This window comes from Microtus oregoni, unplaced genomic scaffold, assembly GCF_018167655.1.
Source record: "Microtus oregoni isolate MIOR12 unplaced genomic scaffold, Mior012 000025F_ref0000491, whole genome shotgun sequence".
Classification (NCBI taxonomy): Eukaryota; Metazoa; Chordata; class Mammalia; order Rodentia; family Cricetidae; genus Microtus; species Microtus oregoni.
Genome location: NW_024543084.1, coordinates 8,482,287 through 8,596,702, shown reverse-complemented (window position 1 = coordinate 8,596,702; position 114,416 = coordinate 8,482,287). Strand labels below are relative to the sequence as shown.

At 47.5% G+C, this 114,416-nt stretch overlaps 4 protein-coding genes across 11 annotated transcripts; 1 reads left to right on the top strand and 3 right to left on the bottom strand.

The window, feature by feature from the left end:
* Positions 1-18,253: 18,253 nt before the first annotated feature.
* Nsmf (NMDA receptor synaptonuclear signaling and neuronal migration factor) lies at positions 18,254-26,972 on the bottom strand. 4 transcript variants are annotated; one of them, XM_041674551.1, is made up of 16 exons: positions 26,689-26,970; positions 26,290-26,351; positions 25,210-25,710; positions 23,930-24,005; positions 23,153-23,158; positions 22,804-22,872; positions 22,065-22,117; positions 21,429-21,518; positions 20,860-20,984; positions 20,497-20,580; positions 20,344-20,377; positions 20,185-20,255; positions 19,946-20,025; positions 19,742-19,844; positions 19,497-19,572; positions 18,254-19,389 (listed from the first exon to the last, which is right to left on the bottom strand). In XM_041674551.1, the coding sequence occupies exons 1-16, from the start codon at positions 26,757-26,759 to the stop codon at positions 19,292-19,294; spliced, it is 1,599 nt and encodes a 532-aa protein (XP_041530485.1). In that variant the 5' UTR covers positions 26,760-26,970; the 3' UTR covers positions 18,254-19,291. The 4 variants fall into 4 exon arrangements, with proteins under 4 accessions (XP_041530485.1, XP_041530487.1, XP_041530486.1 ...); XM_041674553.1 differs by lacking the exon at positions 21,429-21,518 and having other exon boundaries at positions 26,689-26,972; XM_041674552.1 differs by lacking the exon at positions 22,804-22,872.
* A 315-nt stretch (positions 26,973-27,287) lies between these two features.
* Pnpla7 (patatin like phospholipase domain containing 7) lies at positions 27,288-100,382 on the bottom strand. Of its 3 annotated transcripts, none has more exons than XM_041674414.1 (35): positions 100,206-100,382; positions 97,537-97,611; positions 97,354-97,441; positions 96,862-96,941; positions 95,420-95,511; positions 95,132-95,272; positions 93,420-93,579; positions 90,615-90,695; positions 86,573-86,701; positions 84,982-85,062; positions 83,470-83,596; positions 81,693-81,833; positions 76,745-76,845; positions 76,420-76,566; positions 67,763-67,840; positions 66,854-67,059; positions 64,926-65,057; positions 63,989-64,112; positions 61,342-61,455; positions 56,554-56,623; positions 49,985-50,134; positions 41,403-41,466; positions 40,670-40,838; positions 39,342-39,524; positions 38,243-38,361; positions 33,250-33,406; positions 31,215-31,331; positions 30,990-31,059; positions 30,357-30,473; positions 29,588-29,736; positions 29,167-29,319; positions 28,947-29,057; positions 28,746-28,830; positions 27,885-27,988; positions 27,288-27,703 (listed from the first exon to the last, which is right to left on the bottom strand). In XM_041674414.1, the coding sequence occupies exons 1-35, from the start codon at positions 100,233-100,235 to the stop codon at positions 27,593-27,595; spliced, it is 4,056 nt and encodes a 1,351-aa protein (XP_041530348.1). In that variant the 5' UTR covers positions 100,236-100,382; the 3' UTR covers positions 27,288-27,592. The 3 variants fall into 3 exon arrangements, with proteins under 3 accessions (XP_041530348.1, XP_041530349.1, XP_041530350.1); XM_041674415.1 differs by lacking the exon at positions 100,206-100,382 and adding an exon at positions 97,734-97,772; XM_041674416.1 differs by lacking the exon at positions 86,573-86,701 and having other exon boundaries at positions 100,206-100,381.
* Positions 100,383-100,518: 136 nt separating this feature from the next.
* Mrpl41 (mitochondrial ribosomal protein L41) lies at positions 100,519-102,343 on the top strand. Of its 3 annotated transcripts, none has more exons than XM_041674783.1 (2): positions 100,519-100,610; positions 101,789-102,343. In XM_041674783.1, exon 2 carries the CDS (start codon positions 101,812-101,814, stop codon positions 102,217-102,219), a length of 408 nt encoding a protein of 135 aa, XP_041530717.1. In that variant the 5' UTR covers positions 100,519-100,610; positions 101,789-101,811; the 3' UTR covers positions 102,220-102,343. The 3 variants fall into 3 exon arrangements, with proteins under 3 accessions (XP_041530717.1, XP_041530718.1, XP_041530716.1); XM_041674784.1 differs by lacking the exon at positions 100,519-100,610 and adding an exon at positions 100,622-100,744; XM_041674782.1 differs by lacking the exon at positions 100,519-100,610 and adding an exon at positions 101,381-101,587.
* Positions 102,344-104,901: 2,558 nt separating this feature from the next.
* On the bottom strand, positions 104,902-113,368 carry Dph7 (diphthamide biosynthesis 7). Its single transcript, XM_041674730.1, is given in 9 exon segments — positions 104,902-105,596; positions 107,788-107,960; positions 108,495-108,560; positions 108,648-108,717; positions 110,663-110,835; positions 111,325-111,419; positions 112,275-112,362; positions 112,688-112,821; positions 113,222-113,368. Coding segments are annotated over 9 exon segments (1,386 nt in total). The 3' UTR covers positions 104,902-105,156.
* Positions 113,369-114,416: the final 1,048 nt, after the last annotated feature.

Genomic DNA, 114,416 nt, shown 5'->3' with positions numbered 1-114,416 from the left:
ATTATTAAATTATAAAACCTTGACATTAGCTTAGGTTTGTTCCTAACCAGTTTTCAGAATTTTAAGTAACCCGTACTTTTAAATCTATGTTCTCCATGAGGTTGGTTACCTCATCTCTATGCTACCGTCCTGCTTCCTCCACATCAGAATGGCAACTCCATCTTTCTTCTCCGAGTCCGCTCTGTCCCCCTTAACCTCTTCCTGCTCAGCTATTGGCCAGCCAGCTCTTTATTAAACCAATCTCAAGGTGCCTTGGCAAAGACACATCTTCACAATGTACACAAACATTCGGCCACATAGTCTCTTTAAAAATATAAAGTCTCTTTTAAAGTCCCAGCCTCTTTAAAATAACCAGTCCCTAAAATGTGCAGTCTCTCTAAAATATATAAAGTCTTGTAAAATAAAAAATAACTACATACTTGCTTACTTGAAGAGAGAAAAGTTAGAGCACAGTCATAGTCAAATGAAATCAAAACCAAAATTCAACAGTTTAAAAAGTGATTAGTCAGATGGTGGTGGTGGTGTGTGCCTTTAATCCCAGTACTCAAGAGGCAGAGACAGGCAGATCTAAGTGAGTTCGAGGCCAGTGTGGTCTAAAGAGCGAGTTCAAGGACAGTCAGGGCTACACAGAGAGACCCATTTCAGAGCTTGCCGCCCAGGACGTAAGGTCTCTCTCTCCAGCCTCTGCAGGATCTGGCTTCCAGCTTCGTTTTCAGGCCTGCCCTCGGCAACATACCCAGCCTGTCTGGTGGGCTCAGATCAGCCCCAGTGCATGGCTACTGCTGGCCTCGGCAGTCACCGTGGTCCTGGCATCTCCAAAAACACTGAGGTCTCTGCAGCTGAGCTGCATCTTCATCAGTAGCCTCTGCTAGGCTCGCGTCTGGGACTCTGACTACCGCATAGTGACAAGCCTCAGCTGCTCCCCGTCTCTTCAGTCCTGGGGCTTTGACTGCCACTGAGGACATACCTTCACCAGTGACCTCCTCTGGTGCCTCTCAGAACTTCAGCCCTGAAACTCAGCACCAAGCCTCAGCGGCTCTCGGACCCCTTCCTGCCTTCAAAGTCAGTTCCACCTGTGTGGCTCTGCAGTTACTAAATTTGGCTGCCAGCAGGAGGTTCAGCCCTAGCCACCTCTCTCCCACAACTGCTGCGTGCTGACCCTGAGGAAACACTTCCCTAAGATTCCGCCTCACTGGTGTTGGTCTCTTCTGTTTCCTTAGGGTTTTGTTTGTTGTTTAATTTTTTGTTTGTTTCGTTGATTTTTTTTTAAAGGTTTCTCTGTGTAGCTCGGTTAAGGTGAAACTCACTCTGTAGACCAAGCTGGCCTTGAACTCACAGAGATCTGCTGCCTCTGCCTCCTGACTTGCTGGGATTAAAGGCCACCATCTCCCAGAACTTTAATGGCTCTTCATTCAAAATGTCACATGAATGACCCTGATAAGGTCTCAGGGGACGTTCTCTAGACTGGAGTCCAGCTGCTGAAGGTGCTGTCAGCAGAGCGGGAAGTTCCCTAGACTGCAGCCCAGCTGCTGAAGGTGGATACCAGCAGTGTCCCCTGACTGGAGCCAACCAGAGAGTCACCGGTACCCTTTATGCCCATAACAATAGATTTGTAATTTTTTGCCTTTAAAACCCTGACTAAGAATGGTGGGGCACTTCCTCTGGTCCCCACTGCGTTGGTGTGCAAGACGAGTCACGATTTGCACTACAGGATTAAACCTTGCTTTTGCATTTTGGTGAGTCTGTGTCTCTGGTAGTCTTCTTGGGGTCTCCATGACCTGGGCACTACACTATGAGCCCTGAGCATGAGTCAGCTTTTCCACCCCAAAGTGCAAATGCTACCACAAACCTCACAAACCACATGATCAAGTCTGTCGATACCTCACTCCTAGTACTACTTTCTCTCTTAGTGAGGGCTTCTTGTTTTATTTTTTTCAGAGACAGGGTTTCTCTGTAGCTTTGGAGCCGGTCCTGGAACTCACTCTGCAGACAAGGCTGGCCTTGAACTCACAGGGATCCACTTGCCTCCCAAGTGCTGGGATTAAAGGTGGGCACCACCACCACCTGGCTGCTTAGTGAGGGCTTCTATTGCTGTGATAAAACACCATGACCAAAAGCAATCTGGGGAGAAAAGAGTCGATTTCACTTATGCTTCCTACTGTCTGTCGTCAAAGGAAGTCAGGGCAGGAGCTCACGCAGGACTGAAACCTGCTGCAAAGCCGTGGAGGAGTGCTGCCTACTAGCTTGCTCCTCGTGGCCTACTCAACCTGCCTCCCACGCCACCCAGGGGTGGTGCTGCCCACAGATTGATCCCTCCCTCATCAATCACCAGTCACAAAAGTGAAGGACAGGCGTGTCCTAGGCCGATCTAGTGGAGACATTCTTCTTTTGATCTAAGTTGTTCCGTTTACCAATAGACTCAGGAGTCAAGTGTTGGGGTGAAAACCTGCTAAATCAGAGAAGTCAAGAAGCAACCAGCAGAAGTTCCTTTTTTGGCCAGAGACCCAGCAAGACAGTATCTCTTCATCTGTCCCAAACAAAAAAGGCCTGAGAATCTCTGAGTACCTCCCTAGTCTTTACTGTGTGTCTCTCTATCCATCTTCCCAGGTCCTCCATACTCTCTATGGCTAACTCTTGTCAACTAGTTGTTGGCTCTGCCCCTGATCCAAGGTTAATTTTGTTAACACAGTCTTGAAGTCGTACAGTGTGACCGAAACAAACAAAAATATCCCCCAATAGGGTGTTTTCTCAATTGAGGTTCCTTCTTCCAAAATGACTCTAGCTTGTATCAAGTTGACATAAAACTAGCCATCATAGACAGACAGACACAGGATAGAAAGCATTAGAGGAAGAGATATCTGGTATCTATTTCTGACTGAAGCATACCCACACATTATACACACAAATACAAACACAAACTACACAGAGATATAGAGTAAAAATGAAACTTAAAAAGGTACAGATTGCCGGGCCATGGTGGTGTACACCTTTAATCCCAGCACTTGGGAGGCAGAGGCAGGCAGATCTCTGGGAGTTCAAGGCCAGCCTGGTCTACACGAGCTAGTTCTACGACAGGCTCTAAAACTACAGGAAACCCTGTCTCGAAAAGCAAACAAACAAAAACAAAAACAAAAAAACGTTGTATAGAGTCTGTTACCACCTCTGCCAGGGTCTCCCACGCTGCCCTCCCCCACCAGTTTGTTTCATGTTTGCTGCACAAGGTCCCTTTCTATGTGCTCCCATTGTGATCCCTGTGAAGAGGAAGTTCAGTTTGCTGTCCTATTGAAGAGGATGGAGGTCTCTACTTTTCTGATTGACTGAAGCTGCCGTCAACATTCTTGCAGAAAGATTCTTGAGCTTCAGCTTCATTTATTCAAGGGCACCCAAAGCCGGGCGTGTTGGCACACACCTTTAGTCCCAGCACTCGGGAGGCAGAAGCAGGCAGATCTCTGAGTCCCAGATCGCTATGGGCTACATAGAGAGATCCTGTCTCAATAATAATAATAACAATAATAATAATAACACCCAGGAAAGGGATACTGGCATGCTTGGCAAAAAAAAAAAAATCTGTTTAATCTGGTGTGAAGTTACTCATCCCAGGAGACCCAGTTTTCAAAACTCCTGTCAGTTTTTCCTTCTGGCCAAGCCGACATAAGGCGTCGGTGTGGATTTTAATTGCGTTTTCCTTGGGACTGAGATGTTGACCATCTTGTTCACAGGCCTACCTACATGTACTTATCACAACCCTTACTTAGAGTCAGCTTAGAGGATCCTGTACAGTCTTGATACTGGCTTCTTTGGACTGACAGTGCATGTTGGAGAAGCCATGGTAGCAGGACCAGAGGCAGCTAATCACGTATCGTAAGTCAAGCCATAGAAGCAGGGGCCAGGCAGGGTGGTTCTTGCCTTTCTGTAGTCCCAGCACTGGGGAGGCACAGAGGCAGACCCGATCTACACACCTAACTCTATCTGGTGAGATCCTGTCTGAGAATGACCACAGTTCCCAGTGCCACCAAGATGAATGAGGAGGCAATGGGGAGGTGGGAAAGGTGGAGGATTGAAGTGGGGTTTTAATTTGGTTTTGCAATTAATATTCTTATTTTTTTATTATTTCTTCTTAAGTTTTCCTTTAGCAGGGGACACTACAAAGTAACGAATGGATACAGAGGGACTGGGAAATGAATGTGGCTGAGGTGCAAGATGTGAAATTCCCAAAGAATCAACAAAAAATTATGTTGGAAAAAAAAAAAAAGAAGAAGAGGAGGGAGCCAGGTGGTGATGGTGCACGCCTTTAAAGCCAGCACTTAGGCGGCATTCACGAGTGGATCTCTGAGAGGTCAAGGCCAGCCTGGCAGAGCGAGTTCCAGGACAGTCAGGGCTATATAAAGAAACCCTGTCTAGAAAAAAAACAAAACAGAAATTCCTCCATTCCCCACCCCCCCAAAAATTGGGCCATTACCTTTACATTTAACCTCACTCTCGTTCTTAGTACGCAGATCTAATTCAGCTATATTATTTGCCAGAATATTATATGAATGGTCCCTAGCCTAGTTCCTAATAGAATCCTGTTCGTCTCTGAAACCTCACAAACCCCTCGGCTGTCCATATTTCTCTTGGCATTCCTATCTTCCCACTTCCCACAATAACCACCCATTATCCTGTACAATAAAAGAACTTCTGGAGGCATCATAATCTGTGACTTCAAACTCTACTACAGAGCTACAGTACTGAAAACAGCCTGGTATTGGCATAAGAACAGACAGGAGGACCAATGGAACCGAATAGAAGACCAGAATATCAATCCACACATCTTCAAACACCTGATCTTTGATAAAGAAGCAAAAAATATCAAATAGAAAAAAGAAAGCATATTTATAAGTGGTGCTGGCATAATTGGATATCAACATGTAGAAGAATGAAAATAGATCCATATCTATCACCATGCACAAAACTCAAGTCCAAATGGATGAAAAACCTCAACATAAAGCCAGCCACACTGAACTTTATAGAAGAGAAAGTGGGAAGTACACTTGAACAGGGAACCACTTCCTAAATATAACCCCAGCAGCACAGACACTGAGAGAAATAATTAATAAATGGGACCTCCTAAAACTGAAAAGCTCCTGTAAAGCAAAGGACACAGTCAACAAGACAAAACAGCAGCCTACAGAATGGGAAAAGATCTTCACTAACCCCACATCAGACAGAGGTCTGATCTCCAAAATATACAAAGAACTCAAGAAATTGGACACCAAAAGATAACATAATCCAATAAAAAAAATGGGGTACAGACCTAAACAGAGAACTCTCAACAGGGGAATCTAAAATGACTGAAAGACACTTAAGGAAATGTTCAACATCCTTAGCCATCAGAGAAATGCAAATCAAAACAACTCTGAGATTTCATCTTACACCTGTAAGAATGGCCAAGATCAAAAACACTGATGATGGGCCGGACGGTGGTGGCGCACGCCTTTAATCCCAGCACTCGGGAGGCAGAGGCAGGCGGATCTCTGTGAGTTCGAGACCAGCCTGGTCTTCAAGAGCTAGTTCCAGGACAGGCTCCAAAGCCACAGAGAAACCCTGTCTCGAAAAACCACAAAAAACAAAAAACAAAAAACAAACAAACAAAAAAAAAAAACACTGATGACAACTTATGTTGGAGAGGTTGTGAGGAAAAGGGAACACTTCTGCATTGCTGGTGGGAATGCAAGCTGGTACAACCCCTTCGGATGTCAGTGTGGCGATTTCTCAGAAAATTAGGAAACAACCTTCCTCAAGACCCAGTAACACCACTTTTGGGTATATATCCAAAGGATGCTCAACCATGCCACAAGGACATGTGCTCAACTATGTTCATAGCAGCTTTGTTTGTCATAGCCAGAACCTGGAAACAACCTAAATGGCCCTCGACCAAAGAATGGATAAGGAAAATGTGGTGCATTTACACAATGGAGTGCTACACAGCAGAAAAAAATAACAACAGCTTGACTTTTGCAGGAAAATGGATGGAGCTAGAAAACATTATTTTGAGTGAGGTAACCCAGACACAGAAAGACAATTACCACATGTATTCACTCATAGGTGGGTTTTAAACATAAAGCAAAGAAAGCCAGCCCTCAAACCACAATCCCAGGGAACTTAGACAACAATGCAGACACAAAGAGAGACTTACATAGATCTAATCTATATGGGAAGTAGAAAGTAGAAAAAGACAAGATCTCCTGAGTAAATTGGGAACATGGGGACCTTGGGGGAGGGTTAAAGGGGAGAGGGGAGAGGCAGGGAGGGGAGCAGAGAAAAATGTAGAGCTCAAATAAATATCAATAAAAAATGTATAAAAAATGACAGGGACCAGAGTCCATATACAGTTAGCCATACCCAGGACTCCATACTCCATGTTGGGTTGGAGGCGGAGTATCCAGATCAGCAGTCTTAGCCAGGACCATAAGGAGAATTATTTCCTGTGGAAGAGGGAAATGAAAAAGACCAATCTTATTTTGTCTAGGCAAAAGTGGTACAATCAATTCTCCAATGTCCTGCTGTTTGTCCACAGTCCAGGCTGAGTCCTGGCAGCAGGTGCTGCCTTGGTGGTCAGTGTCATCATAATCCAGTGGAAATATCGTGGTGTCCCATAATCTTCTTTGGAGACCTTGGGTCAGGGCTGGGATCTCGGAGTCTCTGTCTAATATAATAAGCTTTTTAATCATTATTTTAAATGTCAAATTCTGCATATCTCTGAAGTATTTGAGGGCTGCCTAGAGATACCTGATTAGACAAATTTTGTTTCTAATTACTTGTTTTAAGTTTGACTTCGAAAACATATATAGGGGACTAAATAGGCTTATCCCTATAATTAATTATGTCAGTGCTTTAAGGACGACTGACGATTAACTTGTATTTCCTTACAGTCTATAAGTTAGCAGCTTTCATAAGAGTAGAACTTTACATTCTGTCAGATTTAGCCTTAAAAATAATGCTTTTCAATTGAAGCTAATAAAGAAACCAAATTAGTCATGCTGAGGGTAAAAACAGAACAAGTTTGTATGCAGCTGTTAATGCTGTCTCCTGGGAAGGCAAGGAAAAGGTCCCTGGGCAAAATGGGAGCAGGAGGGAGCCTAGGGGGCTGTCATTGCCCATGGTCAGTTCTAAGGCACTACAGCCATATGTTAATGGAAGGACTTGTGGACATAGAATCTGGGTGTGCCGGCTAGTTTTATGTCAGCTTGTTACAAGCAGGAAAGGAGGGAACCTCAGTAGAAAATAATGGCTCCATAAAATCCAGCTGCAGGCAGGCAAGTCTGTAAGGCGTTTTCTTCATTAGTAATTGATGGGGAAGGGCCTATTGTGGGTAGTCCCATCCCTGAGCTGGTAGACCTGGGTTCTATTAAGAAAACAGGCTAGCCGGGCAGTGGTGGCACACACCTTTAATCCCAACACTTGGGAGGCAGAGGAAGGGGCAGGTAGATCTATATGAGTTTGAGGCCAGCCTGCTCTACAAGAGCTAATTTCAGGACAGCTAGGATTGTTATACAGAGAAACCCTGTCTCAAAAAAAAAAAAAGCAGACTAAGAAAGTCATGAGGAGCAAACCAGTTAGCAACACCCCTCCATGGCCCCTGCATCAGCTCCTGCCTCTAGTTCCTACCCTGTTTGAGTTCCTGTCCTGACTTCCTTCCATGATGAACAGTGATGTGGAAGTTTAAGTCAAATAAACCCTTTCCTCCCCAACTTGCTTTGGTCATGGTGCTTCATCAGAGCAATAGAAACCCTAACTAGTGGCTGGAGAGATGGCTCAGCGGTTAGGAGCACTGGCTGCTCTTCCAGAGATCCTAAATTCAATTCCCAGCAACCAAATAAATGGTGGTTAACCACAACCATCTAGAATGAGATCTGGCGCCCTCTTCTGGCATAAATATTTACATGCAAGATACAGCACTCATAAATAACAAAAAATAAATCAATCTTTAAAAAAAGAAACCCTAACTAAGACACTGGGTCTTCTGTAAGAGCAACAAGTGCTCTAAACCACTGAGCCATCTCTTCAGGCCTTCCTTCTTGCTACCCTATCCTCTAGTTGATAGTATAGGCTCCATCTAACCCGTTTATGGTTTCCTTTCCCACCTGGCACTGATCCTGTAGATAAACCCTCCCAGGGATCCTGCTCTGATCCTGGGAGCTGCAAACCTGTTTAAGCCTGGCCCTTTTCTGACCAGCATCTCTAATGACTCAACAGATTATTTCTTTCAGAGATCCCTGCTTTGATGGTTTAACAGTGTGCAAGCCAGATAGGATTGGTCTGCCGCAAAGCTGGGACCTTAGATCATGGCCAATGCTGTGGACAAGAAAGGCCCTTTAGCTTGAGGACCCAACGGCGGCAACGTTTTCTGTTGCAAAAGGAAGCAGTTAACCAAGTCTTATTAAACCTTTTGTCTGAGTTTCCCTGGGGCCTAGAAATGCTAATGCAATACCAGCTAAATTAACAAGAGATGGATAAAGACTGAATTGTCCTGGGAGCCCTCAGCAGAGTTGACGTCGTAAAAGTCATTATTAAGAACTTAAGTAGTGTGCCAGGCGGTGGTGGCACAGCCTTTAATCTCAGGATTCGCAAGGCAGGCGGATCTCTGTGAGTTCAAGGCCAGCCTGGCCTACAGAATGAGTTCCAGGACAGCCAGGGCTGTTACACAGAGGAACCCAACCTTGAAAGACCAAACAAACAAACAAACAAAAACAACAAAACGAAACAAAACAAAAAACTCAGGTAGTTCAGGTGGAAACGTAGTGCAATGGAAACTCCATGAAATTTATGATAGTAACCCTAGCGAAGACTCCTAGTGATGGGGACCATGGCACCTGGACCAGCTATTTTCTGTAACCAGGCAAGGCTTCAAGTGGAGCGATTGGGACACCAACCTAGCCAAAAAACTTTCAACCTAAAGCGTGTCCTGCCTTCAGAGTATTCGGGAACCAGAGCCTAGCAGAATCATCTATAAAGAGACCAGAGAGACTTCATCCAGCAGCTGATGGGAGCAGATGCAGACTCCCATAGCCAAACCTTAGGTGGAGCGCAGGAAGACCTGCAGAGGAGGAAGGATTGGAGGAGCCAGAGGAGTAGGGACATCAGGAGTACACAGTCCACAGAATCAACTGACCAGGACTCAAGGGGGCTCACAGCGATCAGGGAGCCTGCAGGGGTCTGAACCAGATCCCCTGCATATATGTTATGGCTGAGTGGTTTGGTGTTCTTATGGGATTCCTTGTTTGTTTCTTTGTTTTTGAGTTTTCAAAATAGGGTTTCTCTGTGTAGCCTTGGCTGTCCTGAAACTCACAACGTAGACTGGGCTGGCCTCGAACTCACAGAGATCCGCCTGCCTCTACCTCCCAAGTACTGGTACTAAAGGCATGCACCACCACACCTAGCTACAAGGCCTTCTTTCTTATGGAATTCCTGACAGTGGGAGCGGGACTGTCTCTGACTCTTTTGCCTTCTTGTGGGACCCTTTTTCTCCTACTGTATCACCTCGTCCAGCCTTGATGTGATGGTATGTACCTGGTCTTACTGTAGCATATCATGCTGTGTTTGGTGGATGTCCCTGGAAGGCCTGCTCTTTTTTTGAGGGGAGACAGGGTAGGTATGGATCTGGAGGAAAGGAGAGGTGGGGGAGAGAGGCTTCGGGGAGGGGATGGAGGGGAAAACTGCAGTCAGGTTGTAATATATGAGAGAATTTTTAAAAATGGAAAGAGAAAGAAAAAGAAAGAGAGAGAGAGAGAAAGTAGGATGAGGTAGCCTGGAGATAGGGCTCTGTGCTCTGTGGCAGAGCATTTGCCTGGCAAGTGGGAAGCCCTGTGTTAGCACCACAGAAAGAAGAGTAAAAAAAAAAAATGGAAGGAATGATAAAAGGGGGTGTCGTAGAGCCCCCCAGGGTGGAAAGCTCAGGTCTTTACTGAGACATTTGGTGAATAATATGGGTAGCGACTGGAGAGGCCTCATGAGACCACTTAGGAGAGCGAGAGCGGAGGACTTGAGGTGACAGCTGGAGATGGGCTGGAACGCTTGGCCGCGTGCCCTGTGAGTGGCGGCGTCCCTCCTGTTTGTATCAGGTGGGGGACGTAGCTTCTGACTGGGCTGTCTTCTTACCTTGTACTGAAAACCAGAGAGCGGGTAAACTGCCCTTCAAGTAAAACCCACTGGACTTGCTCTGCAGGCCCAGGGAATTCTTGTGAGCCCACAGCGTGGAGCGGAAGCTGCAAGGGCTGGATGCTCCATCTGATGGCCCTTGGTGGGAGAGTTGCGGGGACTTCATGAAGTGCCCGTGGTGGCCGGCACCAATTATTGGGACCTTGCTCTGGGACTGAGGGAGACTCATGAGTGAAGATCATGGTAGACCCGAATCTGAAGTCAAATGAGCCAAACTTCTTTTTTTTTTAATTTTTTAATTTTTTTAAATATTTATTTATTTATTATGTATACAATATTCTGTCTGTGTGTATGTCTACAGGCCAGAAGAGGGCACCAGACCTCATTACAGATGGTTGTGAGCCACCATGTGGTTGCTGGGAATTGAACTCAGGACCTTTGGAAGAGCAGGCAATGCTCTTAACCACTGAGCCATCTCTCCAGCCCCTGAGCCAAACTTCTTGAGGGTTGTCAGGGGAACCCTGAGGGGACACCCCTGTGCAAAAGGGTTCCACAGAAGAGGGGAAGTATCGGCACAGGGCACTACAGCCTGGTCAAAGGCATGGAGAGCGATTCACACCCAGGACCACCTGGAGTTGTGTGTGTAACTGGGCTCTGTCTGTCCTTAGATGGTGTCCTATTGAGCAGCTCTCCCCTGACCACTGAAAGCTTCTAGGTTTGTGAAAGCTTCTGCTCTTGTGGAAGGTCTAGACAGTGGTTGGCACCTGTGTTGGGCAGTGGCTGCACAGAAGAGCAGCAGACCCTGGACGACTGAATGGATGTTCGTATGGAGCGCGGCACTGTGGAAGTTCTCAGGTCAGTGAGGTGAACACGTCAGAAAACTCCTTTCTTGGTTGACCAAGTAACTGCAGCTGACAAGCATGATGGCTGAAGTCACAAAATAATCCCCCACGAGTTCAGAATTATAAATAATAAAGGGTTATTTATTTAGGGGAGACTTACAGATCACTGTCCTAGATAACAGTCCTCTGCACAAACGGGGACCAGGAACAGAGTCAAGCAGCTGGACGAGCAAGCCGGAAACAAGAGAGCGAGCACATGCTTTACAGCTGCATTTATAGTGTGAGACCACGCCCAAGTGGGCTGGTATCTTAAAGGCTATTGACTGAAGGAGCGGAAGGAGCCCCACAGCACAAGCAGACACTTTCCACACTACTGATGGAACTGGGTTCATGACGTTAGCAGACACAGGGATAGCAACAGGGTAAAGAGGGACATGCTCTTCCCATGCCTCAGATACAAACTGCCAATAGGAACTATCGCATTGGCCAGCAAGGGAAACCAAGGCTGTGAGGGACACACGGCGGCTAGATGGGAGCTGCACACAGCAAGACAGACAGACATTGGTTGCCCTGGTGCTGCAGGTGAATACTGACACGACCAGACACGGGTTCATTGTTTATTAATTCATTTATTTTACATCCTGACTACAGCCTTCCCTCCCTCCTCTCCTCCCTCTCCCCATCTTGTTCAGAAAGGGGCAGGCCTCCCATGGGCATCAGCAAAGCGTGGCATATCAAGCTGCTGTAAGGCCAAGCACCCCGCACCCCCCCCCCCGTATTCAGGCTGGGCAAAGTCATCTAGGAGGAGCAGGTTCCCTAGAGCCAGCCAGAGCACCAGGGAGCCCTGCTGAGGAGGAGGAGAAGGGATTGTGGGAGTCTGTCAGAGGAAAGCCCACAGAAATGGCTAACCTGGCTCATGGGAAATCACAGAGTCTTAGCCAACAACCACGGAGCCTGCACAGGACTGACCTGGGCCCTCTGCATATCTGTGACAGTTGTGTGGCTTGGTCTATTTATGGGACTCCTGGCAATGGGAACAGGGCTATCTTTGGTTTGGTTTTTTGAAAGATAGGGTGTCTTTGTGCAAACCTGGCTGTTCTGGAACTCAATCTGTAGACCAGGCTGGCCTTAGATTCATTGGAATCTGCCTGCTGCCAAGTGCTGGGATTAAAGGTGTGTGCCACCACTGTCCAGCTCAGACCGAGCTTTGTTTACTCAGGGAAATGTATGTGCTCAGGTGCTACAGAAAACACACAGAAGGTACTGCGGGTTAAGATGACCAAACATTGTGTTTTCAGACAAGAGATACTCGGTGTAGTCACGACGCCTGTGATAGGGGACATGGTCCTCAGAGCAGTTGTGTTTGTCCTGGTAGACATGGCCCTGTCCTCTCGCTTTCCTGAGAGACTGGGGACAAGGCAGCAGGCACCGTCTGAGTGCAGTTCTTGCCCAGAGGCGTGCCGCCAGCATGACTGTCCAAGCTTCCTTTCCTCCCCTTGCCATGTCTTTCCTCCTTCTTCCCCGAAATCCTGACCTTGGGAGCACAAGGGAAGGACTGCGGTAAGCCAAGCAGGTGGCTACAGAGTCAGCATCCCACAGGCTGCCTCCCTTGTCTCACCCGGCAAGCTCGCCAGCCCGGGATGCAGCTGTAACACCTGGTAGTGAACATCCTCCACTTGCCCTGAGCTTGTGTAGCCCACCTTATCTGGATGAAGGAAGCCGAGGAGAGGCATCTGCCCAGTGAGTACTGTTGTCACAGCCTGGCCCAGCAGTGGCCTACTGCCCCTTCCAAAGGTGGTTTCTACTTTGACGAAGAGACTAGTAGCTGGCAGTGAAGAAGTGGACAGATCGATAGTGAGGGTGGGGGACCAAAGGCTGCGCCAGTATCTTCAGAGGCACAGGAGCAGGGGACAGCATTGCCTTTGCCCAGTTATGTCAGATGACTGGAAAGATGAGGCTGTTTGCCAAGACCGCTCCAGTTCCTGGAACCGAACAAGATCAAACGAAGCCCGCAAACACGAGAGGCCTTGCCTCGGGAGATATATTTAGTAGGATGATGGGTGTAACTAATTCTCAACTGGATGGTAATTCTACTGATGTCCTGGTATCTTTGGAGCTGTAAATTGCTTTGATTCGAGGATTTTGTGCTCAACAGCCAGGAGTGGCCTAGGATATTAGATGGAGTTTTGCTTTCCATATCTTATTCCTACACAAGCCGTGGACATTAGAATCACTGGCTAAAAACATGGCGTGACAAGTGCAGAACGTCAGAGAAGCTGAACCCGTGGAGGGTCCTGGAGGTCAGTCTCCATCCAGAGAACACGTGACGCTTCTACGCCCTTCCTTGACCTTTGTCGTGCACATCTCTTCTTCTGTATTTTTGTCACATTCTTTGTAATAAACCAGAAAGCCTGAGTTCTGTGAGCCTCTCTAGTGAATTCACAACGCTGAGGATGAGGGACTGGGGAGATGACTCAGTGGATAAGGGAGAGGGACGGGGAGATGACTCAGGGACAAAGGCCTTGCCAACAAGCCTGATGACCTGAGTTCAATCCCTGGATTCCACATGATGGAGAGGAGACTCCTGCCAGCTGTCCTCTGTCACATGCACACCATGGCATGTGCACGTGCACACGAGCGTGCGACACACACACACACACACACACACACACACACGCTCTCTCTTCAGACAGTGGAGGGTTTGGAGAACCTGGGTTTATAGCCAGTTATTCTGAAGTACAGGGAAATATGACTCAGGACACGAAACTAGAATCCAAAGCTGGAGCTGGACGAGGGCAGCCTTGGGGACTTTACCCTCCACTGTAGGTGATGTGACTGTTGTGTGTACCCTTGACAGGCATGAAGGGTTGGCATGTGAAAACACAGGGACAGATGGCATCTGCAAGCAGAGGAGAGACCCCAGGAGAACCAGGCCCTGGGTCCCTGCCATGAGACGTTAGTGGTTTTGTTTTTTAATATTTCATTATTTTATGCAGATGAGGGTTTTGCCTACATGTATGTCTGCATACTACACAAGTCCCTGGTGCCTGTGGAAGTCAGAAGAGGCCATCAAATCCCCTGAGACTGGAGTTACAGAAGGTTGTTAGCTGGTAGGAGAGCACTGGGAATTGAACCTGAAGAAAAGCCAGGGCTCTTAACTCTCCAGTCCTGTCCTCTTCTTCTTTCTTTCCTTGCTGGAACTTCCTAGTATTTTGAGCACTGTTTTACAACCTGTCCCTGCCTGTCTTCTCGTCCTTGGTGGCTGTCTTTCGTGGTTCTTTAGTAGCAGTGTAATTCTGGTTTGTACTATCTTGAATCTTATTTCTGAGGTAGAGTTTCAGCCCTCAGTGGGCTGTGAGCTCAAGATCGGTCCCTTTCCCTAGCCTTTGGGGCACTGTCTCATCTGGCAGCATCAGGTTCCACAGTAGGGACCTGGGGATGGGTCGGATGGGTAATTGGGGTCAGTTTTGACTTCATGCAAGTTGTGCGCAAGCACGCCGGGAAACGGGACAGGGTAGCTGCTGAATGCCATAGAAGTAGGAGATTCTGCAAGGGGAAGAGCTGGCCTGTCTTCCTGTGGGTGGTGGGGCCACCTGCAGAAATAGGTCTTATGCCTTCTCCCTCCCCACCAAGCAAGACACCCAGCAGAGGAAGTGACAGCTCCAAAGCCTCCATTTAAACATTTATTCTCAGTGTGAGCGGCAAAGGAACCACACCTCTGCATGCCCTTAATGCTCTAACCCGGGTGGGATGGCTCCCATGCCCGAGGCTGGTACTCTGCGGGGCACACGGCAGGGCTGCCCAGCCATGTCCATTTGGAGTTGTGTGGCTAAACCTGAACGTGCAGGTCAGAGTGTCCCCACTTTAGAGCACAGGGCCTTCTTAGAACAGCACCACAGGAGGCCCAGAAGGCTGAATGACCTCTGTGCTGTTGTTCCAAAGCCCTTTGGACAATTAGGGAGTATGTGCGTCAAGACAGTAGACAGGAGGCGTCAGCAGCTTGGAACGTTATCTAATCACTTCAAACAGGTAGTATTCAGGGTTCTGGCAGCCAGAGCCATGCTTCCTCTGGAGTGATTAGGACTTTGAATATCTGGGTGGTGGTGCACGCCTTTAGTTCCAGCACTGGGGAGGCAGAGGCAAGCAGCTAGCTCTCTGAGTTCCAGGCCAGCTTGGTCTACAGAGTGAATTCCAGGCCAGCCAAGGTTACACAGAGAAACCATCTCAAAAAACAAAGCAAGAAAAAAACAACAACTGTCTGTCTGTCCTTCCTTTCTTCAAGACACTACCTGGATGACCTCGCAATGCCCTGCTTATGGGCACAGCATGGACATTGGGAGAGTAGCCTCTTCAGAGAAGGTGCCACAGGGAGCCTTCTGGCTGGAGAGTGGCGAGCTTGTCACCTGAGTCTGCACAGCTGTTAGGAGATAACATCGTCTCGGGCTGGTGTCTTACTCATGCCAAGTCAAGGTGACGAGGAGCCCCTCACTACTACTTGTGGTGACTTCCCTCATGGATTTCCTTGTACTGTCTCTTCCGGCCTTGCTCCTTCTTATTGGCCTCTGTATTATTCTACATGGACTTTTTAAGGGGTCTAGAGACAGCTCAGCTCCTGCAGAGGACCTTAGCTCCTATCGCTGTGACACAACACGGGGACCAGAAAGCAGGCTGGGGAGGAGAGGGTTCACTTGGCTTACACTTCCATATTACTATTATCATCAAAGGCAGTCAGGAAAGGAACTCAAACAGGGCAGCAATTGGGAGGCAAGAGCTGGTGCAGAGGCCATGGAGGTGTGCTGCTTTACTGTTTGCTCCCAATGGCTTTGCTCAGCCTGCTTCTCTCTCCTCTCTCTCCTCTCTCTCTCTCTCTCTCTCTCTCTCTCTCTCTCTCTCTCCCTTCCACTCTTCCTCCCTCCTTCCTTCTTTCCTAAGTTGTTTTCAAGATAGGGTTTCTCTGTGTGCCCTTGGCTGTCCTGGAACTCACTCTGTAGACCAGGCTGGCCTCGAACTCAGGGATCCTCCTGCTCCTGCCATTCGAGTACTGGGACTAAAGAGGTATGCCACCACCGCCCGGCTTTCAGCTTTTCTTTTTTTGATTTTACATTCCAGGGGCAGTTTCCTCTCCCTCTCTAGTCCCTACCCCGTCCCCGCTCTGTCTCTGTTTAGGAAAGGGCAGGTCTCCCGTGAGAATCAACAAAACACATGGCGTATCAAGCTGCAGTTAAGACGAAGCACCTCTCCATGCATGAATGCTGGGCGGGGTGACCCAGTATGAGGAGTGGGACCCCCAAAGTCAGTCAGAGTTAGAGACGGCCCCTGCTCCCAGTTAGGAGTCCCACAAGAGGACCGGCACCATGAGAGTAACACAGACGCAGAGTTCAGCCTGCCTTCTTACAGAACACAGGACCACAAGCCCAGGGAGGGCACCACCCACCATGGACAGGGCCCTCCCCCATCATTCGCTAATTAAGAAAATGCCTTCTAGCTAGATCTTATGGAGGCATTCTCTCATTTGAGGCTCCTTCCTTTCAGATGACTCCGGCCTATGTCAAGTTCATGTAAAACTAGCCAGGACAGCACCTACGTTAGGAAACTCAAAATTGCTTGGCACTCTTTTCAAAGGCTTCTGACTTCTATAACTGCCTGCACTCACATGCAGGTACCCACACATACACACAGAGCCATAATTCATGATATTTTTAATTGAAAAAGCTTGTTATATATTAAGGCTAATAAGCTGAACTTGACAGCTACTGGAGAGGCTGGACAGTAGGATTGCAAGTTCAAAGTCAGCCTGTGCTATAGAATAAATGGGTTCAAGGCCAACATGGATCAAAATAAAATTTAAAGGGGGATGGGAATTAGAGTTGTATCTTAGTGGTGGGATGCTATGTATGAGCATGCCTGAAGCCTGAAGTTGAGCCCCTTGGTAGCACACCCTCACAGCCACATCCTGACCAAACCATTCTTGCTGGTGTAGGAGTGAGCACCTTCAATACCAGCACTGTGGGGCGGGGGAGGAGGGTCTTTATGAGTTTGAGGCCAGCCTGATCTACAAAGCCAGTTCCAGATCATCCAGGCTACATAGTGAGACTCTATTTGGGAATTTTAAAAATACATATATTCTTAACACTTTGCATATTTTTTCCAAATATTTCTGCCCGACTGTTTTTGGTGGCTGCCTACTAATGTTGCAGGAGGAAAGCCGGTAGGTAGGTGTTTCAGAAAGGTTCAAGGACACCTTGGATTCCTGTTCCCATGCTCTTGTCTTCCCAAATCCAGTTCAGCCACCTCCTTGCTGTCCTACACTTTCCCCATGTTCAGCCCTGGGTGCTTTCTGGATTTTGTCTCTTTCTGGAGGCTAGAAGCATGAGCATGCTCCGATCACTGCTCTAGCTAACCTTCAGAGCTATGGGCAGACACCTCTGCTACCCAGGCCAGACCCCAGGCTGAGCCTGCAGGGTCTTCAGAGCAAATGTTTGCCTGCTCTAAGGTTAAGGTCAGGAACACAGGATTAAATGTCCCTTCTAAACAGAAGTGTTGGCAGATGGAACCACGGACACTAACCCACTGACCTGTATAGCAGTATTATGTAGATTCCACGTGGCAGTGACTGGAAACACACACCCACACACAGACATGCACACATGCGCACACGGACACATACACACACACTGTTGGATTGCATGTGATCCTGTAAAGGTGCAGACTAATCTAAGCCGACCTTCTCAAACTGTTCATGGTGGCATCCATGCTCTCTTCCTCTTGGTCCTTTCTGGAGTGTGGTGGCAGTCCCCAGCACCTAGCCTCAAGCCTGCCAGCCTTTGTCATGCTGTATACTGCACCCCTACCCCACCTCCAGCCCTTCAACTGCCCAGCTGCTCTGGTCCCTTCCACTGGACAGGTAATGGTCAAGTAGCTAAGTCTGGTTGTAGCCTGGACACTGAGGGAGGCTGGCCCATAACTGAGGCTGTAGTCACTCTCTGGTTTCTCGCTCTGGTCACATGAACGGAGTGACCTGAAAGAAGCTGGGGGCAGCCCTCTCCCATTCCCATGGACGGGACAGGGACTGTTCATCTATAGGGAGAAGATGCTGTCTCCACTTTCTCCCACGCCAGCTGATAGGACGAGCCCTACCGTATTTTCCCATGGGATGTATCTCAAGGGGGATGTTCTGTCCAGGCCCAGGTGTGAGGGAAGCCAAGCAGCAGTGGCTCCGGCTGGCGTGCATGTGGAGCGTGAGTACCAAATGAGAAGACCCACACAGCAGCTGCAGCAGAGGGTCAAGTTTAATGGTCACTCTAAGGGATATCGTACATTGTTCAGAGCCCAATCCTAACTCCCCTTGGTCAGGGACACAGCCAGGTGCCCTCAGACCCCAGGCTCTACAAAAGGGGGGCCTGCCCCCAAGCTCCAACTATGTACAAGAGAGCCCACCCCGCTAGACCCTGGGCAAGACTGTGAAGGGAGTCACGGGAACTTCACACTTCACCAGCTCCTTGACTTCACAGCCTGGGGGACAGACCCAGGCCCCCACTGCAGTGTTGGTGAGGTTCTTGCCTTCCAGGGCCCAGCCCCAGCTGGCCCCCACCAAGCCCCTAAGCCTCTGTGCTGGGATGTGGCTTCCAGATCAAGGCTGGAAAAAGCTGAGCTCAACAGCAGCAGGGGAAATTGGGAGGCAGGAGCTGGGCAACGGGTGGCCACCCAGGCCTCCTCTGAGAAAAGGGAAAGTGAGGCTCCTCCCTCCTACCGCCCAGGCTGTCCCTTGCCAAGATGAGGTCAAAGTAAGCAAGGGGTGACGAGAGGGGTCAAAGCAGACAGATGTGGCCAGTATAGACCGGGCCAGGCTAGGCAGCCAGACAGTGCCGGCCCCACAAAGATGGGCCATCCTGGTGCTGGTGATCAAATACGGCAGGGCTGAGGGGCTGGGGACAGGAGGACCTGAACACACACTGGGCCGGTTGTCTATACTGTAACTAGTAGCAGAGTGCTTAACTAGTTAACTAGTAATGCTGCTTCCCTTCAAATTGTTTCAGGGGGTGTAAAAAAATTGCACTTATTTCTATGAACCCCGTTGAGGGGATTCCCAATGCTGCAGCCTCCAGGCGAGGCGTGACAGGACGATGGCCTTAGTGGCCCACTGGTGCAGCGAGGACCAGACCCTACGAGAACCTGAGCAATGTCTGAGGGTCCCTGAAATAGCTGTGGGCAAGACCAGGGCCACGTGGTGCTAAGGTACAAGAGGTGGCCCAGCCCCAGGTTCCCAGTTCAGAGGAAATGGCCTGGTGGTGCCTGGGCACGACCCATGCTCCTCACAGGACGTCATCAAAGTCCAGCAGTTTGGAGTGCTGGCGGCTCTTCCAGAGGCGGTAAAGCCGGAAGTCAAAGTAGGTCTCAATCATCTGCTTCCCTAGGCAGGAGAGGGAAAAGCCAGGAGGCTCAGGCCTGACCAGGTCCCAGACGGGCCAGACCTACAGCAGCTGTCTACACTCTAGTCAGTCAGCTGGGACAACTCACCTTGGGCAGACAGCTCCAGGGGTGACTCAAAGGTAACCTTGTAAGGAGTCATGAGGGTCCTGAGGTTCTGGAATAGCTTCAAGGAGGGCAAGGTCATGAGTCTGGGGCTAGGGGCAGCAGAACCCACCCTCCTTGCTTAGGACCCTAGGCACGAGAGAGATTTCTGTAGAAGGGCTAAAGCAGGAGGTGGTACCAGGACAAGGAGAAGACCTTGCCCACCTCTCTCACCAGCCTAGAGCCCCTACCTTCTCCCCATTGGGGTTCCCCAGAATGTAGCAGCCCATGATATGGATGACATTCGGCTCTGGGTTGACTTTGCTCATCAGGCGGCTCAACCTCTTCCAGAAGCTGGAGGGAAGGACAGACGGCCTCAGCAGAAGCATGATGGAGGGTGGGAGTTGGAAGGAATACACTTCCCTCCCGCAACCCACGGCCCCCTCCCCTCTCACTGGATCATGTCCTCTTCCTTCTCCACTTTGGCAAAGGTGGCCACCTTGTTCTTGAGCAAATAAAGGTGTCCAGGGCCGCCCTGTAAGAGGTCACGGTCAGGCCTCAGGGGTGCTAGAGCGGCTGCGATGAGACATCCACATACCCAGCCCACAGATGCACAGACACACCCCCATCACGTGAACACATGCAGTGGAAGCTTGGGCTCGCCACCCCTACCATACTGATCTCTTGGTTCTACCTGGCAGAAAATCAGCATCTTCCAGATCTTGGCCCCCTTGTGATAGATGTTCAGCTTCTTCTCTATCTCCTCTGTGGACAGAGGGCCATGAGTACTGCCCCTCCCCATGCAGGGCCACCCTTCCTGCCAGCCACCAGATGAAGTGAGCAAGATACATACCCAGGATGTCCTCAAATGTTGCATGCTCATGGTCCTGAGAACAGACAGGCCACGCATCAGAGCCCTTGCTAGCCCCCCAAGGCACCAATAGCTGGGCCCAGGGTAAGAGGTACACCCAGAACTTGTCTGGATACAGAGTGGGAGGACACTCACGTAGAGGATGGGGATGATGGAGGGGTCATCCCTGCGGATGATGGTAGGGATGTACTCTGCTTTTGGCACCTTGGAGGAGATCAGCTGTGGGGGACAGGGAAAGTCCTATGAGGTGCACCCCATAGTCAAGGAGGGGAGAGCCTAGGGAGGGCCCCCCTGCTCTGCTGTAACCAACGGTAGAACCCTCTGAAACTTCCCCCAGAAAGCAGAGGGCTGAGACCCTAAGGACCTTCACAACTAAGGTGGAGCCTAGAGGTTCCCTCCCCAAGCCAAGGATGCAGTGTGGGCAAGGTGGGGTGGATCAGAGGACAAGGCTGTACTCCACCCAAATGCCATGCGGGTGCATCCAGGGGCAGGCCTCACCATGACCTTGGGTGGCAAGAAGCCCTCAGTTTCACAGGCCATGGCCTCCAGGCCTTTCTCTGTGTCCCAGTCCAGGTCCTCACAAGCCTCATCCAGGGTGCAGTGTGAGCTCTGCAGGTCACTGCCTAGGAGGCAGGAGGAGTCACCAAGACAGCGACATACTACCCATAAAGCCCAACCATGTCCTGGAGGGTCTTTGGGTAGCTGAGAAGGTTATAGTCACAGGCAAACTGCAAGGCTGGGCCACTGACACCAGTGGGAAGCCGCCCCACAGAGGAAGAGTAGAGACATGTGAAGTTGGGACCCAGCACAAATGTCACCTTTGGCTAAATGTGCCCTAAGAGACAGTGGGTACCACCTTACAGATGTCCCAGTTAGCACTGCTTAGCCATTAGTTAACCCCGCCTACGAGATAGGAGATGCTGGGTACTCCCTCTCATAGACAGGTAAACTGAGGCTCAGGGAGCAAAAGCGCAGAAGCCTAGCAGTACTGCATGGGACCCTTGGCAGGGATATGGGCCTAAGAGAACTTCTCAGGGAAACGGGCCAGCCTACAACCGGGCACCTACTGTCTCGGGAGTCGTGGGAAGTGTCGGCTTTCATAGGGGTGGGGTCGCTCCAGGACCGGCTGAAGCTCCGTTCGCGCCGCTCAGCGAACGCTGTAGTGAGAGCAAAACCCCCATTAGCCAGAGGGGGCAAGAACAGAGCAGACTCAGGCCCCAGACTGGGGGCTGAGGAGAGGCAGACACTGACAAGGATGGGGCCTGAGGTCACAGATAGAGGACAGAGACCAACGGTAAGTTTCCAGTATTGTGCTCCTAGTTAGGACACTAGGAGTAGAGTCTGAACTAGAGGACATTAGGGTGGAGACAAAAGGCACACTGTGGACTATCGGCTGCGCTTAGGGCGAAGCCTAGGCTAGGCAGAGTACTGGGTTAGGATACTGGTCAAGTAGGGCCTGGGTGAGACGGAACACTGTTGGGGAAGCAAGACAGAACACCGAGACATGGCTGGACAGGAGCAGAACACCGGGAAAATGGGAAGCCCGAAGGGAAGGCAGAACACGGCAAACGGGTGGTGCAGGTAGGTGTGTGGGGCTAGAACAGACCGAGGGAGGTGGACTGCCAACATGCAAAGCCCCAGCTTGCCACAAAGCCCCAGCCTGCCGAGCACAGCACTGCCCACTTCCCCAGTACCCATCTTACTCTGGGCCTTCACCCGCCGACTGCCAACCATGCGCAGGTGTTTGCGGAAGTTCCTGAAGGAGAAACCACGGGGTGATGAGGGTCCATAGAGGGATGGCTCCTGCCCACCTAGTCCCTGACCACGCTGAGGCTGGACACAGAACAGTCTCCCCGAGGCTTATATAGAAGCCCTGCCTCCTCGTGAGATCCTTCCAGAACTCCAGACCACAGGCATGAGTATCTCTCTTGCCAGTTTTGCTTTTTGCTGAGGCTTCTCATGGTCATCTCCACTGTTGCAGAGACACCCTAATATCCTCTACCTGAACCCACACCCACAAGTTGGTCTGGGGGTTTCAAATTGTCCCTTCCCTACTAGGGAGACAGGTGCTCTCATCCCGCAAATTTTGTGCCCTGCCAAAGACCCCATGTTTGAAACAGTCAGACGGTTTCCCAGGCACACCTCTGAGGGTGGTGGGAGTTGGAGAGGGTGGATTGTGCCATTGGATGAACAGCTCTGGGCTTCAGGGCTAGACAGACATGGACGGGCCAGTTGGCTGCGGTATGACTATCATGTACCCTCAAGTATATCTAGGTCCAGGGGCTGAAATGGCCTCTCCTGCCTGCCACGTCCCCAGAGCAGGGCCAGGCCAGTGGTCGCCACCACCCTTCCCCCATCAGGTCTTCCAGGGCCAGGAGGGCCCTGGCCAGGCCAGTGCAGACCAGAGACAGACCCTGGTGGCGAGTGGCTGGCAGGCCCTACCTCTGGATTACAGACGCGGAATCATTCTCCCGTTTCCGACGCTTCCTCTCCGCGTAGCCCCTGAATACCCTGAGAAACCGCCGCAAGTCAGCACTGCCCTTGGCTGAAGGCAGGAGGGACACAGACGTGGAGACAGAGGTGCAAGCACAGGGCCCAGGGGCCATCCGAGGCCCAGCTCCCAGCAGGCCCTGCCGAGGCCTAAATGTCCACAGGAAGCTGGACTAATGGGAACTCAGTACTATCACTGCCCAGGCCCAGGGTCCCTGACCTGCAGACATCTATCCAAGGGTGGGAGGGTCCCCCAGGACAAAGGTTGTGCCCCTAAGTGCACAATGCATGGCATACTTACGAGATGCTGAAGTCACGGGGTGAAGGGGCGGCAAGAGAAAGAAGACAAAGTGAGTGTGGGTCTCTGGCTCCCTTCAGCCCCCCAGGTCCCCTGAAGGTGGTTTCCTGATGTCTACTGGACTCAAAGCCAGCTGTCAAAGGGCACCAGAGACTGAGTCACTGGCCCATAGCACCAGGTGCTGGGTTCTGGCCAGGCAAGGATGGGGTTTGGCTTTACAGAAGCTTGCCTGTGCCCTGCCCACTTTGCCATAGCAACTGAAGGTAGGGTAGGACCGCTTTGGTGTGGGAACCTTGCTTCTAAGGCATATCTTTGGGAGGACAATTTAGATACATGTCAGATAAAGAGGAAGAGACCTCCAAGAGGTAACTGTCACCTGTCACATGAAGCAGAATGAGGTTGGAGTATGGGGTATACATGAGGACCAGACCTCCCCACCCCCAAACCACTTAGTGCTGGTGTTCAGCTGTAACTCTGTCTGGGTCAGGTCCCCTAGCAAAAATGAAGATAAAAAGAAGATGAGGAAGTAGGTAGGCTGAGCGCAGGGGATGACCCGATGGGATGTTAGTAAGAAAAGAAGCAGAAAACAGTGAAAGTATGGTCAGAGGGAGCAGGATATGGTCAGAGGGAACCTGCTAGGACTCAGAGCCCCAGCTTGGTCCATCAGCACAGTGTGGCATATGCAGCTGCTCACAAGTAGACCCCAGCTGGGCCGGGGGCCGGGAGAGAATTGTCACTATCTCCTAAGCCCTAGACTCTTGCAGTGGACAGTGGACTCACGCTTGCATAGTTGTGGTTGCCGTCTGGAAGCTGAAAAGATTTTCCTTGGGGAACCAGGTACGGATGGGGACATCATCTAGAAGAGAGAGGAGGTTATGGCTAACAAGGACAGGTGTCCCGAAGCCTGATCCCTCCCTATTGGGAGGAGACTCTGGGCCAGTTGGGTCAGCAACAGTAGCAGAGTCAAGGCAATAGGACAGAGTCCTCTCAAGGAAAGCAAAAGCCGGCTTGGGATAGGGGTCTGAGATGTAACTCCTCTTTTTCTTTTGAGAGAGAGAGAGAAGGGAGAAGGAAGGGAGGAGAGGCTAGAGGTGTCAATCCTGCTGGAGCTAGAATTACAGATGGTTGTGAGTGGTCTAATGTGAGTGATAGGAACCAAACCCAGGTTCTATGCAGGAGCAGTTAGTGTTCTTAACCACTGAGCCATCTCTCTGCCCCTGGCTTGAGGCTTTCTCTGTGAAATTTCCCATTAGCTGTTAGGAGAGTGAGGAGTCTCCTCGAACACGGGCATCACCTTTTTGTCTCCCCTGGACATAAGGTAGCCCTTCTCAGCTACTACCTGGTGAGACCTTCTCCTCCTCTTACTAAACTAGAGGTCCTGAGAGTGGAGACTACCCTGCTGAGGGCTGTCCACTTCCCAGGGTTCCCTAGAGTTATCCTCTGAAGTCTAGGCTTGAGGCTGCTGGAATGTTCTAAGGGGACAGTCATGCTTTGTGGGGAAGGGTAGAACACAGCATGCCCTCGGTATTCAAACTCCTCCCTCCAGTTTACCAATACTAATCTCAGGGCTCCAATAACTTCCCCTCCCTTGCAGTTTCTGAAGACAGGCTTATCTTCCATTAAGCCTTGTTCTTTTCCTCTTCAAGAACCTCCCAGGCCCCCTCCTCCAGGAAGTATCCTTGATAAACTCTAATAAATTTGCTTGGGGCCGGGCAGTGGTGGCGCACGCCTGTAATCCCAGCACTCGGGAGGCAGAGGCAGGCGGATCTCTGTGAGTTCGAGACCAGCCTGGTCTACAAAGGGAGTTCCAGGACAGGCTCCAAAGCTACAGAGAAACCCTGTCTCGAAAAACCAAAAAAAAAAATAAAAAAATAAAATAAAAAAATAAATAAATAAATTTGCTTGGGATCTGAGGGAGGCCACAACTCATAGGATTTGGGAAGGAGGGTGAGCCCAACGTGAAGAGATTTCATCCTTCACACCAGCTCGGCAGTGTCTGCTGCTGCTAAAGGCCAGCAGGCTTCCCCCACACTTGCCCAGGTCCAGATAAGGCCTCTCACCAGACACTCGGTCAACGCTATACATCCTCTCCAGCTTCTTGTTGTGGCCAGAAGCCTCAGGTAGAGGTGGCTGTTCCAGCCCAAAGGCCCGAGGGGAGGGACCAGGGACCAGCTGGGCACATCCTGGGCATTCTTTGGAGCCCTGGCGGCTGCCAGCCCAGCTTTGGCAGGGCCTGTTGATGTCCTCCCGGCTGCTGCCTGGGCTGGCACGCAGGGGCTGGCTATGATGGTGAGGGTGCCGCTCCCGCTGCCTCCTCCCCTTTACCACTGCTAGCTCTATGGCTTCAGCTCCAGAGCTGGGCAGCAGGGCTGGCTCTCTAGAGATGGTGTACACGCGGGGCTGGGGGCCCTCTGTAGCCGGCTTCCCGCTGACCACCTCATCAGAGATGCTGCCCTCATAGCGGCCATTGGAGACGAGGGAGAGGCGGCGCTTGTTCTGGGGGGCAGGCTGCATCTCTGGGGACCCGTCGTGGCCGGAGTAGGCGTCAGCCAGCAGGTGGTCTAAGGAAAAGGCACCAGGTGAGCCTTCAGCCTGCTGGTCTACCCTCCCAGCCTCCGCGGGCACACAGAGGGCAACAAACGCTAAGCTTGATGAGGGAGTTCTGGGTGCTAGAGAAGGTTCTGCTAGGTGTCCCTGTTCCTCTTATTTGGGCCTGAAGCCCTTGTGTGAGTGTGAACTGGAGTGACAGACAGGCCTTACTACCTGTGCACCATCATCAGGGGTAAGAACAGACAGGCCAGTCCACCCCCCCCACGAGCCTGCAGATACACCCATTTGCCTGATGCCAACTTCTCCCCTCCCCCCTCCCGACCAGCTGGCCCCCGAGACAGTGGTGCCAGCCCTGGGGGTGCCAAGAGGCCTGTTGCCATGCCAACAACCCAGGCTGGGAGGGCGCCATGGAGATGGGTGATTGGAGCTTCTCCTGGGGTTCTGGGCTCTGGAGGGCAGGGGATGTGAGGAGGAGAAGCAAGCGAGGCGTCTAGGTTGGCTCACACTCACACTCTGCTGGCCCTGGCCCTGGCCCTGGCCCGGGACAGAGGACTCACCCTGCACAGCCCTTTTGTTTCCTGGGCCCCTACCTGCACCGTTGCGGTTCTCAGGGTGACTCTGGGACAGGTACTCTCCAAACGCTCGAGCTGCTCTGCAGGGTAGGCAGAGGGAACACAATCAGTGCACGCTGGCCACCCGCCTTCGACAACGGCAAGACCCTCCCCACCAGACCTCCCCCCACCCTAGCCCTCCACACCAACATGAGAAGAGGTGGGCTCTTTTCCACCCACCACAGAGAACCAGGACATCCTGGCCACGGACCTCCGACCGCTCTCTGTCCGATCTGTCCAGCCTGTGGGCGTCAGGTTGTAAGGCCCGAGGCCCACTCTAGTCGGAACTGGAAAGCTGCAGGGGGCCGGGGCAGCAGCACACAGCACAGCGGAAGCCGGCAGCGGCTACCTGACCTCCGGTCAGCCCGCCGCACTCACCTTACTTTGGCCGCTACCGAGGACATGGCCTCGCTCCTCAGCGCCCTCCTCCTGGAGGCGGCGGCACCCATGGTCACGGTGCCCGCGCATCCCCCGGGCTTCAGAGCGCGCCCCGCGCCCGCCGCCTCTGCCGGGGGAGCCGTACAGCGCCTGAGGTCGCGCTAGGTCTCGGCCTCAGGGTCAGGGTCACACTCAGGCCCGGGCCCCGCATGGCCGCACCCAGCGCCCTGCAAGTCCAGCCACTGTAGGAGAGAGCGGCTGGACCGGGGGCGGTGCTCCGCCTCCTGACTGACGCTAGGCTTGGCACCACCCCCATGATGACAGATACGGGCGTGGCTAAAAGGCGGCTCCTCCCGCAGGCTTTCTTCCTGGGGCGACCCTCCCTGGACTAACGGGTCGGGCCCCTGTATGCCTAGAGGTGAGGAACACTTAAGAAAGCCGAGAGTTCACCTTGTTTTAAGGGAAACCTTAGCTCCATCCAAACCCAGAGCATCCTGCCTGCCCAGCCTACAGTTGCTGCCTGGAGGTTGCAGGACCACCCTGTTGGGACCTTCCTCAGGCCCACTTAGCTCTTTACCATAGCAGCCTTCACACCGGAGTGAAATACCACACAATCAGACCGACCTTTATTAATACACCAATCCCACGCTCCCATGCCTCACAGAGGCTTCAGAGCCCCTCAGTATTGCTTGCTGTGGGAATACAAGGCGAGCCCATGAAGACGAGAGGCCCATGACTCCTCTAACACAGCGTATGTCCACAGAAGAAACCAGATGGATATACCACCCAGCTTGATCTTGTCAGGCAACTGAAGCAGCCTCCAAGGAGTAGGTGCAGCCTCAGTCTAGTGGGCAGACCCAGGGGAGGACTGTGCTGTTCTGTGTTAGTCCAGACAGGAAAGGCATTAGAGTTTTGGCCCCTGCTCATCTTGACCAGGGAGCCAACAGCAGGAATCCTGAGGCTGTTCTGGGGAAGTCAGGCCTGAGGGCACTTGCCATAGTGAAGACTCATCCTCCTGCAAGCAAATCATACATGGTCAAGATATGTCAAGTAGGGGCTGACAGGTCCCAGGCTGCATCATCTGGAGTGGGAAGGAGTGTCCAGCCCAGAATTAGAGACTGGGGGCAGGCCCAGTCTGGGGACCTCAGAGTGGGCCCAACTGAGGCTCACTGGCAGAACAGGGCCCAGCACCTCACCGAGTCAGAGTCCGACTCAATCCCAGTGCTCTGGAAGTCAGCATATGTCTCCTTGGAGATGTCTGGCAGCTCCTCCTCAAACTCTGTCTGATAGTCAGACTCATCTGGAGCAGAAGAAAGGGCTACACTGGTCCCCTCCCCAAGGACAGTGGCTGTGTCCAGCACCACTAAAGCTAAGGCAGAACACAGCCGTAGACCCACTGTCCCTAATTCCACGATAACACAAACACAGTCCTCTATGCAGCCCCAGGGCTGCCAGACCCAACGACACAGCGCACTTGCCTCTGTGCACCTCACCCACCAGCTGTCCCATTTGTCTTTCACAAAACCACGGAGGAAGCTGGTCCTCCTTACCTACCAAGCATGCCCGGGGGCCCGGTCAGGGCTGGATAAGGAATGGCCAGCACAAACTCACCTCAGTGGCTGGGCTCCCACCCTGAGAAGCCCCCAGGGCACCTCTCAAGTTCCTTTTTAAGATGGAACATGCAGCAGGGAATGCAGCAGAACATGTTCTGTTGCAAAACGGGGGTGAGGTGGGGATGGTGGTTGATGACCCCACTGCAGGGCAGTGGTCAGAGCAGTGGCTGTTGGACCTGGCCCTCAGGCTCCCCTGAAGGTCCATAGTGTGGTTAGGATGCTATGTGGAGTGAAGAGGGAGAAGCCTGAGTGGTCAAGGGGACAATCTCATTGCTATGGGAACTCTTGGGCGGACAGATGGTCTCGAGGTCTCAACAAAGGGGAGCAGCAGTGGTTAAGCTTCTTGGTCAGCACAGTTCAAGTGCCAGTGACTTCAAGAGCAAGAGTGAGGGTCCAGAGTAGCCTGTCCCTACCTTTGTGACTCAGGTCTACTTTCTAACTCACCATCCACTGCAGTCACCTTGGCCGGCTCAATCCGTGACACAATCTCAGCGAGGTCGGTGAAGGAGGCACTGGGGCAGGTGAGCACCTGGAAGGAGGCAGAAGGCAGCACGGGGACTCAGACTGCACAGACGGAGTGGACGCAGAGGATGCTGCCAGTGCCCTGGACTCCCATCTGGCTAGACCCTCCATCCTGCTTCTCACCCCACAGTCCTTCCTCTTGCTTGTCCCCTGATGGTCCTGCAGCATCTTCTCCAGTACGCCACTCCGAACCCAGATGTCAAACACCGTCCGCCCATGTTGATACCCGACTTCCTGTGTACATAGGAGGCCCCAACAGGAACTTGAGGGAGCCCCTTCTTGCGCTTTTAGAAAAGAGGCTGAACTGACCCCCAGTCCCTCATCCTTAGCTGCTGACACTCACACAGATCTCGTCAAACTTGCCGAAGTCCAGGGTGCGGTAGTTGTCGATGGGAGGCCTCAGATACTCGCAGTAGTCGCTGTTCTTCACCATCTCCAGCTGCCGGACACAGCACACATAGGCCAGGCGTGTCTGGATCTCTGCCATGTTCAACACCTGCCAAGAATGTTTGAGTCTCCTACCCTGTCCTCCCTCCGAACCCAGACACATGATGGGCTCTGAGCCAAAGTCCTGAAGATGTGACCTAGTGAGCCCCTCATCCTCCACAGTTGGTTCCAGGGTCTGGGAAGTAGTACAAACAAGTGTCCCAGCTGGGCTGGGTTCTGAGCTTGGAAAGTGCTTCTACATCCCTATGGCCAGGGATGGATGGCACAGGGAGGATGAGAACACAAGCCCCAGAGAGGCTATCTAGTCTATCCGGTACCTTGACTTTTGTGGCTAAGGGGTTCCAGCGTTTCCAAAGTAGCCACCATCCAGACAAGGCATCACCGTAGTTGGTGAGGTCCATCTCATCCCGGCTGCCAACATCAATGGCAATCACAACCTTTGCCCCCATGGATCTCGCTACATCCGCTATGGAGAAAAAGGTAGCCTGGTCACCATCCAGGTTAAAGATGCAAAACTTTAACGGGGTAACACTCCTGGAGGAATGGGAAGAACAAATGGGAGGCAGACCCTGCTTTACTAAGCACTAAGAGGTCCACCTGGGGACCATGTGGTCCCTCTCTAGTATTCTTCCCGGGCCTAGCAGGGGATCAAATGTCCCAGCTTGTGTGTAGCCATGTGCACAGAACTCTGTTCTGAGCCCTTCTGAGTATGTAGCCAACAGGTAGCAGGTACGGCCTCACACACAGTACACCCAACACCTGCAGACTGTTAGCTTCCAACTGTGGGCACAGATGGAAATCAATTGCTCCTGGTTTGTCTCCTTGGCCTTTGTTCTGTTGCTGCTGTGCTAACAGGCAGAGCCATATGCTGAGAGCATGCTGTGCGCATGTGCAAGCATGGGCACATGCGCATGAGTTCTCTATGAGCTGATGCCAGCCTGACATTTTCTCTTGGCATACTCCAAGGAAAACGTGTACCACCCCAGCCTTCCTGGTGTGGAGGCGGTTATGGCAGGCAGCCACGGGGCAGAATGACCAAAGAGCTACGTACCAGCATGGGGGGCACTCCCCCACCCTCAGCAGTACCTGGGAGGTTGTTGATGTAACCCCCATCCATCAGCAGGTGTCCATCCTTGGGGTCGCAGAGAGGGGGCATGTAGCCCGACAAGGACATGCTTGCACGGACATACCTCCACAGGGAGCCTGGAGCAGCAAGAAGGTCTGGTGGGAAAGGCGCTAGAGAAGACCCGTTCTCTGCCCTCTGTGTTCCCTGTCTCAGAGCTGTATCTCTGTCGTCTGAAAGCCCACAGATCCAACCTCTGGGGAGAACACTAAGCTTGACAGACCACCACCAGACCTCTCATCCCCAAAGGGCTTTGCCTTGAAAAGAGATGGCACTGAAGTATTCCTCTGTGGTCCCCAAATATCCCACTTTGCCCAACTGAAGAATTCTGTGCCTGAGCACATCCCTAATTCTGCTCCTTTCCCAGAGGCCCTTTTACTCACCTGAGACCCTCGCCCCTGCCTCACTTCACACAGTGTGCCTATGGCAGAGACATCCTCTGCCCCCTATGCAAATGTGGCTGTGACCTTCCTTTGTAAGACCCTCAGGGCCCTCGTGGAGCTGTGTGTCCATGCCCCCATACCTGACTAAGATCCTAGAGCTACTGACCCCACTAAGACGACTCTATGGTGGTTTTGGTTGGAGAAGGCTCTCACCATCTGTGTGAACCCGCATGGCAGAGGCTGTGATGTCGGTGGTGATGGCAAAATAGGGGAGCCACAGGTCCTGTGAGGAGGACAAGGATCAGAGGAACCCTCCTCTCAACTGTTCCCTGCCCCACACTGGCAAGGCCATCTAGGGACAGAGGAACGTGGGGAGAAAGCAGGACGGTGTCAAGTTCACTGAGCATCTAGTGCAAGCCAGGTATGACAGGGACATACCTCAATCTGCCGGTCTCTGAAGATGCTGCTGATGCTGCTATTAAAGCCAGTTCCAGAAAACATAGATGTGATTGGGTAGGTCAGATCTAGTATAGTCTTCACCACTGATGTCATATCCTAGAGACATGGGAGACCTTTAGTGAGGAAATCGTATTTCTGCATCAGAATAGGGGCCAAGAAAACCCCCATGTCCAGCTGCCTGAAGTCTCAGGAGAGCACTCCCTGTGGGCTTGACCCTTAGTGTAGACAAAGAGGCCAGCAGAAGCTCCTGAGGCTTAAAAGCTAAGTGCCTCCCATAGCTCCACACCCCTGACCCTTCCTCATGCAGCTATACACTGAGAGCCCTTCAGGACTCCAGAAGACCTGTGCTCTGGGCATCCAAAGTTTCCTACACAGTAGAGGGAGCGCTTGGCTAGACAGAGCCACCAGCCCTGGACCCTTCCATACGACAGATGAGTGGCACGGAAAACAAGGAATAAGACAGCCTGAGATTCTACCCAAGGTCTGAGCCAGGGAGGCCGCTGGACAAACTCCCTCTTTCATGGCTGGTGGGTGCGTATGCCCATGGCTCCACCCCCATTATGTCCTGTAGTCGTCTCCTGCAGGGCAGCCACTTCAGCAAGGTGGCACAGCTTAGTTCACCCTCAGTGGGGGGACCAGCCCAAAGGGCCCTGATTCTCCCCACTGCTGATCCTTAGCACCAGCTGAGCAGGAGGAGAGAAGGAAAAACACTTCCCACAGGCCCTGGGCTGGGCCTCCCAGTCCATGACTACAATCTAAGGTGTTGTACACCAAGGGGACACATTTTCCTGTGGTAACTGCTCTTAAAGGCCACCCCCAGTGACCGCTGACATAGCACTAAGAACAGGATGTGTCACCAGGCTCTCTTTCCTAATGGCCACGCACTCCATGAGAGACATATTTCTGGACAGAGCCTCAGCTGTGTCCTCAGCTTTGTGGATGCAGCAGGGAGCCCACTCCTCAGCTCTGCACACGGATGACCAATTTTCTCCTCTTTGGAAAAGGAGAGCACAAAATCTTTTGATCCCACGCATGTGGTTTCAGCAGGGTTCCATTTGTTCCACAGGAGCAGCCCAGCCTCGAGAAGGCTATGAGCGGCCTGCTGGCAAGGCAGAGCTAAGGGAACCAGTTCTGCTTCCTTTGATTTTGCTTGACGCTTTGATTCTGATTCTGGTGTCCATTTTTGACAAGGCTGAACTAAGAGCAGAGAAGTGCCGGCTCCTGTGTAGCCTGGAGCCCACACTCAGCCCCTCCTGGTCTGACTCACACCAAGGCAACACTCCCTTCCCCAAAACCATCCAGGGCTAGGTAGGCACCAGGCAACAAGGAATGTCTCCTAGGCATGCTGGAATGATCCATGCTAACCAAACTGAAGCTGCATACCCTGCCTTGCCTTGGCCTCAGAAACCTGAGGCACGGCTGGGGCGTGGGAGACTCTAGGAGTAGTTGGGGGAGGGGATGAATGTAATCAAAATATACTGTATGAAATCCTCCAGCAACTAATTAATAAAAAGGTAAAAACGACACGAAGTTGGGAAGAATACATGTTGAGGAGATTATGGAGGGTTGGAAAGGGTAAGTAGAAAGTAGATATGATAATATTTCATTATATACACATATAAAAGTCTCAAGAATAAAAACATGTTTTTTAAAAAAAAATCTGAGGCCTGTAGTCTCCTGATCTTGACTGACTGTAGTTCCATCTTGCCTCCCTGCCCATTGTAGCCCATGGTTTAGCTGTGCCTCTTGCTTCCTGAGACCCTAGGGTCCACTAGCTCCCCCTTCACTGGCACTGGACCTCCATGTTGTCACCTGATAAACCTACGCGTTAAGACCACCTCCCACACCTGCCTTACGGCCTCCTGCCCCCGCCTACCTCAGGCCACCTCCGGTCACCTACTCCCGGCCTTCTCCCACTACCTGCCCAATCTTTGCCTGCTTTATGCTCTCCACCTGCCACAGAGACCACACTCTGACCTGCGAGCCTTCCTGAGGGTGGAGGGCACCTGCTTACCTCTGCCCATTGCTTAGCACGGATCCGCATCTGGCTGTAGCTCCGCTCCTCAGCAAACAGAGCACTCATAAAAGCCCCAATGGATGTCCCTCCGATCATGTCCACGGGGATGCCACACTCTGCTAGGGCCCTCAGGATACCCACCTGGGCACAGCCTCTTCACCAGCAAGAAGAGAGGGAGAAAATGAGCACCATAGTCAGGCCAGCCCTTGCCCTCCATGCCCTGTGTGCCTCAGAGGCGGGTCACATGCTCAGATTACTCTTCCCTCCTCAGAACCAGAAGTTTACATGACCAAAGACAATGGGGCAAAGAGAGGAGAGGCTCCCAGAGGGTTCTGGATATAATTTAAAATGCCTCTCTCTGGCGGTGCACAGGTGACCGAGGGGCTGAGACAGGAGAGGATGGCTTTACTGAGGAAAGCCAGTGGGTGACTGCTACCATCTACTGCTGAGTCCAACAGAGTGTCACAGAGGCTGAGAAGCTGAACAGACTTTGCCACAGTTGCAGATGGGGAAAACTGGAAATGAGAGCCCTCTAGGAAAAAAAGGGTCCTGGTGAACACCAAGGGCTGCCCCTAGGAATCAAAGTAAAGCAGAAATGAGCCAGCCCCCATGAAGACCAGAATCCAGGTCCCCATTTGTTTTTCAAACCAGGCTGAAGTTATGACCTAAAGCCTCAAAACCAAGCATAACAAGTCATAAAAGAAGAAAAAATCTCATGACTACAAGACAAGATTAAAAACAAACACCACGAATGGACCGAGGACTAGGGTAGGTAGGTATGCACACTTGGGTTGATTCCACTACCGTACACTTTAGAGAAGCCATGAACGGTCTGTGTGGGAGAACACAGTGCTGCGTGTACCGCAGGAATATACTAGTGTGCTTAGTAAAGGAGGCAGACGCGCAGCACACAGCACAGAGGTGTGACTCCGGTTACAGGAGGGGTTCTCTAACAGGCAAACTTATGAACCAGAGGGGGCAGAGCATGGGTGAATGTGCAGTGAATTCAGGATGACGAAACAGCCTAGAAATAGATAGGCCTGACAGCTGTACGGCAGTGAGAACGTATTTCGTTGCACTATAACGGTTAAAATATTCATTTACTGTGCATATATTTAGCACATAAAAAGAATAATATGTAATACCACCAGAAAAAAATTAAATAAGTAGAACTCTTAAAACAAAAGTTGAGCTTGGCATAGTGGTGCAAGCCTTTAATCCCAGCACCTGAGAGACAGAGGCAGGTGGATCTCTGTGCGCTCAAGGCCAGCCTGGTTTACTTTTACTTTAAGTGTGTGGATGTTTTACCTGCATGTGTGTCTGTACAGCCTGTGCATGTAGTGTCTGCAGAGTCCAGATCCCTTGGGACTGGAGTTACAGGCAGTTGTGAGCTGCCATGTGGGTCCGGGGAACTGAACCAGGGAGAATAGACAGTGTTTTTGAACACTGAGCCTTCCCTCCAGCCTTGGTTTACATAGTGAGTTCCAGGACACGGACACAGAGAGACCATTTCCTCAAAAAACAAGTAAACAAAACAACAACAACAGAAACAACAGAGTTGAGAGCTGGGTGTGGTGGTGCACGCCTTTAATCCTAGCACTCTGGAGGCAGAGGCAGGTGGATCTCTGTGAGGTCAAAGCCAGACTAGTCTACATATAGAGTTCCAGGCCAACAGGGTTATATAGTGAGACCGTCTCACAAAAAGAAAAGGAAAAAAATCCCCCCAAAACAAGAGTTGAAGAAATTAAAGACAGGATTGATAACTGACAGAGAATGGGAAACTATAAGCAGGATGAAGTGGAGATTACAGACATGAAACACATAACTGGGATGAAACAACCAACAAATGAGTTTGAAGAAGACTAGACACAGCTGAAGAGCGATGCGGTGTAACTCTCTCTTGCCAGCGGAACTCAGAGATTGCTGTCCTGAAACCAGAGCAGCTGTGACAACCTGCATGACAGAGGCCTTGCACAGCAGGGCCTCCTGCACCTTTCTCCTCTTTCCTTAGCTGTCCTTTCAAAGGCCACACTTTTGCTTTGTTGACACTTTCTAATGTATGCTTTAATTTCAGCTCTTGTCTGTTTTTGAAGACACTGTATCCTGTACTGGCCTCAAATTCACCTTCCTCCTCAGCATCCTGGGCGCACTGTTCCAGAATATAGGCAGGCTGGTCTTTCCACTATGTCAGAATTTACTTTATAAATAACAAGAAACTCACAAGCTACCTTGATTTCATTGGCTGCAACTTATCAAGCAGCCCTGATTTCCCTAGATAGCTGGCTCTCCCAAGCTCTTTTACTGCAGTCTTAATTACGAATTAACTTTCAAACTGCATATTAAATTGTGTGTGTGTGTGTGTGTGTGTGTGTGTGTGAGAGAGAGAGAGAGGGGGGGGAGTTACAAAAGAGCAGAAGAGGGCCTTACTGGCAGTGGAGTCAATGCGGATACAAAGAGTCACTGGAGATGGCGAGTAGTAAGATATTAACTACATAGTTTATGTAGCTGCTGGAGGCCTGGAGAGCAGTAGGGTTGAGGAGAGCCCAGCCTAGTCTACTTGGCAACTCCATTCCAGCAAAAGAAGCAAGGCAGATGGTAGTTTGAGGAATGACACTGAGGTTATCCCCTACGATCCCTGCCGCAATGCACATACACAGAGACAGAAGCACAAAGGCAGGGATGCAGAGAGATAAAGAGAATGACACAAAATTAATACATTCATTCAGAGATGTCACTAAAAGAGAGCCAGAGCCTGAGAGACAACACAGGCATAAAGCAGTGAATGAAGATGAAGGAGGGGGTGCTGGTGGGTTGGGGGGGGGCCGTGTGTGAAGCCCTGGAAAACTTGAACAGAGATGATCTGGTCTGTCTGAACCTGCTAAGAGGATATGAACGCTCTGGCAGTGTCTATTGGTGTCTATTGGTAGGTACACTGATGGTATCAGAAATGGAGGAGAAGCAAACACAATAGTTAGAAGCTCCTTTTTTTTCTTTCTCTCTCTTTTTAAAGACGGTTTCTCTGTGTCAACAGATCTGGCTGTCCTGGAACTCGACTTTTTTTTTTTTTAAAGATTTACTTACTTATTATTATGTGTATAATATTCCTCCTGCCTGTATACCAGATCTCATGACAGATGGTTGTGAGCCACCATGTGGTTGCTGGAACTTGAACTCAGAACCTCTGGAAGAGCAGCCAGTGCTCTTAACCTCTGAGCCATCTCTCCAGCCCACTCCACGCCCCTTTTCTAAGACCAGTGTTGGGGGGCTGGAGAGATGGCTCAGAGGATAAGAGCACTGGCTGCTCTTCCAGAGGGCCTGAGTTCAATTCCCAGCAACCACATGGTGGCTCACAACCATCTGTACTGAGATCTGGCACCCTCCTCTGGCGTGCGGGCAGAATGTTGTATACATAATAAATAAATAAATCTAAAAAAAAAAAAAGACCAGTGTTGAAGAACATTATTTTAAGGTGTGTTACTTTTGTTTATGCTCTGGAACATTTGTTTAATGCTGCAAAGATGTGTTTGATTAAATAAAATTCACCTGTAGTCAAGAGGTTGCGTCAGCAACTAGCTGACAGGAAGTGGTAGGGAGGAGCCAGGTGAGAAGGGTTTTTAAGGAGGGGCGGGGAGCAGCCTGAGGAGCAGAAGTTCACCTCAACCTTTGAATCCTGAGTTCTTCAGAGGGACAGAAATTTAGATAAGTTCCCTTCGTCACACAGCCGTGGCGTAAAAGGCAGCAACAATTTACAAAAGAGGACAACAGACCAATTGACCTCAAACTCACAGAGATCCACCTCCCTCTGCTCCTGAGTGCTGGGATTAAAGAAGGAAATATTCAGAGTCCCATGGATATGATTTACCTCTGAAAGGGCTACGCCCTCACAATGGAACCTCATGAGGATTAGAGAGAGGGGGGGTGGGGGCTGAGGGTACAGAGAGACCAACAGATGTAGGTTATTTGAGAGTTAGGAAGTCAGTGTTCTAAAATTTAAGGAAACATTAGTCAGATAGGACTACTACTTAGGATCACAGAAAAGTCAATGTCCAAACAGACTTTGAAAGTATTTGGCCCCAGAAAGGGAAAGCAGAGGACTGTTCTTTGTGTGCCTTGCAGAACCACTCAGCTTTTAAGTACACCTTGAGCCAAGTGGTAGAGTTTTCAAAAATGCTGTTGGCCTGACATGCAAACCAGGACCAGGTCTGTACCGAACCGTTCTAAGTTTCTATTATCCAGGCCCACAGGAAGGACTAGGGCCTCCCCTACCTGATAATATCACACCCCTCCTCTAGGTCAGTTCCCCCATGATTCAAGATACAATGAGCATGCACTGGGTGGGTGGGTTGGGGGGGTCACTTCACTGTAGACTGAGCAGAGCCAGGACTCAGTTCACAGTGGGTCAGCTCCAGAGCACCCCTCCTCCTGGGGAGATGACACGGCTCCTCCTGCATATCTGGATCACCAACCACTTCATCCTCCCACGATGCCATGGGCCTCCACGTCTTTCAGCTTGGAAGGGTCAGATGACAACTCAGGGCAGGAATTGCATGGGCTAAAACTGCTTTAAAGAACCGCAAGCTTAAAGAACTGAAGGATATTTCTCTAGTCCGTGAGCAGAGCAGGTCATTCCTTCATAGAGAATATATTAAAATGGAAAGAACCTCATGGGGAGCCCACTGGGGAACTGGCAAAGGACAAGAGCAGACAATGTTCAAAGCGGAGACACATGGCTAACCAAACAGATGCTGCTAAGCATAGATAGTCAGACAACACACATATCTTCTTCTACCAAACTGGTAACAGTGAAATCCAAAACATTTAGGTTATAAACACACATGCACCTAGACACTTTGGCACGCGGACCACACTCTTGCCATCCATGGGGACTGAGAGTGCGAGAGTGGTCCAAGGGTCTTTGCATCTGCGGCACCTATGCTCAGTCAGGGTAAGGCCGGTGGGAGTGTGGCACACATTGGGGGGGGGGGTTCACCTTGCTCCACCTCCTCCAAGCACCAAGGCAATGGCATTGCCTGTCAGCACCCGTGCCAGGCGGGAAAAGTCTGAGTGACGGTCTGGTGGTCGTTGGAAAACGCGCGTGTACATCTCAACCTGAAAGGAGCCAAAGGGAGACAGAGGTTTGTGCATTTCTCCAGCTAAAAGTTGGCATGTCCTGATTTGACTCACAGCCTCTCCTTTCCAGGACACAGGACACAGCATTAGCACCCAAGTGCCTGACAGGGTCCAAGCTCACCTGAGAGGTGCTGGCAGAGGACAAACAGACCTAGATGAAGCTTCTAACTGCCTAAGACCACAGAGCCCCTTAGGATGCCCTCACAGGAGTCTCTCCGCTGGCCCTTTATGTAGGGAGTGCTCTTGAGGCATATGGTCCCAGGCAGGAATGCAGTCAACAAGATGCTGCCCATTGAGCTAGGGTGTTGAATGGGCTGTAGCATGTGGATAGCACCAATGCTTCCCACCACCAGTTTTCACACTGAGCTCAAAGAACTAAAGACGGCCCAAGGAAGAGGTGTCCTAGGATTGTATCTGTCTCTGCTCTGAAGGGATAGCACAGTGATCCAGACATAACATCTCTTTAGGGCCTCAGCTAAATGTGAGACTCTCAGCCTTGATCCCTGAGCTCACTGGTTTCCAGGTCTGGACGGCCTCTCTGTGCTTTGTGCTGGGACTTCCTCAACCCGCAAGGTAGCCCAAGAGTTCCAAAGTTATGATCACAGAGTTCAGATCAGAATAGGCAAGCTCGGGCTGGAGAGGTGGCTCAGAAGTTAAGAGCACTGACTGCTCTTCTAGAGGTCCTGAGTTCAATTCCCAGCAACCACATGGTGGCTCACAGCCATCTATAATGAGATCTGGTGCCCTCTTCTGGCATGTAAACATACAAGGAAGGAATGTTGTATATATAATAAATAAATAAATCTTTAAAAAAAAAAAAAAGAATAGGCAAGCTCAATAAGAACCCACAAGCCCTGATGCGCATAAAGGAGGAGAAAGACAGCTCTAGATGTATAACAGGAGGCCAAAGGTAGTGTAGTCAGGGCTAAGTCCTGCTGGGCCAGCCCACCAGGCCTCACCAACTTGGGCAAGCTCCTCTTAGAGAAGACACGGCGTGGGCAGCGGAGGTGCAAGTGGCCAGAGCACCAGCTCCGCATGTTGAGCCACTCCACTGTGCGGGCAGGCCCTGGACCGTCCTCTTTGTGCAACAAGATCAGCTGCTTCTGGGCACGCACAGCTGTGTTCTCCAACATCCGTTCCAGCTAGAGGAGAATAAGGCCTGGTCAGCAAGTCCAGGTAAGCCTGAGGGCTGAAACAGAACAGAACCCAGGACCACCACAGAGCTATCTCCAAGGTCGACACTCAGCACTGCCCTGATAGCTGGCCCCCAGAGAGGACAGTGTGGGATGGTCTAGTTAGTAGCCGGGCTGTAAAGATGGCTACTAACACCCTGACCACATGATCCACTAACTGTGCTGGCTGGCCAACATGGCTACCAGGGGGATGCTGGGAGTATGAGACAAGAGTGCTTCCTCCTGCGTCTCAAACACACTGCTGTGTGACTGTAGGCTGTGACCTTCACAGACGATGCACTTTTTGGGCACCTGCCTTACAGAATAGCACTGCTCGTGCACAATGGGAACAGATATCAGAGGGGCTGACTTTAGCTGCTCCAGAATTAGACAGGTAGGGCACACACTTGAAATGGAAGCTGAGCAGGTAGAGCAGAGAGGAGATGGGCACACTAATTCAAATGACGAGGAATCACCTCATACTGCTTAGTTAAAGGACATGAATGGAGTCAGAGTTCCCACTCCTGAGAAGGACGGGAGCTCTTCAGCCGCACCTGCAGCCATTCACAACCAGGGAAGCAGCTTGGCAGCGTCTAGTAAGTACACACATTTCCTTTGGGGTCAGCAACTTGAAAGTATCAGAGGATAACTCGACCTTGCTTGTTACTATAAAGTAACTGGTAGAGACTGTACGGTGGACACTCACAAACGGAAAACTAAACAGCCATAAAAATGGGTAAAACAGTGGGATCTTTATCAGTCTCGGGTATCAATGAAAAAGTAAATTTATGAGGGAGGTGGTGGCACACGCTTTAATCTTAGCATGTGGAAGGCAGAGGCAGGAGGATCTCTAGGTTCAAGTCCAACCTGGTCTACACAGTGAGTTCCAGGACAGACAGGGCTGCACAAATAAACCTCTTCTTCAAAAATCAAAACAAACAAATAAACACAATTTCAGAATGATATAAAACGGTATTATTTCTATATAATCTTTAGGTGTGAACATAGCAGAGGTCTCTAAAGAGACCAGCAAACATGTGGGTCCTCTCCTGAAAAGTATTTCCGCTAATGGAAAGATAGGCGGGTCTGGGTTGGAAGTCCCTCTGAGCACTCACCTCGCCCACTACTGGCTCTTGCTCTCCCAAACCCACAATGAGGATGCAGTCAGCCTGCCTGATGCAGCGCTGGGTCCAGGGTGTGAGTGTGCTATCTGCTTGATACAGCACAATCCGGTGGATGTCCTCCTGCTGCCCCAGCCAGCTGGAGAGCCGGTACTCATGGATACTGAAAGACATAAGGCAGCACTTCATCTTTTTTTAAAAAAAAATTTAAATTAAAATTTAAAAGAAAAAAAGTTTTTTTGAGACAGGGTCTCACTATATAGCACTGGCTGGCCTGGAACTCCCTATGTAGACTAGGGAGCCTCAAACTCACAGAGACTGGTCAGCCTCTGCCTCCTGAGTGCTGGCACTTCACTTTCTATGAGGGCTCCTAAGGCTTCTCATCTTCATTAGCACCTTTCCCACAGAGCAGCAGTGGGTGCTTGGAACTGGGCAGTTGAGCAGAGGCTGTGGCCATGCCTAGAAATTGGGGGCTTAAGAGAAGGTGAGATGCAGAGCTGCCTGTATGATAAGCAGGACCTGGTTGTCTCCTGGGACCTCTGATGGTACCCAAGCACATATAAAGACTAGCGGGTATAGCTGGACAAGGAACATACTAGAATGTGCAGACACCAAGGCACAGGGTTAATGAGGTCCATCTCAAGACTACGCCAGGGCAGCTAAGAAGGAAGTTCAGGCTGACTAAATTTCTCTACATGGGACCATAAGGGGGTCACCTTATGCGCACCTGTCTAGAGCAGCAGAACCAAGGCGTTGTTTGATGTTGTCACTGGTCAGCAGCAGGACAGGACCTGAGAACAACCACCCATTTCAGAAGTCTGTCCCAGCAGCCGCCTCTAAGGACAAGCAAAGGACAAGCGTGCTTACACCTTGTCCGGAGGTCAGCTCTCTGGGAGGGACTGCTGGCAATGGGGATGCGGCAAGTTTTTAAGCTGCCTCTTCAAATCTGGGTCTCCTGTTGACATCTGAACCAAGTGTTTGCAATCCTGCCATCCCGTGTGTGGACACAAGCTAGGGCTTGGACAGCACGCAGCAGTAAAACTTGAAATCCTGTAACTTCCCAAAGAAACATCTACAGTGGCCTGGATCCAAATCTAGTTCATTCACACACAGATGCCAAGCTTTCCCATCCATGCCTCTCAGATCAGCCAAGGAAGGTCAGAGGTGGCTCAGAGGCGATGCAGAGTGGAGAGCACCGGTCACTCTCGGAAGCTGCCTCAAGAGTACACTGGCTATGGGTAGAAAAGAGCCCAGCAGTGGGAAAGCCAATGATAATATACAAGGAGACCCAAATCATTCTTCTTTAATAGTGGTGTAGCCTGCATAGCCTGGATATATGACTGTGTGAGGGTGTCGGATCCACTAGAACTGGACTTACAGACAGTTGTGAGCTGCCATGAGGTTGACTGGGAATTGAACCTGGGTCCTCTGGAAGAACAGCCAGTGATCTTAACCACTGAGCCATCTCTCCAGCCCTTGAAATCAATTTTAACAAGCCAGCTGTTGTAACTCAGTCTTTAATCCCAGCACTTAGAAAGCAGAGGCAGGTGGATCTCTGTGAGTTCAAGGCTAGCCCGGTCTACATGCTTTCAGTTAGTCTAGGCTAGAGCTATGCAGTTAGACATTGTCTCAAAAAACAAAACAAAACAAAAACCATTCTCAACAAGCTCATCCAAGAGTGTATAATTAAGAGCTAATTAAGGCTGGGTGATGGTGGTGCACCCCTTTTATCCCAGCACTCGGGAGGCAGAGGCAGGCCATCTCTGAGTTTATGGCCAGCCTGGTCAACAGAGTGAATTTCAGGACAGCCAGAGCTACCCAGAGAAACTCTGTCCCAAAAAAATACAAGCAAATGAACAAAAAGACTAATTAGCTAATTCATAAGACACTCCCCCCAACACACACACACCAGGGTCTTAGGCTCCAGCGTCTTGAACTCCTAAATTCAAGCAATTGCCCCAGCTCTGCATTTCAGGTAGCTAGGCCTACAAGCGAACACCACTGCGTCTGCCAACAGTGCCATATTTTAATTAGCAGTAGTCTCCGAGAGGTGCACAGAATAAGGGCATCTTTACAGTTGGGAAGGCAGCCGCAGTGTGCTTATCACAAGTCTCGTTAAATTATGCAAACGGAGCCAGGCATGGTGGCACCTGCCTGCAGAGCGAAGGGGATCTCAGGGAGTTCCAGGCCAGCCTGGTCTATACAGTGAGTTCCAGGTCAGCCTTGTCTCAAAAAAATTAAACAACAACAACAACAACAAAGCCAGTGGAAACTTTTTAAGCAGGCAAATCTGTCCCAGTACGGAGGTGAAAAGCAAGGGCAGCAGGTCCTATATGCGCTTTGAGGCCAGTGTTTCCTCAGCCTGGACAGTAGTATGGGGCACCACCATCTCTACCTCCTCCTGTTAAGAGGCCTTCCTGCATAAGATAGATGGATTCTCGCTACATAAAACATCAAGGTGCTGGTCTGACCCCAGGCTAGATGCACTCACCCTCAGGGTACTTCTCTAAGCGCCCTTACTAGATTTGGGAGCTAGAAAAGAAGCATAGAGCTCCCTAGAGATTGTATTCTAGGCTCTCACAGTCGAGACTTCCAGCATTTTCCCTTAGACAACGCTGATCATGTCTCTGCCAAAGGCTCTGGGTTCTGTGGAGGGAGGCAGGATGCTTCCTCCTGCAGTGCACAAGGTAGGCCAACCTAGTTGAGGGGAGCCTCTGGCCTCATTGGAAGCAGGTATCCCAAAAGTCAGGAGGCTCACCAGAACTACCTGTCTCTACTTTGAGGGGTGTAGCCTAAAGGCCGCATCCAGCCAGGTTGCTATCCCAGGCTTGGATAGCACTGCACCAGGCTGTCTGACAGCTTCGCTTCTAGGTTCCTAGATCCAGAGAAGCTAGAGGAGAGGGGAACACCTTCCACGACAAAAGAAAACTTCTCTGCCTGGATTCTTTACAAGCAATAACACCCTTGGAAATGAAAGGAACGGTCAAAGGCAGCCACCTGACTCAAGGCAAAGGTAGGCACAATGTGGCTTTCCTAAATGAGGGTTCTGGTTCAACTGACAGGACAGTTCTCCCCTTTCTTACTTGTAGTTCTCAAGAATTACCATGGGGTGTGCTGGTTCCTGAGATAGGAAGGGGCAGGTCAAGAGAGCTGGGCTCGGCTCCTGCTCTTAGACACGGGATATTCTCCAACATTTTGACCCAGCAAGTCCTGTCCCTTGGGTATATGCCCAAGGCAGGCTGCTTTCCCGGTTCCTGAGCCCTGGAGACCAGCTGAGAATGAACCACTGCACCTGTTGTTCCTTGCTGCCCACTCAAAGAAACTTGCTCTGGTTGTGCAGCAATTTCCTCCTAGATAAAACCTCCCATCTTAGCGGTGGTGGCACACGCCTTTAATCCCAGCACTCAGGAAACAGAGACAGGCAGATCTCTGTGAGTTCAAAGCTAGCGTGGTCTATAGAGCGAGTGCCAGGACAGGCTCCAAAGCTACAGGAAAACCCTGTCTCATGGGAAAAAAAAATACCTCCTCACACACAGGATATTAAAAGGGGGAGAAACAGTGGGATGTTATAAGGGAAGAGGCAGGATTCCATCCTTGAGGCAAGTTCTATAAGCTAAGGAAGTAAACAACTCACATAAATCTAGGAAGTCACCGAAACTAACCAGATTCAGTAGGCTCTTCCCTCCCCAAGGGAACTGCTGAGAGACACTGTCTCAGACCAGCTGAATGGCCTACAAGAGGCAGATCAGCCAAGTACCTGAAAGAAGCTACCTGAGGAGGACACTCTTCAAGGTGCTAAGCTGCCTATGGTTACGTAGGGAGCTCTAGGTTTTCAGCTTTCATGGTTGTCACCCAGGCTGGGGTGGGCTTTTGGTGATGCCGTTTTCTCTCAGTCATTTCTGCTCCTGTAATTAACCCTTCATCCAGATTCCCTAAAGAAACTGAATAAAACTTACTGGTTCACCGAGTTAGACTTTGGTGGTATCCGTACTTTAGTTTTTTATTGGTTCCCTATCAGGGTCGAGTAGCAAGCTACTTGCTCATGTTTTGTTGCGGAACATTTGCACACTGTGTGAAGATGCGCTGCTGTGATTGGTGTAATAAGAAGTTGAGTGGTCGATAGCTAGGCAGGAGGTATAGGTGGGATTTCCAGGAAGAGAAAGAACTCTGAGAAGAAAGGAGGAGTCGCCAGGGAGATATGGATAGGAAACAGGAGGTGCACGATGGAAGAGAGGTAATGTCACATGGCAGACCTAGATTAATATAAATGGATTAAGTTTTAACATTTAGTTGAGACAAGCCTAAGCTAATGCCCAACCTTTCATAATTGATAGGAAGTCTTCCTGTTGTTATTTGGGAGTTGGCAATTCAAAGATAGTCTGGCAAGAGAGCTTGCTACAATGTTTCCCCAGGAGCAGTGTAACATACATGTGTGCATCTTGCGTGTAATTATTCTCTCTGACCAGATTCAGACCAGCTGATAAGCAGAGCACTGTTTGGTGAAGGCCACCCAAAGACATGATTCATGAAATAAATAGCCAGTAAGGTTTCCTTGCAATATATAAAAATCCCTACTCTGTAACAGGCACTGTTCAGTGAATGAAATGACAAGTCACTGACCAGGAAAAAAAAAATAGTCACAAAAGAAATGTCCTATGGAAAACTTATCTAAAATAGATATAATAGACTCTTAAATTTCAACAATATGAAAACAACCAGGGAGCCTGGAGAGATGGTTGAGTTTGCCAAGTACTTGCCATGCAAGCCCAAGGACCTGCATTCAGATCCCTAGCACTGGCAGGACAGAAACAGGAGACTCCTGGAGCTTGCCAGCTGGCTAGCCTAGCTGAATCAGTGATGCACAGATGAACACAGCACATGAAAAAAGATCCTGCATCACATACCATAAGGGAAACAACAAAGAGATTAGTGGTTTCCACGTCTGTTTGGAAGGGATGAGTAGGCAGAGCAGAGGACCCTTAGGACAACTGATTGAAACCACCTTGAGTGATACTGGAGTAGTGAACACACACACACACACACACACACACACACACACACACACACCCCACATGCCCGCCCCGCTCTGAACCCTGGGCAATGAATGGTGAAGAGGCACAAGCTCCACTCTGATAAGGAATGCTGATAGCAGGGATAGCTGTGCATGGTGAGGGAGCAGGGATGCATGTGAAATCCACACATCTACCCAAGTTTGCTTCACTCCTACAACTCTTCACAAACCAAAGGTCTGTTTCTTTCTTTCTTTGTTTATTTATGGCGTCAAGGTCTTTCTATGTAGAGGTGACTGGCTTAGTACTTACTATGAAGATCAGGCTGGCTTAAATTTGCAGCCATCTTCCTGCCTCTGCCTCCCAAGAGCTGGGATTATAGGTGTGTATCATCTTTAAAAGTGAATCCGCTTCCCCACTAGCCTCCACAGTAAGAAAACTAAAGGCCAATTAGAGAAGGAGAAGAGGAAACCGGGGTGCAGTTGAAAGTGTAATGCTTGTTTAGCATGCGTGACCCCAGCAGTCAATAACACATACAAAAGCAGAAAGAAAAAAGCAAGGAAGAAGAATATATGAACAGACATTTCATCAAGAGAATACATACAGAGAGCGAATCTGTACACAAAATGTTTAGTGCCATAAGCCGACAGAGACAAGCAAATTAAAATTAGTGCGTATGGACCAGGCATGGTGGCACATTCCTTTAACCCCAGCACTCAGGAGGCAAAGGCTGTGGAGCTCTGTGAGTTCAAGGTCAGCCTGGTCTACATAGTAAATTCTTGGCCAGCAAAGGCTACAAAGTAAGACCCTGTTTCAAAAAAAAAAAAAAAAAAAAAAAAAGCTATAAATGAACGACAAAAAAAAAAAAAAAACCCAAGAGTTGAAGAAATTAAAGAGCTTCAGACCAGCCAAGTAAATAAATGAAAAAATAAAATTAAGGCATGCTATCACTATGTCCCTATTAAAATAGTGATGACACAGAATATTGACAAGGCTGTGAAGAAACTGCTGCTGGGAATACAATAATATAGATACTGTGGAGAAAGCCTGGCAGTTACTATTACACTGACACACTCAGACGCCAGAGAAATGAAAAAATTCCATCCATTACACAAACGGTCACAACAGTTTAATTCACAACATTCCCAAGCTGGAAACTATCCAGACACCCTTCAATAACGCGTGGCTAAAGAAACTGAAACATGTCTTGGGTGGTGTGAATGTGCTGTAGCAATAAGAAAGCAAGCCATGTTTGCTTTGGCAGCATATATACTAAAAAATGAATAAAAATAATACAAAGATTAGCATGGCATCTGAAAAAGGAAGATATTCCAATTTGTGAAGGGTTTCATATTTAAAAAAAGAAAGAAAATCTCATGTGGGCACATGCTATGATTTTATGTTTATAAATTTCTCAGAACGACAAGAATCAGAGATTAAGGAGAATTGTTTGGATGTCAGTGAGAAGGGTGTTGATACATTGTGGCAGCTTTAAAATGGAAGCTAGAAGGGTTTCTATGGCAATGAGGATTTTGCAGTGTTGGTATGGGCCTGATGCCCATGTCAAAGGAGGTACAATGTGCATTCACATACCTATATATGCAGGTATACAAACACAAGAACAGCTAACGAGTCTGGAGCTGGCCTTTGAGTAGTCTTAGCATCCTATGTGGTGTTATCATACGAGACAATGGAAAGGGTTAGGGGGCCTTTTCTTACTTCACCATTTCCTGTGATTCCATAATTATCTTGAAATAAAAAAGTTTTCTCCACAGAGCAACTTGACAGTGTACTGGATGCAGTCTAAACAATCTGACCAATGTCACCGAAAATGAACGGAACTTTCTATACACCTACAATATGGACTGCAAAACAAAGACGAAGACTATCAAACAAGCCAAGGATGGTGGCACACATCTTTAACCCCAGCAGTCTGGAAGCAGAAGCAGGCTGATCTCTGTGAGTTCAAGACCAGCCTGGTCTACATAGAGAAATCCAGAACAGCCAGGGCTACACAGTGCGTGAGACTCGGTCTAAAAAAAAAAAAAAAAAAAAAAAACAAAAACAAAAACAACAACAAAAAAAAACCAACAACAACAGCAATAAACCCAATAATTTTTAAACTATATACATCACAACATTAAGCTTTTAAGAATAATTTATAAATAATAGATACTGTGGTATCTTTCAATTTTACAGATCTTTGGTTTGCATTATTTAATGTTTTATATCAGTGGTTCTCAATCTTCCTAATGCTTCGACCCTTTAATACAGTGCTTCATGCTGTGGTGACCCCCCAACCATAAAATTATTTCATCGCTACTTCATAACTGTAATTTTGCTAGTTATGAACTGTAATGTAAATATCAGATATACAAGTTATCTGATGTGCGACCCACAGGTTGAGAACCACTGTTCTATATCATTTAAGTATCCGCAGGGTAGAGGATATGTTTGTGCTGTACTGAAATAGATATCCCAATAGTATCTTGTTTATGATCACTGGACATAGGGACTGCATTCACTTTACAGAGACATTCCTGAAACTTTTACTATAACATACCATGAGTATATATAATCATATCTCACTTCAAAATTACATGAACACTTGTAAATAAAATGTTAAGAAAAGAGGCCTTGACCCTCTGCACATGGGTGACAGTTGTCTAGGTCTATCTGAGGAGCCCCTGGCAGAAGGACCATGATCTATCCCTGGTGCATAAGCTAGCTTGTCGGAGCCCAATCCCTATGGTGGGATGCAATACTCAGTCTTAATGCATTGGGGGTGGGGACTTTGGTCCTGCATCAACTTAATGGGCCAGGCTTTGTTGACTCCCTATGGGAGCCCTTACCCTTGGGAGGAGTGGATGGGGTATACTGTGGGGTAGAGGTTGGGGGCTGGAAAGGGGAGAGGGAGAATTGTGGTTGGAATGTGAAACAAATTTTAAGAAGTCATTAAAGAAGGCTGGAGAAATGGCTCAGTGGTTAAGAGCATTGCCTGCTCTTCCAAAGGTCCTGAGTTCAATTCCCAGCAACCACATGGTGACTCACAACCATCTATAATAAGATCTGGTGCCCTCTTCTGGCCTGCAGGCATACATGCAGGCAGAACACTGTACACATAATAAATAAATAAATCTTTTTAAAAAATCATTAAAGAAAAAAAGAGGCCTCAAGCTGGAGAGTGACCTGTGGCAATGAACACTTGCAAATAAAGGTGAATGGACTAAAGAGTGAACTGTGCTCAACGGGCCACACTGCAGCTTCCACAGCAAGATTATTATCATCATCATTATTATTCCTTCTTCCTTCTTCTTCCTCCCCCTCTTTCTTCCTCCTTCTTCTCCTTGTTTGTTTTTGTTTATTTTGTTTGGCTTTCATTTTTTCTTTTAAATTTAGTTTTGATTCGGGAGGGGGCAGTTTGCAAGGACAGAGGGCAGATGCAAGGGGACAGGAAGCTAAGGACTGGATTGCAAGACGTGAAATCCACAAAAAAATCAATAAAAGTTTTTTTTTAATGTTAAGAAAAACAGAATACCCTACAAACTTGGAAATTCTCAAGAACTCTCCTGAGTTTTAATTTCTTATTCTTAGATTCCAAAATTTTGAGCATATATTTATTGGTTGATCTGCACTTGTGGAGGAGTGGATGCACATGACTGTAGAGGTCAGAGGACAACTTGTGGGAGCTGGTTCTCCCCTTCCACCATGGAGGTACCGGGGATCAAACTTAAGTTGTCAGGCTTGGTGGAAAACATCTTTAACTGCTGAGCCAGCTTGCCAAGCCGAGGCTCTAAAACTTAACAGCTTCTTCCTGATGGACGATCAGCTCTGGGTTTCATTCTACAACTAATATACTCTAGCTGTTGACCCAAGAGTGGTCTCTTCTAACCAACCCCTACCTACCAAAGCTACCTGATCCCATCCAAGCATTTTTCCGTTTTCCATCAGGTCAGCAAGTTCCCCGGACATCTATTCCAACACCCACTCCAGCAAGCAGGGTGCTGGCATATACGTCTAGCAGCCTCAGAACCCAAAACGAGGGTCCTGTGATGGGGGATGCCTATACAAAGGAGTCTCCTAATGTTTCTGGGGCCCTGCATCTCAGGGTTTCTAACACATCATAATACTATTACATTCTCTGTGCCCATGAAGATCTCAGAGCCTGGAATTCCCTTAATGTGGAAGGTTCCCTTAGAGTAGAGCCTCCCCTAGATCGAGTCCACCCAGAGTGTAGAGGGCAGTCCACAGCTCCTGAGGAACCGATAATTTTTACCTTCAGGACCTCTATGTAGCTTACCAATGGCACTGAGGGCATGCTGAAGTTCCAGGGCAAATGCAGTTAGGGGCACATCTTCAGACACAGGCATTGCTGCTACCGTGGACAAATTGCCAGGTGGGTTCCCCAAGTCCCATTTGTTGTTTTCTGTGTAAAGCCCAAGCTGGTGACCTGTAAGCACAGAACCAGGAATCAACTTGGAACGTTAGGCCACCAATTTCCAAAGTCCCAGATGACACAGGGCGCCACCAAGAAGGATCAGAGTCTACTTTCACTCTTGCAATGACTAAAGCAGGCCCTTGGATCAATACCAAATCTAATGTGTCCTAAGTTTTGGCCCTGCATAAATTATCTTGACCCTCCAGAGCTTAGGAATTCAAGGAGCAAGAAAATTTGGAAAACATTTTGTCAGATGAGAGCCCCCGCCCCAATGGTCTCACTATGTAGCCTGGGCTGGCCTCAGCTCTGCCTCTCTTGATGGGGTACATACATGCCTGGAAGGACTCGCGCTCTATAGCTTTTGTATTTTAATCACTTGGGAAACTGGAAACTTAGAAGAGCAACAAACACACCTTTATCATCTCTTAGCCACATGGATTTTCAAAAACTAAAGGAAGCAGAGAATAAATGAGGAAGGTCATTCTGGGGCAGGGGCAGGAGCATCCTAGGGAGACACCAGAAGTGACCCCTGAAGGAGAAATCGAAGCAAGCAGAGATTTCCTAAGACCAGGATATCCAAAGGTCCCACGGTGCCTCACCCAGACACAAAGAGCCTGAACCTCCTCCCAGGGTCCTACTCAGCTGCAGGGGCTAAGGGCCACTCAACTACACAAGTGCAAGACCAAAGACGTTTTTGTTTGCTATCCTGTAGCAGAAGATCCTGGTACAAGTTCTCCTCCAGTACAAAGTTCCCTTGAGTGAGTCCCTCCTGTGTCCACAAAGGTGGCTAAGCACATCTCATGACAGCTGACAGGCAGGCCCCCACTTGATCAGGTTTCCTGTGGCACCGTTGTGCTATGGGCTGCCTGGCCACTGGTAGCCCACCCTCCTCTACAATGTCCCTCCCACCCCTGACCTTTTTTACACTGACACAGACAGACCTATCTTCAGGCCTGGGCCACCTGTCTCCCTTAAGGGTGGTTCCCAAATGCCTGGCATCTTCTCTGCTCCTCACCCTAGGAGCTTCCGGAAACCATCAGATACATAGTCCCAATTGCCTGGACATGTGTCGCACACAGACTGCCTTAGAAGTCCGGTGCAGAGGTACAGGTGGAGCCCCATTTAGTGACTGGTAGGCACAGAGCCAGGAAAGACCCCTGTTTCCAGATGACACAGGTGCAGAATATAAGAGACAGAGTTTAGGAAGGGTTTGCCATTTCAAGCAGACCTAAGAGCACACTCAGGCTGTGACAAGCGGACACAAGTCTGCAATCTTAGGAGGACACATGCATCTCACCTACACATACAACAGATATTATACATATATCCTCCTACATTATACATAAATCACATATACACCATGCATACAATTCACAGATATCTCACACACATCATATATATACCACACACACTACAGCTTGCATACATACCTCTCAGACACCATGTATATACCACACACTTAACTCATTCATGGCTTCATAATTACTATATGTGTACCACACACACATACCTCACATATATATGTCATACACACACACACACACACAAAGATTTTACTGCTGTATTGTTTAAAATAGTTGGGAAGGCCAGAGATAGTGGCGCACACCTTTAATTATAGCACTTGGGAGGCAGAAACAGGAGGATCTCTGTGGGTTTGAGGCCAGCCTGGTCTATATAGTAAACTCCAGGCCAGTCAGATAAAGAATAATATCCTGTCTCAAAAAGCAAAACAGAACAAAAAACACAACAACAACAAAATAAACAAATAAATAAATAAATAATAGAGTTGGGAGAGATGTTTGATAATGGAGAAAACAGCTAAATGAATGACTCTCTTAGCTATCAAAAAATAAAACACGGGGGCTGGAGAGATGGCTCAGTGGTTAAGAGCATTGCCTGCCCTTCCAAAGGTCCTGAGTTCAATTCCCAGCAACCACATGGTGGCTCACAACCATCTATAGTGAGGTCTGGTGCCCTCTTCTGGCCTGCAGAGATACACACAGACAGAATATTGTATACATAATAAATAAATAAATATTTAAAAAAATAAATAAATAAAAAATAAAACACATCTTTAAGCTAGGTGGTACACCTTTAATAATAGCACTCAGGAGGCAGAGGTAGGCGGACCTCTGTGAGTTCCAGGCTAGCCTAGTCTACAGAGCAAATTTCAGGACGGCCAAGACTACACAGAGAAACCCTGTCTCAAAAAATAAAATAACAACAAAAAACTCCACATATTTATATGGTGAGAAAGGTTACTGAATGAAATAGCTATAGTTAATTTATAAAAATATTTCTTTTATTAAATAAACATCTCAAACCTTCCAAAACTAAAGTACCTGCATCTCTAAATAAACAAAAACAATAAACTGACATGGCCTGCTCAGATGACCCAGACTACTGTGGACTGGGCACCGGGTGATCTCTGCTCAACTCCCTCCGTGTTTGTGCCTGATACGACTCCCTGTTCGCAGGCCTCAGCCCCAAGAGGTAGCTTTGGGCCTCTACTACATAGCCTCTTATGGCTTTGGTCACAAGGCCTAAAATGGGCCCTCTTTGGTGCCACACTCTCCAGTACCCTGCCCCTCACTCAAAGTGAACTGATGGTAACAAAGCGGGTGTGGCTCCCGTGGTTCCTCTGATGTCTCCTGCCATTTCCTAGTTACATCCACGTCCTGCCCCTTCCCCTGCTCTCCCAGGCCTATGGAAGGAAGCCTTCTTTATTTATCCTCCTGATCCACTTCCCCTGCCTTCCTGTTCTAGGGGCATAGGTCCCTCTTGAGGAGGACCTGTCTGTCCCAGAGGCCCCACCCAGGAAACTCCTTCCTTGGCCACTTCTGTTCCCCCCCCTTTTTTGTTTTTTGGTTTTTTTTTTTTTTTTTTTTTTTTTTTTTTTCGAGACAGGGTTTCTCTGTAGCTTTGGAGCCTCTTCTGGAACTAACTCTTGCAGAGCAGGCTGACCTTGAACTCATAAAGATCCACCTGCCTCTGCCTCCGGAGTGCTAGGATTAAAGACATGCACCACCATTGCCCGGCTGGCTCTTCTTGAAAGAGTCCTTTCCAAGGAGGCTGCTTCAAAGGAGCCTTACCAGCATGAACAAAAAACAGACTTTCTGTCTAGCAAGCAGAAGATCTGCCCAGCCAGAGGAGGAAGCAGAGAAAGCCACTCTTCAGCTATGCCTGTGCTTGTCAGATCAGAATCCACAGAGGATGGGAACAAAGGACGGCACAGCACTCCAGCAATGGTACTGGCTCACGGAAACACAGGCTGACCAAACTACCAGGGCCTTGACAAATCACAGTCCAGAAAACTGGGGCAGAACTTGAGCTACGAATACAAACACCTTGGCAGCCACAGAAGATTTAAATGGGAATATAATATTCAAAAATACATACTTGTTTTGTTCAATATATTATATATTTAAAAAATTCAGTATACTCCAAATTACCAGGTACACTGAGAACCAAGAATTTTTGTTTGTTTGTTTTTCGAGACAGGGTTTCTCTGTGTAGTCCTGGGTGTCCTGGAACTCACTCTGTAGACCAAACAGGCTGGCATCAAACTCAGAGATCCGCCTTTCTCTGCAACCTGGACCCTCGAATTAAAGGCATTCACTACTCCTAGAGCAAGGAATCTTAATCTGAGTGAGAAAAGTCAGTCAACAGACAAAATAACAGCACAAAGGTTAGAATATTTGCAGGAATAATAAAATATGACCAGTTATAGCCAACAATCAAAATCATGAACATTTCTGAAAAAAAAAAAACCATTAGACCTTAGCAAAACAAAGAAGAGCCAGAACACAAAAACAAATAAAAGGTTCTCTGGGGCCAGAGTGATAGTGACATACACCTGTGCACCAAGCAGAGGGCGCTAGACTAGGACGGAGACCAGAGCAGGAGGATGGCAGATTCTAGGTCAGTCTGGGCTATATAATGAGTCAGAGGCCAGCCTGGCATACACAGCAAGCTCCCGTCTCAAAATAATAATAACAACAAAAAAAATATTTTTAAACCACTTTGTATAGGCCAAGTAGGAGAATGAAGGTGACAGGAAAGAGCAAGTAATATTGAGGACAGACCAAAGTAACAATTCTATTTGAACATCATAGCAACAAAAAGATAAAAAAGTGACCAGTGCCCCAGATACCTCTGGAACAATAACAAAAGGCCCAATATTCGTGACATTTTGTTTTCAGAAGAAAAGAAAGAATACAAGGTTGAAAGAAGATGTGAAGAAAGAAAAGCTAAGAATTTCCCAAATTTGCTAAAAGATATAATCTATAGATTAAAGCAAAATTAACCCCAAAGGCATAAATCCAAAGATTTTCAAATCTCTGAACTGTGAGATGAGAACAATTTAAGGGCAGGGCAGGTGTCATTTATCTCCAACTCCTGAGGCCAGAGTGCTTTGGAGTTCTGGCTTTTTCAGATTTTAGAACATTCCCAGACTACTGGTTTAAACATTCCTCATCTGAAAGTGGCAAATGCTCCAAAATTCACAACTTCTAAATGCTGACATGGCACTTAAAAAGTTCTGGATTTTGTACTGCAGATTTTTTTCAAGGCAAATGTTTGGTTCTCAAGGCATGCAGAAAAAATGGTTAAGTCGTATCTCAAGGGCAGGTGAGATTGCTCACTAGTTAAGAGTACTGGCTACTACTATTCCAGATGACCCAGGTTTGATAACCAGCACTCATATGGTGGCTTACAACTGTTTGTAATTCTAGTTTTAGAGGATCTGACACCTTCTTCTGGCCTCCAAGGGCACTGCAAGAATGTAGTGTACAGATATAAGCAGGCAAAACAGCCAGATGCATAAAAATAAATAAATTGGGCTGGAGAGACGGCTCAGAGGTTAAGAGCATTGGCTGCTCTTCCAGAGGTCCTGAGTTCAATTTCCAGCAACCACATGGTGGTACACAACCATTTAGAATGAGATCTGATGCCCTCTTCTGGCCTGCAGGCATACATGCAAGCAGAATACTGTATACATAATAAATATATAATTTTTTAAAAAAATCTTAAAAAAACAAACAACAAAACCCAAAACACATTAAGAGAAAGTCACAGAATAATGTGACCTAAACGGTGATAAAGCACTCTCATTCCACTTAAAATGAAAAATTATTGCTATTAATGGATTAGGATAAGCATAAAATATTTCTGTATAGAAACCATCCAACAAAAAATGTAGAAATCAGAATTAATAAAAATAGGATGCAGAAAAATGGTTACGTAATCAAAAAGAAGAAGAATATTGGAAGAAAATTTAAAAATAAGAAAGTAAACATCAATCCTAACAGAACAGTTATGTTAGATGTAAGTGGCCTAAATAGTTAAAAGGTAAAGATTGCCAGAAGAGTTGATAATAAACTTGGCCTCACTGTGTCTTCCTTTAAAAGACTTATTTCAAACATAATGGTCAGACAGGCAGAGCAAAGTAAGAAAGAAATCGCGTGTGTTGAATAGTATGGTGTCTCCTAAAATCCACGCCCACTCAGAACTTCAGAATGTAATCTCATAAGGAAACAGAGCCTTCAAGATTGACACAGTTCAGAACTGATCCTGGAGAAGGGTCACAGCTTCCCATTGCTGCGTGCATCCTGCAAGCACAGACAGCTTGCTTAACAAAACCCCTAAAGTATCGGGATGTCACCCAAATGATGAGGCATACTGAGAGCAAAGAGCTAAGCAGCAGCATGCTTACCCACAAATTTGACCTTCCAACACACATTCAGTACTGTACACCAGTCTCAGTCATGTATAAAGATTCTATGTCTATGCAGGGACAGGTCCCAAATGAGCTAGCCTGGGAGAACTAGTAGAAAAAGAAACAAAGATGAGGGCTGAGAGGACAAGAGGTCTGAACAAAAATGTAGACTGGTGACCTAGGCAGGGGAGGAGGAGGTGGAGGCAGGAGAGCGCCATGGGCACAGTGCACACAGAACAGTAAGCGCCAAAGAGCAATGCCAGAGTTCTCAAGTATCTGGGACCAGAGGCTCCCAGATGATGGGCCCTCTTAGAAGAAACAGACACAGTGGGGTGGAGTTCTAGTTCCTGGTACCGTAGTTATTTCACCATCTTTTTATATTTGGCACTTGATAGACAGCGACAATCGCCAACCATACCACTCTTCCAGAGGCTTCACCTCTCTCTCCTTTCCTATCAGCTGACAAAATAGATGGCAGATATATCTCACTTCTTTTCACAGATAGTTGGGTTTCCCTCTGTGCTGCCCATGCTGAGACATATCTTGGCAAAACAAACTGGCACCGTCACAGTTAGTCTAAGCCCTCCTTACTCAGAGCTGCAGCACAGTATCCCACAATGCTCCAGAGGTCTGCCCTGGCTTCTCTGCTTCTTTCCTCGACCCCTGCCAGGGGAAGGGTGGGGCCATCGTTGGGGTGGGAAGAGGTGAGACTCACCTGTCCCAGAGCCCTGCTGGAGGCTGCCTAAAATCTTCTCACCCAAGAGGTGAATCAGTCGGGTTACAACCTTGGGGTAAGGAAAGAGGAAAATCCCAAACCACGTCGTTAGATGTTGAAACACCGAGAACTGAAAAAGTCACAATGAAGTTCAAACAGCATACTGGGCCTGCTTTTTCAAAACTGTCAGTGACTGGAAGCAAACATGGGCTACAGATGACAGGAGCCCATGCACAGTTTTCACGTGCCAGATGAGACAGACTCATCTGAGAGATGGGCCCCTAGACATGCCTGCGGGATTCTCCCTACTACATTAGCCGATGTGTGAAGACAGGACCTGTGCTGCAGAAACGGAGAAGTGAGATGAGCACCGTCACGCAGGCACCCATTGCTCGCTGTCCTTGATTACAGATGCGAGATGACAGATACCTCCTCAGCTCCTGTCCCTGTGGTTTCTCTACCATGAGGGACAGCAATGTGCGTCAAAATAAAATATTTTTCCTTTGAGTTGCTTTTGTCAGGGTTTTTTATCTTATTTTATTTATTTATTTATTTATTTATTGTTTTATCAAGACAGGGTTTCTCTGTAGCTTTGGTGCCTATCTTGGCACTTGCTCTGTAGACCAGGCTGGCCTCGAACTCAGAGATCCGCCTGCCTCTACCTCCCAAGTGCTGACATTAACGTTGTGTGCCACCACCGTCCGGTTTGTCAGGGTATTTTTTATCACAACAAAAGAAAAAGAAATTATCACCAGGAAAAAGGAGCACGATTGTGTGAGGGGGGATATGCAGTGGTGGCTCAGTCCAGGGGTGACGACAGAGATATGGAAACACAAGGGTGCAAAAGTGCACACTCTGGCCGGGCGGTGGTGGCGCACGCCTTTAATCCCAGCACTCGGGAGGCAGAGGCAGGCGGATCTCTGTGAGTTCGAGACCAGCCTGGTCTACAGAGCTAGTTCCAGGACAAGCTTCAAAGCCACAGAGAAACCCTGTCTCGAAAAACAAAAAAAAAAAAAGTGCACACTCTGTGACCTGGAGCCTGCTGCAGGCTCCCACACTCACTCCAGGTAGCAAATGACCCAAGGGACCCATCCATGAGCCCACGCACGGCAAAGACAGTTGACAAGGCCACCTGAGATAGGGTTCGTCTCAGACAGGGCGTCTGCTTTTGTTTGGTATCATTTATGTGGCACTGGCACTACTTCATTATTTGTAGTCTTTGCTTGTTTGTTTGTTTTGTTTGCAAGACAGAGTTTCTCTGTGAAACCTTAGCCAAGAAACCAACCTGAAACTCGCTCTTTAGACCAGGCTGGCACTGAACTCACAGAGATCCGCCTGCCTCCCAAATGCTGGGATTAAAGGAGTACACCGCTTCTGCATGGCTCACAAGGCCCACTTCACAAACTAAATGAATTAGGGATGCTTATTTGCCCCAGGATGGTGGGCTCAGAAACCACAGAAGATGTAATTGAAACTGTCGACATTTTCAGATATGAAACAAAATATAGTCTAAGTAGAGAAGTAAGTGCTGTGGGATAATGCTCTTGTACACTGTAAAGATTCGTCACTTGTATTAGTTTAATAAAACACTGATTGGCAGAAGTACAGGTGGAGCAACCAGACGAGGAGAATTCTGGGAAGAGGAAAGGCAGAGAGTCAGTCACCAGCCAGACACTGAAGAAGTAAGATGAGAATGCCTTACTAAGAAAAGGTACTAAGACACACGGCTAAACACAGACAAGAATTATGGGTTAATTTAAGTTGTAAGAGCTAGTTAATAATAAGTCTGAGATAATAGACCAAACAGTTTATAATTTATATAGATTGTAAATTTATATTAATTATATAAATTTATTCTTTGGGACTAAATGGCTGTGGGACCTGGTGGGACAGTGATGTTTCCAGATGAGGCTATTGTTAATGTATTCTACCATTTACATATGAAGTAGAGAGAAGAGTTTAGGAAATTACCCTGTTCCTTCACCCACCTCAGTAGTATTATTTCATAAACAAGCCCTTGGGAGTACTCACGGAATTCTATTATGAATATCTAAATGTTCTCTAAAGGCTAAGAGCCAAAGCAAACACCTATACTCAGCAAAGCATGAGAGTGTGCACCTCTCATAGCAGCAATGGGAGGCTGAGGTGTGAGAAGCTTAAGTTTGAGGTCTGCCTGGACAAGAGAAGTTCAAGGTCATCCTGAGAACCTAGCAATACCCTGTCTCAAAACTTAAAAAGACCTGGGGATGAAGTTCAGTGCTATAGTGCTTGCTTAGCATATATAAGGCCCTGAGCTTAATTCCAAGTACCACAAACAAATAAATAAAATTTAAAAACAAGCAAATTCTAAGTGAGATGAATTCTGTTGTTGTTGTTGTTTGGTGGGGGGAGACAGAGTTTCACTATTGTAGCCCTTGCTAGCCTGAACTCACAATGTACACCAGACTGGCTTTTAACTCACAGAACTCACACCTGTGACCTTCTGACTTCCAAATACTGGGATTAAAAGTGGACCACCATGCCTGGCCATTCAAGCTAAAATTTTAAAAGGTTATTAATCTGTCAAGTGGCAAAGGTTCAAGATAGGACAATAAGTTCACAAAAAGGCAGCTGTATCTTAAAAAAAAAAAAGAGGAAGCACAAGTTCACACCACTGTGATGTACCCATGAGAACTGTGGTCCAGCAGCTGCCTGTGTTTGCTAGCATCCTAGGCTCAGGAACTACATCACACAGGGCTGGGAAGCCGCACAGCCACTTTGGAGAACTGTGCAGTTCCCAAAACACACATCTATCTTGTGACCTAGCAAGAGAACAAGGGAAATGAATCATCTGTTTACAATAACATTTGTCAAGGATGTGTTCAACAGCCTTTTAAACCCAATAGTGCCAAACTGGAAACCATCCCAACACCATGACAGACAAAGGGACTGAATACACAGTGGGATACTGCTGGACAATGAACAACCATTCACAAAAAGCTGCATTTTGTACTAGTTCATTCATCTACAATTAACAAACAGGCTTGGATTATAACTCAGAGGTAAAGTAAATACTAACATACAATGTACTGGGTCTCATTACCAGTACCACACACATACACACACAAATCAAAAAAAGAAGAGGAGGAGGAGCTGGAAAGGAGGAAGAGGAGGAGGAGAGTTGGGAAGAAAAAAAATAGACACTGGAAAGCAGTTTTAAGACTAAGGATAGTGGGGCGGTGGTGGCGCACACCTTTAAATCCCAGCACTCAGAAGACAGAGGCAGGTGGATCTCTGTGAGTTCGAGACTGGCCTGGGGCTGGAGAGATGGCTCAGTGGTTAAGAGCATTGCCTGCTCTTCCAAAGGTCCTGAGTTCAATTCCCAGCAACCACATGGTGGCTCACAACCATCTGTAATGGGGTCTGGTGCCCTCTTCTGGCCTTCAGGAACTTCTACAAAGAGAGTTCCAGGGACAGAGCAGAGAAATCCTGTCTCAAAAAACAAACAAAGCATCAAAACTATGAGCAGAATGCTGACTGGGAGCACCACCATGGGGCTCTCTGGGTTTTAGGCCAGAGTGTAGGTTTTTCCCTTCTCTCCTGTGGCAACCTTGTCACTCACAGGCAGAGGGGACAACCAGAAAAGGAAGCTGACTAACAGCTCAGAGAAGGGCCTACCAACCATGGTGGATAGCAAAGCTCTCTTTATTTAAGTTGCTATCCTAAGTTACAGATATTGTGTAGCAATTTCCTCCTATATAACACCTTCCATCTTAGAGGAAGCCCCTTAAGACACAGGATATTCTAAAGGGAGGTTATTAATCTATCCTGTAGGGAACCCCTCAGGTTCAGGAAGTAAACTACTTAAAGGCTTCAGCACATTCCTGAAACTTACCACATACGCAAGTTTCCTCTATGTAGAAGCATACATAAGCAGTAAAGTCTGTGAAAGATACTCTCAGACCAGCATAGCTGCCTGAGAGGCTCAGGTTGTCTGGTCCATCTGGGAAAGACGCTGTCCAACATTTCTGAGCTGCCTGTGAATTGTGCAGTGAGCTCCATGCTTCCAGCTATTGTGAGCCATCACCCATGATGGAGCTGTCTTTGGGCCATTTCTGCTCACCATACTCTGAAGTAGCCCCTCACCAAACTCCTGTAAGCAACCCTAACGAAACTCACTGGGTTCATCAAGTTGCTCTCTGGTGGCATTCTTCCTTTAGTCTATGTCAGTTCCATATCTGAGGTAAGTCTGGTTTTTACTCATGTTTCCCCAGGAATAGTGTCATACAACAACAGATAAAAATCCCCTGTCTGAGAGTATGACCTCTTGTGTCACTTTTACAACCTTCCACCCACCTGTTCCACAGTACATCTGTGTGATGTGGGATTCCCCTCTGAATGCTGTGAATATCACTGGTTAATAAAGAAACTGTCTTGGGCCTGTGCAGGGAATAGAGGTAGGTGGTGAAAACTAAATTGAATGCTGAGAGAAAAAAAGGAGGAGTTAAGGAGAAGTCATGTAGCCCCCGCTGGAGACAGATTCTGGATGGAACTTTACCTGGTAAGCCCCAGCCATGTGACGATACACAGATTAATGGAGATGGGTTAGTTTAGGATATGAGTTAGCCAGAAATACGCTAGAGTCATTGGCCAAACAGTGTTTTAAATAATATAGTTTCTGTGTGACTATTTTGGGGCTGAGCGGTCAGGAACAAACAAGTGGATCTCCTTACAACATCTATGTGCACTTGATGAAATCCTACTTGGGCCAGAAATGCAGCTAGAACAGGGACTGTGCACCACCCTTACCTGTGGGTACCTGCGCTTGATGGATGTCAGAGCTCCTGCTGGCAGCTTGGCCAGTTCTGAGTCCCGGACGGCATGCACTGTGGTTGCTCTGGCCTGGTGGGTTAGTGTCTCCACCTAAGGAAGAAGAGCCAAACTCTGAGGTCTCATAAATCAGTCAAGGTTCCAGAAGGCCAGACTGACCAAACCTGAAATACAGGCAAGTGTACGTGCAAGTCAGGTGGATAGAAGTTGTCTCAGAGTGTCTACTGCTGTGATAAAATACAATGACCAGAAGCACCTTTGGGAGGAAAGAACTTATTTCATCTCATACTTCTAGGTAACAGTCTATCACGGAGGGAAATCAAACAGAGCAAGAACCTGGAGGCAAGAACTAAAACAGAGGCCATGGAGAATCGCTGTTTACTGACTTGCTCCTCTGGCTTGCTCATCCCACTTTCTTACACCACCCACAGTGAGTTGGTCCCCACCACCACCAATCAGCAATCAAGAAAATGCCCCATAGTCTAGGGGAGGAATTTTCTCAATTGAGGTTCCCCCTTTTAAAATGACTATAGCTGGGTTAAGGTGACATAAAGGTAGCCAGCACAGCAGCCTAGAGGAACTGTATGGTCAGGAAGCATGAAAAGGAACAAAATGACCTAGCCAAGCCTTTACGCTGCATGAAGCTGGTGGGCTCTCACGTGTGACTGCTGTCCAAATTATGGGATGTTCTAGAAGCCACAAGCACTCCTAGCAACCTCAAGAGTTCTCAGACATGGGTAGCGGCTGTCTCAGGGAACTCTGAACACCCCTCCAGATACAAATGCCTCTAAGGAAGACACTCCCCTCCACTAGGGGGCATCATCAGATGCATCCCTCAGAACCTAAAGGAGTCCTGGATCGTGGACTCCTGGAGCAAGACTCCTTTTCCGCTTCTGACCGTTATGAGAGCTCCCAAGTAGGAGTCTGCATCTAGACTCACAGGCCCCACACAGCATGGCTACCCCTCTGACATGGAAGAGCCACTGCAAGGCAGAGCGCAGTGGGAGGCTGCCAGGTGGGAGCAACACTGGAATGGGGGCTGCACAGAGGAAGTGGCCATTGGCACATGCTTGCCAATACCAAGAGGCTTCCCTAAGACCTGTTATCAAGTAGCAAAAAGCCCCCGAGCTTCCTAAAATAGCAGTCTAAAACTTCTTTACAAGCAGAAAGTGGTCCTGGACGTATAGGAAAGTGGGGTGAGCAAGTCCTGGGAAATCGCGTCAGTAAGCAGCACTCCATGTCCTCTGCCTCACTGACGGCTTGCTATCTGGAAGTATAAGAGAAATATTCCCTTTCCTCCACAAATTGCTTTTGGTCAGGGTGATTTACTATAGCAACAGAAACCGAAGACAAGGGACTACACAGTGAGACCTTGTCTCAAAGGAGAAGCAGGGAAGGGGTGCGAGTGGCTGGGTGATCAGGATATAGTCAGGGTACAAAAAACAGCTAACCAGACTCCAGAAGAAAACAAACTAAAGAATATAGCCTTGTAAGTAATTTTTGTTTGTTTATAAAGTACAGGTACTTTTTAAAAACATCTGTGCTTAGGGCAGAGAGACGGCTCCATGGTTAAGAGTACTAGCTGCAGCATGAGTCTAGGGCAGTCAAAGCTATGTAGTGAAGCCCTGTCTAAAAAAACAAACAAAACAAAACAAGACAAAGGAGCTCTGGCTGCTCTTCCAAATGACCTGAGTTTGATTCCTAGCACCCACAAAATGGCTCACAAACTTGGGAGGCAGAGGCAGGCGGATCTCTGTGAGTTCGAGACCAGCCTGGTCTACAAGAGCTAGTTCCAGGACAGGCTCCAAAACCACAGAGAAACCCTGTCTCGAAAAGAAAAAAAAAGGCTCACAAATATCTATAACTCCAGTTCCAGGGACTCTGATGCCCTCTTTTTTTCCTTTCCTTTTTAAACTCTAGCCCAGGCTGGCCTAGAACTCACAGAGATACACTAACCTTCCGGGATTAAAGGTGTGTGACACCACTGTAAATTTTGATGCCCTCTTCAAGACTCTATGGGCACCAGGCATGCAAACATATCTACAGACAAAACACCATGCACATTAATAAATATATTTGTGCTAATCCATATAGGTTTACTGCTTTAAAAACCTATAATCCAAACACAGGATGCTGAAGCAATAGATTCCTCACAATTAGACCAGCTCAAATCTTATGGTGAGTTCCAAGCCTACCCGGGTTACAGTAAGAAAGTTAAGAAAAACAAACAGCAGAAGTTAGACGTGCAAGCTGGAATTCACTGTCCTATACTGCTCTACAAGCCCAACACCACAACATCCTGGGGCTGATCAGTAGCAGACCAAGACAGAGAAACTTGTCCATGTAGGCAGCATTGGGAAGCTAGGATACGCTGCTAGTTACCCTCAGTCAAGTCCTTCTGGACACTATTCACCATGGCTTCGGCATTGGCTGGGCACAAAGAAGCAACCAGAAACAAGGGACCAGAATCCTGGACCTCCCTGAAGGCTAACCTAGGGCTCTAGACAAGGACAGGCCAGCGGGGGGAGGGGGATGGCTATCTCCTGCAGGTCACTCAAGCTTCCTCCTCTCCAGGCAGGCAGGGTCCAGACTACCATGGAGAGCAAAAAGGGCAGCTGGCACTTACCACACCAACAAGGTCTCCGCGGCCATATTCCCCTGCCAGGCGTTTTTTCCCATCATCCTTCCGGACCACGGAGCGCAGCCGGCCACTGAGAACGATGTATGTGCAGTCAGACTTGTCCCCTTGCCTGCAGAGACACAAAAGTGCTCAGCTCATCAGCCTAAGCTGCTCACAGAACCAGCTTCACTACAGCCAAGTGGACCTCAGGATGCAACAAATTAAAAAAACACAGACTTCTGGGTAATTTTTTGGTTTGTAAAGTACAGTTACTTTCCCAGGCAGGGGTGTCACATGCCTTTAACCCCCGCACTTAGGGACAGAGGCCAGCCTGGTCTACATCTGTACTTTAGCCCCCACACTTAGGGACAGAGGCCAGCCCGGTCTACAGCTGTACTTTCCTAGTTAGCTAAGGCTACATAGTGAGACCCTGTCTCAAATAAGAAAGTAAATAATTTTAAAAATGCAATTAAAATTAAAATATTTGTGCCAACACATGTATTTACCACCACTTCAAACAATTTTAACTTTTTCTTGACTTAAATTTGAAGTGCCAATAAATATTGATAGCTATAATTTAGGTCTGTCTGTGACCTGAGCTAGGGTCACTTATCACAGCAGCACCTTACAAAGCCGCTTCAGACGGCTCTCGGGTCTCGAGAGGATGGTTTGGGTTTATGTGTATGCACATGGGAAGGTGTTTGTGTCTGTGTATATGCACTGAACCCGGGATGACATCAAAGAATGTCACTATGGGTGCCAGAGGAGGGGGAGTGGATGAGGAAACTTACTCTTTTTATTTACAGCCTTCACAGGTATGGAGCCTTGTCTATTAGCAATACCACTATACATCAATGGGTAGACCCAGTGATGGAGACACCTTTGGGCCCCTCTATATACTATTTGTGGGTTCCTTTGTACACTACACATGTGTGAACCTCACCTGTATATGGCACGCCCAGCTTCTACTTCCATCCAGTCTAGAGCGAAGTCAATCTGCCGTACAAAGGAGGACATCCTCTTCACAACTGTGTGTGCCACACCCAGGACGATATCTGGCCGTTTCCTCATGATCCTGTCATGTGATCTCAAGTCATTTCCGTTCCATCAGGTCTCCTCTCACCTCCCAATCTTCAGTTCAGTCCTGCTACACCCACTCCTCACACAGAGTCACCACAACTGAGAGCAGGCAGAACCTTTAACCCCGCCCATCGCACAAGGACTCTTGATGCTTACTTTGAGGGAAAAAGACACTAAGGGCTGAGACAGAATGGTGCCTAAGCAGCCATCTGCTCTTAGCTGCACAGGGACAATGGATTTGGTGGAATAGGAGAAGGCCACCCATAGGACTGTCCACTCTATGAAAGTCCCCTGAACACAGACTGCACATAAGTTCCAGGTTTTGGCAGCAAGATTCCACCCATCACATACTCAAACCCATGAGTATAAGCAACAGCAAATACAATGAGGTATCCCAATGCTAGCAAAGTTGTTTCAAGGGACTTTGAACCTGAAGGGCATGGAGTCTACCGTGGGTAGGTACAGAGTGCTTAGGTTCTGACCCAAGAACACTGTCATCTCTCTGGTGACTGTATGTGGACAGACAGTGGAAGGCAGGGCAACAAGGTTATCATGGCAGCTCCAGGGCTGGGAGGGAAAGAACCAAGGCTGTGGGACTCCAGACCTTGGCCAACTAACAGGAGAGATGGAGTTGCCAGTCTATAAGCAACAGAAAAACAGAGCATTGCCTCAGGTACTACAAAATAGAGGGAATGGAGTCCCTTCACCATCCCAGAGTAGTAAGATAAATACTAGATGATGATAGCTTCAGAGAAGTTAATTGAATATAATTTTATCCCCAAGACTGGATGAAAGTCCCTAGGACATTTGCTGGACCATGTCTGCAGAGTGAGAAATACTTCTATCGGGAGTTTTTTTGCACATACAACCACATACATCTAGACAAGGACATTCAGTATAAGATACATAGAGATACACATGGGTAAAGATATGTAACAAATGTACACATAGACACAAATATGTAAACAGGTCACAAAAACACACATGTATATACATAGACAAAGATATGTACATATGGATACAAATGTGGACATAGACAAGGATATGCAAACACACATATACACAAAAGCTCACAGAGAGCTGGAGAGATGGCTCAGAGGTTAAGAGCACTGGTTGCTGTTCCAGAGGTCATGAGTTCAATTCCCAGCAACCACGATGGCTCACAACCATCCATAATGAGATCTGGTACCCTCTTCAGGCCTGCAGGGTATATACATAATAAATAAATCTTAAAAATAAAACCCAAAAGCTCACAGAGAAACATAAGGACATACAGACACACATAGAGGAACATAGACATGCATACACAGGCAGTACCATATAGACACACTCAAACATGTGGACAAGGACATGTAGTCTCACACACACACACACATCCTACATAGATTTGTAGGATAACAGACAGACACACATGCATGGGAAGGCTATGTCAAGGCCAGAGGAGCAAAGAGAAAGAGAACAAGAATGGGGTCCTGACGACCATATGAGACAATTCCTCTTCACCCTTCTGACTATCCTTGAGCTTTGCCCTGATACCAGAACCACACTCCGATAGAGAAAGCAGCATATGTCAGATAGCACAAGTCAAGAGGTTCTCTGAATGACTGAGCCTGTGTATGGTACGAATGTATGCAGTCACCTAGCTAAAGAGCCAGCTAAGCGCAGCAGTAGGTCTAATCCTGAGAGCCCTCAGGGACAGAGGATCCAGGAGACAGGTAAACAGGAGAGAGAAGGGCATAGAAAGTGCCTCCGCATTTCAGAATGAATCAGAGAAGGGAACAGGTAACTCACTCATAGAAGTGGGCCTTAGAGATGGACAAAAAGCTGCAGTCTCTGTTGGCTTTGATGGTGAACATTAGGGGCTCTCCAGTGAGCACTGCCAGCTGCCCCACCATTTCCCCAGGATGTGTGAGAAACAGGCACGTATCCTCCAAGCTGTCGATCTTCTGTTGGTATACATGCAGCAGCCCCGAGACCACAAACAAAATATTGACATCCTGATAAAAACAGAGAAGGCTGGCTTCAGGAAGATAGATATGATAGTGGCCTAGTAAGCCCCATGGGCCCAAAACCTAGGGAGGATCACTGAGCCCCACAGAGTCACACATGGTACAAGCAGCTGCTTCTTTGCCTATTCTAGGGTAACCTAGTCTTGGGCACATGTTTCCACTGAAAATATTATAGCAGTTCTATAACTTTATTATTTAGTTGAATGGTGTCTATGACTTATTTATCCATTACAGGAAATTTAGTTTTTCAAATCTCAAACACACATCTCTTCCCTCCTTACACACCCTTCTACTGCTCTACATAAATGTCAGCTATTTTCCTACAGAAGCCAAGGTGCGGCTCCATGCTTTGAAGCCTGTCTATAGACTACACCTCTGCTACCTTTAAAGTCACATATTTTGATTCAAAAGTCACAAAAACATGCAGGTCCAAATTCCAACTTTGTATCTATTATGGGACTCTGCAAACCTTCTCACCCCAAGTCTTTAGATTCCACAAAAGGAGCCAGGGTATCAGGAACAACCATGGATAAGCCTGGTGTCAAGGCCCCAAGCTGCCCAGAGACTAAGACAGTCCCCAGAGGCGAGAAGTCTGGTATCGGGACAACTTCACCCATACTCCACCCAGCACTGAGCTGCAGGCCGGGCCAGCTGGATGACCAGCTCTTTAGGATTGAGGTCCTTCACTCACCTGGTCTCCCTGTTTTGACACTACGGTGCCTGCAGGAACATGAAGAAATGTCACCCGGCCATCCAACAGGGATGGGTCCTAAAACAAAACAGATTTCAGGAACTGAAGAGGTACTTACAAGAAGACACAGAAGATGGGACCTGAGAGGAGAGAGCAGAGGCATCATGGGTATGGCTGTATCAAGTGCTTATATCTAAGGACTGTCTACTAACTCGGACAAGGCAGTATGCTGCATAAAAGATAAGAGGAATGCAGCAGAAAATGCAGGGATGCAGACCAGTATGCATGTGACTTACACAGGACAGAGAAGGAATTTAGTTTCAGTAAGAAAAGACAGTTCATTTCATAAAGGTCACTGGCAAAAAGAGAAGACACCAAACTGGGCTGCCCTGTCCACACTCTACAAAAACTAGCCAACTGCCAAGTACAGCAGTATGCACCCAGAATCCCAAACACTCAGGAGACCGAGGCAGAAGAATTACTTCATCTTAGAATTTCGGGTCCAGGGGATGGAGAGTTGGCTCAGCGGTTAAGAACACTGGCTATTGGCTATTCTTCCAGAGGTCCTGAGTTCAATTCCCAGCAACCGTATGGTGGCTCACAACCATCTATAATGAGATCTGGTGCCCTCCTCTGGCCTGCCTGTCTACCAGCCTGGTCTACAAGAGCTAGTTCCAGAACAGGCACCAAAGCTACAGAGAAACCTTGTCTCGAAAACAAAACAAAAAAAGATTTTCATGTCCAGGATGAGAGCTCTCGCTCTTTCCTTTTTTCTTTCCTTCTTGAGTCATGGGCTCATCTTAGATAAATCTAATGAGGGTACCATCTCCTATTCCACCTGCAAAATCTGACTTTCCTACATGCCACATAAGGTCAGGAACAGGCTGGAATTCAACATGACTGGGGAAGCTTGCAGAGATTGAGTCTGTATATATGTGGCCATGATACCTGCAAAGGCCGGGAAAAAAAACCAAGTACTTAAATCCACAGCTCTTGGCAATAATAAAACAAAATAATAACAAAGGTTACTGGCCACCATTAGAAAATATCAGTAAGGGGCTGGAGAGATGGCTCAGTAGTTAAGAGCATTTGTTGCTCTTGCAGAGGATCCAGGATTGGTTCTAAGCACCTACAGGGTGTTTAAATCATCAGAAGCCATCTCTGAACCTTCACTAAACTCGAGGGAAGAAAAGTTAGCTGAGAGAAAAGAAAAGAAGTCATGAGAAAAAAGTCAGAAAGGGAAGGGAAGCAAAGAAAAAAGCTGTGGGGCCATAGCTAGCCCAGCAGGGACCTCTCAGTCACTTACGGAGTTACTGGGCTAACTAGAACGTCAGACACTAGCCAAACAGTCTTGTCTACTGCAGAAAGAAGAGCATCATCTTAGGGCTCCCAAAATGTGAATGCTCCAGTGCCACACAGAACCATAGATGGCCTGAGCAATAGCCAGAAGGGGTTAAGCGCATGTGGTTCCAATGGAAAGACCTCTTACAGAGAACACTACTGAACAAAAAGGAAACTCTAAGACATTTAGCAATACCTAGAGATACCTTTGTGTGTGTGTGTGTGTGATAAATGTGTGTGTTTTCACCCATATGTGTGTATGCGAAGGTCAGAAGTTGGCATCAGGTGTCTCTACAATTCTTCACATTTAAAAATGTTTTTTGCATTTATGTATTTATTTTCGGGGGAGGTATCAACACATAAGTGCCACACTGTACATGTGGAGGGCAGGGGACAACCTGCAGGAGTTGGTTCTCTCTCCTTCCATTATGTGGGTCCCCAGGGATCAAACTCAGGTCGTCAGGCTTGGTGGCAAGTGCCTTTACTCATGAACCACCTTGACATCCCACTTTTTGTTTGCATTTAAAATTTATTTGGGGCTGGAGAGATGGCTCAGTGGTTAAGAGCACTGGCTGCTCTTCCAGAGGACCTGGGTTCAATTCCCAGTATGCACATGGCAGCTCACAATCGTTTGTAACTACAGTTCCAAAAATTCCCAATTTCCTTATACAGACATGTATACAGGCAAAACACCAATGAACATAAATAAAAAAAAATGGAGAGAGGGTTTCTCTAGTTTTGGAGCCTGTCCTGGAACTAGTTCTTGTAGCCCAGGCTGGCCTTGAACTCATAGAGATCCACCTGCCTCCGCCTCCCAAGTGCTGGAATTAAAGGCGTGAGCCACCACTGCCAGGCTAAATAAAAAAAAATTAAGTATTTATTTTTATTTTATGTGTATGGGTGTTCTATCTGCATATAAGTGTACCAGGTGCATGGAGAGCCAACAGAGTTTAGAAGAGGGTGTCAGATACCCTAGAACTGGAGTTACAGAGTTGTGAACCAACTGGGAACTGAAGCCTAAACCTCTGTAAGAGAAGCAAATACTCTTAACTGCTCCAAGACATTGCTCTAATCCCTCCACCTTATTTTTTGCAACTGGGTCTCTAACTAAACAGGGTGCTCCCTGTTTCAGCTAGCAGCTAGGCATACTATTCAGCAAGCCCCCAGAACTTGCTTATTTTTGTCTGTGCCAACACTGCCCTAGGCCTGAGGCTACAGACACACACACAGACACACAGAGACACACACACACACACACACACACACACACACACACACACACACGGAGGGAAGGAGGGAGGGAGGGAAAGAGGGAGGGAAGGAGGGAGGGAAGGAGGGAGGGAGGGAGAGAGCTGCCTACACACTGTGATAGCCACTCCCCCTGGAGTGCTGGGGATATAAACTCTGGTCCTCATACTTGGACAGCAAGCAAGCACTTTGCCCACTGATTCATCTTCCAAGCCCCAAATTAGAAACATCTCAACAATGACAGCAGATTGTCTAAGTGAAAATCATAGAACCATATAAAATGAACAAACTTAGGCCCCCAGCTTGGGAGACATTTGCTGTTCAAGTGCAGGCCACATTAGTCAGAAGAACAGGTACCTACCAGCTCAGTTGGAGACTCCCTGCTCAACCACAGACCACACTGGCCACCAGAACTCCAGACAGGCCACCCACAGACCTCCCCCACTCCCTCCATGCCCTCTCCCCTCCTCATCACCACATCCCAGCCCTCAACTTACGTGGAGACTCCCTGCTCAACCACAGACCACACTGGCCACCAGAACTCCAGGTAGGTCACCCACCCGTGGACCTCCTCTACTCTCTTGGTGTCCTCCATTATCCCCAAGCCTTCCTCCCCTCCTCCTAGCTGTGACCTACCCAAGTTAGGTGGAGACCTCCTGCTCAACCACAAGCCATACAGGCCAGAAGACCACAGAGGAAACAGAAACCAAGGAACGAAACGTCCATCAAAAGAAGACAAACTCAGAGCTGGGCAGCACCTAGATCTATAATCACCCCAAACCCAGAAGCCTAGACACAAGTTTAAGAATAAATAACAACAACCAGGGAAATATGTCACCATCAGGGTCTAGCTATCCTACTACAGCAAGCCCTGAATATTCCAACACAAAAGAAGCACAAGAAAAAGACCTTAGGGGCTGGAGAGATGGCTCAGAGGTTAAGAGCATTGCCTGCTCTTCCAAAGGTCCTGAGTTCAATTCCCAGCAACCACATGGTGGCTCACAACCATCAGTAATGAGGTCTAGTGCCCTCTTCTGGCCTGCAGGCATACACACAGACAGAATATTGTATATATAATAAATAAATAAAATATTAAAAAAAAGAAAAAGACCTTAAAACCAACTTTATGAAGATGATAGAGTTCCTTAAAGAAGAAGTGAAAAAATCCCTTAAAGAAATCAAGGAAGAGACAAACAAAAAAATGGAGGGAATGAATAAATCCCTTAAAAGAAATCCAAGAAAATAAATGAAGGGAACAAATAAACATGTTCAAGACCAGAAAATGGAAATAGAAGCAATTATGAAAACTCAACCTAAGGGAATTTTGGAAATGGAAAAATCTAGGTAAGTGAACAGGAACTACAGATGCAAGCATCACCAACAGAATACAAGAGATGGACGAGAGATCTCAGTTGTTGAAGATATGATAAAAACAGATACATCAGTCAAAGAAAATGTTAAATCTAAAAAATTCCTGACACTAAACACCCTGCAAATCTGGGACACTATGAAAAGGTCAAACCTAAGAATCATAAGAATATAAGAGAAGATTCCCAGCTCAAAGGCCCAGAAAACATTTTGAACAATATCATAGAAGAAAAATTTCATAATCTAAAGAAGGCGACATCTATAAAGGTACAAGAAGCTTACAGAACACCAAATAGTTTGGACCAGAAAAGTAAGTCCTCTCATTACATAATAACCAAACACTAAATATACAGAAGAAAGAAAGAATATTAAAAGCTATAAGAGAAAACTTATTGGAATTAAACCCAACTTCCCAATGGAGACTCTAAAAGCCAGAAGGGCCTGGACAGATGTCCTGCAGACTGTAAGAGACCACAGATGCCAGCACAGACACTATACTCAGCAAAACTTTCAATTACCACAGATGGAGAAAACAAGATATTCCATGACAAAATCAAATTCAAAAGTATCTATCTACAAATCCAGCTCTACAGAAGGTACTAGAAAGAAAACTGCAACCCTAGGAGGCTAATTACACAGGTGCAAACACAGGAAATAAGTAATCTTACACCAGCAAAACCAAAAGGGAAGCACACACACACACCACCACCACCACTACCACCACTACCACCACCACCACCAACAACAAAATGACAGGAATTAACAATCATTGGTCATTGATGGACTTAATTTCCCAATAAGAAGACAGAGACTAACAGAATGGATGCAAAAACAGGATCCATCCTTCTGTTTTATACAAGAAACACACCTCAACATCAAAGATAAATATTACCTCAGAGTAAAGGGTTAAAAAAAAGATTTTTTTTTTCCAAGTAAATGAACCTAAGAAGCAAGCTGGTGTAGCTATTCTAATTCTAACGAAACAGTCTTCAAACCAAAATTAATCAAAAGAAATGGAGAAGGGCACTTATTCATCAAAGGAAAAATCAACCAAGATGATGTTTCAATTCTTTTTTTAATTGTTTTTATTGAGCTATATACTTTTCTCTGCTCCCCTCCCTTCCTCCTCTTCTACCCTCTCCCATGATCCCATGCTTTTTACTCAGGAGAGCTTGTCTTATCCTACTTCCCATGTAGATGAGAGATGTTTCAATTCTTAACATCTATGTCTCAAATGTAAGGGCACCCACATTTGTAAAAGAAACACTACTAAAGCTTAAATCACACACTGATAATGCAAGACTTCAATACCCCACTCTCACCAACGGACAGGCCATCCAGACAGGAACTAAACAGAAAACACTGGAGCCAACAAACATTATGAACTGAATGGACCTAATAGATATCTACAGAACATTTCACTCAAACACAAAATAACATACCTTCTTCTCAGCACCTCATGGAACTTTCTCCAAAATTGGCTATTTGCTAAGCCACAAAGCAAGTCTCAATATATACAAGCAAACTGAAATAACCCCCTGTATCCTATCAGACCACCATGGATTAAAGCTTGATTTCGACAACTACAGAAACAACAGAAAGCCTACAAACTTATGGAAACTGAACAACTCTCTACTTAATTACTGGGTCAAGACAGAAATAAAGAAATTAAAGACTTCCTAGAACTCAATGACAATGAATGCACAATATACCCAAACTTATGGGACACAATGAAAGCAGTGCTGAAGGGAAAGCTCATAGCACTGAGTGACTACATGAAAAATTGGAGAGATCTCATACTAGCAACTTAATACAACACCTGAAACTTCTAGAACAAAAAGAAGTTAAGCAAACCCAAGAGGAGTAGACAGCTGTTTAGGTGATATGTTGGTTCAGCTAAGAATATGGCTCTGGAAGTGGAGTCTCCCCACCACACACACACACACACGAACAAGCGCACACATGCACACGCACACACATGCAAGCACGTGTATGTGCACACACATACACATGCACACTTACACACACACACCATTTCAGACCCAAGCGTGTGTGTCTCACAGTGTTCCACAGGCACTTTTGTAGCACATAAAGTATGGAAGGCATTGACTTCACTAGTGACTAAAGAGAAAGTTACATAAAATTGTCTCTATACCTCCAGAACATTCAAAATTGAAAACTTTAGAGACCGAGGTGTGGTTCAGGAACACAGTTCTTGCCTACCATAAAATATCACACATACACACAGAGTAAAGAGCACAGAGAGAGAGAAAAGGCTTGACACTCTCAACAGCTAGCTGGTAATGATACAAGTGTTGAGTCCGCCCCAGGTTCAGAGGGAGAAAATTAGACATGCTCACGGCCTAGCATCCATGCCCAGGCCCACATCAAAAGTAAGCAAGACACCTCTAGTGACTGGAAACAAATGGGTCACTCTAACCTCTCAAAGCAACCCTGTGCTGGCACTCCCACGTGTCCACCAGTGATGTGGGTGATCCAATGACTAAGATCAATATACTCACAGAATGGGCAGTGATGGCAGGGACTGAATTCCAACTCAGGCCACCATATGAGTGAATCAACATGCTGAACACACAGCAATCATTCTAAAGAGCATACCTAGCAGGAATTACTCTGCTTAGGATCAAGTGAAATCAACCAGGGCATCTAGGAGTATAGCATGACACAGAGAAGGGCCTCTTTTGGGGAGAAGGGGCTGCACCAAGATATCAGAGTGGGTCTGAGAACTGTTCACAGTGGCATCCCATCCATGTGCTGGTATGATAGTTTGAATGAGAATGATTCTAGCCGAATGGTGGCGCACACCTTTAATCCCGGCACTCGGGAGGCAGAGACAGGCGGATTGCTGAGTTCAAAGCCAGTCTGGTGTACAGAGTGAATTCCAGGACAGTCAGACCTACACAGAGAAACCCTGTCTCGAAAAACCTAAAGGACTCTCATATTTGAATACTTGGTCCCCAGTTGGTGAAACTGTTTGTGAAGGATTAAGAGACATAGTCCTGTTGGACTGCTGTGTCACTGGGGGCAGGCTTTGAGGTTTCAAAAGACTCACATCATTCCCAGCTGTGCCTCTCTGCTTCCTGTTTGTGGATCAGGATGCGAACTCTCAGCAGTTGCTCCAGCACCGTGCTTCCCGATGGCTGTCATGCTTCCCACTATGATGGGGACTGGCTCCTGTCCTGAACTGTAAGCCCCAAATAAACTCTTCCTTCTATAAGTTACCTTGGTCATGGTGTTTTACCACAGCAAAGAGAGCTGGTTTTCTGGGTCCTCATTAAAGTGAACACAGGTGTTTTCCTTGCCTCTGTATACAAGGTCTTCAATTTTTTTTTTATTTATTATGTATACAGTGTTCTGCCTGCGTGTATCCCTGCAGGCCAAAGAGGGCACCAGATCTCATTACAGATGGTTGTGAGCCACCATGTGGTTGCTGGGAATTGAACTCGGGACCTCTGGAAGAGCACACAGTGCTCTTAACCACTCAGCCATCTCTCCAGTCCCCGATCATCAAATTTTTTAAAAGCATGAGAGACATTGCAAGGGACATGGCTAAGTCAATAAAACTTGTCTTACAAGCACAAGGACCTGACTCTGGTCAGACGCACTTAGAATCCCCGTCCTGGGGAGGCGGTGACAGGGGGATCCTGGATGTTCACTGGTCAGCCTGATGAGCAGTCTTCACTCAGTAAGAGACCCTGTCTCAAAAGAGGTGGACGTGTTCCTAAGGATAACACCCAAAGTTGTTTCTAGCCTCCACGTGTATGTACCAACACTGTGGTGGTCTGAATAAGAATGGCTCCCATAGGCTCATAGACTTGACTGCTTGGTCATTAGGGAGTGGCACTATTTGACAGGGACTAGGAGGGGTGGCCTTGTTGAAGTGAGTGTGTCACAGGAGAGGGGGACTAGAGGGGTAGGCTTTGGGGTCTCAAATGGTTAAGCCAGGCCCACGGTCTCTGTCTTCCTGTTGCCTACCCATCCAGATGTAGAACTGCCATCTCCCTCTCCAGCTCTGTGTCTGTCTGCGTGCTGCCATCCTTCTGCCCTGACAATAATGGACTAAACCTCTGAATGGAAGCAAGCCCCAATTAAATGCTTTCTTTTCTAAATGTTGCCATGTCCATGACGCCTCTTCACAGCAACAGAACACTGACTAAGACACACGAATATACATATGTGTTCATGCACTTAAAAAAATATGAGGGATACACTGCGCTCTAACACTCAGGAAGCTGTGGCAGGGCCTAGATTTTAAAATAACACTGGGCGGTGGTGCCACACACCTTTAGTCCTAGTACTCAGGAGGCAGAGGCATGCAGATCTCTGAGTTTGAGGCCAGCCTGATCTATAGAGAGTTCCAGGTCAACATGGAGAAAGCCTGTCTCAAAAAACAAACAAAAAACCCCAAACAAAACAAAATAAGCAACAACAAAGAAACAAAATCCACAAAAAAAAACAACAAAGAGGGAAAATTACTAAAAATACGTATGTGAGAATGAAGCTCTGAACGCCCCCCATCCACCTGAAGATGGGGAGCCCCACTACTGGAAGGCCTGGATGAAAAAGAGGACCATAGTGCAGGAAGCATTAGAGGGACGTGCTGCCCAGGGCACAGGAAATGAAGAAGCAGTACTGTGGGATCAGAAGTTGTCACGTCCTCTCTGAGCCCACACACTTACATCTAACTTCATCAGCGTAAGGAGGTCCTTTGTGGCGGCTTTGAAGATGGTGTCTGCCTTCCCTCTGGCCCCAGCCTCATTCCAGGATTTTTCTGAGTAGTGGAAGATGGCGGAGGGGCTCTCTGCAACAACCACGCTTTTCTTCGACTTGAAAAGGACAAAGACACAAGCCATCAGAAGAGGTGCCATGAGGAAAGGATGCAAGTGCATCTCCGTGACCCACTACTGACACTGGTCGTGTCAGACACGGACCACATCCCAAGCACTCACAAGCAGGGGAGTGGGCAAGGCCCCAAAGGGACAATAGGAAGACGCAGGGATATACCTTGCTGGACACAGAGTTCCCAAGTTGCTCATCTGAGTGTGGCCAAACCCTGGCACGGTTGTATGCCATCCCGAGGTCTGAGGTGGCCCCCTCATGGCTTTCTAAAGACAGAAAGAAGACTCAGTTTACTGCCCTCCTGCTAGCCCATATGCACAGGCACACAAAGGGCAGGCTGACTGAACAGCATAAACCTGGTAGGTAAGCTTTAAATCTCTAGACAGCAAGGTTGCATTACTGTCATTTCCACTACAGTATCACTAGTCCATTCTGTATGCTATAGCAGGACATCTCAAGGTGGTACTATAGAAAGCCAAGATGCTCATTTAGTTCATGGTTTCAGAGGTTGGAAGTCCAGGACTGTCTGGCTCCTTATGGTCAGTTTCTAGTAAGGACAATCTTGTTCCATCACAGTAAGTCAAAACAGCAGAAAGAGAAACAGTCACATGCGGAATGAACTAAGCAAATGTAGTGGCCTTGCTTTACTTTTATTTCTTTTGTTTTTTGAGACAGGGTTTCTCTGTGTTACCTTGGCTGTTCTGGAACTTGCTCTGTAGGCCAAGCTGGCCTCAAACTCACAGAGATCCACCTTTCTCTACCTCCCAAGTGCAGGGATTAAAGGCATGCACCACCACCACCCAGCTTGTAGCCTTGCTTTTAAAAAATGTTTTATTATATTTTTATTTATTTATTTTGTGTACATGTTATTTGTGTATATAAGTTTTTAAAATTAATTTTAAAAGAAACAGCTGGGGCTGGAGAAATGGCTCAGCAGTTAAGAGCACTGGCTGCTCTTCCAGAGGTCCTGAGTTCAATTCCCAGCAACCACATGGTGGCTCTCAACCATCTGTGGTAAGATCTGGCTCCCTCTTCTGGCCAGGCAGAACACTGTATACATAATAAATAAATCCTTTTTTAAAAAAAAAGAAAAGAAAAGAAAACAGCCAAGCTGGGCGGTGGTGGCGTGCATCTTTAATCCCAGCACTCGGGAGGCAGAGGCAGGTGGATCTCGGTGAGTTCGAGGCCAGCCTGGTCTACAAGAGCTAGTTCTAGGACAGGCTCCAAAGCTACAGAGAAACCCTGTCTCGAAAAAAAAAAAAAACATAAATAAATAAATATAAAAAGAAACAGCCTTAGGACTGGCAAGATAACTCAGTCAATAAAGTACTGGCCACACAAACACAAGGAACTGATTCATATCCCCCAGTACCCACATTAAAAGTCAGGCATGAAGTCAGAGAGATAGCTCAGTGGTTAGTATCCACATGGCAGCCCACAACCACCAGTAACTCCAGCTCCAGGGAAACCAGCACCTGCTTCTGGCCTCTGTGGCATGCACGTCACTTACATTAATACAGGCAAAACAATCACACACATAAAATAAAAATAAATAGGGACTGAAGAGATGGCTCCACAGTTAAGAACACTTGTTACTCTTGCAGAGAACATGGGTTTGATTCCCAGTACTCACATAGCGTCTCACAACTGGCTGTAATTCCAGTTCTAGGAGACCCAACACCTTCTTCTGACCTCTTCAGGTACCAGAAACACATGTGTTGTGCATATATACATACAGGTAAAACACTCTTACAAATAAAATAAAAAATAAGTATGAAAATTACAAATAATAAATATTTTTTTCTTTTTTTAAAATATTTATTTATTTATTATGTATACAATATTCTGTCTGTGTGTATGTCTACAGGCCAGAAGAGGGCACCAGACCTCATTCCAGATGGTTGTGAGCCACCATGTGGTTGCTGGGAATTGAACTCAGGACCTTTGGAAGAGCAGGCAATGCTCTTAACCACTGAGCCATCTCTCCAGCCCCAAATAATAAATATTTTTAAAGAAATAAAAAGTGCCAGGCATTGGTGGCATAGGCCTTTAATCCCAGCACTTGGCAGGCAGATCTCAGTGAGTTTGAGGCCAGCCTGGTCTACGAATTGAGTTCCAGGAATTGTAGCCAGGGCTACACAGAGAAACCTTGTCTCAAAAGTAAATAAATAGATGATAGATAGATAGATAGATAGATAGATGGATAGGTAGATAGATAGATAGATAGATAGATAAATTAGTTGGGAAATGGGAAGAGAAAGAAAGATCCTTATTGTTCACTCATTAGCCAGATTGGCCAGTCTAGACTACTGGGCAACCCTAGGTCCCAGTGAGAGACTCTCTCTCAAAGAAAGCTATGGCTCCTAAGGAATGATATCAGTGATTGTCCTCTGGTCTTCACAAGTATACACACACACACACAGATACACACAGAGATACACATACAGATACATACACACATGAGAGATACATACATACATACATATGTTCATACATACATATGTATGTTCATACATTCATTCATTCATACATACATAGAGAATGTACAAGCTCAAGCAGGCCTAAATCTGAAGCCAGACTCTAGCAGTGAGGGTCCACTATGTTTCTCTGATGCAGGAAACTGGCTTTCTGGGTGACAGGGGAAGCACTACCTGCAGTGGCTACACATAGTATTCCGATCGGAAAAAAAAATTAAGGTCAAAATCACTGATTTAAAGCAGCTCTAGAAACATGAAAAATGGTTCAGTATTAAGCGCAAGTACCGTGCAGAAGACCAAAGTTCAGTTCCCAGAATCCACACTAGGTGGCTCACAACCCTCCCGTAACTCAAGGTCTAGGGGGATTCGGTCCTCTGACCTCCACAAACACCAGCACTCACATGCACATACCTACACAAATAATTTCTTTTAATGAAAATCAATCTTTAAACTGGCTCTAAGTGATCACTGAGGTTGGCATCAAACTCTTCAGAAACCGTAAGTGATATGGATGTTCAAGTTTACATGACAGCCATTGGAAAGTAGCCCAGGCATGGGAGCCCATGGCCAGATGTCTCAAACCTGCACCACGAGACGGCACACTCTACCCAGAGCAGTCAGCCACAGGACGCTGACAGAACCAGAGAAAGGTGCAGAGAGCCCAAAGAGAAGCCCTCGACACACACTGCATGCCACAAGAGAGCGTGTGCCCCGGTGAAGGGTTGTGGTTAGGACACTACCTAAGTCAGCCATGCAGGAGGCTCACACATGAAACCTAAGCATTTAGGAGGTAGAGGTCGGGGATTATGAATTCAAACCTGAGCAATACAGCAAGGCTCTACTGAGGGAGGGAAGAAAGAGAGGGCTATGCCCTTAATATAATCTTTCTTTTTTTAATATAATCTTTCATATGCTAAAGGAACATAGCTATAAACAGAAGCTTGGGAGCTGGATAAGTGGGTAAAGTACTTGCTATGCAAAGATTAGACCCTAAGTTCAGATCCAAGCACCCATCTAAAAGCCACTGTGATAGCATATTAGGTATAATCCCAGTGTTGGGAGGCAGAGGCAGGCAGATTCCTGGAAACCACTGGTTAGCTCTGGCTACAGAGTGAGATCCCAGCCACATCTCAACAAACAAACAAACAAACAACAAGAACAACAAATAACATATAAAAGCTAATACTTTCGGGATGAAAAACTCACATAGACTCAGAAATATAATACCAATGAAAACAGCATTTTTAAAGAGCCAGAGAATGGGGGCTGGAGAGATGGCAGAGCAGTTAGGAGCACTGATTGTTCTTCCAAAGCACCTGGGTTCAGTTCCCAGCACTCACACGGCAGCTCACAACTGTCCGTAACTCTAATTCCAGGGGAGCCAACACACTTACACAGACATACATGCAGGCAAAACACCAATGCACATAAAATAAAAACAAACAAATAAATAAAAGTCAGAGATTGTTCATGAATGATATTAGGCAGACTATCATACACTGTATATATAATAAATCTTTGAAAAAATATGATTAAAGAGACTGAGGCAAGAAGATCGTGAATTTGATGCCAGCATGTAAGTATGTAGTAAGACCTCATCTCAAAAAAAAAAAAAAAAAAAGAGGTGAGACTTCCACTAGAGCACATAAACAAGGGGGAAAAGCTCCAGGAGCCATGTAGAATACAGTGGCTATCAACCAGGTATGAAAAGGTGAAGTCTAGCAGGGCAATGGTGGCGCACGCCTTTAATCCCAGCACTCGGGAGGCAGAGACATGGTCTACAGAGCTAGTTCCAGGACAGGCTCCAAAGCCACAGAGAAACCCTGTCTCAAAAAAAAAAAAAAAAAAAAAAAAAAAAGGTGAAGTCTGACAGCTTTTAAATGAAACAGAAAGCCAACAAGCTACACAAAAGAAAGAGAGAAAGAGAAACAGGGGGCTAGAGAGATGGCTCAGTGGTTAAGAGTACTGACTGCTCTTCCAGAGGTCCTGAGTTCAATTCCCAGTAATGATCTGGTGGTGGCTCACAACCATCTACAAAAGGATCCGATGCCCTCTTCTGGCATACAAATGTTAAAAATAAATAATTATCATTTAAAAAAACCTTTCCTGCCAGGTGGTGGTGGCACGGAGGTAGGCGGATCTCTGTGAGTTCGAGGCCAACAGGCACCAAAGCTACACAGAGAAACCCTGTCTCAAAAAATAAACAGATAAATAAATAAAGGGAGACAGGGAGGAAGGGAAGCAGTGAACAGGCACCTCTGGGCATTAGGCGGCAAACAAGAGGAGGCTGAAGGGACACAGAGTATGTCAGTTTATGACAGGATCCCCAGCAGAGGTAAGCCTGTCACTAAAGATGGTGTAGGTGGGTCCAGGGCTCAGCAGAGGAGGCATCATGCACAGGTCTGGTAGAAGATAGTGGGCAGAATTCACCATACACACAGCAAGATACCACCAAAGTCTCAGCCCCAGGAAGAGAGTGCCTTGGGCCACAGGCTCTTGTCCAACTATACATGATACCAAGTTCAGGGTGTCTAAGTCAGGACAAGATAACACAGTGGGGAGGAGAGAGCTTGACTCATCTTCCAGACATACAGAACCTATCATTAGAATGAGCTGTTACAAGAGCGGACTTTTACCTTGGGAGGATGAAAGATTAAAGCCTCTTCCTTGGAACTGCCTGAGCTCATCTGAGATCTCTCCATGGATGGAAGGCAGAGGTACGGAGCAGCTCCTCTTCAGCAGAGGCACAGAGACTGCCAGGCGGCCACTGTCATGATCTGGTGGAGACAGGGAAGAGCTACTCCAGTTCCATAAGGTCTAGCGTCTGCTTTAGTTACTACCACAGATGGCTCAAAGAACAGAGTCCCCCAAAACAGCACATGATCAAGGCCTTCCCAAGTACCCTGTGAACTTGCAGATAACTTACCCAGACAGGGCCTTCAGGAAATCTCACTGGTAGCACTTGCCAGCGGAGTGATGCAAGAATGTGAGCCTCAGGTTGGTCCTGCTCCCTTCCCTCCAACCCTGCATCTCTCTTGGCCATCCTTCTCCATGGGCCTCCTGACTACCCCTGCTGCCACCAAGTACTTTGAAGGTAAACCCTAAAGCAGAGAATCTGCCATTTGCCCCTTTTCCATGGCCTTCTTCTTCTGAGATGACCATTAGCACACCTAGGGTGCAACAGGGCTTGAATGTTCTGTCTCAACTTCAAAGGACCCTGACTTTGCCCACCACACAAGACACTGTCTGCTACTGCAGACTCTGATTCCAAAGAGGTTCATAAAACTCAGCCCCGCTGAGTGGCGGTGGTGGAGCACTCCTTTAATCCCAGCACTTGGGAGGTAGAGATCTCAGTGAGTTCGAGGCCAGCCTGGTCTACCGAGAGAGTTCCAGGACAGCCAGCACTATTACACAGAGAAACCATGTCTCAAAAAAAAAAAAAAAAAAAAAAAAATAACAAAACAAAAAAAAACAAAACAAAAAAAACCAAACTCCTCAACCTAACCCCAATCTCTGTGAAGATGCAACACTGGACAGCTGCCTGAACCAAACACCTTCAAGAGGACAGGCCTCAAGGTTCCATCACTCAAGCTAACCAAGTTTCAGAGAGAAAAGCACTACTCGGGAAAAAGACTTAAATGGAACCTATTTTAAAGTACATTTATGGGGAAAACCAGATCAAAACCAGGGATGTGTTTCAAGGTCACAAAGGTCCAAAGCCTCATCTCAGGTAGAATCATATGGGCAGCTTCAGTCTACCTGACACCAGAGGCCATTTCACTTAGTGTCTTGCTCTTTTTTTAGTCCCTTGGAATCTTTCACAGATATGATAAACTATTAAGACGCTGAAGGTCTATCTACTTTCAAAGCAGCGTGTGGGAATACTGTAACGTAGCAATAGATGTTGCTCAAGCATTACTGGCCAGCGTGTTCCCCAACCTAATTTGTTCTTGAGACTGAAAGCAGTTCTCAGGTGCAGGTCTGAAGACAAAGCTGAGAACCTGCTCCCCTGAACAGCATTCCCATGGAGCAAATCTCTCACCAGGGTACCAAAAGACAGAAGGTACGATTCTTGGACACATGCAACAGAGCACGGGAGGTCACCTGAGTGAAGCTAAAAAGACCTGAGGACGGTGAGGTAATACTAGACCATGAAGTCTGGGCATCTATGAGGGGAGGACAGGTGAGGAGATCTGGGATTACATAAACAGACCTGGGGCCTGTGAGGAAACCTGAGGGGGCAGATCAGGAAACACGGAGCCATGGAATAAGACCTAGGGGCAGGTGAAGAGACATGGGGCAAGTGAGGAGACCAGGAGGCATGTGAGGAACCTGAGATAAAGGTGAGCAGACCAGGAGGCACATGAAGAAGCCTGGAAAGTGGAGTGAGAAGGACCTGAGTCGGGGTAGTACCTGAGTTGCAGGGTTCCAGGGACCTTGGGAACCTTTCAAACTGGTCCTCTTGGCCATATGACATCTGTCTCTTGGCCTGTCCAGTTGCCACACTGGCTACTGACAAGAGAGGGATCGCTTGGCTCTCCTACGGAATGAGAAGAACATTAGCTATGCTCCAGGAATCCCCTGGTTCCCTATAAACATGCTATTAGAGAGTGCAACATTTATCAATTATGAGGACAACAGCAGACACTACAGGACCCAGGCAGTTCAGAGAGGATGAGCTTGTTGAGGCTCGGCATGTTCTTCTCTTAGGTTCTGTATACATTCAGAGCATACATACATACAAACTCTTCATACAGCCAAAATAATAGCCTATGTAGTCAACTCTTCACTAATAGATAACATGATAGAATAACATGATAGAATATTCAATTCTTCATTCGTAGGAAAAATCTTGTAACATAAAAGAATAGGGGCTGGAGAGATGGCTCAGTGGTTAAGAGCACTGGCTGCTCTTCCAGAGGTCCCAGCAACCACATGGTGGCTCACAATCATCTGTACTGAGATCTGGCGCCCTCCTCTGGCATGCGGGCATACATCGAGGCAGAATTGAATACATAATAAATAAATAAATCTTTTTTTAAAAAAAAGAATATTCCCTAAATACTGAGTATGACAAACTCTAAAATATAACCAAAGAAATGATAACTCACTGGGCAGTGGTGGCGCACGCCTTTAATTCCAGGACTTGGGAGGCAGAGGAAGGCAGATCTCCGTGAGTTTGAGGCCAGCCTGGTCTACAAGAGCTAGTTTCTAGGACAAGCTCCAAAGCTACAGAGAAACCCTGTCTCAAAAAAAAAAAAAAAAGAAATAAAGAAAGAGAAAAAGAAAAAAGAAATGATAACTCGTGGGTACCAAGCACTTCTTACCAGCTGCCAGGACTTCTGTGGCTGTCACTTGTATGTTTCACAGTGACTTCCTCTGCCCTTGCTTCAGGTACAGGAATAGAACAGTTGCTATCGAGCCCTTCTAAGGTGAGAACCAGTTTTGTCCCATTTCACAGGCTATGATTGGCCAGGTTTTTAACAGTAGGTACAAAAGTGAAGATTCAAGGCCTTGGAACCCTTGGCAATACCCCACACCTTCCAAGTCACAGTCTAGTGTTAGCTCAGTTCAGTGTTATGTCAAGGGCAGGACATAGAGACAAGAACTAGTAAGAGGGACAGGTGGAAAGGAGTGAAGGCCCAGCCCACAGTCTCAGGACCTGGGCACTCAGATTCTGTTCTTAGGGGTACAACAGGACTACTGGCAAGCAACAAAGCAAGCTAACACATCAAAAGCTTGACAAGCCTATACGCCCCAAATCCTGACTGTCTGTCGTAGTCACTCAGCCCACCACCACTGCTCAGAGTGCAGACCCACAACCAGGACTGCTTGCCGACAGCTGCACTGGTTGGCACAGGCAGGGCTGTCCTGGCGAGAGCCTCAGCATCCTGACAGAAGGCAATGTAGGAGGCCTGCACTCACAGGGTTGAAGAGCTCTGTAGTCAGCCCCAGGTAGTTGTGTAGAGCCAGGAAAGTCACCCGCTGCAGCCGGACCATGATGATCTGCAAGACACAGAGGTGGGACGAGTGAGCCTGGGCCCCAGCCGCCCACAGCAACTCCTGCTGACCCACAGTACAGGCCACAGCTCACATTTTCCAGGGCCCAACAAGCCACCACTGTGCAGCAGGGAGCTAACGTGAGGGACAATGTGGGACAGAGAGGAATCAGGCAGTGTTTTCAAACTGTCTGTAAATCTAAAATTACTCTAAAATATTTTGTAAGAAATTTAAATTTTTTCTTTTGGGAAATGGGAGGTCTTAAAGCTTCTGTGGAGTTATTAATATTAATCTGTGTGTGTGTGCACGCATGTGTGTGTGTGTGTGTGTGTAACAAGAGCAAAAGATGTGTGAGCATGCGCATGGAGAGCAGAGGTGTTGCTCCTCAGGCATCAGAGAGGTTTGCTTCCGAGACAGAGTCTCACAGGGACCTGGGACTCACTGATCTGGCTGGGCTGGCCAGACAAGCCTTAGGGGTTCACTTGCCTCCCAGGTCACATGCTCTCGGCTTTTTCACACTGAGTTTTGGGGATCAAATTCAGGTCCTCATGCTTAGAAGGTGAGCACTTTACTGACTAAACTACCTCCTCAGCCCCCACCCTCACCCCCACATTGCATTCTCTATTTTGTGAATGAATATGGGTATGAACATGCCACAGGACACAAGTGACTCACAGGAGTCGGTTCTTTCCGTCCACCACACCAGTCCTGGGGATCAGACTCAAGTAGTCATGCTTGGCAGCAGGGTCCCTTACTTGCTGAGCATCTTGGCAGCCCATTTTGTGTTTTTCTGACGCAGAGTCCTGCTCTGGCAACCCTAGTACAAGCTATATAGCCCAGCTGGCCTTGAACTCAGGTCAATCCTTCTGCCTCATTTTTCTAAGGGTTGGGATTATACCCATGTGCCACTACTCTGTCCAATTTATGCCTATTTTTTTTAAAAAACATTTTTTTAGCCAGGCAATAGTGGTGTATGCCTTTAATCCCAGCACTCGGAAGGCAGAGGAAGACAGATCTCTGAGCTTGAGGCCAACCTGGTCTACAGAGCAAGTTTTAGGACAGCTGGAGCTACATAGAGAAACCCTGTCTTGAAAAATATAATAAAAAGGCTTTTTTTCTATTGAAAAAAATTTTCTCATATAATATATTTTGATCATGTCCTTCCCACCCCTTTTCTGAGACATGGTCTTACTATGTAGCTGTGGCTGGCCTGGAACTTGCCACGTAGAACAGGCTGACCTGAATTTACAGATAACCCCCTGCCTCTGCCTCCCGAGTGCTGGGCTAAGGCACACTACCAAGACAGACCTGGACCACAAAGCACTCCCTAGAATTCACATCTCCAGCAGAAGATCCTGCCAGCAAAGCCAGGGCTACAGGCTCTGAATTCACCCTCAATGCCGAATGAGAAACCGACACAACCAGAAATGGCTCTAACGGGATCCACGCCAGTGCCCAGCTCCGGGGCCTGAGAAGGCCCATGGCAGACAGGAAAGGCACCTAGAAAGAAACTCACCTGCACTACCCTCACCAGAGTTTCTGGGTATTTCTCAAAAATTCCCTGGAAAGCTGCTGCAGGAAGCCAGAGGATGGTGGATGAGACAGCTGCGCGGGCAGAAACGGTTTTGTAGGGTGCAGTGTGGCCCTGCAACAATGACTTGGTTAGTCCCACACAGCAGACCCAGAGAGCTCCTGGGGAATTCCACAGCCCACAGAAGTTTCTGGGGGTCCCGCCTGGCTCCTACTCACACAGCTGCACTCTTCCCAGACATACTGTGGACACTGGCAATTTTGACGTAAACCACAATTTGTCACAGCAAAACATAGCAAAGGCTTGGCTGACGGGAGTTGTGGATAATGCTGTTACATGCTCTTTCCTGAGACTCTCAGGCCAGGTTCTTCAACATCCCACCCTGTCGATAGCCCCTTGCCAAAAAGGCATAACTCAACAACCCATGTGTGTTTTCTGTAAAGGTCACCGAGAGCAGAAATCACCATCATCAAACAGTTACACAACAGTCCTCAAACACTCACTAGGCCTGCCATGCATATTCCTGTATCCCCAGCGAGGGGCTGAGCTGCTTCTAAGACACAGTGACTATAAAGATGCGATAATACACACACAGGGTTCTGTGAGCATATTTCTTGCTGAATATATGGGAGGGGGGTTACTAGGAGACACGGTATCTGCATCCTTAACTCTGTAAAAATCAATCAAAACAAAGAAAAACGTCTACCAGATAAGTAAATCACACCAGATTGTCTTCCACAGTGGCTGTGCCCTTCTGCGTTCCCATCAGCTGTGAGCATGAGCTCCTGCCACTGTCAGAGTCACAGGGCTCAGCAGGTTTGTGAACCCTACCTCCCGCTCCCGTCAGCAGGTCTTCCCTGCCATGATGGAACTCGAACTGTAATCAAGTAAACCCTTCCTCCCTTCAATTGCTTCTTGACATGGCAGTAAGAACAGTCACTAACACACAGCTGTTTGGGGAGGGGTCATCCATGCTCCCATGCTTAAGTCAACACTGGTTCAGCAAGCTACACTTGGGCTTTTTTATTTAGCAGTTTTAATTTTAATAATTTTTAATATTTACTTTGGTCTGTGACTGGTACCCTATCTGAGCTAACTACATGTCTGACCATGAAAAGATCATACAATACTATAATCTCTCTTTTACTGTTGTGATCACACCTTGTGGGTTTTCTCTAGCAGGCTGGTCTTTTAGTTGCTATATTGTAAGATATTAACTGGTTAGGTTCACACCACAGTACACACCTATGAGCAGTAGCTTTAATTCCTTCATTTTCAAAGACTCTGATGTTCCAAAGGCTCTGCTATCAAATGTCACTCTGGAGGTAATCTGGGATTTTATTTTTTTTTTATTAATTTTTTTTTTTTTATTTTCGAGACAGGGTTTCTCTGTAGTTTTTGGTGCCTGTCCTGGAACTAGCTCTTCTAGACCAGGCTGGCCTCGAACTCACAAAGATCCTCCTGCCTCTGCTTCCCAAGTGCTGGGATTAAAGGCATGCGCCACCACCTCCTGGCTTAATCTGGGATTTTAAATGAAGTCTGAATATTAATCTAATTCTCATTGCCTCTGCTATGTTGCTTATGGCTTATTCTGAGTTTAAAGAGGTTCAAGGACAGAATCAGTGGACTTTTTTTTGCTTTCATTCAATACACGATGTTTATCTCTGCTCTCTCAAAGGATATAAATGGTCATAATCCCAATGATTAAGACAGAGGCCTGCTAGGAATGGTAGACATGATAATCTCAGTGCTTGGGAAGTAGAGGCAGACAGATTCAGAACAATACTGTCTCAAAAACACAAAGAACCAGGAGTATCCAGTTTATTCTGTCCTGTCTCCTGCATAGACTCCCCAGGTGACAGCCTGGACCATATACATGCGTGTGTGCGTGTGCATTCACGAGCATACGTGTGAGCACAAGAGCAGTGAGCACGTGGAGGTCAGAGAACAGCATTTGGGTATCGACTCTCTCCTTACACCTTGTTAAGTCAGGATCTGTCTTATTTCTGCTTCTGTGAAGCTTACTCCAAGCTAGCAGGTCTTCGAGCTTGTGGCCTCTGCTCCTGTCTCTGCCTCCGACTGCTGAGATTAAAGGAGTGTGCCATCATGCCTACTGGACCCTGGTTTTAAATGGCATTTTTCTTTTCATAATTAATCCTTGTAATTACCAGTTGAGTCAAGGACTTTTCCAGCAACAAGAATGTCTTGTGCTATCCTGAGTAAATAAATACCCAGCATAAACCCCTGACATGTAGCCACTGGTCCTATCTCAGCCACAGGGCTCAAACCTTCTCATCACCTGCTTTGGAAACAGTGTTTTGGGCACACTGTCACTCACTAATCTACACACTGTTGATAGACAATATAGCCTATAAAGCTAAAATATCTACCTCTGAGCTTCGGGGGGGGAAAGGCTGGCTAGCCTCTGCTCTCCCGCACACCCATGTCAGGAGCCTCCTCAAAGCTGAGCATCCGTCTTCACAGGCAATTCTGCCTTGCTCAAAAGTGAGTGTCTCTTTTCCTCAGGCAAGCAACCTTCCCAACTCAGGCCAAATGGGACACAGCAATACACAGGGGTCCCATCTCTGCCTCTTGGCCACCAAATAAGACAACGCATTCACTGATAGGCAGCAGTGTAGACACATAAGACATCACCGCGTATGCAAGGAATTTGCTGCTTCAGTGACAAGCACGCAGCTAAGGGCTTCATCAGTGGGTCCCACCAAGGAAGACTCTCGTGTGATCCTATACAAAAGCTTGGACTCCAGGTGCTGAATCCACCCAAACAAGGTTCTATTAGCTGCTCTGAGACACAGTAACAGTCCAGAAGAATGGAGCGGTGATAATTAGTCATCACTGTTGACTAGATTTGGAATCACCACAGAAACACATTCCAGGGTATGTCTATAAGAATGCTTCTAGAAAGGTTTGGATGTGGGCAGCACTATGCCAAGACTAAGCTCTCAGATGGTAAGAAGGAGAAAGTGAGCAGTATACCGGTACTCGTCTTTCTGTGTCCCAACTGTGGACACCCCTCTCCTGCCGCCACGCTTTCTCCACCAGGACGGACTGTACTTTTAAACGGTGAACAGAAACAAACCTAAAACCTACCCAAACTGTTTTTCTCAGCTCTTCTTACCATAGCAACTAGAAAAGTAATTAGCCAGGCATGGAGGCACACACTCTTAGTCCCATTTGGTGAAAGACATACGGGCTGGTGTGATGATTCTGTTCACTTCTGTGTGTGAACAAATACAATAAAGAATAAAAAGAGGAAAGCTGGGTGGGGGTGGCACACGCCTTTAATCCCAGCACTCAGGAGGAAGAGATAGACTGATCTCTGTGAATTCGAAGCCAGCCTAGTCTACAGAGGGAGTTACAGGACAGTCTTGAAAAAACATTTTTTAAGGGCTGGAGAGATGGCTCAGAGGTTAAGAGCATTGCCTGCTCTTCTAAAGGTCCTGAGTTCAATTCCCAGCAACCACATGGTGGCTCACAACCATCTGTAATGGGGTCTGGTGCCCTCTTCTGGCCTGCAGACATACACACAGACAATATTGTATACATAATAAATAAATATTAAAAAAAGAAGAAAAACCATTTTTTAAAAAAACGAAGAGTGGAAAATGTCTGGCACAGCAGCACACACTTGTAACCCAGTGTTTGGGGACCACGAGAGGGGACAAAGACTGTGAGGCAAGTCTGGGCTAACACAGCAAGATCCTGAACCAGACAGAAAGACAGACAGACAAAGAAGAAATAGAAAGGCCCACTGAAGCCTACTAAATACATTCTACCTAAAATACAATGTCAAAGTTGTTCCCACAGACGGACACCTCCTTAACTACTGGATGAGAGCTGTTCTCATCCTAGACAACCCCTCTTACTGTGTTACTACAGAGACGCAGCCGTTAACAATAAGCAACTCACTGTCTAGCAAGACAGGAAGAACAGGCCTTGAGGGCAGGCCAGAGATGCTTGGGCTCCTATGGCGGGTGGGGGGTGGGGGGGTGGGTGTGGTACTTACAGTGATCACGTCCAGAATGCTGAGGAGGCTGTGGACACTGTCCCCTGGTAGAACCTCTTTGACCACCACCTCGGTGCCATCCTGCGCTTAGATACAGAACCACAGGTATCAGGACAGGGACTGTCGGTACAGGGCACAGAGGCCAGTCAGCACCCAGGACAGTTGGCACATGAGAGTTCATCTCTGAGCTCAGAGAAAAGCCAAAAGTATGAGATACCATAAGCAGGGCTGGGAAAACGGCTCAACAGTGAATAGCACTGGCTGCTCTTCTAGCGGATCCAGTTTGGTTACCAGCACCCACATCAGGGGGTTCACAATCAGGGCATCTGATGCCCTCTTCTGACCTCTACCCACACACATGTGTAACACATACACACCCATACACAAATGAAAATAAATCTTTTAAAGAAGAGAAGAAGAGATACCACAAGCTTGAAAAATGTTAAGAAACAATAATAGCTGGGCATGATGGTGCACGCCTTTAATCCCAGTACTTGGGAGGCAGAGGCAGGCAGATCTCTGAGTTTGAGGTCTACAGAGTGCGTTCCAGGACTACCAGGGATACACAGAAAAACCCTGTCTTGAAAAACAAAATGAAACAAAACAAAAGGTGGGGGCAGGGAAAACACATCTCAATCAGTAAAGTGCTTGCCTTAAAAGCACAGAGATCTGAGTTAGATCCTCAAAATGCATTTTAAAAATATCTAATTGGATGAGAGGTAGTGGTTCATAACTTTAATCCCAGCACTCAGGAAGTAGACCTCTGGGAACTTCAGGCCAGTCGGTCTGTATAGTGAGTTCCAGGCAAGCCAGTGCTACATGTTGGCTTGAACACATAAATGATAGCTTCAGAGCATCCAAAAAGTTTCAGCAGCATTAAGGAGAAGAAATTAAAAATACTTCTCTTGATGTAATTTAACACAGAGTGAGATCTGAATTCTCTACTTCTCTCTCTCTGTGTCTTCTATCATCCCTGTCTGTAGTGGAATATTCCTTTACACTATATGAAGATGTGTCATTGTGACTGGCTTAATGAAAAGCTAAATTGCCAATAGTCAGAAGGTATAGCCGGGACTTCTCGACAGAAAGAGCTCTGGGAGGAAGAAAGGCCGAGTCATCAGCCAGACACAGAGAGGATACAAGACATGCAGGAGGAGAGGTAAAAGCCATGAGTCATGTGGCTATACACAGATGAATAGAAATGGGTTAATTTAAGTTCTAAGAGCTAGTGGGACAAGCCTAAAATATAGGCAGAGCTATAATCATAATCAATAATAAATCTCTATAATCTGAATTTCCTTGTTGTTGTTGTTTTTTTGCTTTTTTGTTTTTTTGTTTGTTTTGGGGTTTTTTGTTTGTTTGTTTGTTTTTTGGTGAGTTGGTGGCCCAAAGAAAAATCCATCTACAGTTGTTTGAGTCTGAATCTGTGTCTACATGAATATTGTCTTCTGAATTTGTCTGTCCCTGTCTCTGTCCCTCTCTGTATGTGTCTGTTTATCCCTAACAAAGGGCTTTTCTCTTTCTTTTACTGAACAGTACAGAAAGCATCACATGGAGGAGGAGGGATACGTCACAGAAATCTTTAGCAGAGTTTAACAAGGGTTGAAGTCACTGACTCCAACTGGCCCAGACAAGTGAATAAATGCTATCAAGTGATATTCACATGTAGTCTTCAACACCATGGCAGATATTCATTTCATAAGGTTGCTTTCAACCTTTATTTGCAGTTTCCGGAATTACCGAAACATATATACATACAAGCATTATTTGTGAATCAGGGGTAGGAAGAGTACGTAATTTAAGATTACAGCTGTGCATTATCTTAGCTTGTAAAAGTTTATACATGGGAATCCAAGGCAAGGAAGGTTGGTTGCCACATTGTCCTCTTACAGGCAGGCCAAACAGACAGGCTAAGTGCACAAAAGAGAATCAGTACGGTATTAAGTGACCTTAGGGTATATCATTAATTCTGACTGTAAGGGGGCCAGAAAAAGTTCCAGTCTCTTAAAATGTAACATGTATTTTCATAACATTGTATTGTCACAGAGTGAGATTCTGTCGCCACCCAACTTCCCCAAAAATGTCAAGTTTGGCCCAGCAGGATGGCTCAGCAGTTAAAAGTACTGCCCTGCAAGACTGAGAACTTGAGTTTGATCCCTGAAATTCCACAGTAAAAGAAGAAAACAAACCTCCAAAAGTTATTCTCTGACCTTTACATATGCACACCCTGGGCATATTCACACATGCATGCACATGCACACACACACACACACACACACATCTCCTCTCTCTCTCTCTCTCTCTCTCTCTCTCTCTCTCTCTCACACACACACACACACACACACACACACACACACACACAATAAAAATGTTAAATGTCGGGTCTGGTGGTGTGCATCTGTAATCCCAATGTTGGGAAGAGACAGGCAGGACTCTGGGGCTCACTAGCAAGTCAGCCTAGCCTACTTGTTGAGTTCAGACTAGTAATAAACCATGTCTCAAAAAAACAAAGTAACCAGGCATGGTGGTACATGCATTTAATCTAAGCTCTTGGGAGGCAGAGGCAGCCAAATCTCTGTTAGCTTGAGGTCAGCCAGGTATACAGATTGAGTTCTAGGACAGTCAATACTTTTATATAGAGAAACCTTGTCTCAGAAAACAAACAAACAAACAAACAAACAAATAAATAAAGCAGCTGTGTTTGAACACTGCATTTTTACCAAAGAACTAAGGTTTAAAAGTCCTACATTAACTTTTTCACAGAGAATTTTCGAAGCATCCCCTTTCCCACCTGGCCCGACTCACCGCATCTTGGATGCAGACCTCCAGGCGTCCATCCTGAACCACATAGATACTGGTGTCAGGCTCCCCAGGCTGGAATACATGCTCCCCCTCCTGCAGCTGCACAAAGACCATGTGCTTGCAAAGCTCCAGGAACAATGGCTTCTCAAAGTGGCCCAGGACCCTGCAACAAACAGAATATACTACAGAACATGCTCTCAAGGAAGGCAGAGTAAGAAATATAGGCCCCTGTCCCCACCAGCAGCAGGACCAGGACTGGCCTAGACCTCTATAACGCCAGTTCAGCTCATCGGGCATCATAGTCAATAAGAGGTTTTTTTTTTTGGGGGGGGGGGTTCGAGACAGGGTTTCTCTGTAGCTTTGGAGCCTGTCCTGGAACTAGCTCTTGTAGACCAGGCTGGCCTCGAACTCACAGAGATCCACCTGCCTCTGCCTCTCGAGTGCTGGGATTAAAGGCGTGCGCCACCACTGCTAGGCAAGGGACCATTCTTATTCGAACCACCATACAAAATAAAAGTAGAGAGAACTAACTCCACAAAATTGTCCTCTGAAATTCTACACAGGAGCTATGACACATGTGTGCCTGTCCTCACTTATATCACACACACACGTGCACAGATAATAATAATAAATTTCAAAAATTAAAAATAATGTACCTTTTTAAAAAAAATGAAACTGCTAGGTGGTGGTGGTGCATACCTTTAATCCCAGCACTCGGGAGGCAGAGGCAGGCAGATCTCTGTGAGTTCAAGGCCAGCCTGGTCTACAGAGCGAGTTCCAGAACAGGCTCCAAAGCTACAGAGAAACCCTGTCTTTTTTTTTTTTTAATATTTATTTATTTATTATGTATACAGTATTCTGCTTGCATATATGCCTGCAGGCCAGAAGAGGGCATCAGATCTCATTACAGATGGTTGTGAGCAACCATATGGTTGCTGGGAATTGAACTCAGGACCTTTGGAAGAGCAGGCAATGCTCTTAAACGCTGAGCCATCTTGCCAGCCCGAGAAACCCTGTCTTGAAAAACAAAAACAAACAAAAAAATGAAGCAGACATAATAGTACACAGCTATGATCTCAGCATTCGGGAAACTGAGGCATAGGATTGTAAACTGAAGGCCAGCTTAGGCTACATAGTAACATGCTGTCAAGAAAGGCAAGAGAGGGGGCTGGAGAGATGGCTCAGTGGTTAAGAGCATTGCCTGCTCTTCCAAAGGTCCTGAGTTCAATTCCTAGCAACCACATGGTGGCTCACAACCATCTGTAAAGACATCTGGCGCCCTCATCTGGCCTTCAGGCATACAGACAGAATATTGTATACATAATAAATAAATATTTTTTTTTAAAAAAAAAGAAAGGCAAGAGAGAGAGCACGACAGAGAGGAGAGATGGGAAAACCCAGCCTGCCGTTCTTGATCCCTAGACACACTTCTCACACTTGCTCTTGAGTTTGCTGGATTGCTAACTAGCACAGGGAGGAACAGCTAAAAAGGTGAACTGACCGCAAGATTCCACACACATACAGCACCCTGACCCTGCTGACCACTCCTACAACCATGAAGCACAGAAGCCAGCAGTGTCGAGGTGAAAAGGAGACAGGCTTTGCCAACCATCCCTGACTAGAGAAGCTAAATCAAAGACAGCCCAGGACGGAAGGAGACACCTCCAGCAACACAGTCTAGCCAGAACCCTCCTGCTGCCCAGTCACTATCTTACCGAACATTTTTCAGCATGTACAAAACTTCTGACGGCAGATGAGAGTTCTTCACATCAAACTCTGTAAGATCAGCCTCTAGCAGGGAGGGTGGGGGCTCTTTTGGCTGCAAAGTAGGGTATTCTTTCTTAAAGCGTAGAAACCTACAAGGTAGAGACACTTAGGAAAGAATCGAAGAGCCCAAACCCAATACTGTGAGCACTCTGAAGCCCCAAGGAGCTCTGCTTTGGTGTGGCCTGATGTGGGAGAAGCCACAGTTGTGGTTAGGACCTTCGAGGAATTCCCAGTACCTCTTGGCCAAAGAAAGCACTTTGGTTCTCTTCCTGACCCGCTGCCGAGGTGGAGCTGTATTCTCAACCAAGGTATGGGGGAGCGTGGTCACCTGCGGAACCAAGAGAAAGACTGAGTGCTGACCTGGGGACTGGCAAGATCTATGCTCTCAGCCTCAGGGTCTGTCCCCAGGACCTGCCTATGAGTTGCTGCCTTCCTGACCTCAGCTACTAGGAGCTGCTCTCACCAACCCCCACCTGCCTGGCTTCTTGAAGAGGCTGTAGCAGTCAAGGAGGAAGGGATATCATTTGCACGAGGGCACAGCACAGTCCCATACCCCACAGTATGGTCCTCACTTCCCTCAAGTGACCACGTCTTCAGAACTCTGTGGCTCCATGCCTCTGGTAAAACTCCTGAGGTGAGTGGGAGAGAGCAGAAGGGACCAGCTGTGGCAGTTCACCAAAGGCAAAGATTCGGACTAGCCTTCTTATTCCTGGCCACCAATTCCTGAACCTCAGTGCAGGAGGACCATACATTTATGATTCAGAACCCCATATGGAAAAGAGGGCTTTTTACCTTAGGACAAAGAAGGCCATTAGGAAACTGCACTGCTCCACCCGGGTCCCCAGGAGCTAGGTAGAGTCCTTCCTTGGCTCAGCCTTCCAAATCTGGCAGTGACCACTGACCTTGGAGCAAACACATGCCCCCTGTGCCTGTCCGTACTGTACCCAGGGATGTCCCTGGAAAGCAGTTTCCTATCCTATTTCTTGTTAACACAAACCTGAAACTCAGAAAGTACCCTTCTCCTTGGCACTTGCCAAAGCAGTTCAGGTGTTTCAAGCCAGACAGATAGAAACCCATCAGCACCATAACTCCAAGTGAGGGATTTCCAGGTAAAAATGTATTGCTTCCTCTGGGGAAGTAGATAACTAAACTAAGACTTAAAACATCTCCTAAACTTGTACCCAGTGGCAGGAGTCATGGGACCAGAGGAGAGGAGGCAGCTCAGGAGCCTCAGGGCCTGGGAAGCAGCAGGTCCGCATTCCAGAAGAGACACTTGCCCAGTGGCAGCGCACACTCCTTTAATCCCAGCACCCCAGGGCAGAGGCAGGCAGATCTCTAAGTCTAAGGCCAGCCTGCTACATAGTGAGTTCCAAGACAGTCAGTGCTATACAGAGAAACCCTGTCTTGAAAAACAAAAAAATGGGGGGCCTGGAGAAATGGCTCAGTGGTTGAGATCACTGGCTGATCTTTCAGAAGACCCAGGTCCAACTTCCACATGGCAGCTTATAACTACCTATAACTCCAGTTTCAGGGGATCCAACACCTTAATACAGACATACACACAAGCAAAGCACAAATGCACATTAAATAAATATAATAAATAAATTATTTAAAGAGAGAGAGAAAGAGACTCTCACCACCTCCACCTTGTGCAACCCAGGGCTTCCATACAAGTTACCTTCCTCATAATCTTTCGGCCATAAAACATTACTTTGTCTCTCTTCCGGAACCTGTACTGAGGAGTGGGCTCTGCTTGTCCTGTGAGAGGAGGGAAGGGGCATGGTGAGAAGGCAGGGATCTGAATACAGTCTTGAATGGGTAGGCAGTGAACACAATTGAACCAGCACAAGACAGGCCTTGAAGGCGCTGACAAGAAACCATGCTCCCGAATGCCCTATCCCCGGCTGCTGCTCAGACAGCAGGTGTCAGCAGTGACATTGGGGACTCAAATTAGCAGAGTCGGGACTTCTGTCCTTACTGGATCCTAGCTTTGGAAAGAGCAGAAAAAGGTAGGGACAGACTGGGAACCTCAACCTGATCCTTAGGAGGTGACCATATTTCAACAAGGCTTTGAGGGAAGCTCCCAGGAGCTCCAAGTACCTCGTAAGACACAAATGCAGAACCCCACTCCGTCCCACTGCTCAGCCAGAGTCCAAACGAAGATACTTACGCAATCTGCTCACCCTTCTGTACACAAAAAAGATGGCAACGCTAACAAAGGCCAGTGTTATGAGGGCTCCGATTCCAATCCCGACCAGCTACACCGGATGGGAGATAGATAATAGGGTCAGTAGGGCCAAACACAGCCACAGGCCAATCACAGACCAGTCCCTGGGAAGCCCATAGTGATTACCATGGTGAACTGTGAAGACTCCTCCATGAAATGCAGCCCCCAGGAGCTCAGGGTACTCCCCAAACAATAGCCAGCCTGAGGAGAGAACAGACAGGGTACCCAGTTGCTCAGCCTGGGCTTGGTCAGAGAACAAGAGTAAGCTCAGAAGCTAAGGGGAAAGTCAATAGCCCTGAAGATTTTTGAGAAATGGAGCCTACCAGACAACTCGGTGGAGAAGGCATTTACTGCCAAGTCTGATGACCTGAGTTTAATCCAGGAGACCCATATGGTGTCAGGATAGAACAGATTTCCATAAATTGTCCTCTGACCTCCACATTCATGCCATCACATTTGCATAGCTACACATACACACAGAGAGAAATATTATATATATATATACACATATACATATATATGTATATATATATATATATTAATTTTAGAGAAATGATCTTGTCAGGGGTGCCAAGACCCTCTGAGCGCAACTGCAAAAACAGAAAAGCAGCAACATGTCTCCTTTGGCACTGGGATGAGTAGGCAGAGTAGCTATGCTATTGGCAACTGCCATGCATGATAATGTAACAACTTCCAGCTCTCCAGTCCTCAAGAAGAAGGCCTGGGGAGGTCAAAGTCATCTCTTGGAACCCTCTGGATACCAATAGGACCAGGGTTGCAAATTCCAAGATCCATGAGAGCCCATTCAGAATGCTCAGACACTCCTAAGAGTGTGTGAAGTTACTGACACTCACGTTCATTTTGGTCCCAGCTACCTGAAAGGCTGAGTAAGAGGTTCAAGCCCTGCCTAGACAACCAGTGAGACCAAGTTTTAAAAACAAAAAAAAAGATGGAGAACAAAAAGAAACCCCAAGGGAAGATTCATTGGGATTTAGAGATATCTAAAATCAGTTCACATGCCAAAGAAGAAATGGAAGGAAGGTTCTGCCTCTACCCCCCTGCTGTCTACAGGAAGCCACTGCAGGACTTCAGTTATCCAAGGAAGGGAAGGAGGCAGGAGAGCAAGGGCTCAGGATATAAGGGTGAATGAGTGGCCAACAGGGGAAGCTGGTTCATGGTGGGGAGGGTTACATGATTTAGTCCACCACGTTGGAAGCCAATCTATTGGAAAAGGGCTGCTTATTGGTTCCTGGCTGCCCAGCTAGCTTAGACCGAAATAATCACAAAGAAACTGTATTGATCAAATCACTGCTTAGCCCATTAGCTCTAGCTTCTTATTGGCTAGCTCTTGCATTAACTTAACCCATTTCTATTCATCTGTATATCGCCGCCACGTGGCTGTGGCTTACCGGGTAAAGTTCCCAGTGTCTGTCTCTGGCCACTCCATGGCTTCTCTCTGACTCCACCCTTCTTTCTCCCACCATACAGCCTAGCTTTCCCTGTCTAGTTCTGTTCTTCCCTGCCATAGGCTCAAAGCAGTTCTTTACTCATTAACCAATAAAAGCAACACATAGACAGAAGGACCTCCTACACCACTCCCAAATGCTAAAGACAGAAGAAATCTGACCTGCAGCTGTCCCTCGGTCCTCCAGTCCTCACCTACCTCGTCTTCTCGAGCAGCAGTCAGGAACTGAATAGGGCCAGCACCCACCTACTCATCCTTTGCAGCTTCTACCTAACTGCCAAGGACCAAAGCCTAGCTTTAAAAACAAACAACAAACAAGTCTCAGACTCAGCAGTCCCTGCCAAAAGACCCAAGGAGAGCTGAAGGCCACTCAGGAAGGAACCCCAAAGGCATAGGTCTGCCTCAGAACAGAGTAAGTGGGTCACCTAGAAAACAGCCTTGTGATCTTAGTTCAGGAGACAAATAGCTGAGTATTGGTTAAGGGAGGGAAGAACATGTCCCAATAAGTATGGGACTTAGGTAACTGCAACATTGAGTGACTGTCACAGGGTGCATTTACACAAGCACTGTTATCCCACCAAGCAATACAATCTGTGGGATCAATATTGCATGTGCTCTATTGTGCAATGTACAGCCAGTACGCTTTTAGTTTCAAAACTAAGGCACTCAACTTCCCTTCTCCTCTACTCCAGCTCAGCTCTCAAGACTGGGGTGTACAAAAGCACCCAACCGCACCTTCTACTTTCCTCTGAGCTTGCCTTATCCAAGGAAAAACACTTGCCTGCATACACAGTCTACCACAGTGTACCACCTCAGCCAGTCTAGCTTTTACGGTTATTCTAATGGGTCCACTATTCTGGTTTAAAAATGGAGGTGTGGGGTATAGTGGCACACACCTTTAGTCCCAGCACTTGGGAGGCAGAGGCAGGACAATCTCTGTGAGTTCAAGGCCAGTCTGGTCTATACAGAGAGTACTAGAGATGTGTAGATCAACCCTGTCTCAAAACAAAACAACCACCAAAATACTACTTCTAATAAAGGCCTTTGGGACATGTTGACTTGAGAAAAAGACCTCAGATACCAAAGTTCTGTAAGAAAGCAGGAAGTAACAACTGCTACTTTAAGGGAAGAAAATAAGGCTTCAGTAATGACTTAACAGCCAGGTTCCATTGTCCAGCCTGTCAGTAACAAGTGTCAAAGCTCTGATAGTGAAACACATTAAGTCACCATTCCCACATTTTCTTGGTCTTCTAGGAGCTTCTGTAGAAACCTGAGGCAAAGGATTCTTCTGTCCTCTGGAAATGTTCCCACCCACGCCTGGTCTACCTACCTTAAGGCAGACACCTTCGTCTTTCTGCATGACTGAAAGAAAGCAGGGCAATGTGGAGGGCGAAAAGGAGACAGGCTGAGACCAAGCTGCTCTCCCTGAACCTTTGCAGCAGGACAGCTGTGGTTCCAGCCTTGCCAGCTCCTTTCCAAGTCAAACGCTCTTATTGGAAGGGACTCGAGAACTCTGTGCTCCAAAACAAGTTGTTTTCCAGAAGCGTCGGCTCTCTGTGTGCTTCCGTCTCCTGTAAACAGCTCTCACGTGGTCTAAGGGGAACCCATAACTGTGGCTCGGGGTGGGAATGAGAGTGGCGGGGGGTGGGGGAAGGCAGAGAATTGAGCGACAGTCAGGGATCAAGCAACCACCCAGAAAGGGACAGCGGCTGGAGTGGGGGAGGAGAGCAGAAGTGTAAGTTGGCAGACAGTTCAGGGAGGGGAGGTGGGAGAGCTTGAGACTGGCGGTACAGATAAGAGAGTGGTTCAGGAACGCGGAGAACAACAAGCTCATTGGAGGGAGACTAGGAGGGGGTGACCGACTGGAGGGTGAGCCTCACCCGGGAGCCTTGATATCGCCAAGAGGAGAGACGAGGGATGGGGCGTGGAGGCTTTACAGCTCAAGAAAGATCTGGGCCAACAGGGGTCACAGCCCAAAAGGGGTCTCTCATTAGGAGGGGTGAGGGACGGGAAGGTGGTTATAGCCTAGGAGTGATCATGGGAGCCTTGACAGCGAGGGAGGGAAAAGGAGGGCATGATATCCAGGAGAAGCGTGAAGGGCGAGGAGGGGGCCAGTCACAGCGGTTAGCGTGTGGACGTGCAGCGCAGGCACGGTGGGTGTGTTGGGATCAAGGATGATTAACTAGAGGGCCACTAGGACCCAAGCAGACTTGGCCACGCGCCAGACCGCTGTTCACTGGCCTAGTCCCCAACAGCGCGTCAGTCCCGGAAGCCACAGCTCGGTAGTGACTCGAAGGGTCCACAAGCCCCGACCCCGAGACCTAGGGCAGCACCCATGACGCCTGCGCCAGTCCGGCAGCCGACCTTCGGCGCCGCGGTTGTGAACGTCCGGTCGCGGGGTTGACGAGGGCCAAGAGCGATCTCTGCACAGGCCAGCCCTAGATCGCCACCTCGCGGCGCAGGATGAACATGCATAGCCGCGCGCGCTCCACATCCGGTTCTGCGCGGCTGAGGCTGGGTATTGGGCACGCTGGCGACCAATCCGCGAGGCTCTTGCTGCGGAGTGGCTGGCCCCGTCGACGGCCGGAAACGCAAGGGTGGACTTTGCAGTGGTAGTTTTATACGACTTGGGTCGGGGGATTGGTGTCTGAGCGTTCTCAAGTCGGAAGCGACAAGGGACCTGCGGGCCGAGCTCGAGATCCATCTGCCCAGGTCGGTTTGTGCGTTTCCATTTGGCGCCTCCCCTGCGGAGTTCTTCAGGGTCCGGGATCTTTCAGGATTAGGGGTAGTCTCCACTTTTGGGGTCTTGGGTCATCTGCACCCGCAGGGCCCACAGCACTCTCTGCTCGTGAGTTCTAGGATGCCGAGTCCCTCTGGCTCTGATTGGCCCCCTCAACTGCCTTGTTCTTTCAGAGCTGTCTTCTGCAGAGCCCGGCATGGGTTTCCTGACCGCGGTGACTCAAGGCCTGGTGCGGGGAGCGGACAGGATGAGCAAGTGGACAAGCAAGCGGGGACCACGCACCTTCAACAAGGGCCGAGGTGCTAAGAGAACGGGCATCTATGCCTCAAATGGGAAGTTTGTGCAGATAAGGGAAATGGTTCCAGAATTTGTCGTCCCGGACTTGACCGGCTTCAAGCTCAAGCCCTATGTTAATTACCAAGCTCCTGCGGGCGTAGATACACCCCTGACCGCCAAAGCGCTTTTCCTGGAAACAGCGGCGCCTGCTATTGAAAAAGACTTTAAAGAAGGGACTTTTGATGCTAACAACTTGGAGAAATATGGCTTTGAGCCCACACAGGAAGGCAAGCTATTCCAGTTGTATCCTAAGAATTTCCCACGCTAGAAAACTGACAGAGACCAAAAGTTTGCCTATGAAGTAGAGACAATCCAAGCCTTCGATTCAGAGTGTCTCAAAAAGGAGGGGCAGCTTCTTTGTGCACTTCTATTAAAGGCCTTTGGTAACTCGTGCAATGTGTGTTTTGAATCAAGTCACTGAAGTGGACCGCAAGGCAGAATCCATGCAGTAGCTACAGAGTCCATCACAAATTCCAACCGAGTCAGGTCTGGGTACCCCTCTGGCTCCAAGTCAGAGAGCAGTAAGTATCCCCAAGGAAAACCTAAAGATACAAGTGAGGAGAGCAATCAATGCCAAACTGCTTTTTCATGACCAGTGGACCTGATTCGATACAGCTTATCAGATGTTATATGTCCCTTTAAGACTTAGCTGACCCTTACATTTAATACCTTTTATTGAAATAAATGGGCCTGTAACTGAGAATTTTGGTTTTTTTTGGTTTTTCGAGACAGGGTTTCCCTGTGTTTCTCTCTCTGGCTGTCCTGGAACTGTAGACCAGGCTGTCCTCAAACTCACAGAGATTCGCCTGCCTCTACCTCCCAAGTGCTGGGATTAAAGACATGTGCACCACCACTACCCAGAGAATTGATCACTTTAATGATAATCAAAAAAATAAAAAAAGTTATTTCATCAGAAAATAACGCAAGGGACCAAGAGGTAGCTATGCCCATATAGTGCTTGCCATGCAGTCATTAAGACCCAGCTTCAGCCCATGCTTATAATCTCAGCACCAGAAGAGCAGCAGGATCTCTGGGGCTTGCTGCCCAGTCAAGTCTAATCAGTTAACCTCAGATCCCAGTAAGAGACCTTGGCTCAAAAAAAGACAAGGTCATCTTGAATGGCACCCGAGATTGGCCTGTCTGCCACACTCAGGCATATGTGTACACACACAAGCAAAAACAAGGCATAGTGTTGCACACTTGCAGTCCAACACTTAAAGACTAGGAAGGGATTACAAATTTCAGATCAGCCAGGGCTACAAAGGAAGACTTCTTTCTGAGACAAGAGTCTTTCTGCACATCTTTGGCTGTCCTGGAACTCGCTATGTAGACCACCAAGCTGGCCTCAACCTCAGAGATCCACCTTCATGTGTTTCCTGAGTGCAGGGATTAAAGACATGCACCACCACTCCTGGCTAAGGCCCTATATTAATAGAATAGACAAGGGCATAGTATCTCATACCTATGAACTCAGCATTTGGGAAGCTTAGGTATATAGGCTCCAAGAGTTGGAAGTCAACCAGCCTGGACTACAGAGGCATGGGGAAGGAAAAGGTAGTGAGGCTAGGAGTACAGTTCACTGATGGATAATAGTAAGTCCTCGAGTATGTGCAGTTCCTGTATTTGATGCCCAATATTTAAAAGAAAAAACCAAAACACCGTTTTCTCTTCAAAACACTTGTATATCCTATTGAGGGTTAGACACATTTCAATGCCCTTTCCTCCCAGATAGGACATTAAAAATGGAATGTTGATCAGTGCACACCTGACATGTTCCTATAAAACCCATCTATCTAGACATGAAAACTGATCAAGCTATTAATGCTATAAGTATCTCATACCGACCGTGCCAAATACTCCAAGTTTGTGTTCCCTGAAGCAGCTTACAATATTTACACACCTCCTTTTATTCTATTATCCACTTTTAAAACTAGTTCAGAGATGGAAATAGTGTTTGGATAGCATTCCAGTTTAAAAAAAAAAAAAACCCTTTGTTTAGGAAATGGCTTCTAATGTGATAAAATGAGACTTTAAATGAGGGACTATGGGGCTAACAAGAAGCTCAGTGACTTACTACCAAGACTGATACCTAAGTTGGATCCCTGGGTCCCATGCTAGGAGATCCAACAGTGGAATTTGTGTACTCACACAAAAATAATAAAAAAAACAAACAATTTAGGGGCTACAGGCTAGAGATGGTTCAGGGGTTGAGTACTGCCTGCTCTTCCAGTGCACACAAGGTGGCTCCCAGCTGTTAGTCAGGTGATCCAACATCCTCTTCTAACCTCTGGGAGCACAGACAGACACATAGATGGAGCACAGACACATAGATGGAGCACAGAAAAGCACTCATATACATAACAGTTTTTTGTTTTTCTAGATAGGGTTTTTCTGTGTAGTCCTGGCTGGACTCAAACTGAAATCTGCCTGCCTCTGCCTCCCAAAGGGTGGGATTAAAAAGGGTATGTGGGCACCACCACATGGCTTTTAAATCAATCTCTCTCTCTCTCTCTCTCTCCCTCCCTCCCTCCCTCCCTCCCACCCTCTCTAAGTCAGGGTTTCTCACTAGCTATGGAGCCTGCCCTGGAACTAGCTCTATAGCCCAGGCTGGCCTCAAACTCACAAAGATCTGCCTACCTCTGCCTCCTGGATGCTGGGATTAAAAGGCATGCATCACCACTGCTCAGCTGTTTTTCTGGTTTCTTGAGACAGGGTTTCTCTGTGTAACAGGCTGTCCTGGAACTCACAAAGATCCACCTGCCTCTGTCTCCCGAGTGCTAGGATTAAAGGCATGTGCCACCACTACCATGCAGATGGAATTTTTTTTTTTAACTGAAAGGTTTAGGATCTTCTTGGGTAAGAACATATATTCTTGCAGAGGACCCAAATTTGGCTCCCACATAGTGGCTCACAATCACCTGTAACGTTAGCTCCAGGGAGATCCCTCTTCTGGCTTCCAGAATCCACACACAGACATAAGCACACATATGATTACAATATTTTTAAAAAATTAAAAAAATTGAAGTTATTTAATTAATATAAACAAGGACTTAAATACAAACGAAGGGCTGAACGTCAAAATATACCAAGATACTTAGTTTTAGAGCTGAAAAAACCCATTCACTGCCAAAACATAATCACAAAGGACATTCTCAAAGGCCAGCACTCCCAAGTCACATCCAGTATAAATGCAAAGAGTGCAGCCTCAAGCTTGCTCTGTCTTCCACTTCCAGAGGTGGAGAACATGGTTGTAAAAGGAGCAGGTGGCCAGGAGGCTGTTGTCACAATTCCCTCCACCAGAGGAAAGGCTGAGATCACACATCTTGGAAGAGGAGTCTAGCTGGCTGCTGCTTTTCATGTCCTCTGCTACTGGAAGGAGAGAAGCCTCCAATTCAGCTCTACTGGGCGTGTTAACAGGGCCATCTATGTGGTGGTCCACTACTTGTTCATGGAAAGGCACGGGTGGCTCCTCGGCAACCTTCAGACTGGAGCGGTCTGCAGCTCTGGTTCCCATCTCATTCTGATCAAAGGAGCAGGTGGACCTAGGCTTCGTGGAATGGCAAAGAAGCCAGGACCAGTCAGCCCCATACACTAATGAGTTAGGCATTTCCTGGGATATTGAGACAGTCACGTCCTGCTTCTCCTCTGCAGCAAGAGACGAGAGGAAAACCAGTATTACTCAAAGCTAACCAGCCTCCACTTATGTCTCCCTCAGCTTCCACCAAGAGCAGCCATTCTATCAGCACACACATTCACTGTCTGCAGAAGAATGAAAATGTGCATGGGTGGGCAGAAAAGAAACCAGATATGCATTTTGCAATGTGTACTGTGACTCTGAGATCAGCCAGGTCTAAACGACCCACAAACAAGGGCTTCCAAACTGGAGGGTTTGGCAAAGGCTTTCTAGAAGGCGGTGTAACTCATTCACAAAGGACACAGAAGTAAGACGGAAGAGGACAGAAAAGAAATGGGGAGCACAGAGCCAGAGAGATGGCTCGATGGTTAAGAGAACCTGCTGCTCTTGGAGAAGGCCTGAGTTGGGTTCACAGCACTCACACGGCAGGTGATAACTGCCGGTAACTCCAGTCCCGGAGATTTCTAAGCCCTCGTCTGGCCTCCTCAGGCACCAGGCATGCACACAGTACCCATACATACACGCAGGCACTCGCACATATACATAAAATATTTTTAAAAGAGAAAAAAATGGAGAACACACGTAGAGTACAGAGGCTAACAAGACCACAGCAAGGGTGAGGAACGAATGGCAACAGCCTCTGGCTGTAGCCCAGTGGCTAGGAACTTGCAGCCCCAAGTAGGTCTGCAGAAGAAGTTTCTTTCTAGTAACTTCCCCAGACAACCTGGCAAATGAGGAAAGTGTCAGAAATAAGCCAGTGCACATTACAATGGTATTGAGCCACAACAGTATGGAAGAGACATTACAGACAGAGAGAAAGTAAGTTTTTAAAAGAACATTAAGTGTAGAGGGCCGAATTTGAACTGCATAGAAACTCTGAGGTAGCATTCTCACTTACAGGCTTGGCAAACCAAGTCAGGAGGAGGCAAACCTCTCCCAGCAGTAGAATGCCTTGCCAATAGTCAGTCCTTGAGAACACAGATGTGCACTGTAGTTCAAAGGCTCTGATTAGGTTGTGGTTTGCCTTCTGATGAGGTGTTTTTATATATTATATTATAACAAGAGGTTTTCCCATAACACTGAGCTTTTTGTTTAGATTAGTTAGGGCACGAAGCTCTTGAAATTAGTTGCAGCCAAGTCAATGAAACTATTTTCCTGTATTATGGGAACCTAGTTTGAATCATGATTTGAATATTATAAAAGAGCACTGGCTTTGCAATAAAGTATGCAGTTGTATCTCCTACTTTGCATCCCCTGTGTCCTGATTTCTGCGGCACTACCCAAGGTCATCCATAACCAAGGAGGTTGGGGAAGGGTCCCCAACAATTAAGGACAGAGCCGGTCCAGAGTTCAGAAGCAAGGAGACAACTGGTAAAAGTGATCCTCAAGAACCAGCAGGGACACCAGATACAATGTGTTCCTGTCGTCCCAGTATTCAAGACACTGAGATAGGAGGATTGCCATTGAGTTCAAGACCAGCTTCAAATACATATCAAATTTGGAGCCAGCTTGTGTTGTTGCATGAGACCCTGTCTGAAAACACACAAAAATTAAAAATCTTTTTTAAAAAGTGAGATATAAAACTAAAAAGATACAAGGAAGTAGTGATTAAGGACTGGCAATTTAATGATGGGAGTCTGAGGTGTTCTTTAGAGTGCTTCTTTTCAGAGGGAGAGTAGATAAAGAAGAGAAACTATGATGGGAGAAGGAGGAGAGAAGGCGGCAGGGCTTGGAAAGAGAAAAGGGTGATGAGAAATGGTTCTGATAATGTTAGTTCATGGTGTGGTTCACCAAGCAAATCCAAGAATGTCCTACAGCACACCTAGAAGAGAGGCTCTTCACCTACAGCCACAGGTAGAGTTAGGCTTAACTAATACCAGGTTCTGTGAGAAAGGGGACAAGAGGAAGGCAATACGTGTGAGACACGAGGAGACCAGAGTCCAAGCTGTTCAAGAGAAAGCAGGGCAGGAATGGCAATGTGACAAGGGGTAATGCTTCTGGACAGGGCCCCAGTGCAGTCAGAACTGCAAAATGCAGGAAAACTTAAACAGCAGATCTGGCCATGAGGAAATCAGGGTGAAAGTGGGTTCTTGAAATTGAAGTCCAGTGCTGCACAGGGCGGGGCTGTGGCATGTTCTGGGTGTGGTCTGTGGAGAAAAAACTGATTCCCTACCCTGAGGCCAGCTCTACGTTCCCACTTACCAATGGCCTTCTGGCAGTTGAGAATCTTGAAGCCGTTGTACATGCAAGCCGCCAGGAGTAGGTGGTGGTAGACTGGGTGCCACTTGAGCCTCCACACGCCTCCTTGCACTGGCACATCTGCCAACGGCTGCTTGATGTTCCGAGTGTCCCAAAGCAGAACATGCTCATCATAACTAGAACCATGTACCAGACATTGACATACAGGAAAGCCCACGCTCATATTGTCCCTAAGACCTTGTGGTGTCAAACACCTCCCAAGTCCTGCCCCACTAATTTTTTTTTTTTTTATTTTTCGAGACAGGGTTTCTCCGTAGCTTTTTGGTTCCTGTCCTGGAACTAGCTCTTGTAGACCAGGCTGGCCTCGAACTCACAGAGATCCGCCTGCCTCTGCCTCCCGAGTGCTGGGATTAAAGGCGTGCGCCACCACCGCCTGGCCCCACTAATTTTTTTTGAGACAGGGTCTCACTATAAAGCTTTGGCTGACCTGGAACTCATAGAGATCCACCTGCCTCTGCCTCCTTGGTGCTGGGGTTAAAGTCCTGCACAAACTGCCTGTCTCATTTATCTTTAAGGACATAGGTAAGCCCCACTTTCTGGACCCAGATACCTGAACTGTGGGTTGGTTGAGAGCTTCGGACTCAATCTTGAATCCTTGTGGAGAGGAGCTGCGGAATGCACAAAGCAGCAGACCCACCCCAGGGACTCACCTTCCAGAAGCCAGTATATGTTCCTGATGGGGGTTGCTCTGGATGCTGCACACGCCCATGGAGTGTCTGTAGGCAAAGCGGAACAAGCAAGGTAGAGGATGAAATGTCCTAAGACAGGAGCATGGAGGGGCCATGCCCAAGCTGACCAGCTACCTTATGCTAGTGAAGACAGGTGTGCCAAGAATCCTGGTGTCCCAGCCTCTCAGAAGACAGTCATCTCCTCCTGTGGAAAGACAGAGAAGTCCATCAACCATGATAATGGCAATGAGTCTGCAAGAAAGATCTTAGGTGCCTTTCCTGTGTGGTACCATGGTTAGAGCACCAAAAAAAACCATTAGGCACTCTATCTTCCAATTGAGGGAACCAGGGTAGAAGATCAAAGCACTCTTTACCACTCTAGAGGTCAGAAAAGGATTCCCTAGAACTGGAGTTACAGACAGTTGTGAGCTGCCACATAGATGCTGAGAACTGAACCTGAGTCCTCTGCAAAAACAGCCAGTGCACTTAAGCACTGTGTCATCTACATGGACCCCAGTAAAGCCACTCCTACCCTCCTCTGCTTAACAGGTCCCAGGCTCTGCCCTTCTGTTCTGTAATTTATACTTAACCAGAGATCCTCTTAAACTTCAGTCTGTAAATCAGAAAATGTCACTTCTCTGCAGTTACTCTACTTCACTCCAGTCCCTTCAGAAAATGTCACTTCTCTGCAGTTGCTCTACTTCACTCCAGTCCCTCTGAGTGTGCAAAGCCCCAGGCCTTGCGGGTGGTGGCAAGCCCTTCTATCTTCACGCGCTGTGGCTGTGCTGGCTGCTCTTCCCTCACACCGGGCGCACCTGCTGTGGGGCCACTCCTCGCCTACAGTTCCCGGGCACACTCATCTTCCTTCTTTGTCCAGAACGTTACCACACCTCTGACCTCCATGCCGTTCCCTGCTCTCACATGTCTTCCACTTTCCCCGTCAACGTAGGCTTGGAGAGAACAGGCTGCTTGCTAAGATACCCTATTACATAAACTGCTGATATTTCTGTTCGTGTGTCTGTTTGGTTTTGGTTTTGGTTTTGGTTTTTTAGCTTGGAGGAGAGTTGTGTGTTTGGTTTTTGTTTCAATTATTTTTGGCTGGAGGAAATAAAGGTTATTGTGTTTGGCTTTGTTTTGAGACAGTATGGCTGGACGTGTAGTTCTGTCTATCATCAGAATAACAGCAATCCTCCCTTCTCAGCCTCCCAAGTACTGGGATTACAGAGTGAGCCTCCATGGCAAACTCAGTAAGTTCCTGAGAGTAAATAAAGAGGTAGAACTAATCCTAGAATTAAAGAACTTAAAAAAATAGGTGGGGGAAAAAACCTTCAAAAATGAACTCTTCATGGTTCTTAGAAAATTTGTTCAAGTGTATAATAGCAAATGACACAGATTGGAATCTACCCCTGAAAAATAAAAATCAGCGTTATGTATATAATAATAATCATGGTAAGTGCTGGAGTCCATGAGAGATTAGACATGAACTGAGCTGATGAAGATAGTGTTGGTGCAGGCTCCTCACTAGAAACAGAACCAAAAGCATGGTGTATACCTTTAATCCCAACACTCCAGAAGCAGAGGCAGGCGGACTTCTGTGAATTCCAGGCCATACTACATGAGTTCCAGGACAGCCAAAGCTACATAGAGACACTCTGTCTCAAAAACACAAAAACAAAACAAACAACCAAACAAAAAAGACCAAAAAAGAAAGTTGGGACTAGACATACTTGGCCCTGGGAATCTCAAGTATTTTAAATTTTATTCTGTCTTTTTTAAGCCAGCCCTTCCCGGCTCACATGACTTAGCTCCTCCACCAGGGAGAGAAGTCACCCAATTCTGTTAATTTCTCATTCTCATATAAATAGCACCAAAGTGATAAACCATTCAAAAACAGGAAACCTACCTATTTCCCTCATGCTTTCTTTCCTTTTGGAAGGGAAGCTATATCTAGAAAAGGACAAACCTAAAATCTGTGAGTCTACAGAAGTGGGACGTGGGGCAGCCATAGGTGCTGACCAGAGGATGTACCTTCCACAGACAGTCCTAAGGCCTCACATATTCTGAACCACAGTTTTGGCCTAGCCCCATCTTCTCCTCTCCCTGTCTTTAACAAGTCTTCATGGAGATGACTATACCGAGGTCCAACTCACCTGAATACACGAGTTCTGTGCGCCAGTAATTGAAAGCAGCAATCCAGGCCTCAAAGTGATGGGCTGGCCATGAAGCCACGAGCTGCAGTTCAGCCGCTCCCTCATTAACCATCAGGAGATGCAGCTGCCCCTTAGAATCACTGCTAATGATCTTCAAGGGCTGGTCTCTGGCCCTAGAACCCAGTAGCCAAAGGAGAGCCTATTAAACTCTACTCACCATCCTTTTCTGTTTTCATTTGTTTTAGAGACGGGTTCCAAGTAGCCTAGGTGGGTCTTACACTTGAAATCCACCTGTCTCAGTCTCCTGAATGCTAGCATTACAAGAAAGAACCATCACAAACATTCTCTTCGAGTTCCCATATATGCCGTAGGAGACATTTCTCAGGCAGCATATAACCATACCTCCAAGAGAGCCTCTTGGTATCTGGTAAAGGATGAAACTATCACATAATTTGTCACTAAAACCCCGGCTGGCTTCTCTTGATTATGGCATCATCACTACTTATTCAAAATGCTGTGATTTTCTGTTTTTAAGGATAGGACTGATAGTACACCCAGGTTTTAGGAACCAAACTAGCAGAAGGTAGCTTTAATTCTTCCTGAAATAGAAACAGGCATTGTTCCTCTGGAGACTCAGACCCCCCACCAAACCTGACTCTTACCTTCCAGGTTTCCCTGTTGACCAATCTAGGGACAAGGACAGACTTCTCTCCTCCAGGGTAAGGCTGGATATTGGTTGTAGGGTGTAACTGTTCTACTGGAAAGAAAAGGGACACCCTTGTCTAGGCAAACCTCCATTCCCTGGATGAGCAACATGCACCAGCTACTGTTTGTTTTTGAGACGGGGTTCCCTATGTTGCTCATATTCATCTTGAACTTTCAAGTTCAAGCAATCCTTTCATGGCAACTCTGCAGATACTGGTAGTAGAGGCAGGCTCTGCCTTACCTGGGTTTTTGGTGTTATTTATGCTTTAATAGTGCTAGAGGGGTGGAACTCAAGGCCTCAATGCATGCTAGGCAAGCAGTCTGCCACTAGGCTCCACCCTCAGCCCAGAATTAACATTTCCTCTAAGAGTGAGCTCTTGCCACTTATCAAGCACAGGATAGCACCTGAAGCCATGGAAACTCCAGCTACAGGGGACCTGACACCTTCTTCTGGCCTCTGTGGGCATGACACTCACACTCAGAAACCCCAGACACACAATTAAAAATAAAAACAAAATCTTTTTAAAGAGAAAGACCCCCTTTCTTTTTTTTAAAGAGGGAGAGGGAAAGGGAGGAAAGGAGAGAGGGAGAAGGGGAGGGGGGAGACCCTTTTCACATGAGAGATTTACTGGTATTCTTAGCCTTTGTATAATCCCCAGACATGCTTGCAGTGCAGTTCCTACAGAAACCCAGACCTGTGGACAACCTTCTTTTGGGATACTTGAGGTGATCTTATCTCACCAGAACCCCGTATAACTTAAAATAGACTCTATAATTTCTTAAAACACTTATAACAAAGTCTATCATGGAAGAGACCAGCCTAGGAAAATGGCTCCATCAGTACAGAGCCCTCATCAACACTCTCCACTAAGGTCCCTTTCCCATTAAAGCATGACCCATCACTGACCTCATATTCTGTCAGGCGGAGCAGCTCTACAGATCCACTGGCATTTGCCAAGCCTAAAAGTATGTGGCCAGACACTGGGATATGGCACCTGATGGGAGAACGCAGGAATACAATCACGGCTTGGAGGAACATCATGAACTCCAGTGATGTGTTATATTTCCTTCCTCAAATGAGGTTAGAGCCAACTGTTCTGTCTCCAAAGGCTTTCCAGATTATAAACCTGGACCTCATATTGTATCCCAGATTAATCCTGAGTCTGGGTTTGGGAAACTGACCAGGGAAATGTCAAGCAGGGCTTTCTACCTCCTAAGGGCAGCAAATGATGGAGCCCAGAGTTCAGTTCCCTGTTTCCGTGAAGATCCCTTAAGGCATCATCCAGGCTTTCAGACCAGGTGGGGTTACCTGTATCCTACCATTTCATGTCCAGGATGGCAGAAGAATCCCTTCTATGGACCTCAACCAGAGGTTTAGTCGTGTTGTCCTCATTGAAACTGTACAGGTAAAGACGACCTAAACGAACTTGAGGCTCGTTGACATCCAGGGCAGGCTACAGAATATACATATTTCCTGATTACCTTAACAGATACCGAGATCACAAAGGATGGAAAACAAAACTAGAACAAAAAGAAGGGCCAGAGCAGAGACTAGCTTCTGACCGAAGTGGAAACTCTCAGTTTCTGAGAAAATAATCTCTTTTCCTCCAAGTGTTCAATGAACAGGGGAGCTCTCCCGGAGCCAGTACAGCCAGGACCGCCCGGACGGACCTGCCTGCAGTTACATGGCTACAATCCCACTTGGTTTCGCAAGTTCAGAGAAACCTTCCGGAGATAGGCATGGTCCTGAAAGGTCCCACTTTACTTTGCCATTAGTTCTCACAGATTTAGGCCTTTTATGGAGGCCAGTAGTCCCTCTCCTTCTGCCCCGGCCTGACCCTCCCAGGCGTGCACCTGGTCCTCGGGCGTTCGCAGCTGGTAGGTTCCGCAGGCCATCAGCTGCTGGCAACCATCTACTGGGCACCACTCCACCGAGTCCGCAGTAAGTTCCGTGTCCACTGCCTGCAGAGTCTGCAGCATGCCTGACCAGCTGCCCGCCATTGAGTCAAAACCAAAAGATGCATGCGCGACACAGGCTCTCCACTTTCCTAAGTCACGTCCGACCCGGGGAAGAAATTTCCGGTCTGGAAGAGACAGCGGAAATGCTGCGCCCCCTACCTACCGGAGGACCGCAGGAAACAGTCCTGCTAGGGTCGGGAGCAAAAAGCAATGGCTTAGGGAAAAAGGAATAAAAACCTGATCTCAAGTAGATGCAGAAGCCCTCAAGAAAATTCCTGTATTGTAAATAACAGTTGGCTTGGGGAAACGAGTTTTTTTACACCTTGTGATTCCAACTACGTCCCAAAAATATATATGTTGAAGTTAAGCCCCAGTAACTCATAACCTTTGGAGACGTGGTCCTTTATAGTGACAAAATGATGCTCCCAGTGACCTCTGATCCAATAGATAGTCTTCATGTAGAGAAATTTAGAAACATGCACAGAGGACTTAATGTGTGCCCTCTGAAGTCTGAAACAATGCATATAGGAGCCCAGAATGCTATCAGATGTAGACTTGCAACACCTTTCCCCAGCTCTTGTAGTGGCTGTGGCAGCAAGAACCTTGATTAAACCATGAGACAGACCCAAGAGACAATAATCTCTAGCTTTAGTCCAACCAGATTTGGCACTTAGTTACAGCAGCTCCAGGAAGCAAGTTCACAGGACACCTGGGTATCCAGTCTGGGAACGGAAGCAGGGATATGGCTATTTGCCCAGCTTGCAGATTAATTAGCAGCTGAAGCAGAGGAACCTACCTAGGACATTTTGAACAGACCTCAATCCCTCCAGCACTATATTATCCCAAGGTCAAATAGCCCCAACACTTCACAGAAGGGAGAAAGGGTTCCATAACTGAACCACCAGAACATTCACATAACAGTCTAGATAAGCAGCTACAAAGAACAAAAGGTAGGGATAATCGGAAGGGGAGGGCAGGGATGGCAACAGACACAGGAAGACACCAAGTGGCCTGATATACCCCTTCACTGCACAGTAGCACCTGTGCTAGCAGGTGTGGAAGAGTTGATGGGAAGAACCCAGAGGCAAGC

Excerpts from the sequence above, each read along its gene's own strand:
- Nsmf (XM_041674551.1), bottom strand. The coding sequence starts at position 26,759 with ATGGGTGCCGCCGCCTCCAGGAGGAGGGCGCTGAGGAGCGAGGCCATG. Across the intron at positions 25,711-26,289 it reads TGAGAACCGCAACGGTGCAG|ACCACCTGCTGGCTGACGCC; the intron begins GTAGGGGCCCAG and ends CCTTTTCCTTAG. Across the intron at positions 20,026-20,184 it reads AGATGCTGATTTTCTGCCAG|GGCGGCCCTGGACACCTTTA; the intron begins GTAGAACCAAGA and ends GACCTCTTACAG.
- Pnpla7 (XM_041674414.1), bottom strand. The coding sequence starts at position 100,235 with ATGCAGAAAGACGAAGGTGTCTGCCTTAAG. Across the intron at positions 97,612-100,205 it reads ACGAAGGTGTCTGCCTTAAG|GCTGGCTATTGTTTGGGGAG; the intron begins GTAGGTAGACCA and ends TTCTCTCCTCAG. Across the intron at positions 86,702-90,614 it reads GCATTCTGGACGTGATCACT|GGCCACACTGCACCCTACAA; the intron begins GTAAGTACCACA and ends TCATTGTTGCAG.
- Mrpl41 (XM_041674783.1), top strand. The coding sequence starts at position 101,812 with ATGGGTTTCCTGACCGCGGTGACTCAAGGCCTGGTGCGGGGAGCGGAC.